This window comes from Moschus berezovskii, chromosome 2, assembly GCF_049115385.1.
Source record: "Moschus berezovskii isolate FMDL1 chromosome 2, NW_MosBer_1.0, whole genome shotgun sequence".
NCBI lineage: Eukaryota > Metazoa > Chordata > Mammalia > Artiodactyla > Moschidae > Moschus > Moschus berezovskii.
Window position 1 is genome coordinate 6,820,541 of NC_142461.1, and position 124,831 is coordinate 6,945,371.

The following is a 124,831-nucleotide window of genomic DNA, read 5'->3' on the forward strand; positions in this document are numbered from 1 at the left end:
GCTTGGAGACTTCAGTCTCAAGCTCGAAAAAAAAAAGAGAAAAACAGACCCTCAGAGCTAAGTCTCCATTCCTTAGTGGCTCAGATGGTAAAGTGTTTGCCTACAATGCGGGAGACCAGGGTTCAATCCCTGGGTCAGGAAGATCTCCTGGAGAAGGAAATGGCAACCCACTCCAGTATCCTTGGCTGGAAAATCCCATGGACGGTGGAGCCTGGTGGGCCACAGTCCATGGGGTCACAAAGAGTTGGACATGACTGAGTGAGTTCACTTTCACTTTCTTTCAGAGCTAAGACAGAATTTGGTAATCTGGATGAGACTACTAAGACTGTTCTATAGCATTTCAGGTTTCTCTAACACTTGAAATCCTCTAAACTGATCTTAGGCGCTTGACTGTGGTTTTCAAGGTCTTTTGGCCCTAGCATTCCTGGTGAGACCGTCTGTTGCTTCTCTGTTTCCCTTAAGGTCATCCTTTCCCCCACACCGCCCCGCACCCCCACCCCGCCGAAAGGTAGCATTCTCTGCTCCTAGGAAGCCTTCCAGGGAGGTAGAGTTAATACTAACTCCCTTGCAGCTCACACCCTCTTCATCTTTGATATTAGGGAGGGCATGGGGTTAAACCACATGTTCCCGACAACAGTGAATGCAAAGCCCACGTGATAAGGAGCACAGCTTGACCAGTGTGGCTGGAGCGCAGAGGGTCGGGGAGAGGCCAAGGCCAGCACTGCAGGACCTTGTAGGCTCTGCCACAAGCAGTGGGAAAACATGGAGGGCTGTAAAGGGGGTGATGGAGAGGGGAGCTGCAACGTGATCAGATTTGCAATTTCAAAAAGCCTATCCTGGTCGGTGCAGTGAAGAGCATGAATTGGAGGGGATCCCGAGTGGATACAGGAAGACTGGTTGGGAAGGTCCTGATGCCTGCTGACCGACAGTCTGAGGCCTATTCATGCTTTTCTGTGTCCTCTTGTGAACGGAGATGTGAACTGTATAGATGTGGGAACTGGAGACAATTTGTTCTGCTGTTTACTCTGACTCACCTCCTTTGTAAACAGTAAGGTCACTGAGAGTGGAGATTCAGTTTTGTGTTTTTTCCTTTGCTGTAAATCCCTGTGACGCCAGAAGCACAATGGATATTCAGATGGAGAAGTGAGTACTGAAGATCGCCCAGGCTGCCATCTTTAAATAGTCCCCAAGTAACATTTATTGACATTATTGTATTAATAGTGGTTGATACTCTGTTCTGCATTTTTTGTTGTTGTTTAATCCATTTTGGGGAGGGGTGATCTCAGTTCAGTTCAGTTCAGTCGCTCAGTCATGTCCGACTCTCCGGGACCCCATGAATCACAGCACACCAGGCCTCCCTGTCCATCACCAACTCCCGGAGTACACTCAAACTCATGTCCACAGAGTCGGTGATGCCATCCAGCCATCTCATTCTACGTCATCCCCTTCTCCTCCCGCCCCCAACCTTTCCCAGCATCAGAGTCTTTTCCAGTGAGTCAACTCGTCACATGAGGTGGCCAAAGTATTGCAGTTTCAGCTTTAGCATTAGTCCCTCCAATGAACATCCAGGATTGATCTCCTTTAGAATGGACTGGTTGGATCTCCTTGCAGTATAAGGGACTCTCAAGAGTCTTCTCCAACACCACAGTTCAAAAGCATCGATTCTTCGGCGATCAGCTTTCTTCACAGTCCAACTCTCACATCCATACATGACCACGGGAAAAACCATTGCCTTGACTAGACGGACCTTGGTTGGCAAAGTAATGTCTCTGCTTTTTAATATACTATCAAGGTTGGTCATAACTTTCCTTCCAAGGAGCAAGCGTCTTTTAATTTCATGGCTGCAGTCAGCATCCGCAGTGATTTTGGAGCCCAAAAATATAAAGTCTGACACTGTTTCCACTGTTTTTCCATCTATTTCCCATGAAGTGATGGGACCAGATGCCATGATCTTTGTTTTCTGAATGTTGAGCTTCAAGCCAACCTTTTCACTCCTCTTTCACTTTCATCAAGAGGCTTTTGAGTTCCTCTTCACTTTCTGCCATAAGGGTAGTGTCATCTGCATATCTGAGGTTATTGATACTTCTCCCAGCAATCTTGATTCCAGCTTGTGCTTCTTCCAGCCCAGCGTTCCTCATGATGTACTCTGCATATAAGTTAAATAAGCAAGGTGACAATATACAACCTTGACGTACACCTTTTCCTATTTGGAACCAGTCTGTTGTTCCAGTTCTAACTGTTGCTTCCTGACCTGCATACAGGTTTCTCAAGAGGCAGGTCAGGTGGTCTGGGATTCCCATCTCTTTCAGAATGTTCCACAATTTATTGTGATCCACACAGTCAAAGGCTTTGGCATAGTCAATGAAGCAGAAATAGGGGTGATCTACTGAGGCCTTATTTTCCCAACAGGAGCCTTGACCAGGTGATTTCTGTGTCCTTTTGACGTACTTCCGTCATCCATTGAGTATCCCCTTGCCTGCTGTTCTTTTAAATTCTGTATTAAAACAATTTGTGTATTTTTATTGTTGGCCGCACTGGGTCTTTGTTACTCTGCTCAGTCTTTCTCTAGTTGTGGTGAGTGGAGGCCGCTGTTGCGGCACGTGGGCTTTTCTTTACTTTAGTGAGTGGGGGCCGCTGTTGCGGCGCGTGGGCTTTTATTTTGGTGAGTGGGGGCCGCTGTTGCGGCGCGTGGGCTTTTCTTGCTTTATGTCGGCTGTGCTGGGTCTTCTTGCTGCGCAGGCTTCACTCTCGGAGAGCGGGCGCTCCTCTCTAGACGCAGTGTGCGGGGCTCTCCTTGCGGTGGCTTCTCTTGTTGCGCAGCCCCAGCTCCAGGGCTCCTGGGCTTCAGTAGCTGGGCACAGGAGCTCCATAGTTGTGGCACCCAGGCTTAGCTGCTCCGTGGCATGTGGAGCCTTCCCAACTCAGGGATCAAACCTAAGGGATCGAACCCATGTCTCTTGCACTGGCAGGCAGGTTCTTTACCACTGAGCCACCAGGGAAGCCCTCTGCTTTTGATTTCTAGACATTTGGAGGGAGGCTTAGATATTGCAGAGAAAAGTCTAGATGTCTCAACCATGACTACTCAGAGTGTGGTCTGTGGGTCAGCAGCATTGGAATCACCTGGGAGCTTATTGGAAATGAAAAAATGTCTCAGGCCCCACCCCAGACCTCCTGAATCAGAATATCTGCATTTTAACATGATGCTCAGGGGATTCCCACCCTTACTACAGTTGAAGAAGTACCTGGGTATCTTAAGCCACGCCCCTCTGCCTTCCTGCAGGTAATATTCACACCTCAGGCCTGTATCACATGCCATCATCCCATCTGGTGAGGAGTCTGCACCTGTGGGTTTCTTTCCCTGCCAGGCTGAGGGTTCTGGAAGGCAGAGGCAGAGGACCGTGTTTGGCCCTGCATCTCTCACAGCCTCGAGCACAGTGACAGGAAGCAGAAGACCAGAGTTTCAGTCTTGGATCTGATATTTATGAGCTCTGGGTTTTGTATCTTCTGTGAGTCAATTTTCCATCTTCCCAAAGGACCCATCCCACATCTGACTGCTGAAAAGCTGGAGATGGTGGCAGGTTTCTGTACACAGTTTATTTACAGGCTTCATCTATAGGAAGAGGTGGTTGGATATAAAGAGGAAAGTGATAACAAATTCCAGAGTAGATGATGCCAGGGCACATAAGAAACGTGGGCTGAAGTTACCCCAAAAAAGCTGCCCTAAGAGTAAGCCCCAAGGCAGATGGAAATGCTATGAAGCAGGCACCAGGACCACTCCCATTTTTAATGAGTAAATAAATGACTCAGAGAGGTTAAGGGACTTGCCCAAGCTCCCAGGAGTTCACAAGCTCCTGCGTGCTCAGTCGTTAAGTCCTGTCCTACTTTTTGCGACCCCAGGGACTATGGCCCGCCAGGCTCCTCTGTCCATGGGATTCTCCAGGCAAGAATACTGGAGTGGACTGCCATTTCCTTCTCCAGAGGATCTTCCTGACCCCAGGGATCGAACCCGCGTCTCCTGCATTTGCAGGTGGATTCTTTACCACCCGGGAAGCCTCATTTTGTTTCATAAGCTCTTGCAAGTTAGCTGTTTCAGGAAACAAGTGTCCAGGAGGCTCAGCCTAGGGCTGCTGGAAGGCTAGGGACAGTCAGAGACTGAGACTCAGGACAGATGCACCAGACCTGCTCTCAGGGCTTTTTCAGAAGGTTCCATCTTTGCCTAAAGTTTCCTATTGGCTTAAAAAGCAAGCCAGCTTCATCGTGGGAGAAGCACAATAGGGGCCTTGTGCCCTGCAGACTTCCTCTGTAGCTCAGGCCACAACAGAGCTGTGAGGAACGCATTGCCTGGGCCTGGACAGGTTCCAAGGCTCGGGATCTCCCAGGGGCCACCAAACTCAGGCACCACTCCTTCACTCAGAAGCCCTGAGCTCAAGATGATGTGTGGCCTGCCTAGAGGGACCAGGTCTGGAGTCCTGGAGCCCTGCCCCCAGATCAGCTAGGAACAGGGAAGAAGCGAGAGTCTGAGAAGAGATGAGGGGCAGGGAAGAGATCCTCCTACATGGAGTGGAAGTCATGCCTGCAGTAGCCAAATCTGATGCCGTGTGCCGACTGTTTCGCATGTGGGACTCACAGTTGAGTGGGTAAGATCTGAGTCAGTCTGGTATTTTTCAACTCAGAAAAGGCTGAGAGATTCAGATGTGAGGGAAGGGACTCAAAGCAAAGGTCTGCCAGATACTATCAAAGATACTGCACCTTAGCTCTGGGGCTCTGAAGTCTTGAGTTTCTGCAAGAGGTCTGTCCACATGGACTTAGAATCACACCCAATTAGCACCCCCCGCCATTAGTCAATGCCTTTCAATGTGCTGCTGCTGTACTGTGCTTAGTTGTGTCCGACACTTTGCGACCCCATAGACTGAAGCGCACCAGGCTCCTCTATCCTTGGAATTTTCCAGGCAAGAATGGAGTGGGTTGCCATTTCCTCCTCCAGCGGATCTTCCTGACCCAGGGATCGAACCCGTGTCTCATCGAAAGGAGGATTCTTTATCTACTGAGCCACCTGGGAAGCCCATCCCTGTTGATAAATGATTATTAATTTGCAAAAGAATTCGCCCTGTGATCCCTAATGCCCCATTCAGAGTTCAGCCTTTCTCTTCATTTTGATTTTTATTTTTCTCCAGTTTACGAAGGGCTTGGCGCTTTCTCCTTGTTCTTCCTCACCTTGTTCACTGAAATCCTGGTTGGTGGTTCTGTCAGCAGAACTACAAAACCAAGAAGGCAACAGTGTTTTAGAACTTTCTTTGCACACTCAAAGAGGGTAAGGGCACGTGGAGGGGATGTGAAAGGGAAGGTGGGGTCTGGAGCCACGCAGGATTGTGCTCATTCACCAGTCGTGTCCGACTCTTTGTGACCCTGTAGACTGTGGCCCACCAGGCTCCTCTGTCCATGGGGTTTCTCAGGCAAAAATACTGGAGTGGGTTGCCATTTCTTCCTCAGGGGATTTTCCCAGCCCAGAGATCGAACCTGCGTCTCCTGCGCTGGCAGGCAGATTCTTTACCACTGAGCCACCTGGGAAGCCTGGAGCCACACAAAGCAGTCCAGATCCCCGCTACAAATCACTCATCTGTAAAATGGGATCATAATGCCGATCCATGCAGAAAAAGATAATCAAGCAATGAGTGGAAATTTGATGCTGGACATGTGGCGGGCTCTCCATTTATGGTCAGAAACATCACCATGATTATTACTCAGAGCTTGGTTAGACAGTAGGCCTCCCACATGGCAGCGGATGCTACCTGGAAATTTGTCCGAAGCCACACAGCTGCCACCTCTAGTGGGACCTGCCTCTCCCACTTCCAAATGCCAGTTTCTCTCTGGGAATCAGGGAGGAGGAGCTGGGTTTGGAGCATGTAGAATGTCTTTTGCCCAAAAGTAACACTCATAAAAGCTACCGTTTATTGAGCACTTACTCTGGGCTAAGCAGTATTAACATATATCAACTCATTTCCTCCTCATAGTTACCCTGTGAGATAAGCACCATTATAATACTTGCATTTTCGTGGGGAAAGCAGCAGTTCAGACAAGTTAAATGACTTGTAAGCTCCCATAATACTACCAGGTAACAACTGAGACTAATAAGAATGGTGGTTTCTACGTACCAGGCACATACGTGCTCAGGACTTTTTTGTGTGGTTGTACAGGTTGTTCACTCCACAAGACAGCCTCCCCACAGGGGCAGCTTGGGGCTGAAACCCCATCCCTGCTGTTTCCCAAGTGCGAGGCTACATCTATCTGGAGGAAGAACACCCTTCCCTAACCTGACAAAGATACCTATTTGAGCTGTCAGAGGCTCTGTTTATTTTTTACATGTATTACCTTCTCTAATCCTCAAAATAGCTCTGTGGGCTATATTCCTACCCTTATTTTATAGATGAGGAAATCCAGGCCTAGAGAGTTCAGGGCACTTGGCAAAGTCACTTTGTGAGTGATAAAGCTAGGATTTGAGCCTGATACCCAAGCCCACTTGAAACCAGTAGGCCATTATCCTGGCTTCACCTCTTAAGTGCTCAACAGGCGAATGAAAGAAGAAAATACATAATTATCTGATTTTTACCCTGAAAAACAGGGCAGTTCTTATGAGGCCCCAGGGCCATCAAGGCCCTTCATAAAGTCATAGAAAGGTCAATCGATCAGGAATTTGGAGCACTGTCTTTCCGTGCTCCAAACTCCGAGACTTTACGCTCGTTAACCATTTCAGTAGCTCAATTTCCTCATCTGAAAGTGAGAGGAATATTATGAAGGAACATTTCTCATAGTTGTTGCAAAGCATGTGTGCGTATGTAATAGTCTTCATAATCATCCCGGGAGAAAAGCGTTAGCATCACCCTTTAGCTCAGGGAGGCGGGTGACATGCTCAGGGTCACACAGCAAGTAGGGCAGAGTGGAGACGGGAAACCAGGGCTCCTGACTCCCAGTCTCACGCTCAGTCCTCGCTAAGTACCTTACAACTTTTGAAGCACCCTGCCGGCTGCCTGGTGACCCAGACATCACACAGCACACATGCAAATCAGATGGCACTGGAAGGGGACATTAATCATGTGACCACACTCAGGGGGTTCAGAAGACGAGGCAGGAAGGAGCACTCCAAGAGCAGCCTTTGCTTCGCTCCCACGCCTGAAAACAAAACTGCCGCTTTTGCGGGAGCTGGGGCTGCCTGGGTTACAGCCTGGGATAACAAGGCTTTTCCAGAGCTGCCTTAGGAGGGGAGGACGACCTGGGTGCACTTGAGAGCAGTGCCCGTTTGTCAGGGCTCAGTCGTCCCCACCTCCCTGGCTGTGACAGGCTCAGAGGAAATAGCATCTGGGGAAGCACTTTGCAGAGAGGTGTGGTCCAAGTGCAGAGGGCTATTGTTTTTCCTACCCCTCCCCACCCCCCACCCTGGGGATCTCAGGAGGCTGATTCCATCTGTGTTCAAATGACAGACTTGCCCATCCTGTGATGAAACACCGGCTGCTGTCCCCACCCCAGCTGGGTGCTTTCCAAAACAAAAACATGCACGCACACGTGTCCTCTGGCCGTGCCTTCCCAGCAGTGCACCACCGTCTCCAGCTCTGCAGACCGGCTCTGTGCAGGCTGGCAAACCCGCCCCCGCTGGCCCCCATTTGGGGCTGTGGGCCTACTACTCCTTAAGTGGGGCAGCACCTGAGGATGACAGGGGAGGAAGAACGATACAGCCGTACAGACCTTCCAGCGATTGCCACACTCGTTGCATAAGACAAAGGTCGTCATGGGCTCATCAGCGCTGCGTGTCTGCACCTGAGAGAAGAGAGCGGGACCACTCGTGAAGTCACCCCCGCTGCTCTCGGACCTGCCATGGCTCCCACTGTAGAAGTAGGTCAAATCGCAGAGGCTGGCACCGTTATTCCCACTCCACTCTGGCAGTGCCCTCGTCACTGAGCACTCCATTGTGTGTGCATATGTTTTCCTGTCTCCTCGCAGGCCCATTGGCTCCCTTCCGGTATCTCACTGGCTCAGCCTGACCTCTGCACTCTTCTTGTTGATCCTTCTGAACTGACTGATCTCTCTTCTCTTGCTTCAAGACTCATCTCCTACAGGAAAAATGAACACATCCTATTGGGTGTACCTCTCTGATCAGAACTGAGTGAGCTGGAAGCACTCTTAGGGATCATTCCGTTTCTTCTTCATTTTACAGGTGGAAGAACGGAAGCCCAGAGAGGAAAGAGGATTTGAAGGTCATGGGGGATATTTGGTGTTGTTTTCTGGTTTCTAATCCCCTTAACTAGATCGTTCAGGTGCAGAAACCAGGTCTGCCCCAGCAAATCCCGGGCATTTCTGGATTTAACAACTGCTGTTCTGATTTTCTGCAGCCCACCCTGGATGGCCATGACATGTAGCAAGTTGTGGCTTTGCAGACTCTCAGCTGTGAATGGTGTCAGCTGGTGTCTGTGGGGTGGGAGGGAGTCCCCTGGCTAATGAGTGTGCCCAGCTGCGGGCCAGGAGGACACAGCACAGCACGGCCTTGTCACTGTGAGCAATGACACCCCAGGAGACAGAACTCTGCAGAGAGCAGGAACCTGCACACACACCTTTGGATTCCTGCATGGGAATTCTCCCAGGGACTCCTGGAAGGCAGGGCTGACTACTCTATTTCTGCTGCAGCCACACGTCCCCAGGGGCAAGGTGCTTGCCTGACAAGCAGATACAGGAATGAATAGAGTTCTAGAATAACAGAGCACTAATCCAAATCCAAGAATATTGATGCCTCAAGGGCATAACATGTATAACCCAGAAACAGGAGGCCAGGCCAGGGCAGTGGTCTTCACCCTCAGGACTCAGGGCTCAGTCCCTTAGGCTCTGCCACCAAGTTGGCTGGACTGGAGACAGAAAGGTCTGGATCTGGGCTTATTATTCTCTCTGCCACTAACCGTCTTTGCCGCTTTAGACAAAGCCTGTCCCCTCTGGACCTCAGTATCCCTGTGTGTGAAGTGAGGAAGCAGAGTTTTTATTGCCAAGTTCTCTTCCAACCACCTCTGACTCTGCAGAAGTTCTATGCCCTCTGTAGGTCTGGTCCTTCTTATGCTGGCTGCAGGACAGATCTGGTCACACCTCACACAGATCTGGGTGCTTCTCTGTGCATCATTTCTAGAAGCCGCAGATGTATCATGCTGGTGAACCAAGACGTGCCCCTCTCCGCAGCCTAGAGTTGTAGCCCCTTCTCCCTGCTGGCTTGTCCCTCAGCTCTTCCTGGTCCCCCACCCCCATGCCATACCTGGTTATAGGTGCAGTTCTTCTTCTTGCATTTGCTGCACTGGAAGAGGTCGGTGGTGGTGCCACCTGTCTTGGCCATCTGGTGCTCACGGATGGCCTCTTGGGTCATGGCATTCCTCAGTTCCCTCAGCTCATCACTGGCCATTTCCTGGAGAAAAAGGAGTCTGCCCTTCAGGGCTAGGGAGCCCCCACGAGCCCTACCCCACACCTGGGTTTCAGGGAGCTTGAACAGAGGAAGGGGGACATTCTGGACTGGAGGGAAGCCTGACCCTGTCCCGGCTGGGGCAAGGCTTTACCAGAGGAGTCCCCGTTCTGCCTCTGGGTGGCAGGTCAAACCCCGGGGCTCTGACCAGGCCAAATACAGTAGGGCAAGTACAGGAGAGCACACGACCGACAGCATCCGCGCAGAGTCAACAATCTCGTGTGCATTTCCTCTGCTCTGGCGCTCACGGCGCCTGCCAAGGACCTCGGGAACCTGCCTGAACCTTCCTGCTGAAGCTTATTTGACACTGACCCCGTGATCTGTGATGTTCCCCTTTTCCTTCTGGGCTGGACTTGACCCACTGCCTGTCTGAGCTGTGATCACTGTTCAGCCTGGCCATCCTGCCTGGTGGGAACCTTGGCCTCAACTCTCTACAACTTACTGCGGCTACCCCACCCAAGAGGGACCTGAGGCTCCTGAGGTTCACACCACTGACTGCTCACCTGTGACTGCATCATGGAACATCTTTTTCTATAAGTTCCTATAGAATAGAGCCTCCCATCTCCTGTCAGCTCCCTGTAGGCACCCAGTCTCTGCATTATCCAGGCCCTCCCCTTTTGTTTTGCCTATCTCCCTAGATATCTGACTTGCCTTGACCTTCTTCCAGAAGAGAGGGGGATACTCAATCTGGAGAGAGCTCTAGTTAGCCTCGGTTTATGGGGAGGAAGATGGCTGAAGCTAATTTTTTTTTTTTTTTTTGCTTCGGCACATAGCATGCAGAATCTTAGTTCCCTGCCCAGGGATGGAACCCATGCTCCCTGAAATGGAAGAATGGAGTCCTAACCACTGGACTGCCAGGGAATTCCCTGAACCTAATGTTAAAAGAGAATCTGGGGAGTACCTTGGTGGTCCAGTGGTTAGGACTTGGTGCTTTCACTGCTGTGGACAAGGTTCAGTCCTTGGTCGGAGAGCTGAGATCCTACACACCTTGTGGCATTTACCAAATTAAAAAAAAGAGGATCTGGTACTGGCTAAACATTTTAATTACTACCATTTAGCCTGACCCCTTAAACCGTGGAGACCATAGTTGGCCCAAAGATCAAACAATTTTTGTGTGCTGATTTCTGCATTATAACCAATTGTGTTTCCTGATAAAATGCAGATTCCTATGAATCCAAAACTCTAAGGGCAGGCCCAGGAATATGCATTTTTACTGGTGCCCCCAAGTTATCCTGTGTACACAAATGCTTAACTCCTACTGCGTAACCAATGGCAGGGGTATATACAAAACAAGTCATCATGCTCAGCTGTATCCGACTCTTTTGAGACCCCACAGACCATAGTCTGCCAGGCTCCTCTGTCCATAGGATTTCCAAGGTGAGAAAACTGGAATGGGTTGCATTCCCTTCTCCAGAGGATCTTTCCAACCCAGGGATGGAACCCACGGTTCCTGCAGCTCCTGCACTGCAGGTGGATTCTTTACTGCTGAGCCACTGGGAAAGCCCACAAGTCAACCCCAGGCTATATAAGCAAAAAGCAGCTGACTTTAATGTTGGGAGACTTTCCAGAGCATAATATATTTGTTCTTTCAAAGTGTATTGGATATCAATCTCTTGAATGCCTTTCATAGCACTAACTGTGCTGGTAAACTGGCTTTGGCCACAGCGGGTGGCTGATTTGTAGCATCTACCAATTTCCATGGTGTAAATAATCCCACCACAGCCTTTCAAGCTACTAATATGATGTAACTGAACGCAGAGTTGGGAATAGCTACACACAATGATCTCTCTGGAGCTGGTAGGCAAGGACAGTCTACCACTGCCTCTGAGCCTTATGGACTAAGATATGATTTGGTTCCCATCTCCAGGTAATGATATCTAGTCGAAGAGCCAAGCATTCACCTGAGATTGCAAGACAGTGTTGTTGTTCCGTCGCTCAGTGGTGTCTGACTCTGCGACCCCATGGACTGAAGAACACCAGGCTTCCCTGTCCTTCACTATTTCTGGAGTTGGCTCAGACTTATCCATTGAGTCGGTGATGCCATCCAACCATGTCATCCTCTGTCACCCGCTTCTCCTCCTGCCCTCAAGCTTTCCCAGCATCAGGGTCTTTGGAACTAAAGCAAAGGTCTGCAAAGTGCAGGGAAAGCCTGACTAGTGGCTAACTGCCTGGGGGCAGGGAGGCTCATTAAAGAAACTGACACCTTCACCAGACTTGAAAGATAAGCACAACTTCCTAAGGGGCAGGGCACATTCCAGAGGAAGAGAATAATAGATGTGAGAGATCAGAGGACAAGACTAACATGTTTGGGGAAGGGTATCTGGGGTGGGTTCAAGGTGAGGAATGTGGGAGACCAGGCTAGGGTCAGACTGTTCAAGCTAAGAAACACAACAGGAAATCAACTATACTTCAATTAAAAAAGAGAGCGAGAGAGAGGACGGAAAAAAAAAATCTGCCCACTCACCAATCCATTTACCTATCTTTGCCTGCCTTATTTAGGAAGCACATCAAAGACACACGGAGTCAGTGTAGTAAAATAAAAAATAAGGTTGAAAATGAGGAAAGTAAGCGATGACACTGGATCTTCACATCATGTACAAGGTGAATCTGAAACATATTTGTTGAGCACTTAAGACAAAGCAGACACTGGCCTTGATGCTGGGAACAGACAAAACCCTTCTCCTTGCAGGCTTTCAACGTATTCACTCAACAGTTCTAATGGATATCTCAGAATCCACCCCATTCTCTGAATCACCTGCGTGTGAGAGGAAAAGCCAGAAGGAGGAAGCATGAGGCCTCAAGTGGACCAGGAAAGAGACACAGAAAGGGAGTCAGGGAGACCCAGGAGGCCGAGAGGGATGGCCAGTCACACCTACTGCATCCGCTCCGCCAGGCTCTGTCTGATGGGAGCCCCTGTCTCCTGAGCCCCAGCATAGCAGGCAGCCCAACCCCAAGCTCTTATTTTTCTTATTGGAGCAAAAATGGTCCTGTTGAGTTCAGTTGCTCAGTCGTGTCCGACTCTTTGCAACACCAGGGACTGCAGCACGCCAGACCTCCCTGTCCATCACCAACTCCCGGAGTTCACTCAAACTCATGTCCATCAAGTTGGTGATGCCATCCAACCATGTCCTCCTCTGTCGTCCTCTCCTCCTGCCCTCAATCTTTCCCAGCATCAGGGTCTTTTCAAATGAGTCAGTTCTTCGCATCAGGTGGCCAAATTGTTGGAGTTTCAGCTTCAGCATCAGTCCTTCCAATGAACACCCAGGACTGATCTCCTTTAGGATGGACTGGTTGGATCTCCTTGCAGTCCAAGGGACTCTCAAGAGTCTTCTCCAACACCACAGTTCAGAAGCATCAGTTCCTCGGTGCTCAGCTTTCTTTGTAGTCCAAGCTGTTATTTTTCTTATTGGAGCAAAAGTGGTTCTGTATTTCATTCTTATTAGTTTGGCTGTGCTAGGTCTTCATTGTTACGAGGCTTTTCTCTGGTTGTGGTGAGTGAGGGCTACTCTCCCGTTGCGGTGCCTGGGCTTCTCATTGCAGTGGCTTCTCTTGTCGCAGACCGTGGGCCCTAGGGCACAGGCCCAATAGTTGTGGCCCACGGGCTTGGCTGCTCCTCAGCATGGGGGAGCTTCCCGGATTAGGGATCAAACCCATGACTTCTGCATTGCTGGCGGAATCTTTACTGCTGAGCCACCAGCGAAGCCCCAATCCTATATTTCTTATAGAAATTTCCTGCCTAAGACTTCCCTGGTGGCTCAGACGGTAAAGCGTTTGCCTACAATGCAGGAGACCCGGATTCGATCCCTGGGTCGGGAAGATCCCCTGGAGAAGGAAATGGCAATCCACTCCAGTACTCTTGCCTGGAGAATCCCCTGGACAGTGAAGCCTGGTTGGCCACAGTCCATCGGGTCACAAAGAGTCGGACACGACTGAGCAACTTCATTCATTTTTCCTGCCTAGAGTAGAAGCTGACCCCAAGAAGGCGGCCCCCTGGACCTCTGATGCCTGAGTGCTGGCGGGGGCCCTTCAGCGGCTGCCACTGGCAATCCCTGGGGAGGCCTGGTGTGGTCCTGGCTTGCTGTCCTTGGCCTGGTCAGCCTCTTCTTGGCCCTGTTGATCACCTGATTCTCTTGCCCTGTTCTAGTGAATAGTCCTTGGATGGGGCCAGAGTTGGCTGGTTACTTTGCTGAGACTTCTGGGGCCTTTGTCCTAATTCAGGCCCCCAGCTCTGTTCCAGCCTCCGGCTTCTGGGAACTTGCCAGGTTGGCTCACACTCATGTCTACATCTTGCTATTGGTTCTCCAGCGCCTGGTTTCCCAATGTCTCTTCAACCGCCCATAAGACACTCTGATGATGGCATTCCTATGACACACAGGCACACAGAGGCAAAGGGACCCAGAGCTGCAGAGTGAGAGAGACAGAAACGCAGGCTGAGTTCCATCTAAGCTGCAGCGCCACCTCACGAGGAAAGCGGGTACTCTTGAGCCAAGTTGCATGTGTAACCCTGGGTGTATGTTGTTAGTCGCCTAAAAGATCAGATATTTTAAATTAAGCAAAAAGTCAATTCTTGTTCACCTGTGCCAGATTTCCCATTTTTATCCTAAAGCTGGGGTTGGGGGGGCTTCCCTGGTGGCTCAGCTGGTAAAGAATCTCCTGCAATGCGGGAGACCTGGGTTCAGTTCCTGGGTTGGGAAGATCCCCTGGAGAAGGGAAACACTACCCACTCCGGTATTCTGGCATGGAGAATTCCATAGACTGTATAGTCCATGGGGTCACAAAGAGTCAGACACGACTGAGCAACTTTCACTTTCAGGGCTTTTTGTTGTTGTGGGTATTTGAGGAAAGCAGTGAACCCAATTCTCAGAAAAATGTATGCATACACATTACACGGGGCTTCCTAGGTGGCGCTAGTGGTAAAGAATCTGCTTGCAATGCAGGAGACTCAGGTTGGATCCCTGGGTCGGGAAGATCTCCTGCAGGAGGGTATGGAAACCCACTTCAATATTGTTGTCTGGAGAATTCCATGGACAGAGGAGCCTGGTGGGCTACGGTCCATGGGGTTGCAAAGAGTCAGACACGACTGAAGCAACTGAGCAAGCACATGTTATATAACACAGACATCACACACCGACGCACACTACACACTAACTACACACACCACACACACATATACTGCCTCACACACACCACACACCCACTGCATCTCACACACCACACACACATATACTGCCTCACACACACCACACACACGCACTGCATCTCACACACCACACACAGAGGCGCATCCAGGCTCCAAGACATGTCTCTGCCCCTTCTCTGGGCCTCTCGGATTTAGTGGCACTTCAGCTATGCTGTCACTGTGTGCTTTCAGGGAATCCCCTGAGTGCTGGCAGCAAAGAGCCACTCATACCTGAGGGTGTGCAAAGGTCTTTCCGAGACAGACTCTGAAATAAACAGATCTGGGATCAAATCCTCATTATCGCTTATGAGTGGAGTGTGGCCTCAGTTTTCTCAGCCATAAAGTGGGGATAATATTTCACTGTGATGAGGGTTACATGAACTGGCTGGTGAATGGGCCTCAGTTCAGTTCACTTCAGCCGCTCAGTCGTGTCTGACTCTTTGCGACCCCATGGAATGCAGCAAGCCAGGCTTCCCTGGCTATCACCAACTCCTGGAGCATGCTCAAACTCATGTCCATCAAATGGGCCTAGCATATACTAATTCTGGGGAGGGCTTTACTTGTCTTAACCTTTTAAACACTTTATATGTGTTAACTCATTCTGTCCCTCATGAGATAGCTGCTATTCCCAATTTACAGATAAGAAAACTGAGGCATAGAGAGGTTAAGTGGCTGATCTAAGATCACATAGCTAAGTGGCAGAAGCAGAAGTCAAACCACGGCAGTTTGGTGCAGCCCCCGAGCTTCTAACCACTGCACATACTCCCTCAAACAGGCTTGTTCCCTTTCCTTTCCCTTACTGACCCCTTCACACTGGGTCAATCCTTCCCTCCTGTTAAGTTCCCACAGTGGCTCTAACATAGCAGCCACCACCTCTATATGAAACATATTTGTATACATGTCTGTTGTGCTCCATAGAGTCAGGGACTCCGATTCAGGCTTGGGCCCAGAGCTGGGGAATGGGATGTAGGACTGAACGAGGCAGAAGAGGGAGGCAGATCACAAAGCAGGGAGGAGGAACTTCCCTGGTGGTCAAGTCGTTAAGAAGCTGCCTTCCTATGTGGGGGACGCTTGCTCCTTGGAAGAAAAGCTATGACCAACCTAGACAGCATATTAAAAAGCAGAGCCATTACCAACAAAGGTCCATATAGTCAAGGCTATGGTTTTTCCAGTAGTCATGTATGGATGTAAGAGCTGGACCATCAAGAAGGCTGAGTGCCGAAGAATTGATGCTTTTGAACTCTGGTTTTGGAGAAGACTCTTGAGATCACCTTGGACTGCAAGGAGATCCAACCAAGGAAATCAAGCCTGAATGTTCACTGGAAGGACTGATGCTGAAGCTGAAGCTCCAATACTTTGGCCACCTGATGCGATGAGCCCACTCATTGGAAAAGACCCCAATGCTGGGAAATATTGAAGGCAGGAGGAGAAGGGGGAAAGAGAGGATGAGATGGTTGGATAGTGTCACCGACTCAATGGACAGTGGTTTGAGCAAGCTCTGGGAGACAGTGAAGGACAGGGAAGCCTGGCGTGCTGCAGTCCATGAGGTCCCAAAGAGTCAGACAGGACTGAGCGACTGAACAAGAACAACACACAGGGGATGCAGGTGAAGACCCCACACGCCATGGAGCAACAGCCCGAGCGCCACCTTTGCACTGCGAGGAAGACCCGGCGCAGCCAAAACAGAAACAAACAAAGTGGGGAGGAGCAGGTGCCCTGAGGCTCAACAGTTTGGCTCCTGGCATCACCCTTTTCTGGCTGTGTGCGCAGGTGAATCAGTTAAATCCTCTGAACTTCAGTGTCCTCACCTGTAAGACTGGACATGATCAACATCTCTACCTCGGTTGCTGTGAAGCTAAACCGGCCCATGTGCCTGAAGCGACGAGCGCAATGCTGGATACCTGGTAGCTGTGTTCACTGTTCTGGCCGTCCAGAGGCCCTGAGGGATGTGGTGTCCGAGACAGTCCCTAGCTACGGTAGCCCCTTGCTCATCGCCGCGTCACAAGCCTCTGCCTCTCAGACTCGGGCAAGACTGGAGGGGCCGCAGCCCCGCCCTCACCTCCGCCGTCATCTTGGCAATGAGCCCCGCGGAGATGGCCCCGCCGAGCACGTTCCGCCGCAGCCCGGGGTTCCGGGGGTCCTTGAGGTTGCTGATGCGGCTGCGCACGCGGTTCCGGTACTTCATGTCCGTGCTCTTGAGCTCCTGGTAGATATGTGACACAGTCAAGGGCCAGCCGGCCACTCACAGAGGGGCCCGGGAGGACGGGGAGCCGGTCCCTGAAGCCCAGGAGCCCCAGGGCCACCTCACCTTTCCTTGGACTTGGCTCACCCCACGTGCTCGAGTGAGTACCCCCAACGTGGACAGGGGTCAGGCCCCTTCATGGCCTCTGACTCCCCAAGTCAGGGTCCTCGTGCGGGCATTTGGGATCAGCCACATATCGGAGGCAGGAAACAGCCTTCCAGGTGAGAGCTGGTCATCACAAGCACTGTGGGGCCAGGGACCCCAGGAATGGGCGGTCTGGGTTTGTCTGAGCCTCCTGTGTGACCTCAGGTGAGCCCATGACCTCTCTGTGCCTCGGCTTCCCTCTTCAAAAAATACAGGTTTGTCATGAGGATTCCCCGAGCTAAGCTGCGCACCGCAGTGTGGTGGTTGGGGCACGTCAAATGCTCAACCTTTAGGGGCTAAGATGATAGTGATGACGATGACCCCCTAGTTTGGAAGGGCTCCTGGACACTTTTAAGTCCAGCTGTCAGAGGAACATCAGATTGGGGGCCACGTGTCTAAGGCTCTAGGAAGTATTACAATAAAGAACGCACTGGCTTTTGCATCATCTGGCGTTTCCAGCATATTACAACACAGACCAACCTCCCCTTCCTCTCTTTTTCTCTAGGAATACCTATTGCAGAACGCACTTTGGGAATTGCTGGTCAGTTACTTCACTCATTAATAGATGAGGAAGCTGAGGCTCAGAATGGGTACAGGCCCTTGCTCAAGGTCACAGAACACATTCCCGGCAGAGGCAGGGCTGGGAGCCAGACTCCCTCCTGACGGTAACACACTTCTCCACTCACCCGGCAGGAAGTCACCCCTGGCCACCGACCACAGGGAGTTCTCTGTCCAGAAGCTGCATCCCAGATGGGCCTCCTCCCTCCTCCCTCGTCCTCCTCCTTCCTCTGGAGGAGCTCAGGGAACACAGCCACATTTTCTTGGCCTACGTGAAGCCAAGAAGAATCAGGAAGATGAAGTCTTTTCTGGGAAAAACCCTATATATACGAGAAAGAAGCTGTGGGGAATGTGGAGAAACGGACACAGCTGGCCAGCTCCAAGTGGCGGGAGGGAAGGTGGTGGTATTTATTTTTTCGGTTCTTCTTGTTTGTATAGTACAATAAAATGTGAGAAGGAAGAATATGCTCTCATGCACTTGAAAGCCCCAGTATTTGTTTAAAAATCTTCTGTGTTTGGCATCCTTGGAAATGGAGATGTGCTTGATAAGTGGGGACAGCAGGGCTGAGAATCCTTTCGTCCGCCTCTTTCATCAAGGTCGCAGAGGAGGATGCGGCAGAGCAGACCTGGGCATCACTGACCTCCCTCCCCCACTGACTTCCCCACCCCGACATGAGTGCACGTGAGCCCCACGGCTGCCATGTTCGTCCAGGGTCACTTCAAAGAGGTCCTACCTTTTTTAAGACATGGAAATTCAAGCCCCCAAACTCCTCCTCCCTGTGACCTCCCACCACCTATGAACAAAGAGCTGAAGGGTTGTTGGTGCAGCTCTGATGGCCTTTCCTTCAGAAGAGGGTCATTCAGAGGACGGAAGGCCAGCAGTGGAGACCGTGCACTGGATCATCCACCTTTTGTCTCTAACTGAACTTGAAGGTGGAGGGGCCTTCTTGGAGGGACAACTGTTTGGGAGAAAATGAAGATGAAGCTCGTGATAGTTCTGATGCCTCGTGTTCTGTGTTCCTGAATTAATTAGAAAATTTGAAAGTGAACTTGGACAGGTATTAGATTAGTTCAAGAAGTTCTGGTTAATAACTAAATGACGGTGGAGGGAAACTCCCAAGAGATGTGTTGGAGGCTATTAGGGTGGTTCTTAGGCAAGAGATCAAGGGAGGCAAATCTGTTTTCTGAGATTGGCCCCTGTACCTTCCCTAACCTGCTGAACCCCTGGGTAGAGCCCAGGAGGCCAGGAAAGGGTCTTAATGGGACACTCACACCCCTGTTCCCTGGAGAGTCAGTCCCCACCCTCCACACTTCTTTGATACGCAAAGATTTGTCTCCAGTAAAAGGAATTCTATGCTCAGTGGGGCACAGTGTGGAGGCCTTTTTTCTCTCAAGACAGAAATCTTGGGACTTCCCTGGTTGCTCAGTGGTTAGAACACCATGTTTCTAGTGCAGGGGACCTGGGTTCTATCCCTGATTGGGGAACTAAGATTCAGCAAGCTCAAGGCATTGCTAAAACAAAACAACAAGTAAGTGTTAGTAAGTAACTCCTGGTCATTCAGTCTTGTCCAACTCTGCGACCCCATGGACTGTAGCCTTCCGGGCTCCTCTGCCCGTGGGACCTTCCAGGCAAGACAACAAAAAAAGCAACAAAAAAACTTTCAGTTCAATTGGCTGGACCATACAGCGGTCATCTCCTCTGTCTACACAAGGCTGCTTTCAGAGGGTGGGAACATGGGGTACAGCGGAAGAACTCAGGACATGGAATCCAAAGACTAAGGTTTTCAGTTCAGCTTTGACACTCAGTGGTTCCTGAGCCTCAGCTGCCTCATCTGTAAACTGGGAACAACAGCCCCTGCCTCACAGAGATTGTTGCAAGTGTTAACAGAGGTTGTTGTTGTTCAGCCACTAAGTCTTGTCTGACTCTTGGTGACTCCATGAAGCTCGCCAGGCTTCACTATCCTTCACTATCCCCTGGAGTTTGCTCAGACTCAGGTCCACTGAGTCAATGATGCCAACCAATCATCTCATCCTCCATCATCCCCTTCTCCTCCTGCCCTCAATCTTTCCCAGCATCAGGGTCTTTTTCAGCGAGTCAGCTCTTTGCATCAGGTGGCCAAAGTATTGGAGCTTCAGCTTCAGCATCAGTCTTTTCAATGAATACTCAGGACTGATTTCCTTTAGGATGGACTGATTTGATCTCCTTGCAGTCCAAGGAACTCTCAAGAGTCTTTTCCAGCACCACAATTCAAAAATGTCAATTATTTGATGCTCAGTCTTCTTTATGGTCCAACTCTCACATCCATACATGACTACTGGAAAAACCATAGCTTTGACTATAAGGACCTTTGTTGGCAAAGTGATGTCTCTGCTTTTTAATATGATGTCTAGGTTTGTCATTGCTTCCAAGGAGCAAGCGTCTTTTAATTTCATGGCTGCAATCACCATCCTCAGTGATTCTGGAGCCCAAGAAAATAAAGTCTGTCACTCTTTCCACTTTTTTACCTGATGCCATGATCTTCATTGTTTGAATGTTGAGATTTAAGTCAGCTTTTTCACTCTCCTCTTTCACCTTCATCAAGAAACTCTTTAGTTCCTCTTTGCTTTCTGCCATAAGGGTGGTATCATCTGCATATCTGAGGTTATTGATATTTCTCCCGCAATCTACAGAGGTAGGAAGTATCGATTGACCAAGACACAGAGCCTGGTACATACTTGGGGGGTCAAAGACGGGAGTTGTCATCTTCAGAGAAGGAAGCGAGGGAAGGCTGAACGTGAGGAATGCTATCCTCTCTTTCTGTCTCACCTCCTCGATGATGTCACAACCCAGACCTGTCAAGACACAGCCTGTCTGAGCCCTCGGTTCGTTTTATTTTTGGCTGTGTTTTTGGCTGTGTTTTTGGCTGTTATAGCTTGCAGGATCTTAGTTCCCTGATAAGGGATTGAACCCAGGCCCTTGGCAGTGAAAGCGTGGAGTCCTAACCACTGGATGTTCAGGGAAGTCCCAACCCTCAGGTTCTAGAGTCACACTTCCAGGGATCAAATCTCAATTCTGCCAGTACTATTAGCTGATGAGCCTTGGCAAGGACTTAGCTGCTCTGAGCCTCAGTTAACCTCACCTGTAAAATGAGGGAACCTTCCCTGTGAGATTGCACTCAACATGAAATTAGGTACTGCTTCTAAACAGCCTAGCCCACTCACTGTCCCGGATCCCTTGCACTGGGACACAGTTTAGGCACCCACAGCCCTGGCACCGCTCAAGGATATGATCTTCAATTTCTGATGCCATCTTGTCACAGTTGACTCCATAGTCCTTGTAATCATCTAAAAGAGATTGGGGAAACACAGGCACCAGCTGAAGATGGCACTGGCAGTGCAGCCTGTTTGTACAGGGCACTCCAGCATCTTGTGCCGCTTTCGTGGTGTGCAGACAAACCACCTCTCCCAGATCTTGGGAAGCCCTTCCCTCCCTGGTCACTGGTCCAGGCTCTCTCACCATCCGCCTTCAGAGCTGCAGAGAGCATCTCCACGCACTTGTCCCGGACGGAGTCCCCCGTGAGATAGCAGGGCGCCAGGAGGCAGACGGAGGGGGCGAACGTAGGGCTCGAGGGGCTGCTGGGTGTTCTGGGGGTCTCCACTTTTGATTTGCTGCTGTTTGATCTGAGGATGACAACCAGTAACAGACATGTTGACAACAAGGGAATGAAGCATTTTGTTGAGTGTTTTCATGGATGATCTCCTTTAATCCTCATAAAAACTCTATGAGGAAGGTGTTGTTTTAGGCACTTGACATGGATCATCTCATTTAATCCTCCGAGGTTGGGACTATACTTACCCCCACTCTAGAGTTGTATTTTCAAGTGTGTTTTAGAGAGAGAGAGAGAGAGAGATGTGCACGTCTGGAAACCAGCAGAACCAGAATTGAAACCCAGGTGGGTGAACACTGGTGCCCAGGTGCTTAGCCAACCACTGTGCTCCGCTGAGAGGTTGCAGAACACTGCACGATGCCAATAACTCTATCATCCACCATGCGAGCTGCTCTCTCTTACCTGCTCTCATAGAACCATCTGTTTACTCATTCGATAAATATTAGGCCTCTATTCTCCAGGTACTGTGCTGAGAACAAGGGATAAAGCAGACAAGCCAGAAAAGTTCCCTCGCTCAAGGAGCTCTAGTCCAGTGAAAAATGAATTTACCACCACTTAATTGGCTTTCACTGTGTGCCAGGAACTGTGCAAGGCCCTTTAGGAGCATTTTCTAATTTGGTCCTCAGAGCAGTCCTTGGTGGTAGATACTGTAATCACCACCATTTGCAAATGAAGAAACAAGAGAGAGGTCTGCCTAAAGTTACATCGCTAAGATTTGAACCCAGATCAATCTGATTCCAATGCCTGTGCTCTTAACTTCTATGACACACTGCCTAAGAATCATCCCGTTTTGGTTTTGGCTTAAAAGGCCACAAATATATATGCCCTGGAGAGATAACCATGTTTCCTAGTCAGCTCAGGCTGCCATAACAAAATACTACAGGCTACATGACTTAGCAGCAATTCATTTCTCACAATTCTAGAGACTGGGAAGTCCAAGATCAAGGTGTCCGTTAATTTGGTTTCTGGCCAGAGCTCTCTTCCGGGCTTTATACAGCCACCTTCTTGCTAAGCCCTCACATGGTGGAGAAAGAGCAAGTGAGTTCTGAGGTGTCTTTTCAGTTCAGTTCAGTTCAGTCGCTCAATCGTGTCCGACTCTTTGCGTCCCCATGAACTACAGCACGCCAGGCCTCCCTGTCCATCACCAACTCCTGGAGTTCACTCAAACTCATGTCCATCGACGAGTCAGTGATGCCATCCAGCCATCTCATCCTCTGTCGTCCCCTTCTCCTCCTGCCCTCAATCTTTCCCAGCATCAGGGTCTTTTCAAATGAGTCAGCTCTTCGCATCAGATGGCCAAAGTATTGGAGTTTCAGCTTCAACATCAGTCCCTCCAATGAACACCCAGGACTGATCTGCTTTAAGGACACTAATCCTCTGGATCAGGGCTCCATCCTTATGACCTTATTTAACCTTAATTACCTCCCTAAAGGCCCTAGGTCCAAATACAGTCACGTTGGGGGGGTTGAGATTTTAACATATAAATTCTGGGGAATCACAGACATTCAAACAGTAACACCATTTCAAAAACATTTTTTTTTTTTTTGGCTGCATTGCATGGCATGCAGGATCTTAGTTCCCCAACCAGGGACTGAATCCACACCCCCTGCAGTGGAAGCTCAGAGTCTTAACCACAGGACTGCCAGGGAAGTCCTAACACCAGGTTAATAGCAATTATCTCTCTTAGATGGGATTATAGGAGATTTTCATTTTTTTCTTTCACATACATATTTTCTAAGTCTGCTATAAAGGACATATCTACTTTTGTCATGAGAGACACCTTTTTTTTGGTTTGTAATACCTGACAATCATGAGTGGTCCCTCTGTGCTGACGGCTCAGGCAGGAAGCTTCCCGTCTTCCTGTTCTCCAGTAAGAGTGGAGGCAACCTGAGTGTCCAGGGCTTCCCAGGTGGCGTGATGGGAAATCCACCTGCCAGTGCAGGTTCAACCCCTGGGTCAGAAAGATCCCTTCGAGAAGGAAATGGCAACCCACTCCAGTATTCTTGCCTGGAGAATCCCACGGACAGAGGAGCCTGGCGGGCTACAGTTCACGGGGTCACAAAGAGTTGGACACGACTGAGTGACTGAGCACGTACATACAGGCTGAGTGTCTGTCCATCAGTAGATGAGTGTATAAACAAACTGTGGTATATAATACAACAGAATATTATTCAGCTATAAAAGGAACAGAATTCTGAAACACGCTACAACTCTGAAGACATTATGATAAGTGAAATAAGCCAAATACAAAAGGACAAATACTGTAAGCTTCCACTTATATGAAGTCATAAGAAGTCCCTAGGGTAGTCAAATTCATAGAGACAGAATGCAGAAAGGTGTTGGGGGGAAGGGAGAATGGAGACTTATTATTTAATTGGAAGGAAAGTTATGACCAACCTAGACAGCGTATTAAAAAGCAGGGACATCACTTTGCCAACAAAGGTCCGTCTAGTCAAGGCTATGGTTTTTCCAGTGGCCATGTACGGATGTCAGAGTTGGACTGGGAAGAAAGCTGATCGCCGAAGAATTGATGCTTTTGAACTGCGGTGTTGGAGAAGACTCTTGAGAGTCCCTTGGACTTCAAAGAGATCCAACCAGTCCATCCTAAAGGAAATCAGTCCTGGGTGTTCAGTGGAAGGACTGATGTTGAAGCTGAAATTCCAATACTTTAGCCACCTCATGTGAAGAGCTGACTCACTGGAAAAGACGCTGATGCTGGGAAAGACTGAGGAGAAGGGGATGACAGAGGATGAGATGCTTGGATGGCATCACCGACTCAATGGACGTGGGTTTGGGTGAACTCCAGGAGTTGGTGATGGACAGGGAGGCCTGGTGTGCTGTGGTTCACGGGGTCACAAAGAGTCGGACACGACTGAGCGACTGAACTGTACTGAACTGATAGAGTTTTAGTTTCAAATGATGAAAAAGTTCTGGAGGTGGAAGGTGGTGATAGATATATAACAATGTCAGCATATTTAATACTAGTGATTTGTACACTTAAAAATGATTAAAATGGGTAAATTCTATGTTATGTATATTTTACCACAATAAAAAAAATCTGTATAGTAAGTTCAGTGAATAAGAGCAGCCAGAAACCCTGAAATAAGTGATGGCAACTAATTTGTTTTAAATACTGGGTTGGCCAATAAGTTCATTAGGTTTTTCTATGAGACATAACTGAGAAATCCGAATGAACTTTTTGGCGAACCCCATATTTAGCAAATCTTTTCTTTTTTTGATGTGGACCATTTTAAAAAAGTCTTTATTGAATTTGTTACAACATTGCTTCTGTTTTATGTTTTGGCTTTTGGGCCACAAGACATGTAGGATCTTAGCTCCCCAACCAGGGATAGAACCTGTGTGCCCTGCATTTGGAAGGCAAAGTCTTAACTTTGCCTTAACTTAAAGAAGTCTTAACTTCTCTGGACCGCCAGAGAAGTCCCATTTGTTAAATCTTAATTCATTTGAAATGATGAAATATCGTTTGTTTTTTTTTTCGTCTCACGCTGCAGAAAAAAAAAAGGTTAAAGTGGGGAATTCTCTGATAGTCAAGACTTTAAGGACTTTGTACTTTCACTGCTGAGGGTGCAGATTCAATCCCTGGTCTGGGAACTGAAATCCCACAGGCTTCGTGATGGCCCAAAAAAGGGCGGTGGGTTTGAAATGGTAAATTTTGTTATATATACTACTTTGTAGTGAAAGTCGCTCAGTCATGTCCAACTCTTTGCGAGCCCACGGACTCTACAGTCCATGGAATTCTCCAGGCCAGGATACTGGAGTGGGTAGCCTCTCTCTTCTCCAGATATACTACTTTATCACTATAGAAAAAAAGAGTGAAGTGCTGATACATGTAACCAAAAAGACCAGGCCGAGGCTCAGACTGCAACCGCTGTTGGTCCCTTTCGGTTCCTGTGAACAGGTGCTGGGCGATGCAATGAGAGCATCACCTGGCTTCCTGGTGGTGGCCCCAGGCCAATCGGCATTAGCATGTCAGGCCTTCCTGAGTGGTATAAGAAGGTCAAACCGGTCAAACTACACTGTAATTTGGCCCAAGAAATTCAGCAGGGGGTGGCGGTTGGGAGTTGGCCACCAGAGGAGTGGATGGGAAAACGAATTCTCGGGAGAGATTTGTGGACGCAAGGAAGTCCATGGTTTGTATGGGCAGGACTGAGGGACTCGGGGCAGATGAAAGGTGAGGACAAGGGAGTTGGGAAAAAAGGATTTCTGGCCAGACTCTGGGGTGTGTTAAAGATGCTAATAACAAAAGCCATCATTAACTGCCTGTTTGCTATTTATTCCACTCCATAACCCTGAGAGTCATGAGTAACTGGCCTCATTTTACATACCCGAGGATGGAGAGAGAACTGCACCGCACTCTCCCTTTCAGAGCTGTTTCCACACTGCTCTTGGGGTGGGGGCCAGTCAAGACCTCTCTGCCTTCTTCCTTGGCTCTTCCCACTCTCCTCTTTCAGTAATCCATCAGGATCTGCCAGTCAGCCCTCATGCTTCCAGGGAAAAACTGACTCATCGGAGTTGAAGAAGTGAGTCACTTCTTCCACTCCACCACACTGACCCCTTGTGGAAGGGCCCAAAGGACTGCTGTGTTTCCCCAAACTCCAAGGGGCACCATCTTCATTGTCACCTGGGTACCTCTTGAAGTTGTACAGTGCACAATGTGGGCAGCTGTCCTAGACAGCTCTGGAGATATGGATGCACTTCTTTCTTTCAGGAAAATGGTGCTGGACTTCTCAAAGGTCAAGCCCAAGAAATTCTGTCTGGGAGTGAGGCTGGCTGAGTAGCCCAAGCTTCCCAGTGTTAAAAAATCTGGGGTGGGACTTCGCTGGTGGTTCAGTGGTTGAGAATCAGCCTGCTAAGACAGGAGACATAGATTCGATCCCTGCTCCAGAAGATTCCACCTGCCCAGGGACAACTAAGCCTGTGCGCTACGACTACTGAAGCCCCAGCGCCTGTGCTGGGCAACAAGAGAAGCCACTGCAGTAAGAAGCCCATGTGCCATGACTAGCTCTCCGTAACCAGAGAAAGCCCACATGCGGCAACGAAGACCCAGCACACCCAAAAATAAATAAATAAACATTTAAAACCTGGGGTTACAAGATAATCCCATTGTTCGGTGTGAATACTGCCATTCACCTCCTTGTCCCCCAACTCCTGCTGTTTTGGACTGACCTTGACACAGGGGACTCCTGTCACCATAGACACCCTTGAGCCACTGAGAGTTTTGTGTTCTCTGGAGCCTTGAGGTTCCTAAAGGTGTCCCAGTGCTGCCACAGAGTGGGGTGGTCTGAGGAGGGGGGTGGTCTGCCCTCTTAAGGTTTATTTCTTTTTTGCCTTGCTGCAGAGTTTGCAGGATCTTAGTTCCCCAACTGGGGACTGAATCCAGACTCACGGCATTGGAAGTCCTGAGTCCTAACCACCAGATAGCCGGGTAACTCCCAAGGTGTACATTTTGAATTCCCTCAAATTTTGTCCAAACGGATTTCCTAGTTTTATTATTTTTTTAAATTCAGTTTGAACTTCACCATTCTAGATTAATTCGCCCTGGATTTTGTCCAGCTCTGCTTCACAACTGGTGGCCTGGCAGCAGAGCACAGGGACAGAGAAGCTGAGATCCAACCGGATCTGTCCTGGAGTCAGATTCCAGCAGGAGTAAGGGTGTGGGTGAGGGAAGGCTGGGAAGGGGGTAAACTCGAGAGTCTCAGGGGCTGCCTGCAAACCAAAACGAATCTTCCCGCTCCCAGTCCTGGCCACTGGGCTCTCACCTGCATGACCACAGGAGACCCCAAGCTGGTCTCCCTGCCCCGCCGACAAGCTACAAAAACCCAAAGCTGCTGCCATCACTCCCCTGCTTCTGATTCTCTAACAGCTTCCAATCATTTCCAGCATAAAGTCAAACTCCTCACCATGGCCTCTTATCGTCCCCACATCTGGCCGTGGCCTCCCCTCCTGACTTCATCTCACACCTCACTCCCCTCACAGGTCACTGAAGCCCCCTGCACTGCTGCTTTCTGTTTCTTAAGCACACCCATCACTCCCTCCACAGGGCTGGTCCCCTCACTCCCAGAAGGCCCTTCCTCCTACAGATTTTCTCATGATGGGTCCTTTCCTGCCAGGCAGCTTTCAGCTCCAACGTCACATCCTCAGGGAGGCCTTCCTGGACCAGCCAAGCCAAGCCAACTCTTCTGCCCTGGAACTCTCCAGCACATGACCCAATTTCTTTCATCCACAGCACTTATCCAATCTGTAATTAACTTGTTTGTGTGTTTATAAACACTGTCTGCCTCCATCTCCAAATTACAGGTTCCAGAGTACCAGGACCCCATCTGCGGGTTCACCACCGTCTTCCAGCACCTGTGACGCGGCCCTAGGTAGACACCTGATGAACTTTGTCAAATGAATGAACAGATGATGAATTGAGGGAGTGGGCCACAGAAATGAAAGGCACATCCAGGGGTCTAGACAGCGCTGACTTGGGCAGGGGATAGGTCCTCTTTGGAAAATTAGCTGCCCAACTGCTCTGGGATTAACAGAGGACCCTTTCAGCCAGCATCAGTCAACTCCCCCAGCCTGAACCAACCCATCTCCTACGGCTGGGACGGAGCCCAGATTCTTCCTGGTGTTGCCACTCACTGACCGGTGTGCCCATCACCACATCCTCAGTGGGGAACCACGGAGGGAGGAGTCAGCAGCATACTGCTTGGAAGGAGGCATAATAATAACATTAATAGAAGCTGTCACTTTGGGGTAGTATATTTACGAAGAGCCCAGGCTCCAGAGGAGAAGGGGGCAACAGAGGATGAAACAGTCAAACAGCACCACCTCTCCTGGATGATACGGTTAGACAGACTCAATGGACATGAATGTGAGCAAACCCCAGGAGACAGCAAAGGACAGGGGAGCCTGGCATGCTGCTGTCCATGTTCTTGTAAAGAGTCAGACACGACTTAGTGACTGAACAACAACAGGCTCCGGGCCCAGACTTGCAGGTTCAACCTCTGACACCACCACTTTGTAGCTATTTGACCTAGGATGAGTTCCTTAACTTCTAGGTGCCTCAGTTTTCTCATATGTAAACAGAACAGCAGTGCTCACCTTATAGAGTTGCTTATAATATTAAAGCATCTAAGAGAATTCCAGCAAAAGACTATTCGATAATAATTCACACAGATGGCCACATTAAGTGTGAGTACTCTTACTAAGCACTGTGCGTCCACTGAGCACCCATTTGGTTTAGGGATGGTGCTAAGCATTCCATTACCTCATTTGAGTCTCACGGTGACCTTTTGGGGTCATAGTTATTCCCATCTTACAGCTCAAGAGACTGAGGCTCAGAGAACTGAATTTACGTACTCAAGGTTATCCAACTTGCAAAGGGCAGAGACAGACCACACATCTAGGTCTGTCTGCCCTCCAAATTCTTTTCAGCACATCTCACTGTTCCTCTAAAAGGTGGAGAGCTTTCCAGAGTCCCCTTTACTGGGCCAGGCTAGGCTGCCTGTTGCATTTTCCCCCTCACCTCCCTGGCAGGGCACTCCTAGCCTTGGTCCCTCCTCTTGGAAAGGAGCTGGCTGGCTGTCTGGATTCATGTCTGGGTGGCAAATCAGGCAGCCAGGCTCATTTTGTTTTCAGTGCACGTGAGTGGGAACTCTGCCAAACTGCAGAGGGGCCATCATAGGCGGGGGTGGGGGTGTTGGATTTGTCAACCCATTTGTCCTTCTGCTCCCCGGATGTACCAGGGCCAGCACCAGCCTGTGGTCTGACATCACCAAGCTCTGAAAAAGTCCTCACCAACTAGATCTGAGCAGAGGCACCTGGAGGCTGGTCTTGCTGCTCCTGTGCGCCACCTCGAGAGCATTTCGGTTACTTGCACCACCAAGCCTGCCGAAACTGCTCGGGTGAAAACTGAAGGGCAGCTGGCAAAGTGCAACCTTCTCTGTCGCAGGGGTGCCCTTCGCGGTCTGTCTCCTGGTACTCCTGCTACAGTTCCCAGAGCACCAAGCTCACTCATACCACCACACCTCTGCACATGCCATTCCCTCCGCCTGGGATGCCCTCAACTGGCTGGTCTACCAGGCAATCCATCTTTCAGTTCTCAGCACAAATACTCTTTCTTCCCTGAAGTCTCCTTTGACTTCTCCAGTCATGTTGAGACACTGTGTTCCCATTATGAGTTAAGAGCTTCAAAAAAACAAGCATTTTGGTGTCTCCTTGCTTAGCTTTGGAGGTCATAAACTGATGGGCTCAGTTCAGTTCAGTTCAGTCGCTCAGTTGTGTCCGACTCTCCGCGACCCCATGAATCACAGCACGCCAGGCCTCCCTGTCCATCACCAACTCCTGGAGTACACTCAAACTCATGTCCACAGAGTCAGTGATGCCATCCAGCCATCTCACTCTCGGTCGTCCCCTTCTCCTCCCGCCCCCAACCTTTCCCAGCATCAGAGTCTTTTACAGTGAGTCAGCTCGTCGCATGAGGTGGCCAAAGTATTGCAGCTTCAGCTTTAGCATCAGTCCTTCCAATGAACACCCAGGATCAATCTCCCTTAGAATGGACTGGTTGGATCTCCTTGCGGTACAAGGGACTCTCAAGAGTCTTCTCCAACACCACAGTTCAAAAGCATCAATTCTTCGGCGATCAGCTTTCTTCACAGTCCGACTCTCACATCCATACATGACCACGGGAAAAACCATAGCCTTGACTAGACGGACCTTGGTTGGCAAAGTAATGTCTCTGCTTTTTAATATATTATCAAGGTTGGTCATAAATTTCCTTCCAAGGAGTAAGCGTCTTTTAATTTCATGGCTGCAATCAGCATCTGCAGTGATTTTGGAGCCCAAAAAAATAAAAGTCTGACACTGTTTCCAGTTTTTCCATCTATTTCCCATGAAGTGATGGGACCAGATGCCATGATCTTTGTTTTCTGAATGTTGAGCTTCAAGCAAACCTTTTCACTCTCTTTCACTTTCAACAAGAGGCTTTTGAGTTCCTCTTCACTTTCTGCCATAAGGGTAGTGTCATCTGCATATCTGAGATTATTGATATTTCTCCCAGCAATCTTGATTCCAGCTTGTGCTTCTTCCAGCCCAGCGTTCCTCATGATGTACTCTGCATATAAGTTAAATAAGCAAGGTGACAATATATAGCCTTGACACACTCCCTTTCCTATTTGGAACCAGTCTGTTGTTCCACGTACAGTTCTGACTGTTGCTTCCTGACCTGCATACAGGTTTCTCAAGAGGCAGGTCAGGTGTTCTGGGATTCCCATCTCTTTCAGAATGTTTCACAGTTTATTGTGATCCACACAGTCAAAGGCTTTGGCATATTCAATAAAGCAGAAATAGATGTTTTTCTGGAACTCTCTTGCTTTCTCCATGATCCAGCGGATGTTGGCAACTTGATCTCTGGTGCCTCTGCCTTTTCTAAAACCTGCTTGAACATCTGGGAGTTCATGGTTCACATACTGCTGAAGCCTGGCTTGGAGAATTTTGAGCATGACTATACTAGCGTGTGAGATGAGTGCAATTGTGCGGTAGTCTGAGCATTCTTTGGCATTCCCTTTCTTTGGGATTGGAATGAAGACTGACCTTTTCCAGGCCTGTGGCCACTGCTGAGCTTTCCAAATTTGCTGGCATATTGAGTGCAGCACTTTCACAGCATCATCTTTCAAGACTTGAAATAGCTCAATTGGAATTCCATCACCTCCACTAGCTTTGTTCGTAGTGATGCTTTCTAAGGCCCACTTGACTTCACATTCCAAGATGTCTGGCTCTAGGTCAGTGATCATGTTATCGTGACTATCTTGGTCGTGAAGATCTTTTTTGTACAGTTCTTCTGTGTATTCTCGCCACCTCTTCTTAATATCTTCTGCATCTGTTAGGTCCATACCATTTCTGTCCTTTATCGAGCCCATCTTTGCATGAAATGTTCCCTTGGAATCTCTAATTTTCTTGAAGAGATCTCTTGTTTTTCCTATTCTGTTATTTTCCTCTATTTCTTTGCATTGATCACTGAGGAAGGCTTTCTTATCTCTCCTTGCTATTCTTTGGAACTCTGCATTCAGATGCTTATATCTTACCTTTTCTCCTTTGCTTTTCGCTATTGCGAGGGGGCATCAGAGGGCAGACACACTGAAATCATAATCACAGGAAACTAGTCGATCTGATCACATGGACCACAGCCGAATGTGGTCCACTGGAGAAGGGAATGGCAAACCACTTCAGTATATTTGCCTTGAGAACCCCATGAACAGTATCAAAGGGCAAAATGACAGGATACTGAATGAGGAATTCCCCAGGTCGGTAGGTGCCCAGTATGCTACTGGAGATCAGTGGAGAAGTAACTCTAGAAGGAATGAAGGGATGGAGCAAAAGCAAAACCAATACCCAGTTGTGGATGTGACTGATGATAGAAACAAAGTCCGATGCTATAAAGAGCAATATTGCATAGGAACCTGGAATGTTAGGTCCATGAATCAAGGCAAATTGGAAGTGGTCAAACAGGAGATGGCAAGAGCGAACATAGACATTCTAGGAATCGGTGAACTAAAATGGACTGGAATGGGTGAATTTAACTCAAATGACCATTTTATCTACTACTGTGGGCAGGAATCCCTTAGAAGAAATGGAGTAGCCATCATGGTCAACAAAAGAGTCCGAAATGCAGTACTTGGATGCAATCTTAAAAATGACAGAATGATTTCTGTTTGTTTCCAAGGCAAACCATTCAATATTACAGTAATCCAGGCCTATGCCCCTACCAGTAATGCTGAAGAAGCCGAAGTTGAACGGTTCTATGAAGACGTACAAGACTTTTTAGAACAAACACCCAAAAAAGATGTCCTTTTCATTATAGGGGACTGGAATGCAAAAGTAGGAAGTCAAGAAACACCTGGAGTAACAGGCAAATTTGGCCTTGGAGCACGGAATGAAGCAGGGCAAAGGCTAATAGAGTTTTGTCAAGAGAATGCACTGGTCATAGCAAACACCCTCTTCCAACAACACAAGAGAAGACTCTACACATGGACATCACCAGATGGTCAACACCGAAATCAGACTGATTATATTCTTTGCAGCCAAAGATGGAGAAGCTGTATACAGTTAGCAAAAACAAGACCAGGAGTTGACTGTGGCTCAGATCATGAACTTCTTATTGCCAAATTTAGACTTAAATTGAAGAAAGTAGGGAAAACCACTAGACCATTCAGATATGACCTAAATCAAATCCCTTATGATTATACAGTGGAAGTGAGGACTAGATTTAAGGGACTAGATCTGATAGACAGAGTGCCTGATGAACTCTGGACGGAGGTTCGTGACACTGTACAGGAGACAGGGACCAAGACCATCCCCATGGAAAAGAAATACAATAAAGCAAAATGGCTGTCTGAGGAGGCCTTACAAATAGCCGTGAAAAGAAGAGAAGCGAAAAGCAAAGGAGAAAAGGTAAGATATAAGCATCTGAATGCAGAGTTCCAAAGAATAGCAAGGAGAGATAAGAAAGCCTTCCTCAGTGATCAATGCAAAGAAATAGAGAAAAACTGATGGGCTGCACATGAGTTTTATCTGAGCTACTGTGTCTTAGGAAAATAGGAATATGTTGCTAATACATAAAACTGGGCATTTCTTAGGAAAATCTAGTTGGCCAGCTTTCCTTAAAAAATTGGAAGGGATGGCATGCTGGGTGTCATATCCATAAAGCAACCACCAGCTGGGGCTGGGTAGTGGGCGCCCCCTTCAGACAGGCAGGTATTCTCCACTAGTCACCCAGTGTGTCCACATGCCCTGGACCCCTGGACGACGTTGGGTTTGTAAGGAGGTGCTCAACAAACGTGCTTGCTGGGAAACTTCCCTGGTGTTCCAGCGGCTGAGACGCCTCGCTCCCCACGCAGAGGGGCCCAGGTTCGATCCCAGGTCAGGGAACTAGATCCCACAAGCCAAAACTAAAGATCCTGCATGCCGCAACAAAGATCAAAGACCCTGCATGCCACAGCTAAGACCCAGTGCAGCTAAAAATAAAACATCTAACAAACAAAACCAAACGTGCTTGCTTAATGAATGACTGCATGGGTGAACGAATGAGGGCATGAACGGAAGCCAAAGATGAAATGGAGGTAGAGAGCGCAGGGAGCAGTCCAAGTGGTGGATAAATGGAGGTAGAGAGCGCAGGGGACAGTCCGAGTGGTGGGTAAGGTGAGCTCACTAGACTTGCTTCTCTCCCTCTGGGGTGCCCACCCCCAGTACTGAACCAGCAGGAAACGGCACAGCTGTTGGAAGGACAAACATACTCTGCCTGACCAACCGTCAGAGAAAGAAGGCATTATGGGAGGGAGCCAAGAGACTTCCAGGCCACAGGGCAAAGGAGAGGAGCCTGAAGGTATAAACCCTGACACAAATGTCGAATGTGCTTATTATAGCATCAAACCCAGAAATGGGTTACTGGCCAGCGTTTCATGTTTGGATACGAGAATCCTTCTTCACGCAGGGCTGTCCTTCACATTCTGGGACATCGAGAATCTCTGGCTGCTGCCTACAAAATGCCAGCAGTGTCCTTCCCTGCCCTCCCATTGTTACACTGCAGTAGAGACTGTGTCCCTTGGGCAAAAATCCACATGCCAAAGCCCTAACTCCCAGTGTGACAGTATTTGGAGGTGGGGCCTTTGAGAGATTATTAGGTTTAGATGAGGTCAAGAGGGTGAAGTTCCATGATGGGATTAACGTCCTTAGAAGAATAAGAGAGACCACAGGGAATGCCCTGGTGATTAGGGCTCCACACTTCCACTGCAGGAGGCACAGGTTTATCCCTGGTAGGTAGAACTGAGATCCCACACGCCGCATGGCACGAAGAGAGACCAGAGCGTGAAATCTCCCTCTTTCTCTGTCTCTCTCAGTCACGTGTAGACACAGTGAGAAGGTGGCTGTCTGCAGACCAGGAAGTTCAGTTCAGTTCCGTCGCTCAGTCGTGTCCAACTCTCTGCAACCCCAGGGACTGCAGCACGCCAGGCCTCCCTGTCCATCACCAACTCCCGGAGTTTGCTCAAATTCATGTCCATCGCGTTGGTGATGCCATCCAGCCACCTCATCCTCTGTCGTCCCCTTCCCCTCCTGCCTTCAATCTTTCCCAGCATCAGAGTCTTTTCCAATGAGTCAGTGCTTCGCATCAGGTGGCCAAAGTATTGGAGCTTCAACTTCAGCATCAGTCCTTCCAATGAATATTCAGGACTGATTAGTTTAGAACCAAGAACTATGCTGGAGCCTCAATTCCGAGGCATCGCCTGTGGCAGACAATGCCAATCGACTACAGAACTCTCTTCTTTCCTGGCAGGATGCAGCCTCAGATTCATGCTCCAAGCAGAGAGCTTCCACTCATTGGCTGGGGCTGGCACTCAGCTGCCACGGTGGGGATGCTAAGCACAGCTGTCCCATCAACATCTCAGGCCTGTTTAATCTTCATAAACCTTAAATGACGTAATCTTTGTGCCCTTTTTCTCTCCAGTGTCAGTCTTACTGGTGCATGCGTGCTTGGTTGCTTCCGTCGTGTCCGACTCTGCGACCCCATGGACTGTGGCCTGCCAGGCTTCTCTGTTCATGGGATTCTCTAGGCAAGAACACTGGAGTGGGCTGCCATTTCCTTCTCCAAATCTGACCTAGTCTTACTGGTTCAGTTCAGTTCAGTTCAGTCGCTCAGTCCTGTCCGACTCTCCGCGACCCCATGAATCACAGCACACCAGGCCTCCCTGTCCATCACCAACTTCCGGAGTTCACTCAAACTCATGTCCACAGAGTCGGTGATGCCACCCAGCCATCTCATTCTCCATCGTCCCCTTCTCCTCCCGTACATTAGGTCTAAAAATTTGAGAGCAGGAGGAAAAGGGGATGACAGAGGATGAGATGGTTGGATGGCATCACCGACTCAATGGACATGAGTTTGAGTGAACTCTGGGAGTTGGTGATGGACAGGGAGGCCTGGCGTGCTGCAGTCCACGGGGTCACAAAGAGCTGGACACGACTGAGTGACTAAACAACAAAAAAGCCCAAAAGAACTGGGCAGCTTCCAAACATACTCCCCTAGAAGACAACACTCTTACCATTCCTTCCAGTCACCTGAGCGTCCAATATGGCCCATGGGTCCTAATCATTTGCCTTGATCCACGTCTAAGCCACTTCCTGGCCTGGCCTGCTCTCCCTTTGCTCTGATCCTTCTGCTCTGACCTCTGACCTCCCTCCCGGGCCACAACTCACACTCCTCTATCCACAGTCTCTCCTTGGTGATCTCATCCAGGTTAGTGGCTTCAAATGCGAGCTACACATTAACGACTGAAATTTGTATTTCCAGCCCAGGCTTTCTTCCTGAATTCCAGCCTGGTATAACCTACTGCATATTAAATTTCTTCACCTGAGTGGTTTGTACACCCCTAAATCCAACATCCCTGGTGGCTCAGAGGTTAAAGCGTCTGCCTCCAATGCAGGAGACCCGGGTTCAATCCCTGGGTCGGGAAGATCCCCTGGAGAAGGAAATGGTAACCCACTCCAGTATCCTTGCCTGGAGAATCTCATGGATGGAGAAGCCTGGCAGGCTACAGTCCACGGGGTCGCAAAGAGTCGGACACGACTGAGCGACTGAACGGAACGGAAATCCCACATATCCAAACCTGACCCCTTGATCTCCCACCTCAAGCCTGAGCGACACAGTCTTCCCCATACCAGTTCACGGTATCTCCATCCTCACAGACACTCTCGTGAAAAGTCCTGGAGGCATCCTGACACTTATTCTTCTCTTGTACTCCACTGCTGCTGCTGCTAAGTCGCTTCAGTTGTGTCCAACTCTGTGCAACCCCATAGATGGCAGCCCACTAGGCTCTGCCGTCCCTGGGATTCTCCAGGCAAGAACACTACAGTGGGTTGCCATTTCCTTCTCCAATGTGTGAAAGTGAAAAGTGAAAGTGAAGTTGCTCAGTCGTGTCCTACTAGTAGCGACCCCATAGACTGCAGCCCACCAGGCTCCTCTGTCCATGCGATTTTCTAGGCAAGAGTACTGGAGTGGCTTGCCATTGCCTTCTCCGCTTGTACTCCATATCCAATCTGTTAGGAAATCCTGATAGCTCTCCTTTCAAAATATATCCAGAGTCAGGACTTACCTGGTGGTCCAGTGGTTAAGACTCCAGCTTCCACTGCAGGGGGCGTGGGTTTGATCCCTGGTTGGGGAACTCAGATCCCACATGATGCAGGGTGCGGCCCTCCTAAAACATATACCCGGGGTCTCCCACTTCTCCCCACCTCCATGCTGTCACTCTGATACAAGCCACCCTCACATCTTCCCTGAATTATCGAAACAGCCTCCTGGCTGGTCTCTCTGCTTCTGTCTGTGGCCCTGACAACCTAGCACAGCAGCAAGAGGGACTCTGATAAATTCACTCATAGAATTCCCACGCTCAGTACCCTCCAGGGTTTCCTGTTTCACACCATCTTCCAACTCCCACCTTCACTCCAGACCCACTGGCCACCTCACTGCTCCCTGACCCTGCCAAGCACACTCCCACTTTCAGGCCTTCTGTCTGGAATGACCCCAGTGTCTGTCCGGCTAACTCCTCGTTTCTTTCACATTTTTGCTCACAGGTCATCTCTTCAATGAGGGCTCTCCTGACCACTGCAGTGACCACCCTTTCCAACCTGCCAAGGCAGGCAGAAGAAAGAGATGTGGGTTCGATCCCCGGGTTGGGAAGATCCCCTGAAGAAGGGCATGGCAACCCACCCCAGTATTCTTGCCTGGAGAATTCCATGGACAGAGGAGCCTGGCAGGCTACAGTCCATGGGGTTGCAAAGAGTCAGATATGACTAAGCGATTAAACAACAACAACATTTACTTATCATATATATTACCAGTTTCTCCCATTAGAATATGGGGCTTCCCTGATAGCTCAGTTGGTGAAGAATCTGCCTGCAATGCAGGAGACCCTGGTTCGATTACTGGGTCGGGAAGATCTGCTGGAGAAGGGATAGGCTACCCACCCCAGTATTCTGGCATGGAGAATTCCACAGACTGTATAGTCCATGGGGTCACAAAGAGTTGGACACGACTGAGTGACTTTCACTTTCACCCATTAGAATAAAGGCCTCATGCCCACGAGGATTTTGTCTCTTTTGTTCACTGCTATGTCTTTGGCACCCAGAATACTTCTTGGCACACAGTAGGTCCTCAATAAATATTTGATGAATGAGTGACATGATAATTCAGGGTCGATACCAGTTCTGCCCGAAACCCAGAGATCCCAATCTAGATACAGATTCTCAACACCTGTTTCACTGGGTTCAACTTGACTTTGAGAATGTTCCCCAGACAGCAATGGGATAACAGCGATTGGTCAGGCACCCCAGTGAAGGAACCACACCTCTGATTCAGAGGCCTCCCCCACCACCCCCGCCAGTCTTACTGCGTGGGTCCTAGAAACTGGAGTCAATGCAACATATGAAGCTTCCTCCTTTCCCCTGCCTCAGGATTCCTCCAGTAAGAGACACACACGCACATGCTGAACAGGACTTCTGGGGTGGAGAGGCCCATGGCTTCCTTTACCTTTCCATTGATGGTCTTTTTGGAGAGGAGGTGGCTGAAGACTTGGAGTCCACAGAGTCTCTCCTGAAAGGAAGAGAAACTGGAGATGAGATGCTTTGGTCGATGAGCATCAGTGCTGGCCTAGAGAGATCAGAGTCCCGGGAGGAAGCATCCCGGAGCCAGGCCGCTGGGCTGAGAATGATGAAGTCCACCTGGACCCCAGCTGTCTGGCAGGGGGAGCCCCAGGAGGTGCTGGCTGGTCCCCTTCACTTACCCACCATCAAATGAGGTAACAGGAGGGAAGGAGACCAAGATCTGCCAAGCACTAAATACATGTCAGATGTGGTCCATGTGTTATGTCATGTGTTACTAATTACTAGTAACTAATTCTCAGCAGGCCCTTCCTCCTTGCTGTCAGGCAGGCCTCGGCTAGCTGGAACCTATGGATTGAACTCCTCGGATGATCACTTCTCATGAGGAGTCGGAGTACATCAGCCTCAGCCTCCCCTGTGGGCACCTTAAAAGGAGGGGAGAAGGAGGTGGGCCTTAGAGCTGCAAGAACTGGGCTTAAAGTGGCAAGTGAGAAAGGAGGGCACAAACTTAGATGCATACTGCGTCTGCAGCCAGGCAAGAGAACTAATGCCAGCAGAGGAAAAGATGAGAAGAAACTACAACCAAATGCTGAGTGACTGAAGTCACAAAGTCGACTCTTTGCAACCCCGTGGACTGTAGCCTACCAGGCTGCTCTGTCCATGGGATTCTCCAGGCAAGAATACTCGAGTGGGTTGCCATTTCCTTCTCCATTTTTGAAAGTCGCTCAGTCGTGTCCGACTCTTTGAGACCCCATGGACTATACAGTCCACGGAATTCTCCAGGTCCGAATACTGGAGTGGGTAGCCTTTCTCTTCTCCAGGGGATCTTCCCAACCCAGGGATTGAACCCTGGTCTCCTGCATTGCAGGTGGATTCTTTACCAGATGAGCCACAGGGAAGCCCAAGAATACTGGATTAGGTAGCCTATCCCTTTTCCAGTGGATCTTCCCAACCCAGGAATTGAACCAGGGTCTCCGGCATTGCAGGCGGATTCTTTACCAACTGAGCTATGAGGGAAGCCCATAACCAAATGCAAGCCATAGTTATATCAGGGTGATGGGATTAGAAATGAAAAATCACCCCCCCCATTCTACGAAATACATGTAGCTACATTCTTTTTGGGGCTTCCAGTGGTGGCACAGTGGTAAAGAACCCACCTGCCAATGCAGGAGATGCAAGGGACTCGGGTAAGAACCCTGGGTCGGGAAGATCCCTTGAGTAAGACATAGCAACCCACTGCAGTATTCTTGCCTGGAAAATTCCATGGGCAGAGGAGCCTGGGTGGGCTACAGTCCATGGCCTCAAGAAGAGTCAGACATGACTGAGCACACTTACACACATCCTTTTTATTGTATAGAATGTATTTCCCCCCTTCATAGAATTTGTCATATTAATCTGCTTGTAAATTATAACTCCTGTTCCCCATGTCACTTACCCAGCTGTCTCTCTTTTCCCCCTTTAAATCACTTATTTATTTATTTTCGGCTGCCCTGGGTCTTTGCTGCGGCTCTTGGGCTTTCTCTAGATGCAGTGAGCAGGGGCTACTCTCTAGTTGTAATGTGCGGGCTTCTCACCGCAGTGGCTTCTCTCATCAGCGAGCACAGGCTCTAGGACTGCGGGCTCTGTAGTGGTGCATGGATGGGCATGTGGGATCTTCCTGGGCCAGGGATCATACCCATGCCTCCTGCACTGGCAGGCAGACTGTCAACCAGTGGGCCACCAGGCAAGTCCCCGGTTCTCCTTTTTAATTCCAGCGTAGGTGTCACTGTCTAACAGACCACATAATTTGCTTACTTATTTTATGGGGGGGTTGTCCAAGCAACCTACCATGTAAATTTCACAAGAGCAGAATTTGCTGGGCTTTGTTCCCTGTGGTGGACGCTGTCTATGCCAAGTCCTCATCATCCCTTGGGGACTCTTCCCAAATGCACTGGGACCCAAGGACTTCCTTCTCCAAGATCCCCTGGGGCTCTGCTTGTGTCAGCCAGCGCCAGCAGGCTGACTGGCAGAAATCACAGGGGAGTTAACAACTGCAGAAGCAGCCCTCAACTAGACACATGGGAATAGATGGGCAAGTCCTCCAGGCTCCTCGGCCTTCTAGTGGATCGACTGAGGTGTGTCCTCCACCATCTCCAGCAGGATTTACACCCTGGCTTCCCTTGCAGCTCAGTTGGTAAAGAATCTGCCTACAATGCAGGAGACCTGGGTTCGATTCTTGGATTGGGAAGATCCCCTGGAGAAGGAAATGGCCACCCACTCCAGTATGCTTGCCTGGAGAATCCCATAGACAGAGGAGCCTGGCAGACTGCAGTCCACCAGGTCACAAGAGCCACGACTTAGTGATTAAACCACCACCACTCAGAGCAGTAACCTGCTCAGGAACACACGCTGTTGCCGGTTCCCCTCCCTTCCCTGTCTCACTTCCTCTCTCCTCTGTCTGCATTTCCTGAAATCACTTCCCAAATAAAGCCCTTGCACTTAAATCCACGTCTCAGGGTTTGCTTCTGGGAAGTCCAATCTAATATACTCAACTCAACTGACTTCTCTAGACGGTAAAGCGTCTGCATACAATGAGGGAGACTCAGGTTCGATCCCTGGATCGGAAAGACCCCCTGGAGAAGGAAATGGCGACCCACTCCAGTATTCTTGCCTGGAAAATCCCATGGACCGAGGAGCCTGGTGGGCTACAGTCCATGGGGTCGCAAAGAGTTGGACACGACTAAGTGACTCCACAAGTGAACAGAACAGTGCCTGCCACAGAGTAGGTGCTCTATAAATATTTGTTGCTGAAGGCTGTGAAGTCAAACAGTAAAGAAATGATTTTTTTTAAATGTGGAAATAGAAACCTCCCCAGAGGTAAGATCGTTTACATTTGAGATTCTTCCCTCTGCATCTTTTTCTCCATGCATACAAACATACATGACATTTACCACTCTAAAAAGGGAGGCAGTGACATGCTTCCCAGGTGGCGTAGTGGTAAGGAATCTGCCTGCCAATGCAGGAGCAGCCCTGGGTCAGGCAGACCCGGTGGGGATGGAAATGACAACCCACTCCAGTATTCTTGCCTGGACAGAAGAGTCTGGCGGGCTACAGTCCATGGGACTGCAAAGAATCGGACATGGCTGAGTGGTGGATCACGGCACAGAGCACAGGGCAGTGACGTGAGCGGTAATCCCAGCCCTGCCCCTGGGCAGGTCATCTTCTTTGAGCAGCAGCTCCCTCAGCTGTCAAATGCCGGGAAAAGGACCTGTGTTGGTGGGCTGGCTAGAAGGAAGACTCTAGATCATTAACATCCCTACTGCAGTTCCCGCCACGAAGAACTCCTCAGTGCTCCCTAATCCTAGGGATCTGATTTCTTCTTTTCCAGATAATAATAAGGCTCCTGCATGGATTTCCAGCTCCCTTCTCATCCTCCACGTGGCCTGGGGGACAGCAGGTGAGAAAGTTTCAGGTGCCAGCTCTTAACAATCCTGTGGACCTCTGCCCCAGCTTAAACACAGGGGGAGGCAGCAGAGAGGGAGAGGGGCAGAGACCTTCCTTTGCATGTCCCCTCCAGTCCTACACTGGGCCCTGGGAGCTCCTCTGTGGGCTTCCCCCCTGACTGCCCCACGGGGATGGACAGGTGCAGGCAGAGCTGGGAGCTGAAATTCTTGCAGTGGGAGAAAGGAGGGGAGACACGAGTCTCTCCTCTCCCTGGGACTCCCCACTTTCTGGCCTTTCCTCGTTGCTTTTTAGAACAAACCAGAAAAATTCTGCCATTTTTGCGAAGGATCATTATGAAAACTATTCAAGAACATGAAAAAAAATGCCTAGAATGCATCAAAAAGTTAAATAAACAGGGATGTAATTGTCCCTTGTGTCTACAGGAACGGTAAAGTTATGTAACTAGATCAGAACTGGAAGGGAAGAGGAAAAGAATACCAGCTGCTTCCTTTTTCAGAAGTGGCACATTGTGGAGAAATATTTTTAATTCTTCTTTTAAATTTTAGTAATGTGGTCACAGTGTTTATATATGATAATAGTCAATTAAGAAAATTAAAAAGAAAGGAACTTCACCAACGGAACTGAAATAGGACCCCTGTCCACTGGATTCTCCCAGCAAGGTACGGGGACAACCACCCCACTCTCTGCTCAGCCACGGAGACAACTTCATCTCATAGCCCCAGCTGTGAAAAGTGAGCTGGCATCAACAATTTAACACCCCAGGATGCTATTAAACGTAAAATGCTGGTTATAAAACAGTATTATAGTGTGATTCTAATTTTCTAAGAAAATATAACTCTCTCTCTATATATATATATACATATGTTCTTAAAAAGATGAGAAAGATACACATCAAGATGTTAACAGTGATCATTTCTGTTATTTTCTTGTGTTTGACCTTCTAAACTTTTTACTCTAAATGTGACTCACTGCTGGAATAAATATATGATGTGAAAAGGCTACAAAATAGTATATGAAGTTTAATTCCATTTTATTAATACAATAAGTATTTCATGGGTAGATGCACAGGAAAAAGCCTAGGAGGATATATACATATATACACATATAGGGAATGGCAACCCACTCCAGTACCCTTGCCTGGAAAATCCCATGAACAGAGGAGCCTGGGAGGCTACAGTTCATGGGGTCGCAGAGAGTCGGACATGACTGAGCGACTTCACTTATCACTTACTTACAGTTATATAAATTTTAGGGCTTCCCAGGTGGCTCAGTGATAAAGAATCTGCCTGCCAACGCAGGAGATGTGGGTTTGACCCCTGGGTTGGGAAGATCCCCTGAAGGAAATGGCAACCCATCCAGTATTCCAGACTGGAGAATTCCATGGACTGAGAAGCCTGGTGGGCTTCTTCCATGGGGGTCATGAAGAGTCTGACACGACTGAGGAAATGAGTACTGCACGTAAACTTTATATATAATGAGATAATGACGTTCATTTTTCAGCTCACAATAGTGAATCTCAGAGTCTAAGGATGTAAGTGATTAAGTTCAGCCCAGAAATTTGCTTTCTGCTTTCCAACTGTCTCCTCACCCAAACCTATTGTCTCAGTAGGCCTTTAAAGGAAATCCCTTTGCTGATCATTTGGTGGGATTTGGGGATGGAGCAAAAGGAAACACCCGTGCTCAAGCTGCCATCTGTACCCAGATGTCTATACTCCCTGTTCCACAGACTAGTCCCATATCCCATTTGCTCTCCTTGCCCAACACTTCAGCCTCTAGTCTTTCAACTGGATGTCATAAGATCCTGGTCCGTCATTTATTTGCCAAGGTACTCAGAACCAAACTTCCCTGGTAGCTTAGATGGTGAAGAATCTGCCTGCAATGAAGGAGACCCAAATTCGATCCCTGGGTCGGGAAGATTCCCCTGGAGAAGGGAATGATAACCCACTCCAGTATTCTTGCCTGGAGAATTCCATGGACAGAGGAGCCTGGCGGGCTACAGTCTATAGGGTCACAAAGAGTCAGACACAACGGAGCAACTAACACTTTCACTTTCAGAACCAAACAGGTGCTCCAGACATGGCTTGACCAGCATGAATTTCCCACAGGGGATAGCACTGGCACAGCTGGGCCTGGCAGTGCTCAGGAAATGCTCACTCCATGCTATGCACGTGGGATCACAGGACCCCTGGAGGCCAAACTTTTAATCCCTTTGGGAAAAGCAAACACACCATGGGAAACATTAAATGCCAACGAGGATTTCTCCAAGTGGGATACAACTGAAAAATTAGCAGAATGAAAGGAATAAAACATTCAGAAGATTCCAGAACCAGGTGACAAGTACTGCATCTTAAAAACCAGACTACAGAATTGATGACAACTATAGAAAACAGAGAAAAACATATACCAAAATATTAGTAGTGATAATTTTTGCGTGGTGGGAATGTGATTTTTTTCATACTTTTAAAATATTTTCCATTATTTTTACAACAGATTTCTTTATTTATTTTTGGTTATATGGGGTCTTTGTTGCTGGGCGTGGGCTTTCTCCAGTCGAGGCGGGCAGGGGCTACTCTCTAGTTGCAGTGTGCAGGCTTCTCATTGTGGTGGCTTCTCTTGCTGCGGAGCATAAGCTCTATGGCACAAGGGCTTCAGGAGTTGCAACACACGTGCTCAGTAGTTGCGGGTTGTGGATTCCAGAGCTTGAACTCAGTACTTGTGGTGCACAGGCTTAGCTGCCCTGAGGCATGCGGAATCTTAGTACCCGGACCAGGGATCGAACCCAAGTGCTCCGCATTACAAGGCAGATTCTCAACCACTGGACCACCAGGGAAGTCCCAGAATAATAGGACTTTCAAAAGATAAACAAGGGTGATAAAAATATGTCATAGGGTTTCCCTGGTAGTCCACTGGTTAAGAATCCACCTGCCAATGCGGGGGCCATGGGTTCAATCCCTGGTTTCAGAAGACTGGGACCAGAGCAACTAAGCCCATGTGCCACAGCTGCTAAGCCTGCACCTGAGAGCTGCAGCTTCTGAAGCCCGTGTGCCTAGAGCCTGTGTCCTGCAAGGAGAGGCCACCACAGTGAGAAGCCCCAGCACCATAACCAGAGGGTTGCCCCCACGTGCTGCAAGTAGAGAAAGCCCACGCACCGCGATAGACCCAGTGTAGCCGAAAATTAATTAATTAAATAAATACAATTTTCAGAAGTTTAAAATGTTGGTATATCACAAGTCGTATTGTCTGTAACTACTTAGTACCGTCGGTTACTGTTCAGTGTCATCTAGTCTCATCCCCTTATCTATTAGATGACCTTCTCCTGAAGGAATTAAGTGATCTGACTAGTCATGTAGGGAATAGGTGGGACCGACTAATGCGTCCATGAAGGCTTTTATCTACTGTCATGGATAAGGCCATTTGGGTCTATCAGCAAGTCATCCATTGGGACTTGTCTGGTGGTCCAGTGGCTAAGACGCGTTGGTCCCAAAGCAGAGGCCTTGGGTTCAAATCCTGGCCAGGGAACTAGATCCCACACACTGCAATGAAGACCCAGCATAGTTAAACAAATAAGTATTTTTAAAAAGTCATGCATTTTTGGAGACCCTGGCAGGGGTGGGCAAGGGGGAACAGACACAGAGCTGAGACCTCAGCAGAGGTCTGGGGCTCTGACAAAGATGGGGCTCCCACTCTGTCACATAATGGCTGTGTGACCCTGGGAAAGGCCCTGCTCCCCAGTCTTCAACTTCCTTATCGCTGAGGGCGATTCTGACTAAAAAGCCAGCAAAACACTCCTTCTCTGTGGACAAGTAAGTTCCCAGTCCCATTCACCTGGAACCCTGATGAAGGTGGACTGTCAGCTGTATTCCTCTGGAGCAAATGAGCCCTGATTGGTAAACTGTTGTCAGGAAGCATCTAACAGGAGGCTTCCTGTGTGCTGTTTTGGATCTGTCGGGAATCCTCTGTTCCTTATTAATTCCTGAATATTCAGGAATTAAGAGGAGAGGCAAGCCTCTCCCGGGGCTGAGGAATCCAGGCATTTCCTTTGTTAGTTTTTCTATACGGTGATAAGTACCCTCTTCCTTTTTATGACCATATGGTAAAAGTGATTATTTACAACTCTCTTTAATATGGATCGCCTATGTTTTGTAAGTCTGGAATTTTAATCTTTATCTTTGCTGAGAATAACTACAGTATATATGCGCACACCATGTTGATTAAAACGCCTTTGCTCCATCAGAGCTTTGGTCCCCTGTCTCGCTTTCTCTCTCTCTCTCTTTTTCAGGCTAATTCCTGGAGTGCAGAGGCTCTCTGGCTTCCCTTTCCTGCCCGGGCTGCTACGAGAAGGCGCTCTGTGCCCTCACCCCATCGAGAGGGCGCCTGAGGCCTTCGTGAACAGAGCAGGCCCCGAGCAGGGCCTCTATTGGCTTTCTGCGTAAACCAAGGAACATCAGCCCCTTTCTCTCTCCTTTGCTTTCTCATCGGTCGACTCCGGACCACCAGGTTCCAGTCCATTAAAGGACCTCAACAAACTGTGTCTAGATGGGAAAGGATTATGAAAGAACTATCAGTGATATATGGAAAAACCGCAGTTTGGGGCTACCCGAAGTGCTGCGAATCTTGTAACTGGTCATTGCCCTTGCTGGAATCCTGGAGACCTGGTTTATGGGATTATCAATTGGAGGACGTGGTACGAGTTCCCGCCCTTGGTGGTCTCATTCTTTGCACCTGGGAATGTCATCCGGGTGGGCAGGAGGTTAGCTCTGGACACAGCCTGGTCCCTATGACAAGGGTCCCCAACCTGTAGGATCGAAGGACTGATGACCTGAGGTAGAGCTGATGTAACAATAATGGAAATAAAAGTGCACAATAAATGCAATGTGCTTGCATCATCCGGAAACCATCCTCCTCTCCCCTCCTGCTACCCCACCACCCATGGAAAAACTGTCTTCCACGACACCGGCCCCTGGTGCCAACAAAGGTTGGGGACCACTGCCCTATGAGAAGTCTTGGTGATGAGAAGCTGCCCTGCTGGCACACTGCATCTCCTGTCCCTGCATCCTTGGAGGTGAAGCCCCGCCAGGGATGGCCTATTTGCATCTCATGAGTCAGTCTGGCGGGGCCAACAAGGCCCCCAGAGGGGGCACTGTAGAGGGAAATAACAATTCCCACCTCCTGGTGTGTGAAGACGAAAAGACGGTATATAAACAGAAGTGCTGTCAGAGGACGTGTTGAGGGTCAACCCCCTTCTCGCCATCCCAGAACAAGTAACGTACCTGTCTTTGGGCTCTTCCACCCGTTTTTTCCTTGGTGGAGAAAGACTTGTCTCTGGCTTCCAATCCGAACAGTCCAGCCTTTTTTCCTTCTTCTTGGCTTTTACTCTTTCCTCTCCTTTTTCTCCTTTGGGGGTTGCTGGGGAGTCTAAAAACAGAATCATGACATTGTTCTTCAACTCGCTGTCTCAGCCAAATTGAAGACTTCGGGGGAGAAAGGAGCGAAGGGCAGGGACTGGGGCAGCCTCACCCCCTCCCAACAAATGCACATTTATACACAAACTGTGCATATGTGAGTGCAAGCTCAAGCTCACGCATGGGGACAGAAAGACATCTCCACACACCAAAGTGTGTATACAGGTGCGTACACACACACGAAGCACACAGAAATACACTCATAGGGACACGGACACGAAAACTCACCCATCTACAAACCCCACGTTTGTGGAGCAGACAAACCCTGGCACTCCCACTGGGGGTCGTAACTGAGTCTTTCAACAGCCATACTCTGGGTACCTGCTGTAGCCAGCACCCAGGTGCGGGGAGAAACACTCGGCCCCGGGGACCCTCCCCCTCACCCAGCAGCCGCTTCCAGTTCCGGATGAGGACTTTGGCCACGGCCACCACCTCCTTGTTGGAGCAGTGCTTGCGGACCCCGTTCACGGCGACTCCGATTCTGGTGGTCTGCAAAGGGAGAAGGTCAGGAGCCAGCCCAGGAATCAGGACATGCCGGACTGGCTATTCTGGTTGGCAAGACCTGCTCCAGGGCACCCACCCCCTTGCCCTGGCCCAGGCTCCCCAGGGCTTCAGCCCGGAACTGTGGCTGAGGTTATCACCCTGATTTTATAACGGACCTGCCGTCCTGAGTGAGGTCAGTGCCCAAGGCCTGGCCCTCTGCCTGCAGGGGTAACTGCAGCTTTGAAGTAAAGCTGGGATGGTGGTGGTGGCGGCCACAGGCCTGACTGGTGCTCAGGACTCCTCCCTGTTCTCTGCCTCTGGTGTCCTGGAGTTCAAATTTCAGCCTAAGACACAACTCTGGCTACTTTACAGCTTGGGTATGTGCTAACTTTTCAGGGCCAAGAGCTTCTGGTAGAGTTTTGGAGGCCACATGGGTAACACAGAGAAGATACAAAACAGGGGGGCTTTCACCTCTCCCCGAGACGCTGGCCTCCTGGATCCCACAGACCTCAGGTCTTGGGAACTTGGAGGTTCAAAGAAAGCGGGTCAGCCTTGTCCCCAGACCCAGAGGGCCCCAAGAGCTTAGAAAGCTTCCGTTGCCATCTGCAGGCTTCTGTTCCCACGCCTGGAGTACCTCAAGATCCCCCCTGCTGCCTTCCCTTCAGAAATCCCTCCCAGACACCCTCCTGGGAGGGTGCCCCCATGAGGGTCTTTCCTTCCTACACAAGGTTGCCCTTCTGCGGCCAGCACTGCCCTGGGGGCTGCCCATCGCCACCCACCTGGAGCAGCTGGATGGACATCTGCCAGTTGTCGAGCTTCTTCAGGAGGTCCAGGGCCCCTTCCTGTGGGAGGCCACAAGGTGAGGGCTGAGGCCTGTGGCGTCTGCCCAGGCCCTCTCTGACCACTGTGCAGTCTTGGTGGGACGGAGGGCGGCAGGAGGTAAGGAAGGAGGTTGTTCAGTGACAGATCCAGACAGACAAGCAGCCAAAGGAGAGGTGAGGAAGAGGAGGAGGAGAGAGGGACCAGCTTCTGCCCCAAACCAGCTCTCTGACTCTACCTCCTGCCACCCATCTGGGTTCCGGCCCGTCTGAGCAGGGTCCAGCCCTACCCACTCACCCTGACCCCCGGCCCCCTGATTCTGCTGTTCTTCCACTGGGCATGTCTCTCCTTCCCCATCTCTTCCTCTAAAGTGAATGACCTCACGGCTGACTGCCTCTTCTTTCATGTCTGTATCTGCCTCCCTTCACTTCCCAACTGTGACATTCTGTAGGTTGAAGACTGCAGCTTTTATTTTTTCTAAAACAGCTTTATTGGGGTATAATTGACATACAATAAACCGCACATATTGTAAGCTACAATTTGGTGAGTTTTGATATAATGTGTACATCCACGAAGCTATCGCCACAATCAAGATAAGAACACAGTCAGGGAGTTCCCTGGTGGTTCAGGGGTTAGGACTCTGCGCTTCTACTGCAGGGGACATGGGTTCAATTCCTGGCTGGGGAAATAAGATCCTGCAAGCTGTACAGCGCAGCCCAAAACAAACATAGCATCCCCGACATTTTCCTTGCGCCCCTTGGTAATCTATCCCTCTCTGCACCCCCAACCCCAGGCACCACTATTCTACTTTCTTGCATTTTTAAGGAATTCACCGAATGTGACTGTAATGGACTTTTTGTCTGGCTTCTTCACTCAGTGTTATCATGCTGAGGCTCCATGCACAATGCTGCACAGAGCCACAGTTCCTTTTTATTACTGGGTTGTTTGCCATTGTAGGCAGAGACCACAGTTTGTTGATCCATGTACCTGTGAATGGGACCATTAGGTAGTTTCCAATTTGGGGCTGCTACAAATAAAGCTGCTGGGAACATTTGAGTTTTTGTGAAGATTTGTACTTTTTTTTCTCTTGGGTAGAGAGGACTGTGTAATCTCTGACACCTCTGGCTTTAGCACACAACCCAGTGCTCCCTGAGTGAATGTATAAAGCAGAAAGCAGAGGTGGGAAGGGGAAGAGGGAGGAGAAGAAAAGAGATGCAGGTGAAAACCTGTTGGTTGCCAGGCCCTGAAATACCCCTGTCCTCTTTCGGTCTTCTCTATCTTTCCACCCACTTCCTAGAAACCAGCCCAGCCTCCTGTCCTGAGATCAGGTCCCTGGGAAGCAGCAGCTGACTGTGTCCTGTATGCACTGTGCCCTGGCCCCACTGTGCAGCGCCAGCTGCCAACCCCTACCCTACCACGCTTCCTGGGTCACATCCCCCAACTGCCCTCTGTCAGTCCTCAGTCTCCCTTAGAACTTGGGTTCATAGTATGTTTCAGAGGAATGACTTGTGGATGTGTGTGCATGTGAACTTGCAGGCATATAACTCTGCAGGTACCACTAATTAAAGGCTTATTATCTGCTGGGCACGGTTCTAAGTATTTTACATGCATGATCTCCTCTGACTCTCAAAATGATTCTGTAAGATAGGTCTTATTACTATTCTCATTTTTAAAGAATCAAGATCCATTTTCACAGAAGAGAAATCCAAGAAACAGAAGTGAATTTGCTCAATGTTATAAGGAACTGAGCTAGGATTCAAACCTTTTGGGTTTGACCCACTATACAACCGTGCAAGTAGGTATGGACATAGGTCTGGTGAGACGTGTGCAGTCCTGAAATATCAACATGGGTAAGCGCAGTGGTATGTTGGTCAATGTTTAACAGCAGGTTCTCAAAAGAAAAAATTGATTTGTAGTGTCTGTCAATTTCCGTGGAGTCAATATTCTCCCTACAGTAATGTCAAGCTAGAGCATGCTGTCACTGAATTGAAGGAGACATTGGGAAGAAATGAGTGATAGAGACCACACTGATGTGCTGTGCTGTACTTAGTCTCTCAGTCATGTCTGACTCTTTGTGCCCCCATGGACTGTAGCACACCAGGCTCCTCTGTCCATGGGGATTCTCCAGGCAAAAATACTGGAGTGGGTTGCCACGCCCTCCTTTAAGGGATCTTCCCAACCCAGGGATCGAACCCAGGTCTTCTGCATTGCAGGTGGATTCTTTACCGTCTGAGCCATCAGGGAAGCCCAAGAATACTGGAGTGGGCACCCTATCCCTTCTCCAGGGGAATCTTCCCGACCCAGGAATTGAACCGGGGTCTCCTGCATTGCAGGCGGATTCTTTACCAACTGAGCTATCAGGGAAGCCCCATATTGATACAATACAGTATAATAAATAGCCTCCAGACCATAGATGACAGAAAAAAGTAATAAAATAATAAGAAAGTGATGACTCTGGAGTATTTTAGACATTAGTTTTTAACATAATTTAATTGTAAGCATATAGTTTAATGTTAAAAACAATCGCTGTATTTAACAACTGGCTTGCCAAATCCCTGAAAGTTCAACAATTAGCATGAAGCCAGTTTCAGCTCACCACTGGGTGTGTGCCTGTGTATGTCACACTGTATACATAACTGGGTCAAGCTGGAGAACAGCCCTGCGCGCCAGTTGTAGCTGGACTCACAATGCCGTGGGCAAATGTTGCCAGGCATGTCTTTCTGCATGCATGGATGGGACATGCAGCCAGCAGTATCTCCAGTTCAGATGGGGAGCTGCTGTGTGTATGCCAGTCAGACGACTGGGCTGATGGAAAAGGTCATTCAGGTTTTTCCAAAGAAGCTATCATGGGAGCCCGAACGAACTTCTGGGCCAACCCAATATAATTTGTCTATTTGTCTTTGTGGGATGACGTCTATGTCACAACCCGTCTGGACACGTAAGTGCAGCTGTTTGCTACGTTTATAGCTTTGCACGTCGGGGTACAGCTCATGCTGCACACACACACGTTTAAACATGTATACAGTTGTCTTTGTGTCTTTTTCTGAAAATATAATGGTTAGTGTGTCAGTCACGTCAGTGTCAGTAACCACATCTGTCATGCAGTTATTTATGTTCACAGTTGCTCATTTAACCACACGGTGTGTGGCTGCATATAGCTATGTCTCTGTGTGTGATCGTGTGGCATTTTGCTGTATGTTTGAGGCTGGTACAGAAGGTATGAGCTTACAGCATCTGACAAAAGCCCAAAGTTGCCGGGACTTCAGTAATTGGCAGTAAACCCCGGGCCTGAGCTGCAACGTGGAAGATCCGTCTTCTTACAGGAAGTGTGTCCTCTCCCTAACCACCACTGGGCGGGCCCACTTTGGCTCCCAGAGCAGGCCCCACCTTTCTAGGTTACATGCCCAGAGCTCTGTGCCCACCCAGATGCTGCCAAGAACCCAGGCACAGACGTGGCTGCAGAACGGCTCTGTGCTCCAGGGACCCTGTGGCCAGACTTGCATCTTTCCTGGAGAGAGCTCTGGGTACTTCCACAGGACTCCTCGCCAAAGGACACTGTTTCTTCTTCCCATTTCACAGAAGAAGAAATCCAGGGCTACAGAGAGAAAGCAGAGTGTTGGGTCTAGAGCTATAAAAAGGAGTGAGGGGAGGCCAGGGCAGGTCCATTCCTCCTCAGCCACTCTGCCTTGTCTCAGGGCTCCTAAGCTTCCCACTCCTGCCCTCTCACTAAGAGGGCTAGAATCCCCTGGTCCAAGTCGGGGGTCAGCAACCAGCAGGGCTGGGACAACTTGTCCGATAGAGGTGGAATCTGGTTCAGGAGACCCAGGCTGGGGTTTGCCACCCCCAGCTGAGTGTGATGACCTGAGGCTCAGTTTCACTGACTTAGGAGCATCCTGGAATGGAGACTCCTTAAAATCTGCAGGTTTCTGCATTTCCTCTGGCTGAGCAAAAGCAGGCGTCACTCTCTGAGCCTTCCCAAGTGCAAGTCCAGATCATCCCAAGGATTTTACATCTCTTCCACCCTCACCATCACCAGCAGAGACAAAAAAATTCCATTGACAATCCTGAGGCTCTGGTCTTCATATGGACACCAACTCAATACTGCCCACGTCTTACTTGAGGGCTCCCTGTCACCCCTGCATCCAGCAACCCCTCCCTTGTCCCTACTCTAAAGGCACCCTTAGGGTCCAGCCCTTTCCTGAGCTTCTAGGATTACAGAGTGTGTTGGAAATGCAAGTCCTCTTCCCCACGTGCCCCTGGATGGCAGAAGGAGGCGGGTTCTGGGACAGGGTCGAAGAGGAGAGCGGACCGCCTGCCAGGCTACCCTCCCAGGCTACCCTCCCCTCTCACCCCACTCTGGGTGAGTCCCACCCAGCCCTCCCTGTCCCAAGGCCAAGTTTGCTCGGCTAGGAATCGAGCGGCAGCCAACTTGAGGCAAAGATCACGGGAAGGATCAAATATTAACTTCAAGCCGGCCCGCGCAAAGGGCTCCGGTGAGCCCTCAGGGATCCGCAGGTAGGGCTCCCAGCCCTGATTCTTCTCAACCTCCCGGCTCCGCTGTCCCCGCCGCCGCCGCCCCCGCCCCCAGCCCTGGCCGCCAGCCGGTCCCCGCTTCCCCCGCCCGGCGGGCCCCGAGGGCGCAGCGGCTGCCCGACACCTGTTAGGCCCCCGCCGGGGCCCGGGCCCCACCCCGCAGCCAAGGAAAGCGAGAGTGGCCGACAGCTCCCGGAGCCTCTAGCCGTGCGGTTGCGGGAACCCAGGCCCTTGGCTCTTTCTGCGTCAGCTCCACTCCCGGGGTGCGGGGTACACACGGCTCAGCACCCCTCATCAGCTCAAGTTTCTTCCCACTTCTCGGGTCACCCAGGAGTTCTTTCCACCCCTATCTCCGGGTCCCCCGTCCCGCGGTCGCCAAAGCTCCCCCCGGGCTTTTGCACATGCAGAGTCCAGGGGCTCCGAAAGTCCTTTTCCAGCTCCTGTCTCCCATTCTTTCCCGGGCCCCGCACGACCTACCCGGGGGCCCCCAACCCTGCAGGTCCAGATGGACGTGCACAAGAAGCCTTCGGGTTTTCGGGGGCTGGTTCGGTGCTCCCCCAACCCCCACCCGACGCCCCCCACCTCTCCCCCGGCGCCCCGGGGCCACGCACACGCCCACCCTGAGATGCCAGCCTTCCCCCCGGGGCGCAGAGCCCGGCCCCAGCCGCGCCTCCCTCGGGTCCCCGAGTCCCGCGCGCGCCTCCCGGGCGCCCGGCCAGCACGCGCCCCCGGGACTCCTCGGGGCTCGCAGGCGCCGCGCCTCCCCCGGGGTGGGGGGCGGGGGTTGCAGCCCGAACCCTGCAGCCTCACCGTCTTCTTCCTGGCCACCATCTTCTCCAGCTTCTTGGCGATCCTTAGCAGCTCCTCTTCCTGGCCCATGTTGGCCCGCGACGCCCGGCGGGGCTAGGGGCGCAGGGGCCGCAGCCGGGCTGCGGGGGGGCCGGAGGCGTAAAAAGGCAGAGGGCGCGCCAGCCGCGCGGGCCCCAAACACACCCGACACACGCCCGGCGGGGGCGGGGCTCGGGCGGGGCTCCCCCACCCCCACCCCCCACCCCTCGGCCCGGGCCTCCCGACGTGGGGGAGGGGCGGCGTGCACTAAATATAGACTTCAAGGACTCGCCCGGGCAAAGATTGCCCGCGCTCGCCCGCCCGCCCGCCCGGCCTCCCCGGGAGAGGGACAAGGCTGCGAGAGCCCGGCCGGTCCTGGAGGGGCGGGGTGGGGGGCCTGGAGCGGAAGGAAGATTTGGGAAGGAGGGCGCTCCGGCGAGTGGGGACAGCCGTCTGCCCCTGGTCCCCCGAGAGAGGCCGTCGAGGCGAGGAGGGCTCCTCTCTGCAACCTTTGCAGCTCAAACCCGGCGCACCTAGTTCGCGCCGATGCCCAGGTGGAGGCAACTTGGTATACTAGAACCCCCTTATTTTTGCATGACCGTGAAATCCAGCTCCGTCCCATCCGCGTGCTCACTCATTGGTGCACACGGCCTGTGCACATGTGTGTGTATCCCGCCCCACCGTGGCCTTCAGTTTTGCTTCTTGAAGCGCGGTTTTGCATTTTTTTGGTTCCACGACTGCACTCTAGTGAGGGTGAGGGCTTGGGAGATCCCTAAGTGCGCCCGACTTTGAGAACTTTGGATCCAGATGCATGAGTGCCCTTTACTTATTCAGGGTCTGCACGCTGCCTCCCCAAAGAGATTGGGTCTGGAAACGAAATTGTGCCCTGATAGCTGTGCACACGTCTGTGTTCCTGTGGAAGGACACTTCCAGTGCCCCCAGCAGACCCACATCCCTCCCTAAACGAGTGTTTAATTGATAGAAAATGATCTATGCGTGTGTGCAGTGTGTGTGTGAGGGTGTTTATGGGCCTGGAGGGGAGTCAGGGAAAACGGTTCACAGTGTGTGGGGTGTGGGGAGTTGTAGCTGGGGGTGTTCAAGGGAAATCTCCAGGCTTTTCCTGAGAGAACGTTAGAGAATGGATGGCAGAGTGGATTCATCTGGCTGCTGATGACAAATTGAAATTAAAATAGCGTGATCACAGTTCAGGCATACAAATATGGAGTCGGGTGGCCATTGAGGATCTGGTATCAGACACATCTCTGCACCATTCAACACTTGAACTTTCAGGACTTCCCTGGCAGTCCAGTAGTTCAGACTCTGCTTCCACTGTAGGGGGCATGGGTTCGATCCTTGGTTGGGGAACTGAAATCTCATATGCCATGTACTATGTGGCCAAAGAGGAAAAAAAAAAAGATTAAACAAAACCCTTAAGCTCTCTTTGAGCTGTACCAGCTCCAAGAACATCACCAGAGTGCTCAGAACAATACCTGCCAGCTACAAAACTTTTTGTCTCAAGGTCTCACCTTGTAATTATGTAACCATTTTGGACCGCAACCAATCTTTACTTCATAAACACCTTTACTTCTGGCCAGCTCCAGTTGTAATTCCTGATAAACAGCTCATGTAACTGACTATAACTTTGCCATTTTCTCCTTTATATGCCTGCCCCATTTTGAAGTCCTGCAGAACACAATTCATGCACTTCTCCAGGACTACAGAGCTAATAAAACCCAAATAAACAAACTTTTTTCCCAATCAGTTCTCCATTTCTAAAATTGGGCTAAAACTTCTAACTGCTGCTGTGTGACCTGGGACCAAGGTAGGAAGGGGTGGGTTTTTCATTCATTCAACAGATACACACTGAATGTCTAAGCAACTAACAAAACAGATCCAGTCCCAGCAAGCTTGAGGCAGTCTCTGGGTAAGAAAAACCTTAAACAAATATGGACACCATCACTTCTGTGTTGTCACAACTGGGTGAGGGTCAGGAAGAAGTAGAGGATACATTACAGACATATCTAAGGAGTTTTATACCATTTGGCACGTCATGGTCTCTGAGGAGATGACGTTTAAACTTTGGTCGGATGTGCTCAGTGGGAGTTGGGGGGTCGGAGGGGGACAGTGTTGAAATAAGAGAAGAGGAACTTCCCTGGTGGTCCAGTGGCTAAGACTCTGTGCTTTCAAAGCAGGGGGTCCAGGTTCGACCTCTGGTCAGGGAGCTAGATCCCACATGCCACAAGTGAAAAAATCCCCCATGGTGAAATCGTGATCAAAGATCCTGAGTGCCACCACTAGACCATGCCACATTTGTGACTCCGTGGACTTAGCCCACCAGGCTCCTCTGTCAGTGGAATTCTCCAGGCAACAATGCTGGACCCAGTGCAGCCAAATAGATAAATAGTAAAGAAAAAAGAGAGAGAGAGAGAACGAGAAACATTCATTCATACATGTATTTATTGAGTGCCTACTAGGTGCCATACACTTTTAGCCTTGAACATCCTGAGAGGTACGAATCAATTCTGCTGGAATTCCAAATGTGCAGAACTTATGGAAGGGAGAGTGCTCGGCCTGTCAGGGTTAAAGAAACTGAGAAACTGGTGTGGCCAAGCACAGAGGTGAGAGGAGTGTGCAGAGGGGGAGCAGCCTGATCATAAAAAGCACTATGAGCCACTTTCAGGAGGTTAGACTGAACAGTCTTGACCAACTCCCAAGCAAGCCCCTCTGGGTTGAAGAGACAGCTGTCTGCAATTACTTACGACTGGTCTTTTTAAAAAAGCAGGTTTGAGTTTTCTCAAATATCCACCCAACTCCCACTGTGAATTAAGTGACATCAAAAGAAGCCAAGACTTTCATCAGGGCTTGAATGGACTCTAAGAAAACATCAAGTCCTACTCTTTCTTTGTACAGATGGGAAGATTGAGACCCAGTGAGGCCTAGGATTGCACTGCTTAACCGTTCCATTTTCAGTCGGTACGTACTACCTCCCCTCTGCCTACCCATCCACCCTGGAGGTCAGGTCAGTTCAGTTCAGTCAGTCATGTCTGACTCTCCGTGACTCCATGGACTGACCCCAAGGCCTCCCTGTCCATCACCAACTCCCAGAGTTTACTCAAACTCATGTCCATTGAGTCGGTGATGCCATCCAACCAGCTCATCATCTGTCATCCCCTTCTCCTCCCGCCTTCAATCTTTCCCAGCGTCAGAGTCTTTTCAAATGAGTCAGTTCTTTGCATCAAGTTCCTAAACACATCTCTGACAGCTTCTTGCATCTGACTGAAGGCTTCAGAGCAGCCTGGAAGTTGAGAATTAAGAACTGGCACTCCTAGAAAGTACCCCTGAACCAGTGAGAGACTAGAGTTGGGGGTAAATACACCAGTTCTTCAGTCTCCATGGGACAACTTGAAGGCGTGTTCTAATTAATAGTCTGTCAGAGGTTCCCTTCATTTCTCATGGTGGTAACTGCTCATTAACACACCCTTCACTGCTTTTTTTTCCTTCTTTTTAAAAATATGTGTTTATTTGGGGGACTTCCCTGGTGGTCCAGTGGCTAAAACTCTGTGTTCCCAATGTAGGCGGCCAGGGTTGGATCCCTGGTCAGGGAACTAGATCCCATGTGCCACAACTGAGACACGTGAAGCTTAATGAACACATATTTTAAAAATATATTTATCTATTGATTTGGCTGCCTTGGGTCTTAGTTGCGGCACATGGGATCTTCGTTGGGGCACGCGGGCTTCTCTGTAGTCACTTCGCTCTAGTTGCACATGGGCTCTGGAGCGCACAGGCTCAGTAGTTGTAGCACGTAGAATTGGTTGCCCTGCAGCACGTGGGATCTTAGTTCCCCGACCGGGGTGGAATCTGCATCTCCTGCCTTGGATGGCAGATTCTTGACCACTAGCCCATCAGGGAAGTCCCTCCTTGGCTATTTTTTGACTTTCTGTTTCACATCCCTGCTCCCTCCTTGTGCTTCCTGGGACCATCTCACAAATAAACTACCCTCTCCAATCCTTGTTTCAGGGGAAATGAAGTCGAAGCAGGGACTGAGGCAGAGCTACACTGCTGGTCTCCACACTCCCAGTCCAGTGCTCTCCCTCACACCATGGTTTCCCAGCCTCGGCACTATTAACATTTTGGAAATTCATTGGTTTGATGGGCTGGCCTATGAACTGAAGGACGCGGAGCAGCAGCCCTGAACGCTAGCCACTAGATGCCAGTATCACCTTCCAGTCAGAAACAGTAAAAGATTTCTCTGCCTTGCCATATGGCCTTGGGGGGAGAATCACTCTGGTTGCCATTTACTGCTCTGCACCAGGCTGTCCCTTTTCCAAGTCTAGAGCAAGAATTCCAAGCCCTAAGAATCTCTCCCCTTCCCTATGGCTCTTTAGAGCACATAAATGAAACCACTGAAATTTACTCCAAAAAATCCTTTATTAGAGATGAGTGAAATAATAACAGATCTGAGATGAATAAAACCAGTCACTGGGGGCTCTGAAGACAACCATGCTCCTGTGGGATCACAGACCGGCCGGGTCTCCAGGGTAAGCAGCACAGCCTCCCTGGCCAGGCTGCTGCGTTGGCCATTGGCATCTTCTAGCCTCCCTCGCTCATCCTGGTCCATCCCTGCCAGGACCCAGTGCCCAGCACCCATAGAACTGATGTGCTTGAGACTGATGATGGCGTAGGTGTGTCTGTTTTCCAGTATGGGACTGAAAGCGATGGTGGGATTTCTGATGCTAGGAAGCAGCACCCTCCATTTAAGTCTCCACCCTCCATTTCTATCACTCTCCTTTCTCCTTTCTTGGCCTTTTGCTTCTCCCGAGACTGGAGGGCTCCTGAGTTGACTGAGAGAAACAGGAGGGAAGTGACGATAATCATCCTAGACCATGCCTTTCCTTCTGGCTAAATCAAGGAGAGTAGGCAAATTGGGGGTGAGCCCTACCCTACCTCCTGGCTGGGGATCTAGCAGAGGTCCACAGCAAGGCTGTGCTGTCCCTCAGAAGGAGTGATATTTAGAATATTTATTTAACAGCCAGTACAGCATAGGCATTGACCAACCAGGATGGATACAGGCTGCAGACAACTGGAATACCATTCAGGTATAAGCCAGCTGATTGTCAGTCTGCCCCTGAGCCCAGAACCATCTTCTGGAATAGCCCTGCCCATTCCCAAGCCTAACTCTTGGGACCAGCTGCTGGGAAAGGGACCTCAGCTGCAGGACCTGTACCTTATTTCTGTGGCCTCTGCGTGCCTGGCCCAGGAATGGACAAAGAGCCAGAACTCAAAGAATACTAGGCTAATGAATGGCTGAGAAGATAGTCCCTAGTCTGGCAGAATCCCTGGCCTACAGAATGATGAGGGTGGGCTAAAGTCCCCCAGACTGATGGAAGAAACACAGTCCTGCTCTGATGAAAGATTTAGGTTCTGCAGCTGGAGCTAAGTCAGGGGCACTAGGGTCCGGACATAGGGTTCCTGTGTCCCTGGCAGGTATGAGATAGAGGAAAACAAACCACTGTCAGCCCTCACAGAGGGCCCGGTGTTCTTGGAAGGGGCATGGGCTCATGGCAGGGAGGAAGGCCAGCCACAGAGGCACAAGGGACAGAAAGAACAAGACCCCAGGGCATGAACACCTCAGCTTCTCAGTCTTGTGGGCTGAAGTCTTAGCTCTGAATGCTGGGGTTCAGCACAAGGGTGGTTCAGGCATGCAAGGGCCAGCAAGGAGCCAGCCCTGCAAACGCTGCACAGAACTTGGCGGGAGAACCCCAGGCCTCGAGCCGTCTCCTTCAGGGAAGCCGACCTGGGGAGGAAAGGAGGAAAACTGGTATCTTCTAAGCACTGGGCAGGGCGACCCACTCCAGTATTCTTGCCTGGAGAATCCCACAGACAGAGGAGCCTGGCAGGCTACAGTCCATAGGGTTGGAGAGTCAGACCCGACTGAAGTGACTTGGCACGCACACAAGCACTTATTATATCCCAGCTGTTTATCTCACTCCGTTTCAAACAGTTCTGTTGTAGGTAAACGAAATTATCGTGAATGAAATACCTGATTTTAGAGAATGAAACTGAGGTTTGAAGAAGTGAAACACCACTTCCCTAAGACCTCCACACACCAAAGCCCAGGTCCTCATTCTCACATCTCAGCAACGGGCAGCAAGCGGGTAATGGATGATGGCGGCCGTAGACACACATCCGTGACAGGTGCCTGCCTTTGGTGGACTGAGGATGACGACTCCCCAGAGGCACCCAGTTCCTGCCATCCCTTACTCTCAACACAGATGACTGACGCCACCACTGGTGAGTCCCCAGGGGAACCAGGAACAGAGGTGGCTTCCTTCTCGGCATGCTGCCTCTGTCTTCAGCCCACCCCCAGGCTCCTCATCTAAAGACGTGTGATTGTTCGAGACGCTGTGACTCAGCAGGGAGAAGCTGGATTAGGGATGACAGCTCTCGTGGTGCTATCATGGCAAGAGGATGATAGCACATCCCTGAATGCCTAGAAGTTTCAGCAGATTCCAGGAGACTCTTGTACAAGGGGAGAGTTCGGCAAACCAAGGGCTGGTACCATAATCCTACCCTAATCCTAATCCACCACCTAATTAGCCACCCTAATCCCAAAGAAAGGGAATGCCAAAGAATGCTCAAACTATCGCACAATTGCACTCATCTCACACGCTAGTAAAGTCATGCTCAAAATTCTTCAAGCCAGGCTTCAGCAATATGTGAACCATGAACTCCCAGATATTCAAGCAGGTTTTAGAAAAGGCAGAGGCACCAGAGATCAAATTGCCAACATCCGCTGGATCATGGAGAAAGCAAGAGAGTTCCAGAAAAACATCTATTTCTGCTTCATTGACTATGCCAAAGCCTTTGACTGTGTCAGTCACAATAAACTGTGGAAAATTCTGAAAGAGATGGGAATACCAGACCACCTGACCTGCCTCTTGAGAAACCTGTATGCAGGTCAGGAAGCAACAGTCAGAACTTTACATGGAACAACAGACTGGTTCCAAATAGGAAAGGGAGTGCGTCAAGGCTGTATATTGTCACCTTGCTTATTAAATTTATATGCAAAGTACATCATGAGGAACGCTGGGCTGGAAGAAGCAGAAGCTGGAATCAAGATTGCTGGGAGAAATATCAATAATCTCAGATATGCAGATGACACTACCCTTATGGCAGAAAGTGAAGAGGAACTCAAAAGCCTCTTGATGAAAGTAAAAGAGGAGAGTGAAAAGGTTGGCTTGAAGCTCAACATTCAGAAAACAAAGATCATGGCATCTGGTCCCATCACTTCATGGGAAATAGATGGAAAAACAGTGGAAACAGTGTCAGATTTTATATTTTTGGGCTCCAAAATCACTGCAGATGCTGATTGCAGCCATGAAATTAAAAGACACTTACTCCTTGGAAGGAAAGTTATGATCAACCTTGATAATATATTAAAAAGCAGAGACATTACTTTGCCAACAAAGGTCCATCTAGTCAAGGCTATGGTTTTTCCAGTGGTCATGTATGGATGTGAGAGTTGGATTGTGAAGAAAGCTGATCACCGAAGAATTGATGCTTTTGAACTGTGGTGTTGGAGAAGACTCTTGAGAGTCCCTTGTACCGCAAGGAGATCCAACCAGTCCATTCTAAGGGAGATCGATCCTGGGTGTTCATTGGAAGGACTGATGCTAAAGCTGAAACTGCAATACTTTGGCCACCTCATGCGACGAGTTGACTCACTGGAAAAGACTCTGATGCTGGGAAGGGTTGGGGGTGGGAGGAGAAGGGGACAACCGAGAATTAGATGGCTGGATGGCATCACCGACTCTGTGGACATGAGTTTGGGTGTACTCCGGGAGTTGGTGATGGACAGGGAGGCCTGGCGTGCTGTGATTCATGGGGTTGCGGAGAGTCGGACACGACTGAGCGACTGAACTGAACTGAACTGAACTGAATCCCTCTGCAGGGAAGCAGTACCTCTTCTCAGCGATCAGGCTGGCTGACACTGCTTTGCTTATCCTCCCCTGGGGAGAGGCCAGAACTTGGCCTCGTCACCTCTGCCATCTCTCAAGGCCTCTGCCCTCCCCAGCTGCACCCATCAAGGACTGCAGCAGAGAAGGAGGAGCACGAGGAAAGGGACTGGTCAAACGAAGGCTGCCCCCAGTGCTGGAGAGAGATCTCCCGCCCCAATACACTCACTCTTGACCAACTCTGCCTCCCAGGCACCCTGTTGTGCATGCAGGCCTGCTCAGTCACTCAGCTGTGTCCAGCTCTCTGCAACACCATGGACTGTAAGCCCACCAGGCTCCTCTGTCCATGGGATTCTCTAGGCAAGAATACTGCAGTGGGTTGCCATTTTCTACTCCAGGGAATCTTCCCAACCCAGGGATCGAACCCACGTCTCCTGCATTGGCAGGTGAATTCTTTGGCACTTCATCGCTTGGGAAGCCCAGGTACCCTGTCACCATCCTGCAAACCACATGTCCTACCATCACGTTCCTTCCGGGTACAGGCTGCCGGGCTGAGGGACACTCTTCCAGGCTCCGCCCCCTCGTCGATAAGAGCGCGTGCTCTCAGAGCTGGAAGACAGGGAAAGGCTAACATGACTCCCGTGCCCAGAGAGCACCTTGGAGTTGGGGGAAAAGGCTCAGGGAGAGAGTGAGGCTGGGGGCTTGGGTTGCCTGGGTAGACAGTCCATGAGGCCCCTAGGCCAAGTCCATCACATGCCTCAGAGGCCTGGAACTGACCTCCACACTGGAAATTTCCCCATGTCTATTCCCCAAACTCCAAACTGAAAGGGTCTGCAAGGAAGGGAAGACTGGATCCTGGGTTGGAGGTGGGGACAGAGTGAAGACCCCACTGTGAGCCCCCAGAACAAGTACACAGGTGGGATGAGGCCTTCGCTCTTCCAGCCTGAGCCCCAGACTCGGGAGCAGATGTGTGAAGGGGGAAGAGGTCCAGTCACCCTCCACGTAAGGTCTAGCATTTCCACATCGTTCATGGGCCTCAGAGCTGGGAGGCATCTCAGGCTTCAGGAAGGCACCCTTTAGAGGCGGGGAAGTAAATGAAGGCTCAGAGAGGTCTGGAGACTTGGCTACGCTGCACAGCCGGGCATTCACCAACCTGAACCTGACTGGGGGACACATCTCTGCAGGGGAGGTTCCAGATGTCAGGCTGGGGCGGGAGGAGCCTGGGGGCTCGCAGGGGCCCTCTTCAGAGCTGGGTAGGGTTTCATTGGGACCCCCAGGTTCCACGGGGCTTGTGAGGCTGGAGGAGGAGGAGGCTGGGCTGCTCAGGTTCTCAGAGGGCCCAAGGGACTCTGAGCTCAGGCTGGGAATTTCAGAACGATCTGAAATCAGAAGTGATAAAGCCTGTCTTCATCACTTATGCAAAGGAACTTTTGACCTCAGGGATCTATCATGGTTCTCTCCCAGTTCCCCACCCCGCCCCCACCTACCTCTCCAGCACTTAACTTCCCCATCATGCTTCAGTTTCATGGCTCATGCTGTTCACTGTTTTGCTTCTGCTCACACCCTCTCCTCAATCTGGACTCTCCTGCTCATCCTTCAGGCTCAGCTCTGATGTTGCCCCCTCCAGGAAGCCTTCCTAACTCCTGCACCAATCCCAATAGGATCGGCTCCTTTCCTCTCTCCTGAGTTCCCAGAACAAGTTTATTCATTCATTCAACCAACAGTTCTCAACAACAGCCAGGCACTGTGCTAGGTGCTGGAGAAATAGCAAAACTTGCTTCTTTTCTTTTGGGATTTATGTTCTATGTCACACTATGCCTTAGATTATAATGAACTAGCTTCCAGTTTTTATCTCCCTCTCTAGACTGTCTCAGTAGACCCCAAGGGACTTGAAATAGACTGGATGCTCAAAACATTCTTCCCTCTCTTTTATTTAAGTGAAGCACTGAGGAATCTGGAATCAGACAGACCTGAGTTTGAAGCCCACATCAGGGTTTAGCTGTGGGATCTTGGGCATGTTACTTAACATCTCTCTGCCTTTACCTGTAAGGGAGAGATGATAACCCCTACCTGCCAGGTGATAGTGAGGATAATATGGACTAACACAGCACTCTGAGCTCATTCCCCCAGCACATAGCAGGCCCTCAATGAATGGCATGAGAGCATTTTTCTGGGCAACCAACCATACCTCCACTGGCATGTCCCACACGCCCTTGGGCCGTGGTCCGAGAAGGGTTTTTGACCGGCAAAGGTGGGGGGCAGTCCTCACTCTGGCTCTTAGGGGCAGCTGCTCCCAGGCTGGTAATGGTTTCATAGGTCTTGTTGCTGATGTCCAGCCTCCCACTGGTCCAGCGGGCCTGGGCTGGGGGCTTCAATGCACAGTGCTGCTGGGGCCAAATTGTGATAGGGAAGATGGCCTTGGTTCCCCATGCTCAGCCCTGCCCCTCCTCACATCAGGGCCCATCTGACTCTTCCCTTGGGCGGTCTGGAGACCCAAGAGGCTGGGACGCACCTTCTCTTCCTCATCCTCCTCACTGTCAGAGCCAGGCTCTGTGGAAATTCCCCAGGGGTAGTCCAAGTGCAAGGGGAAGGTGAGGGTCCCGGCCTGGGCCTGCTCCAGCTGCCAAACACAAAGCCTTTGTAGTTCAGAAGGCCTGGGGCTCGGTGGAGAGAGAGAAGGGGTCAGGGGCTCCCCTTCCTTCCCAGACCTCACCAGGTTCTCACACTCCTTGTGCTGCTTCTTCCTGGCGATGTCCAGAGCCGTCTCTCCTGCCTCGTTCACTGGGAGGGATAAAGGCAGGAGTCATGGTTAGGGTCAAAGAGGCATTATAGTTTAGAGGTTAAGATGAGTCTTGGAATCAAAACTGTCTAGGTTTTAATCCTGGCTCTGCTACCTCATGGCTGTATGACCTTGGACAAGTGACTTAACCTCTCTGGGCCTTAACTGTCTCATCTATAAAATGAGTATGATACTAACTATTGATGAGGTTGTTGTAAGGATTAAATTAGTTGATGTACACAGAAAACCTGGCACATTATCAGGTACACATTAAACAGTAAATTACAGCTATTATAAGCACTATTATTCAGATTTAGTTAATGTTTATTTGACTAGGCACTTTCAGAAACATTTTATCCTTTGAGTAGGTCTACTAGGTCAGTGATTTCACTCCCATTTTACAGATGAAGAAGCTGAGGTTCAAGAGATGAACAGACAAATCCCAGCATCACAAAGGTGGTCAGAAGCAAGCCAGGACTGGAACCCAAGTCTGTCTGCAAAATCCATTTGCAGTGCTTGGACTCTGCAAGTGCTCTGTGTCTGGGAATAAGGCAGGAAGTCCCCCACGAGGGGCAGTCAGAAATGGGGCGGCTGATGGAGGAGTTGTCAGAGCCCCACCTGTGGCCACTGAGGCTCTCCCTTTCAGCAGCAGCTTGAGGCAGTCGAGCTGGTTGTAGAGGGCAGCGCAGTGGAGGGCGCTGTTCCCATCAGCAGCCTTGGCATCCAGGTGACCACTGCGGGTGTCGGGGGGTCAGGGAGGTAGGAAGGGAACAGACAGGTGAGGGGGTCAAAGTCAGGGGCAAAGGAGGGAGAGGAAAGGAGGGAAGAGATAGGGAAAAGAGGAAGGAAAGGGGAGCGTGAGGAGGTGGGCAGGCGGGCAGGAAGGTTCTCACCCATTTTGGATGATGAAATCCACCAGGGGCAGGGAGGACTGGTTGGCGACTCTGACAGCCAGGTGCAGGGCATGCTCTCCAGGTGCCTGAATACATGTCCACACCTCTGAGTTTCCCCTAGTTCACCTGCCCCCGCAACATTACCCTCTTGAACGCTTGCTGCCCCTGACACCTCCAGATATGAAAGTGCCAGAACGCCGGTGAGAGGAGACTGAATGGGGAAACCTCAGGTTTCAGAGTGGGGTGCAAGGCCATTCCTTCACACCTTCCTTCAGCGGTTCTACCTCCTCCTCCCCAGGAGAAGGTGTTTTCCAAACTTGGTTCTTGGCCCTGCACTCCTCTCTCTGCTCCTCCCTCTCATGACCCTCAAGACCGCAAATAACCTTGAGCTTTCAGCTACCATTTGCATGTAAGTTGCTCTAAATTCTCACCCTGTCTAAGTGCTGCGCCCACCCTGGCCCCTGGACAGCCCCATCAAGATATCAGGCAGAGAGACAAGGCACCCAATTTTTGATGCCCAATCAGTTTCCATTTAATCTTTCAAGAGTCTGTGTTATCCTTTCCTTCCCAGCTCACGTGATATTTGTTACTGGAGTCACCAACGCGATGGCCTTCCCCTGCTCTGATCTCACCACCCTTACACATTTCTAAGGCTTTTCAAGAAAAAAAGAAAAGAAAAGATTCTAACATTTGTTGCACATATATTATGCACCAGACCCTTTCATACATGACTTAATTCTCACCTCAACCCTGTGGGTGCTATTATTAACCTGTTTTACAGATGAGGGAAAAAAAGACTCAGAGAAGTTAAGTAACCTGCTCAGGAGCACACAGCTAGGAAAAGACAGAGCCAGGATATGGCCTCAAGATTGCCTGACTGAAGCTGTGCTCTCCCCCATTTACCCCTCTGATGGGCAGGGTTTGAGCAGATGTCAGAGGTGGGGCACGGGCTACTCTGGTGGCTCAGATGGTAAAGAATCCATCTGCCAAGGCAGGAGAGCTGGGTTCAATCCCTGGGTTGGGAAGATCCCCTGGAGAAGGGAATGGCAGCCCACTCCAGTATTCTGGCCTAGAGAATTCCATGGACAGAGAATCCTGGTGGGCTTGAGTCCACGGGGTTGCAAACAGTCGGACACAACTGAGTGACTAACACATACACACACACATACACACACAGAGGTGGGGGTAGGGAGGAGTAATAGCAGCCAATCCTGGAGGAGGACAGGGTGGGCTAATTGTGTCTGGGTTGTAAGTGGTCCTTGGAGAAGGTTCTCACCTGCCCCTCGGGCCCTGGCAGTGGCTGTCCAAAGTCCTGTCCATTAGCGAAGGCCTCCAGCACAGACAGGAGATCCTGGTTGCAAATGGCTGTCCAGAGTCTCTGAGGCTCGGGGGTGGACCTCCGGGCAAACCTGTGTTCCACATACTTGGCCACAATATAGTCCCTGCGGGTGCTCCTGCCAAAAATAACCGCAGGATGTCACAGCAAGGACTGTTTCCACCCAGCTGACCCTTGAGACCATCCCACACGTCCTGGACTCTTCCAGACCAGAGGCTCCTCTCTTTCCCCAGATTTCTCCCTGGGCTCTGGGGAAGCAGAATTTCCCTGGCCGGCATTCACCCCCATCTAAGAATCTCCTTACATGTCACTCTCAGCTGAGGGTTTAGGGCCGCCGTGCGAGGGCAGCTGGGCCTCCATGACCTCATTGAAGCGAGTGTTTCCGATGTTCAGGGCCAGCTGGGTTCGCGGGAAAGTGATGGGGTTGAGACCCGGAGCTTAGGACAGCACCCACCCCTGGATGACTGGATGACCTCCAGAGGTCCCACCCCTCAGCCTCCCTCCTGGTCTAGGCCCCGCTCCTGACCATCCTCTTTCGGGCTTGTCTGGGTTCTGGCCCCAAATCGGCCCAGCCTCATCCAACCCCACAAGCTCCAGCGGAGCTGAGCCAATAGGCCCAAGCACCGCCCTGTAACTAGGCCACGCCCCGAATCCCCATCTGGCCCCGCCCCACCCCACCCTCACCAACAACTCCGAGGGGCCCAGTAGGTCCAAGGTAAGGGACTGCATGCGTGAGAAGCGCACGCCCAGCTCGCGGTGGACGCCGGAGCACTGGATGCAGGTGAGCACGCCCAAGTTGGTGCTGAGCCAGGTGGGGTCTGCAAAATAGAGCCACTCGTGCCTGAGAGGTAGGGGCCCCGCCCCTCAGCTTCCACCCGCTTCACCTCGCCCCGCCGCACCTGCAGCCCCGCAGTCGCAGCACTGGCCATTCCCGGGCCTGCTCTTGACCTCGGCGATGAGCAGTTTGGTCAGGTCCTGGGGCTCCCCGTCCAGCCCGGCGGCCCCCCAGGGCCCTGGGCCGCTGCCAGGCTCCTCGAGGAAGGCACTGCTCAAGGCTTCGTCCTTGCTGTTCTGCAGCACTGACACCCACCTGCAGAGCCGGGCGGGCCACAGCATGGACATGACGCCAACGGTGATTGGGGGTGGCTTCTGTACCAGGCTCGGAGGCTGCCCCCTCATCCCCAACTCCAGGCTGGCCGTGGGGGGGCACTCACGCCTCACACTCATGTTCGTCCTCTGCCTGGAAGTGGTACGTCCTGTTGTCTGTTGGGAGAGAAGAGGTTGTCTGGGCCACAAGGATCCCGCTGGCCTTACCTCCCTGGGCCCGGGAAGGTCTCATCCCAAGTGCTTGGTCCAGAGGGAGCTTTTGTCCATGTGGGGCCAGGCTCAGTTAGGCTACCAGGGGAGGGTGATGACAGTGGCCAGCAGAGGGGGCAGTTTCTCAGCAGTCTCCTTCAAAGTCCAGTTCCAAGAAGGCCGCTCTGTGTGAACCAGCTTCCAGGGTCAGGCGCGGTTTCCCAGGGCACAAGACCCCCTCAGCCCACAAGCAGAGTATCCTCTGAACCTACAACCACCTTCCCACTCAGCCCCAGGTCCACAGCCTCCCTTCTGGTCTTCCTGGCCTGTCCCCCCCCACCCCCAGCCTGCACCAGCTGCCAGATGGTTGGGCCTGAGGTTCTGCCCTAATCACGCCATTTCACTGCTCCAAGGTCCCCTATGGCTCCCTCCTTCCAGGAAAGAAGGTCCAAATCTTTAAGAGGTATTCCCAGGGACTTCCCTGGTGATCCAGTGGCTAAGAATCCACACTCTCAATGCAGGAAGCCCAGATTAGATCCCTGGTCAGAGAACTAGATCCCACATGCCACAACTAAGACCTGGCCCAGCCAAATAAATACAATAAATAAATAAAAAAAGAGAAATTCCCAGGATTTGTCTCCCACTGCTCCTGTGTGAACCCTGCACCCTGGCTAAACTGGTGGGTCCACCCCCCTACTTCCATGCCTTTCACCACACCAGGTCCTGTCTCCCGAAATGTCCTTTCCTAGTCTTGACGTTCTGGGTTCTTCAAGGTCAGACTCTAGAGCTCTCTTCTCCCAGCAGCCTTTCCTGATTCCCCCAGGCAGGGCAGGACTTCTGTTCTCTAATCTCTGAGGGGCTCTATCTGCACCTCTCTTCTGGACACTCCCCATCTCCTTGCAGTCCTGGGTCTCCACATTACACCCCTGCCAGGCAGAGCTCCCCAGAGACCAGGTCTAGGGCTTTCTCAGCCTGTGCTGGCCCCCGTGAGATGCCTGTCACCAAAGACCCCAAACGATGAAAATGGAACATTTTTAAGTAATAATAATTTTGAAAGCCAAGTTACCCAAGTCCATTTAAATATGTTTTACAGAAATAATCATATTCAGAGTGGTGTGTGGGTATATTTTGGCTTCCCCGGTGGCTCAGTGGTAAAGAACAGACTGCCAATGCAGGAGATGAGGGTTCGATCCCTGGGTGGGGAAGATCCCCTGGAGAAGGAAATGACAACCCACTCCAGTATTCTTGTCTGGGAAATCCCACGGACAGAGGAGCCTTGTGGGCTACAGTCCATGCGGTCAGAAAACAATTTAGTGACTAAGCACACACGCATTCGTGTGGGTGCATTTTAATCATTAATGTGATATAGGGTGAAGCCTTTAAATAGCCGGTCCAGGGCTTAAAGAGTTGTATGCCTGTAGAAGGCTATTTGATAAACACTTGGGGCTTCCCTGGTAGCTCAGCGGTAAAGAATCCGCCTGCAGTGCAGGAGACCCCGGTTTGATTCCTGGGTCCGGAAGATCCCCTGGAAAAGGGATAGGCTACCCACTCCAGTATTCTTGGACTTCCCCGGTGGCTCAGCTGGTAAAGAATCCGCCCTCAATGCGGGAGACCTGGGTTCTATCCCTGGGTTGGGAAGATCCCCTGGAGAAGGGAAAGGCTATCACTCCAGTATTCTGGTCTGGAGAATTCTAGGGTTGCAAAGAGTCGGACACGACTGAGCGAGTTTCACTTTCACTTGTGGAATTGGACGCAGACCCCTAACTGGAGCCTCCCAGGACTGACTGGTCTCTTAGAGAAGCCTTGGCCAGTTGCGGTGATGGGGCAGGGACTACTCACGGGTCACCAAGTCGAAGCACTTTTTCTCCTCGGGGTTTGGTCTTACTTGGCATGTCAGCAGGGTCAGCTTCACTGGTGGCCGGTTGATCTGTGGGAAGTTGCAGATGGAGGATGTACAGTTACCCTTTGAGCCTCCCAAACTCTTAGGCCTCAGTTTCCCAATCTGTTAAACGGGCATAATAATCATGTTCCAGTTAATGTCTCCCCTCTCCCAGCACCTCAAGGATGTGGAGGGTGGACCAAGACCAGCTTGGGGGCTTTGGAGCCCATCCTTCCTCCTGCAGGGGGTCTCCAGCTCCCTGGATCCAGGTTTGCATCTTAGAGGGAGGGCTTGCCACCTGTCTGTTCTGAACACCAGGAGGAGAGGACCCATCATGCCCTGAGACCCCCATCCTCCAGGCCTCACCGTGCTGTGTGAGATGGTCAGGCAGCCATACTTGACTCCACACTTCCTTTTCTGCCAGACTCTTCGAATTCTAGGGCCCAGAGGGATAGAAAGACCATCATCCAGGGCTCACATTAGGTGTGAACATGTCAGTGAACAAGGCCCTGGACCAGGTCTCCAACCCCACCTATCTGGCCTCCAGTCCCACTTCTTTACCTTTTCTGTCCCGAGTCCGACCCTATACTCCTCACCCCCTGGCTCCCTTCTGATGAAGGAGGCACAGCCCTGCCCTTAGAGAGCTCCCAGTCAGATAGGGGAAACAGTCCCACTCTCTGAGAGTCTTTATTCTAAAGGGGACCATGTGACCTTGGTCCTCTGAGAGCTTCCAGTCTGATGGAAGAGACACAGCTCACAACCTTAGCGAGCTCCTAGTCTGAGAGAAGGAATAGGCTCTTGACCATGAGAGATGAATTATGATTAAAGACAAAGCAAGATAAACCCTGAGACTCCCAAAATAAGATGGACTTTCCAGGTGGCACTAGTATTAAAGAACCCGCCTGCCAATACAGGAGATATAAGAGACGCGGGTTCAATCCCTGGGTCGGGAAGATCCTCTGCAGAGGAGCATGGCCACCCACTCCTGTATTCTGGCCTGGAGAAGTCCATGGACAGAGGAACCAGGAGGGCTACAGTCCACAGGACTGCAAAGAGTTGGACACGCCTGAAGCAACTTAGCATGCGAAATAAAATGAGCAAATTCATAGTCAAAGCTACTTAACACTTTTCTTATAAGAGGTAAATATTAACTGGCTTAACCAAGTTATTTTTCTCTGATAAAAACTGATTAGTTAGTAAAAAAAATTAATGAACGGATCACATAAAAGGCTTTTGCATTTACAGCCTGATTTTTGTTTTTCACACGAGAGAACAAGGCACAGCCAACATTTTCATGTCCAGGCATATTCAGTATATTCCAATGGTTAAGAGTGAGGCCATGTGCCCAAAAAGTTTTTGGCGCTGCTATTCTCCTTCTTTACATTAAGAACTGCAACATTCAGCAGAAGTTCATAAGCCTAGGATTCTGATGATTTTGCACTGCAGCATGGAGGGCCCTGGAACCCTCAACAAATAATAGGAACAAGCCCTTCAGGCACCTCCCTCAGCCTATCATCTACTCTTTATGTGGCTTCGGGCAAGTTACTTGAGCTCTCTGAGTCACTTACCCATCGCTTTTCTTGTACAGAAAGCCAACCTTCTCGGTCCCAAACTGCTTGTTGCCCTGGTGCTGGTGGATGCTGTAGCCACCTCCCGAGTTCTTCCGGCTCAGACTCTCCTGTTGCTTGGACACGTGAAGGAGACCTCAGGGCATGTGGGGCCAAGAGCCCCGTTCTGCAGGGGTCTCGCTTAGGGAGATCTTTTCAAGGGGACCCTGTGGGGTCTTCCTTTCTCTCCCTCCCTCCAGGGTGCACCTGGGAGGGGGTGGGCACTTGTTCGGGGATGATCTGGAGGCTGACCTCTCTGCTCTCAAGCTGCAGCATCCCTCGGAGGGAGTCCCGGAGCTGGGTCAGCTTCTGTAGCTCCTCCTCCTGGGCTTGACGCAGCTATGAGATGAAGGGCAGGACCTGGTTATCAGCTGGCAGTTGTGCCAGGCACGGAGCTCATGCCCAGAGCAGCAGGGCAGCAGCCTCGCTCTCTCGGCAGGAGCCAGTTCTTCCACAGCCACAGATTTTCCCTGGAGGACAGGGGTTTGACCACACGCTTGGTGGGTGAAGCCCGACTTACTGTGTGTACCGAGACTGCCAGCTTCTCGATGAAGGGAGACAGGCTCTGAGCCGCCTTCAAGCCATCTTGGAAAAAGCTGAGTGTGAGGCCAAGCACAGGACCAGAGAGAGATGAAAATGAGAGATGAAGTATGAGAGAAGGTGCTTTAAAGATCCCAGGGCACCTGGGGGGTGGTACAATGTGATGGTCCAGATCCCTTTTTCTAGCTATATGATCTTAGTAAATCTGAGCCTCGGTTTTCACATCTGTAAAACGGGAATAATATCAGTAGCTGCTCACAGGGGGTTGTGTAAGTACTTAGTGCCTGATACCTGGTGAACATTCAATAAGGAACAACTGCAAAAAGCATCACCAATGACGTACATTCACACATAGAAACTTTGAGGGTCTGCCAGACACAGGATGACCCTGTTCTGGGTTGCCTGAAGGGTTAAGGGGCAAGAGACTGTGGGGATACGGGTGGGACATGGGGGGAACCTACTTGTGCTGAGCGTGGAAGAATTTGATGAGGCTCTGCAGAAAATCAGGACCTTGCTTCATCTGGCTCTCCCCGGCTTTCAGCAGATACTGGGGAGAGGGTAAGGCAAAGTGTGTGACATGAGCAAGACGGAATTCTGGGGACAAGAGGCGGCTGTCTTCATCCTGGGCTAATCTTTCTGGCCAGGACTGAACCTGGGTGATCTCAAGGGCCATCTGGCAAGGACCTGGGCTAAGACTGACTGGGCCCCCAAGGGTTCAGGGATGCAGACTGGAAGACACATCCTACCCCGCCCTCACCCTGGGGCCCCTCTTACCTCACACATGTGCAGCTGGAAGACTCGTCGCTCTCTCTTCGTGTCCTGGGCCAGCTCCCCGGTGCTCCCTCCTATCACCCTGGCCCGGTCCCTCTCCTTCTCCAGCCTGGCCCTAGACCCCAGGGAAAGAGAGGCCTGAACAACTCTCCCTAAGCCCCTGCATGTCCCACCATCCCCACATGCTGCTCTCTGTGCGGGCACACGAGAGTGAGGCGGACCCTCCTTTGTGCCAGCTGTTGGGGTACAATGGTCAACAAGGTGGATTCAGAGAATCTAAAGGCTGGTAGCGAGGAAAGACGTGAATCAAATCACAGCCTTGCAGAGAGCGAGGGGAGAGTAAAATGGGCATCGACCTCATCGGGCTACTCAGGAAGTGATGCTGGAGCTGAGATCTGAAGTCTGAGGAAGCTAGGGCTGGGTGGGAGGGTCAGACCACGTGACAGCCTGGAGGCAGGAGAGATGGGGCTCACAGAAGGGATGGAGGGAGGTGCTTCCAGGTGCCAGACCACGCAGGGCCTGATTCAGACCATGCTGAGGTTCTTGGTCTTCGTCCCAAGAGCAATAGGAAGGAGTTAAGGGTTTTTATACAGGGAGGGGATGGGTTCCCATAGGGCCAGGTGGGGCTGGGATTAGAGTTTGCTGGAAGGGATTTAGGACCACGGGGGTTAGAAGGCACCACAAGGTGCCTTCATGCTCTGAGCCAAGAGCTTCCATTTACAGCTTAGAAAGCCTTGATTCTTTTCTTCTGTAGGTGAAGAAAGCACTTCCCACCCTGCAGCTGAGAGGAAGCTGGGCCTTCCCCTGCTGTTCTCAGGGCTGTGGTTTCCCCTGGTTGGGGTTGGGTGGAAATCCCACACCCATTAGACCACCCGCTCCCAGCCAGGAGAGTATTTCCACTCCTGGGGCTGGACCCATGAACCTGTGTGAAGGAGACTTGCATAACAGTTTTGCTTTCAAGGGGGCGTCAAAGAAGACAGACGTGGGATAACCTTACATCTGCATTACTTCCCCTCTCTAAGCCTCAGTCTCCACATCTGGAAAACGGGGCTGTTTATCTGTACCCAGATGCGATAAAGGATGCAAAAGATTTAACACAGAAGACACCGCAGCTGTGTTATAGGCCTCTTTAGGTTCTTCCATCTATAAAGGGAGAAGCAGTGGCCGAGACTGAGTTCTCAGTCTTCAGTTCTAGGCTTTACTGACCTCAGACCTCTGGGACGGTGCTTATTTGCACAGTCTGTCTCTGGAGACCTGAAGAGCGGTTTCTCAACCTTGGAACTACAGACATTTTGACCAGATGCTTCTTTGATGTGGGGCCATTCTGTGAATGCAGGCTGTTTAGCAGTATCCTTGACCCCTGCCCACTAGATGCCACTAGCATTTCCCTTGTTGTGACAGAGGTGTCTCCTGGGGGATAGGGTGGGGGTGCAAAATCACCCCTGGGTGAAAGCCACTGCTCCAAGAGCAGACTTTTGCATGGTTTTTAGTGGGTTTGTTTTTAATTTTCTTTGAAGTGCTGATTCTTCATTTCTCTAAAGCTTTATAATACCCTGAGAGGGAGTCTGTGGCAGAAGAGTGGAGTTAGGTGGGGAGTGACCCTGTGAACAGGCTTGGGGGTCAGGGCAGATGCTTTTTTTTTGGATCTGAAGATGAGCATCAGAGAGGCGATGGCCAGGCCTGAGCAACAATAAGCCTGGCAGCTCATTAAGCAGGACGGGGGACTGTGGGGGCAGAACAACTGGGAGAGGGCAAGGGGAGCTCCTGCCTTCACTGTCACCATGTCTGTAAACAGGGAAAAATGAAAAAATAAGCTAAATATCTGTCAACGCGAAGTGGTTAAATAAATTATGCTATGGCCACATACAGAGATATTATGCAGCTGTTAAAAAAGGATAGGGAATACACTGACATGGAAAGCCTGCTCCAGAGTAAATGGACAAAGAGGAAGCCACAGTACAGTAAAGTGTCATGTTCAACTCTTTGCAACCCCATGGACTATACAGTCCGTGGAATTCTCCAGGCCAGAATACTGGAGTGGGTAGTCTTTCCCTTCTCCAGGGGAAGAAACCACCTGCCTCTTCTGCCACCACTGTGCTGATACCATAACTAGAGCACTTTTACTTTGTATTTTCATTTTTGGGGGACTTTCTTCTCGCTAACAAACCAGTGGGATCCACTAAGGTGGGGATTGTGGTCGTATTTTTTTCCCCTCACTACTCAACCTAGAAATTGGGAATGACAGCCCCTTTCCCTTCCAAGAACAATCAAAACTGATAACTGATGTAAACCGCTTATCACAGCAGTTGGCACAAAGGAAGCTCTTAAGGAAGGATAAGTATTAGCTGCTGTTATTAGTATTTATTTTGAAAAAGATTTATTTATTTGGCTGCACTGGGTCTCAGTTGAGGCAGGTGGAATCTTTAGTTGTGGAATGTGAGATCTAGTTCCCTGACCAGGGATGGAACCCAAGTCCCGTGCATTGGAAGCATGGAGTCTTAGCCACCAGGCCACCAGGGAAGTCCCTTAATAATTATTTTTAAGCGAAAATTTTGTGCTGTGTGCTCTGCTAGACCCATCACACCCTAAAGCAACAACCCTGTGAGGCAGGAATCATGACTTTATTTTATAGACAAGGAGCCTGAGGCTGAAATGATAAGTGACTTGTCCAAGCCACACAGCCGCTAAGAACTAGAGCCAAGATTTGAACCCAAGTCTGCCTGACGCTAGAGCCTTAGGGAGGGTGCTGGGAGCCAACACTGTGGCTCAGATTCATTCCATCCGTCCTTCCCTGTCTAGTTTCCCCCAGCTGGTGACAGTCACAGTGTCTCTTCTGATAGATCACGGTCAGAAACTGTTTTACAGAAGGTAAAGCTGAGACCCAGAGAAGGGAGGTAATGGCCCAAGATCGCAGGCTGGTGGGGGAAATGCTAGGAGCAGAGGTCTGGGCTTCTGCCTTTCTACCCCATGGTGTTATTCTGGCCCCAGTTCTGGCTGAGCAAGAGGGCAAATAAGTACGTGTTGAACTGCAGTGCCAGGCGCTGTCTGTGTTCTGCATCTATTTAATCTCCACACCAACCCTGGAAAGTAATGTTGGCTCCATTTTTCAGATGAGGAAACAGCCCTGAAAATGGAATAGCCTAGATGACTATGTCTGCTGCTCAGGGCCTGAGATGCCTTTCTTAGCAGCCCCAGGTGGGGAGGGGACCCTCCTACAGGAACAACCAGTGCGTGAGAACCTGGTAGCTAATCAGCAGATGTTATCAGGGCCCTGGGTCCTTGCAGCTGCTACCCAGACTGGTTTGGTAAGAATGAAGTGGAATTACACAGCAACTTTTGGCTTGCTAATATCGAGTTACACCTGGAGCCCTCACAAAAAGAATGTACACAGTCACCGGTGCCAGGACATATGGCTCAACCTGTGCAAGATGAGAAGGAGACAGGAGGCTATGTGGGATGGCAGGAAGAGCACCAGACTCAGAAACCCCGGGTTCCAGCCTAGGCCCTATTGACAACTCACTGCACAACCTCAGCCAAACGTCTTTCCCCGTCGTTCCACAGACTTTTCTTTAAATGAAACTTCACAGGCAAGATCAATGTATCAATCTGGTAAAGGCCCAGCTGCTTGGGGAGGTCAGCATTGCGTAGGGCTTATTCTTTCTATTTAGTAGATCGGTGGTCCCCAGTGTTTTTGGCACCAGGGACAGGTTTTGTGGAAGACAGTTTTTCCACAGACCAGGGGTGGCATTACCTTTATTGTGCACTTTATTTCTGTTCTGTGGCAATCGCAGGATGTCCTGCCTTGACTTTAGGGTTAGGGTCTGCACTCCTATGAGAATCGAGGATTCTCTGACCCGCCGCTGACCTGAGAGGAGGCAGAGCTCAGGCGGGCATATGAACGATGGGGAACAGCTGTAAGCACAGATGAAGTTTCTCTCTCTTGCCGACCACTCATCTCCAGCTGCGCAGCCCTGTTCCTAACAGGACTGGTACTGATCCGTGGCCCAGGGGGCTGGGAACCCTTGTAGTAGATGATTTCCTGAAAGGCTGGGGGCTCAGTCAGGGTAACTCAGAAGGAGGAAGGCTATGTGATCCCACAGCAAATCAGAAAGAGAAAGGTCTTCCGCCTGCATGTCCACCCCTCCCCGGGCCTCTGATGAGAACGGGTGGCCACGCCCGGCACAGTCCCACACCCTCCACCAGCAGCTCTATACCCACAGCTGGGTTGCACATGGAGACCCTGGCGGAGGAGGCGTTTCAGCCTTCCATCAGACTCAGGGAGGTCCCCGTGGTGTTGGGAGCCTGAGGAACACTAAAGCTCCAGGAACTACTTCTTGGAAAGATTCTGCGGAAATAATTATGGGTGGGAGCAAGGATGTAGTTCCAAGGATGCCTCCCGAACAACAAGGGCAGATTAAATACACGGTGGGTGGTGCATATGTTGACCCCTGGTGGTCTAGCGCTGAAGAATTCACCTGCCAATGCAGAGGACACAGGTTTGATCCCTGGTCCAGGAAGATTCCATGTGCCACAGGGCAACTAAGTCTGTGCCATAGCTACTGAAGCCAGCACAGCCTGAAGTCTGTGCTCTGCAACAAGAGAAGCTTCCACAACGAGAGAGGAGCTCCCGCTTGCCACAACTAAAGGAAGCCCAAGCACAGTGATGAAGATGCAGTGCAGCCAAAAATAATAAATAATAACACTGTATAAAACTATGTAATGATGTATTTTTCAGCAACCCCCCAGTATAATTATTATATTGGTCCTGCAAAAAAAGAAACAAATAGTTTTTTATACATAGAAACATGACTCAGTTCAGTTCAGTTCAGTCGCTCAGTCGTGTCCGACTCTCCGCGACCCCATGAATCACAGCACGCCAGGCCTCCCTGTCCATCACCAACTCCCGAAGTACACTCAAACTCATGTCCACAGAGTCGGTGATGCCATCCAGCCATCTCATTCTCCGTCGTCCCCTTCTCCTCCCGCCCCCAACCTTTCCCAGCATCAGAGTCTTTTCCAGTGAGTCAACTCGTCGCATGAGGTGGCCAAAGTATTGCAGTTTCAGCTTTAGCATCAGTCCCTCCAATGAACATCCAGGATTGACATACCTTAGGCTTAGAAATGAAGGGTCAAAACTTCCCTGGTGGTCCAATGGCTAAGACTCCACACTGCCAGTCCAAGGGACTGCATTTGATCCTTACTCAGGGAACTAGACCCCATATGCCACAACTAAGAGTTTGCATGCTACAAACTCTTTAACCTGGCACAGTTAAATAAACAAAAATGAATGTCCAAAAAATAAAGAAATGAAGGCTCTTCTTCCAGGTTTTCCGTAGTGTCCTCTCCCCTCACTTTTTTTTTTTTGTTTGTTTTGGCCAGGCCGCACAGCTTGTGGGATCTTATTTCCTTGTGGGATCTTAGTTCCCCAACCAGGGACTGAACCTGGGTCACGGCAGCAAAAGCATGAGCCCTTACCACTGGACTAACCCAGGAACTCCCCCTCCTCCACTTTTTAAAAATGATGAAATTACAGTGCTACCCACACTATGGAAAAAAATTCTAACAATAGAGAAGATACCCCCTGCAGGACCCTAATCTCCTAAGGATAACTTAAATGTTTTCTTCTTCTGCTTCCCCATATTTTCCAAAGTTACTCATAATGAACACATATTGCTTTCGAAAAATGCAAGAGAAGCCAACATTTTACAAAGAAAAGTCAACAGTGCCCCTAGGTTCAGTGGGCCCAGCCAAGGGCTGGGGCCGGAACTTGGACAGCGTTTAGAAGGCAGAGCCCGAGGAGTCCCCACTCAGGGAGAGTTGGTCACTGGGCACCTGGGACTCCTTCTGTCGCCATAATGTCCGAGTAGCTAGTGAGAAACCCGGTTGTTGCACACAAGAGGCCTGGGTATGGCCTTTCCTCCTTTGTGTCCAACTAAATGTTTACAGATACTCCCTGGTGTTGCAGAAACAGGATCACTGAACATGAGTCCAGCTCTGCCTCTGCCTAGCTGGCCTTGGGCAAGTAGCTTAACCCTCTCTCAACCTCTAATTCCTCCTTTGATCTCCCTCAGAGGGTTGGGTGAGTGTGAGGATGGATGTCTGGCACTTGGAGGTCCTTTCTGTCTCTCTACCCACGATGGCAACACCAAGCAGGAGGGTCTCTGAGAAGAGCATCTTGGGGTCCTTTCACAATAGCTCCTCCTTGGTTGTCTTGTGGTCAAGCCCCCAGACTCCTATCAAGGTCTGGGCATAAACCAGCCCCCTCCCGTAAACATTTCAGGAGAGCGAGATGCCATGCACTTCCAGGTGACACGACCTGGCAGCATTTAGGTTCTTCCCCAAATCCAGCCTCCTGCTGCAACAGAAGCATCACTCTCCCAGACAAACCACCCTGGCCACAGTCACTTACATTTTGGCTTCGTAGTCCTTCCATGCCTTCTCCAGCTGCTTTTTGGAATCCTGTAGTTCAGAAAGAAAAACAATTTGCCCAAAGAGGGTCTTGGGGTCTGGAATTGACAGGACACTTTGCTACAATTAGGGGGACCCTGTGTTTGCAGGTTGAAAGCTACCCTCCAGCCAACCCAAGTTCACATTAGCCCTGACTGCAAACCTCATCTGCAAAATAAACCCCACTTCTCAGAGCGGAGGCCCTTCTGCCAACTGACCTCTTCCCACAGTGGCCAGTAATCAGTCTGAACTGGTGGGCTCAGGCCTAGGATATTGGGGCTATTTGGGGGCATCTGCCCTGAGTCCCCTCCCTTAGAAGATGGAGATCACCATGAGGAAGAAGAGGGAGGATAAAGATCAGAATCCTTCCCCTAACTTTGTCCCACTGTTTTCTCCTGTCTGGTTCTAGCTCATCCTTTCAACAGGAAGGTACAGGTTGAGGGACATATGCACAGAGAGGCTAAGAAGTCTACCCAAGGCCACACAGCAAGCCAGAGAGACCTGGCTGATCCCTGGCCTAGTATGCCTGGGCCCCATCCAGCGGGCTGCTCACACCCTTCAGAACATTCAGCCCCAACATTAAAGTCTGCCAGGTGAAAAAGCTGCTGGTCTGGTTTGGGTGGCTCCCAGGCTGGTGCTTAGCCAGGGGCAAGGAGGGAAGCCTGGGGAGGCTGGGGTAGGGAGAGGGGGATGGCTCCTCCCCTGGGCCTTCTGGGGCAGACTTCCCAGGGAAATTATCCTGTCACTTTCTTTGAGCTCCGGTTTGCCTCCAGTCAGGGGCTGCCTGGTGCAGAGAGCGCAGCAAGCATGCGGGGGGGAGGAGGGGGCAGCGGCAGTCAGGAGCCCTGACCTCACACTGGCTCCTCCACTGACCAGCTGGGTAGACTGTAAGCAGGTTATCAAACCCCCGAGCCTCAATTTTCTCAACTGTGAAATGGGGACGACAGCACCTCCAGAACACACCTTATGGGGCTGTTATAAGATTCCATGAGCTATTTCCCAAAGGGCCCTGGCTCACCTAGGCTCACCCCAGACCCAGGCCCTCCTGTCTTCCCGGGGGGTCAATAATATGGGGACAGCACACCCACTGTGATGGAGAAGGAACTGGAAACCCACTCCAGTACTCTTGCATAGAGAATTCCCAGGACAGAGGAGCCTGGTGGGCGGCTGTCCATAGGGTCGCACAGAGATGCACACTACTGAGGCGACTTAGCAGCGGCAGCACCCCTACTGTGACAGCTTCACCTGGCCTCCGTCCTCAGCCCTGCCCTGCCCCCGGCTACAGTCTCCTGCCTGCCCTTCTTCTCGCTCCATCTCACCACCTCTGGGCACCCCTCCCCACATGAAAACTCACCTGCCGTCCGTCTCTCAGGTGCCCCTTCAACAGAGTGTCCAGGGGGAAAGAGACAATGTTGTTCAGGTTCTGAACCTGGAAGAAGCAGAGACCCACATACCCCACCTTGAGCGAACGTCTGTCCAGCCCCACAGGGCTCAGGGTGCAGTGAAGCATCACCAGGACAGCACTGGGGAAGGAGGCAGGGCGAGAAAGACAAGAAAGTGGAAGGGTACACGGGGGTGGCAGGTTGGGCTCCCGGGAAAGCTCTTGCCCTCCCCTGACTGATGGGCCTCGTCCCTTCACTGACCGCTCCACTGCATCCACGGTCAGCCCTTCTCTGCTCCTTGGCCAGAGGGACACCCTCACTTCTCCCTTCTGACTCTCCGAGGTCCACCTGTGTGGCCCACCTGTTGTTTCTCCACTCCCCTGTAATGTGAGAACCCTTTCCCTGTGGTCACATGGGGTGAACATGGCATCAGAGCTGACCGGAGTGCTCCATCAGGGGGCCACTGTGATTGGCTCAGGAACAGGCACGTGACCCAAGCCAGCCAATCAGGATACTTTCTGGGACTTTTCTGCCGAAGTCACCAGAGAAAGACTATGTCTTTCTTTGGCAAGGTGTGAAGCTGGGCCTGCTGGGTCATCCTGCCCCGCTGAGCAGAGACAGAGAGAAACCCTAAGAGGAAGAGAAGGAGCCTGAAACCAGCTGCATGTCTGATCTTCCCATTACAGGGGTCAGTGAATTCTCTTTTTGGAAATCAACCTCGAGGGGCTTTCCTTGTGGCTCAGTGGTAAAGAATCCGCCTGCCGATGCAGGAAACACGAGTTAGACCCCTGATCCAGGAAGATCAGGCATTCCCCGGAACAACTAACCTGTGCACCACAACGACTGAACCTGTGCTCTGGAGCCTGGGAGCCGCAACTCCTGAGCCCAGGTGCCGCAAGTACTGAAGCTCAAGTGCTCTGCCACAAGAGTAGCCACTGCAATAAGACACCCAGGCACAGCAACTTCAGTAGCCTCTGCTCTCTGCAACTAGAGAAAAGCCAGTGCGGTAACAAGACCCAGCACAGCCAAAAATAAAATAATCATAAAATAAAACAGAAAATTAACCTGAGGAATTCCCTGGTGGTCCAATGGTTAGGACTCAGTGCTTTCACTGCCAGGGCCAGGTGGGCCCAGGTTCAATCTCTGGTTGGGGAACTAAGATCCCACAAGTCGTGTGGCATGACCAAAAGAAGTAAAAAAGATTGGAAGAGAGAAAAAGACTTATTTAAAAAAAAAAACCTAGTTTGAGTTGAATTTCTGTCATTTGGCAACTTAAAACAGCCTATCTGATATTTCAGCCCACCTTTCAAGATACAGCTCAAGTCTCTCCTCCTCCAAGAAGCCTTCCTGACTACTTCTTCCCATGGCCTATGCTGATCTCCTCTTTTCTGAGCCATGGCAGTTCTAGGCCTCTGACCCAAGCTGCTGGGTCCTTAAGTTTGCTCCCAACTGCTGGTCTTGCTGGAGTCATCTCACACCTCAGTTTCCATCTCTTGGACTAGGCTATGGCTCTTTGAGGCAGAGCCTGACTCTTCCCTGTGTCACAGCCTCTGGTACAGGGCCCACCACCGAGCAGACCCTCAACAAACATTAGTCTGACCAAAACAAGGGGAAGAGGAGTAAAGACAAAGGAGCCCCTGTTAACTGTTCACTGATTCAGGCCTCTGTTAAAGGCCTCTACTTGCAGGACAGGGTGCAAGGCAGTGCTGCTGTTGCTGCTGCTGCTAAGTCCCTTCAGTCGTGTCCGACTCTGTGCGACCCCATAGACGGCAGCCCACCAGGCTCCCCCGTCCCTGGGATTCTCCAGTAATGTTTACTGAGCACTTTCCCTGGAGCAGGCACTTAAGAAGTCCTCATCCCTGCTCTGTGAGGTGGGTACCATTGTTATCCCCATTTTATTTTAATTTTTAAAAATATTTATTTATTATTTGGCTTGCCAGGTCTTGGTTGCAGCATGTGGGATCTAGCTTCCTGACCAGGGATAAAAACTTGGCCCTCTGCATTAGGAGCACGGAGTCTTATCCACTGGACCACCACAGAGGTCCCTTTCATCCCCCTGTTACAGATGAGGCTCAGGCAGACTGAGTGACTTGCTCAGAGTCGTACACCTCGTGAGCAGCAAAGCAGGGACTCAAGGCCTGAGTCTAAGCCTGAGGTCTGGGTGCTTGATCACTAAGCAACTTGCCTTACAGAGATGATGTGGTCCTCGCCTGCCAGGGAGGGCCCTGGTGGGACTTCAGCCATGAAAGCCAGCCCTAAAGCTATAGATCCTGGGGTGGGGAGAGGGGCTTTCCTGGGAGACAGTACCAGCAGGCTAATTACGATGGGATGCTGGGGACCTCAGGTGAGGTACTTAACATCACGTCCTAGTCTCCTAGCAGGTGCGGGGGGACAGTGGTAAAACCAGCCCCACAGAGTTGTGCACCAGGATGGATGTGGACACACGTGAAGTGCTGAGAGCCGTGCTTGTGCCCGCGAAGAGCTGGGGTCTTGGGGTGGCCTCGAGGTGTGGACTGAGGGGACAAAGCCATCTCAGGAAGGAACCGGAGGCCACTGGGCTGCGCGCAACAGTGAGAGGCTTACTGAGAGGAGGCACGTTCTAGGCACTGAGGGCAAAGTAGGCGTGCTCGTGAGAGCAGGGTACAAAGCAGGTGAAGGAGAGGCGGTGGTGCAAAGACAGGAGCCAGAGCTGGCCTTCCGCTCTCTCAAGCCTCCTCCAGGGAGCCCTCCCTCACGTGGGCTCTTCCCCCTGTGAGACCTCTCTGCTCCTGGGTGCTCACCACAGAGGAGGAGGACGAAGGCAGGGAGGGAGAAAGGGGAGGGGAGACACCGACAACATGTTGGAGAGGACGAAGAAAGCCAACGGGAGGTCAGAAGTGGAAAGGGACCTCAGGTCATGGGTCAGAGGTCAAGGGTGACTAGAGATCAAGGGCAAGCTGAAAGAAGGATGGAAACCAGCCCTTTCCCAGAGTTTTAAGCCACAGATTAGATCTGCCCTGAGCCTGGGCTGAGGCCGACGGGGAGGCGCGGGGCCTCACCAGGTTCTTGAAGAGCGCAGCCACCTCACGGGTGAACACGGCCAAGTTCAGGAAGCCGGTGGACAGCTCGTGACTGTTCTGGGACAGGTGGCTGTTGCCCAAGGACTCCACGGCCTCTCGGTACTGCTCTTCGTTCTCCACGTGGCCTGTGGAGGCGCAGAGTTAGCTCCGGGCTGGGGCCGGGGCCGGGGCTGGGGTGCCTTGGCCAGGCTGCCACCGGCAGGCTCACTCACCAAGGCCGGAGCTGTGGATCGCACGCACGGCCTTCTTGATTCTCTGCAAGATGGCCTGGTCTCCTTCCAGCAGCTGGAAGCAAACGTGGACAGAGGTTCAGGGACGCTCAGCTGGGAGGGCTGCCTGATTCCATGATCCCGCCCTCCAAACACACACAGAGTTCCCTCCCCAGGGGCCCCCTGCACCCTCACCAAATGTAAACAGACCACCCTCCCTCACCCAGACCACACAGGAAGCCACTGGCCAGTCACACCCCTCCAGGAAGACTTGCAGGACAAGTAAAGGCAGTGATCCCAAGGCACGTGGAGTCGTGGGGTATGCCAGGCTGGTTTGAATGTCGGCTCTGACACTAACTAGTGTGTCAACTTAGACACATCTATTCACTTCTCTGAGGCTCAGATGCCTGGTCTGCAAAATGAGGATGACTCTACGGAGTTGCTGAGAGAATGAATGATCTGATGAATACATACATGACACTGAGCAAAACACCAGAGGAAAGAATGTGGACATCTCTATATTCTTATTTATTATTTTATTTGGCTGGGTTAGGTCTTAGTGGTGGCACGTGGGTAATTTTGTTGCATCACAATTCGTGGGATCTCTCATCATGCGGGATCTCTCATCACGTGGGATCCCTCATTGCAGTGCACCGGCTTCTCTGTAGTTGTGGTGACCTGGCTTCTCTAGTTGGCAGCACGTGGGTTTAGTTGGGGACTGAACCCACATCCCCTGCATTGGAAGGCAGATTCTGAACCACTCGATTACCAAGGGAAGTCCCGACATCTCTATATTCTTGAAAGATTCAGCTGGGGAACACTTGTTCCCCACACCCTAGGCTCGATAAGCAGTCATGTGCGGATGAGGAGGAGAGGCCGGGATACCAGTGGAGCGGGGGGAGATGAGGAGGGTAGAGGGGACACTGAGCCCCCTCTGGACAGAACTGGTGGGACAATATCTGGCAACCCAACCCCAAAGCCTAAGGGTTGCAGAACAGTCAGACTGTAGGGAAGCCAGAAGATGTGATGGGGAGAAGCAGGAGTCACATTTTCCTGGGGGCTCAACCCAGGTGGAAACCTCCCAGACACACTCCTGTTTTAGTGGGGTAGAGAAATTGCCAGTCTCATGAAACCCTCATGAAATGCAGAGTCAAGTGGGAAATGACAGAATTAGGGCTCCAAAGGGCCCACAGATCCACAGGTGAGGAAACCAAGGCCCAGAGTCAAAGAGTGGGGCAACGGCTGAGCTGGGCTTCCAGGGGTGCCCAGGGACAGTGCTCCGTCCACACATGATGGCCCCATTTGATCCCAGCCCCACTATGTTTTCTCCAGTGACTGTAATGGGATCAAAATGTGATCTCCAAAGAGTTACTTCAATGTGACAAGGGTTAGCAAACATATTTGGAATGGTATCTGCAAAGATTTTAAACGAAATTCATAGGACATGCACGGGACAGATCTTGGAGGCAATGGAGTGTTCTGGAAGCCTTGGGGATGTGGGAAGCCTCTGGAGGGAGAGGGGTCTGGTCTTGAAGTGAAGATCCACTGCACAGATGCTGTGTGACTTTGGGCAAGCTCCTATTCTTTCCGAGCTCCTTGATCAGCTGTCTGTAAAATGCAGGAAATAATGCCTACCTCTCAGGACCATTACGAGGATTGTATGTATGAGATGATGCACATAAAGGGTTTAGTTTGGGTTTCCCTGATAGTTTAGTTGGTAAAGAATCTGCCTGCAATGCAGGAGACCCTGGTTTGACCCCTGGATTGCGAAGATCCCCTGGAGAAAGGATAGGCTATTCACTCCCATATTCTTAGGCTTTCCTTGTGGCTCAGCTAGTAAAGAATCCGCCCACAATGCGGGAGACCTGAGTTCAATCCCTAGGTTGGGAAGAACCCCTGGAGAAGGGAAAGCCTACCCACTCCAGTATTCTGGCCTAGAGAATTCCATGGACTATATAGTCCATGAGTCACAAAGAGTTGGACACGACTTAGCGACTTGCACTTTGGTGCAGAGCACAGTGTGTCCTCAATGAACAGTCAGCAGTTTCTCTGATGCTAGAAAGTACCCATCAAATTCTAGGTACTTTTCCAGGTAATATAAACCTAATGGTCTCTTTCCCAAGTATGGCCTTGAGATAACTTTCATGTCTGGGACCAGCAGAGGCCCACCCCAGGGCTTAAGAAAGAAAGAAAGCTGAGGACTAAGGGAGACTGGGAGAGGAGGCCATAACTGACTCAGCTAAAGAACTAAGACACTTCTACTTGAGAGACAAAGGCAAGAGGAGAGAACGCAGACAGGTCTGTAGTTCCTGAAGCCTTACGCTGGGAAACATGTGTTCGCCAAAGTCCTTGATTCCCACCTTGAAATGTGAAAAGGGAAAGATAAGAGTTGATTAATGTAAGGAACTGGGACTTCACTCCAAAAGACAGTGCAGGTTAAAGATATGGCAAATAGAAGGGGAAAAAGTGAAAACAGTGACATATTTTCTTTTCCTGGGCTCCAAAATCACTGAGGATGGTGACTGCAGCCATGAAATTAAAACACGCTTGTTCCTTGGAAGGAAAGCTATGACAAACCTAGACAGCATGTTAAAAAGCAGAGACATCACTTTGCCAACAGAGTCAAAGCTATGGTTTTTCCAGTAGTCATGTACGGATGTGACAGCTGGACCATAAAGAAGGCTGAAAATAGTGAAATAGAATCAGTTGCTCAGTCATGTCCAACTCTCTGCAACCAGATGGACTGTAAGCCCACTAGGCTCCTTTGTCCATGGGAATCTCCAGACAGGAATACTGGAATGGGTTGCTATTCCCTTCTCCAGGGGATCTTCCCGATCCAGGTATCGAACCTGGGTCTCCTGCATTGCAGGCAGACTCTTCACCATTTGAGCCACAAGGAAGCCCCTAAAGAAGGCTGAGCACCGATAAATTGATGCTTTCAAACTGTAGTGGAGAAGACTCAAGTCTCTTGAACACCAAGGAGATCAACCAATCAATCCTAAAGGAAATTGACCCTGAATATTCATTGGAAGGTCTGATGCTGAAGCTCCAATACTTTGGCCACCTGATGCAAAGAGCTAACTCATTGGAAAAGACCCTGATGCTGGGAAAGACTGAAGGCAAAAGGAGAAGGGGGAGGCAGAGGATGAGATGGTTAGATAGCATCATCAACTCAATGGACATGGATTTCAGCAAACTCTGTGAGACAGTGAAGGACAGGGAAGCCTGGCATGCTAGCAGTCCACAGGGTGGCAGAGTCAGATGCGACTTACTGACTGAACAACAGCAAACACATGAACAAATTCCAAAGATTTAGAAAACTCCCGAGAAGGCAGATCTGTGCGCCAAGCACACAGGAAGTGCTCAGTAATTGTTTGTCTAAATGAGTGATGGTTTACAAAGCCCCGGGACAGACCTATGCGCGAGCTACTCTTTGGGGAGTCTTCCTGTCCCCTGACACATATTCTCTGACAGCCTCTCTACAGGTGGGCCCTTGCTGTTTGTTTGTCCTTGTCATAGCTGACTGGACCAAGATGGACACCTGGCCCAAGCCAGGCCAATCAGATTCTCTTTCCAAGAAATTTGGAATCAGCTCTAGAAAGCCTGAACTTCCCTGGTGGCTCAGATGGTAAAGAGTCTGCCTGCAATGCAGGAGACCCAGGTTCAATCCCTGGGTCAGGAAGATATCCTGGAGAAGGAAATGGCAACCCACTCCAGTATTCTTGCCTGGAAAATCCCACAGACGGAGGAGCCTGGTAGGCTACAGTCCACGGGGTCACAAAGAATTGGACACAACTGAGCGACTTCACTTTCACTTTTTCACTTTCTGGAAAGCTAGCTAATCGACCGGAAGTGTTTAAGCCGGGACACCTTCCCTACCATGGGCAAAGGGAAAAGAACAAAGTAGATGTGTACAAAGAAGCAAATGAGACCCACCCTGCCATAGAGAGGCACACGAAAAGAGCTGCCCTGGTTTCTGACCGCTTTCCAGGTCCTTCACTCTCAGAGGCCCTTCCATACTTCCTGTCCTTGGGCCTCCATGGAATACCCCCGAATCTACCGAAGGAATTCCTTTGACAGCTCAAACTAGTTTAAGAGGGTCTGTCTTCCCTGCAGTAGAGCAGACGCTACTGGTTGGCTCTCAACCCTTTCTCTTTTCTTCCTTTAGCAATTAGAACCCTGATTTTTCAAATGGCCGCTTGGCCAGTCACAGTAAAGACTACACTTCCCAGTCTACCTTGCCACTAAATGTGGTCACGTGACAGAGTTCTGCCCAATGGTATGTAACGGATATTCCATTTGTTAGCTTTCAGCAAGTATTTTTAAAAAGGAAGGGAGGGACTACGCACGTATTAGAATGAACAGAACCCACCACTACTAACACCACCAAATGCTGGTGAGGAAGTGGAGCCACAGGAACTCTCACACACTGCTGGTAGGAGTGCAAAATGGCACAGCCACTTTGGAAGACAGTTTTACAGTTTCCTACAAAACCAGACAGACATTTACCGTCATGATCCAGCAACTGCTCTTCTCGGTATTTACGTAAATGAGTGGAAACTTATTTCCATTTAAAGACTTGCACATGGATGTTTATAGCAGCTTTATTCATCACTGTAAAAACTTGGAAGACAGTGGACTATTATTTAGTGCTGAAAAAAGATGAGCTATGGTGCTCGCTTTGGCACCACTAAAATTGGAACGATACAGAGATTAGCATGGCCCCTGCGCAAGGATGACATGCAAATTTGTGAGGTGTTCCATATTTTTTCATGTTGGTGCATGGCAAAAACTATCATAATATTGTAAAGTAATTATCCTCCAATTAAAATAAATGAATTTTTAAAAAAGGAAAAAAAAACTTAAAAAAAAATAAAATAAAAAAAATTAAAAAGGAAAAAAAATAGAAATACTAACATTTGCACATGAGTCAAGGAAATTGAAAATAGGACAATAAAAAGTTAAGAAAACATAAAAAAAATGAGCTATCAAGTCACAAAAGACATGAAGGAAACTTAAAAGGAAACCCGCCCATATAAAAAGGCTATATGCTATATGATTCCAAGTGTATGACTTTCTGGAAAACTCAAAACTATGGAAACTGTAAAAAATCAGTGGTTGCCAGGGGTTGGAGGGAGGGAGAGATGAGTGGGTAGAACACAGGAGTTTTACGCAGTGAAACTATCCTGTATGGTGCTATGAGAGTGGACACATCTCACTATGCAGCTGTCAAAACCCATAGAATATTCACCAAGAGAGAACCTCAATGCAAACTGTGGACTTTGGGTGATAATGATGCGTTAGTGCAGGTCCACTGATGATAACAGATGTTCCATGCTAGCGTGGGATGGTGATGACAGCGGGGGAGGCTGTGCATATATAGGGCCAGGGGGTGTATGGGGACTCTCTATACTTCCCACTCAGTTCTTCTGTGAGCCTAAGACTGCTCTAAGAAATAAAGAAAAAAAATTAATAAAAGAAAAGAAAAAGAAAGGAAGGGGTGACCTTTGTCATGCATGGGTATGATCAGTTGTCTCTCTGTGACCCCTGGAGTGTAGCCCGCCAGCCTCCTCTATCCACGGGATTTCCCAGGCAGAATACTGGCGCAGGTTGTCATTTCCTATTCCAGGGCATCTTTCCAACCCAGGGATCGAACCCACGTCTCTTGCATCTGCTACATTGGCAGGTGGATTCTTTACCACCTGGGAAGCCCATTTTTAAGGACGAAATTCTGATCATAACCTGGGAATGGGATGGGATTTGGAGAAAGGCACAGAGGTTTTTGGAACTCCTGTAACGAGGCTACCATGGTATGATGAGTCACAAGCTGAGATTCTAGCCCCAGTCTCCTGGAAACTATCTCCCTGGGTGACACTAGCCCAGCCACATCACCCCTTCTTTAAAATAGGAGAAAGATAATATCATGTGGGGAAAAAATCCACTCTCCACTTAACTCACAGAGTTACTGTGAGGCTTAGATGAGATTGCAGACATAACAGCGTGTGCCAAGGCTTCAGGCACTTGGAAAAGATGAGTATGGTTTTTACTGTGGTTTGTTTTCTGCCTCTGTATGAGATCAGCCCTCCTTCCTCATTCCTGTGACCGGGTAGGTTAGGAAAAAACAAAAATTAGCCTCTGGACTCAAGGCGGTCTATTTAATCCCCAGGTCAGTGATTCTCAAAGTGGGCTCAGCAGCATCACATCAACTAATGAGCTCATTAGAAATGCTAATTCTTTAGCTGAATCAGAAAATCTGGAGGTGGAGTCCAGCAATTTGTGTTTCAACAAGCCCTCTAGGTGATTCAGACACATGCTAAAGTTTGGGGATCACTGGTTTAATTCTACCCTTCAGAGATGCAGTAAATCATCATGGCTAAAATTATGAGGCTGGCCCCAAACTACCCGGTCTTGAATTCTAGCTCCATTTAGATATTTGCTATGTGACCTCTCTGTGCCTCCATTTCCCTATTTGTGAATGAGGATGATAATAGTTTTTACTATATAGGGTTATTGGGGAAATGAACACACATAGGTAAAAGGCTTAGAATACTATTATTTGATTGATAATAATATATCCATTTCAAAATGAAACTGAATTTGATTGAGGATTTCTCAACTTTCCTTGAGCTAACTGAAGATACCTCCCCCAACCCATGAGCCTACTCAGCAAGATGTGGGAACCACGGTGCCGAGGGACCACAGTGCAACCTCTGCCACTGGGCAGCCACACAGTGCAAGGTGTTACACGTCCTGAGTGCCTGAGGAAGCGTTCTGGGCGAGGCTCTTACTTGTCAGTCTTCCAGCCACCCTTTGAGGTAGGCATCACCATCTGCATTTTGTAGATGAAAATGCCACGGGAAGGAGCATGTCCAGGTTTGTCCGGGTCACATAACACTGCAGAGCAGCAGAGTCGTAATTTAAACCCAGGTCTGGCCAAGTCCAGGGCCAATGTTCTTTCATTACGAGCAAGCAGCCCCACAGAAACATGGCTCCTTTGGTCTTGGGGCTGGATCTGCCTTTGAGCCTGAATCTCAGCTCAAGCATCTTTATCATATCCCCTCAACATCCCCTCAACACAGGAGGGAGCGACGGAGGGAGACCTGTCCAAAGAAAAGGAAGTTGACAGTAGTGGCTGGGCCCCCACTGCAAATACTCCAAGGGCTGTCCTACTAGAGAGAAAACAGACTGGTTGAAGTTGGCCCTGAAGAGGATTTCCTGGACTGACAGGTAGAAGTTAGAGAGACAGAAACAGACATCAGCTCAAACAGATGAAGAAGTTCCTAAGGAAGAATAAGCAACCCTGGAAGGCGTGAGCTTGAATTATTCAGGGACTTCGGGTGGTAGAGTGTGGTTCAGATTTTGGATCAGCAGGGATGGCCATTTAGATTTCTCTCAAAGCTAAGAGTTCACACAAGAGTCTGGGCAGGCACTGGGCAAAGGGAGGTGAAACTCAGAGTACCAGGGACATGTCTGAAGTTAGAAAATCAACCAGAGTCCTTCGGGCAGCCTTGCCTGGCTGGGCTTGGACAAAGTCTGAATTCCTGTTGGTGATACAGCTCCATGTTGCCCCCCACCCCATCCCAGACATAAACACACACACACACACACACACACACACACACACACACTGTGCTCTCCCTCACACACACACACACACACACACACACACACTGTGCTCTCCCTCACACACACACACACACACACACACACACTGTGCTCTCCCTCACACACACACACACACACACACACACACACACACACACACACACACTGTGCTCTCCCTCGCTGCAGCAAAAGACCACAGATGGCAGCACTAGGGCCATGCCCAGCTTCCCACACACACACACACACACACACACTGTGCTCTCCCTCGCTGCAGCAAAAGACCACAGATGGCAGCACTAGGGCCATGCCCAGCTTCCCTGCTTGGAAGGGCCTTCTGCATGTCCCCTTCCTGGGTCAGGATTCATCAATAGGAGCCATTCTTCAGTCCTGTGGTTTCTCAGAACCAGCTGTGGTAACCATGGCGACCCAATCCAGGGGGCAGAGCTGCTAAAGCTAAGGCCTTGGCAGCTGCAGATTAAATTTCACCATTGGACATTCATTCCTTTGGACTATTATAATACAGGGCATAGGCACCTCTTTTGTGGGATTTCATGACCACTGGAGCCATGATTAATCCACCACAGTATTTTCCCCACTGACTGGCTTTGTTTCATCATTCTGTTAAGGCAGTTCTTCAGGTAGCCTCTACCTGCTGCTGCTAAGTCGCTTCAGTCGTGTCCGACTCTGTGCAACCCCGTAGATGGCAGCCCACCAGGCTCCCCCGTCCCTGGGATTCTCCAGGAAAGAACACTGGAGTGGGTTGCCATTTCCTTCTCCAGGGCATGGAAATGAAAAGTGAAAGTGAAGTCGCTCAGTCATGTCTGACTTTTCGCGACCCCATGGACTGCAGCCCAGCAGGCTTCTCCGTCCATTTTCAGGCAAGAGTACTGGAGGGGGTTGCCATTGCCTTCTCCAGCTATCAAACTATAATTGGCACAGGAGATGAAAACCATTTTCTACCTTTGCTTTGGACCATGCTGTCGTCCCTTGAGAGGCTACATCACAGAATATGGGCGATAATCTAACATTATCTCCGCATTTTACAGACTGAAAAACAAAAGCTCAGGTGAGTTTCTGGCCCCAGCTCTCACTGGAAATGCAAACAAACTAAGGAAAGAATAAATACAAAACTTGCACAGGGCTTTACAGTTTGCAAAGCAATTTGACATCCACCCTTTAAGACTCCTGATAAGGCAGGTATTGATTTTATTCCCATCTGGCTGATGTCAGTGAGGCTCAGAGAGGTGAAGAAAGTTGCCTGAGCTCACACAGCCAGAAAGTGGCAGAGACCGACCCGGGACTCAAACTGGGGCCTGTGTGCCATAACTAGAGAGTCCAAGCAATGAAAGACCCCACATGACCTGACGCAATCAATTAAATAAATATTTTTTTAAAAAATGGGAATGATAGTCACTCCTGCTTCAGTTACTTTCTATTGGGATTTGGATCATAAAGACTGGCTAAGTTTGTAGCCCTTGCAAATGTGAGCTGTCCTGTTCGTATCATTCTCTAAGTTTGGTTTTGCTCACCCACCTGCCCAACCAGCAGATACAAAGAAAGGCAGGGAGCCCCACAGGGCCCTTCATGGGTGACCAGCAAGGAGGAGCAAGGTTGGGACTGGGAAGTATTCGCTAGCATCCCACCTCCAGGCAATCCCAGCTCAGTTCTACTCCCTGAACAGCATCTACTCTGGGACCTCAAATCTGAAGGCTGCCCCAGCTCTGCCCAGCGGGGCCAAGGCAGGGGCTGGGGTAAGGTCTCCAACAGAGTCGCCGGTACACAGTAGGGGCTCGTCCACACATACTGAGTGTCCAGCTGTGCTCTGCCTGACTGTGCGAGTGCTGGGGAGAGGAGAAGGCCACGCCAAACGTAGACAAGGATGTGCTCAGCCAAGGGCGGAGGCGGCCTGGGTGAGGCTAGAGCAGAAGAGATGCCTGTTGTGGGGAGGGGGGCACAAGAGCGCCCACCCTACCCTGGGATGAAGCAGTGCTTCACCAGAGCCTTGAAAAGGTGGGGAGATACTGGTGGAGAAAAGCAGGACAGGGAAATCAACTCTAAGAGGGGAGAGGGGACTTCCCTGGTGGTCCAGTGGCTAAGACTCTGTGCTCCGAGTGCAGGGGGCCTGGGTATGATCCCTGATCAGGAAACTAGATCCCATAGGCTACAACTAAAGATCTCACATGCTGCAATGAAGATCGAAGGTCCCCTGTGCTTCAAGGAAGAACCGGCACAGCTCAATTAATTCATTAAAAAAAAAAAAAGAAAAGAGGGGAGAGGCACCCTGGCAAAGTCCCTGGGTTAAAGCGTCAGCACATTTGGGGAATGGCCTGGAGCTTATGTGGCAGGCACCTAGCAGGCTGGGTGGGGAAGTGGCGAGTAGTGAGGCCTCAGGCTAAGCGGGACCCTGAGTGACCTGCTGGGAGCCCATGTTCCTAGTGAGAAGCCAGGGGATGGTTTTAATCACCGCCACGTGCCAGGTTTCTTCTAAAAACGTGACAGATTCTGCATTATTTCACACAATCCTGTCAACATCCCCAGAAACTTTTACAGATGAGAAACCTGAGGCCTGGGGAAATTATGGCATTTGTCCAGCTCACATAGCTGGTAAGTGGTGTGACTGGACTCAGGCCCAGGATATCGGGCTTCAGAATCCATGCGTTTAACCCAAACCTCTAGGTTTTAGCTCACGAGTGATGGGGAGGTCCTGCAAAGTTCTGAACAAGAGAAGAGTGACCCGATAAATTCTCGTGGTAGATGGGACTTCCTTGGGGTTCAGTGGTTAGGACTCCGTGCTACCAAAGCAGATCACCAACAGGAAACACTTGGATTCCAAGCTCCCGGGAGGATCTACTTACATAAATCCAGCCACCACCCCCACTTACTGAATGCTGGTTTATTTCTGTTTCCTTGTTTATTCCTGTGAGGTAGTTAATATCCTTCCCATTTTACAGATGAAGAAACTGAGGCTGGGGAAAGCAAGGCAACTGGCTCAGAGTCATGTAAGTAGCGCCCTCTGCTCCAGAGGCTTCTCTCACTTGCACCCCTCTCTGAGCCCCACTCAGCTCTGTAAGGATGGCTGTGATGATTATTAATAAATTAGGTCATGGTTTTTCTAACGGCAGATGTCAGGCATCTTTGGAAGCAATGCAGAAACATTTTGAGGGAAAGGAGGGAGGGCACTGAATTTTAGGCTCAATTCTGCGATCAGCCCCTCCGTATCCCTCAGCAAATTCCTTCCTCTGTCTGTGCCTCAGTTTCCCCACCTGCACAATCTAGAGCTGACAGACATGACCCTTCCCGGCCAAAGCTCCGGGACTCAGAGCTGAGTTAAGCATCTTCGGTAAGGCTTCCCCAAGCTCGGCCACCAGCAGGAGCATGCATGCGACCAAACTCGGTTTTGGTCTTGTCTGACTCTTAGCAACCTTATGGACTGTATATCGTCAGGCTCCTCTGTCCATGGGATTCTCCAGGCAAAAATACTGGAGTGGGTTGCCATGCCCTCCTCCAGGGGATCTTCCCAACCCAGGGATCGAACCTGTGTCTCTTACATCTCCTTCATTGGCAGATGAATTTTTGTTTGCTTTTTTTTACCACTAGCGCCACCTGGGAAGCCCCACCAGCAGGAGGAAATGTCTCCAAATGGTTTTCATCTGGATAAGCCCCCATCCCCAGCACCCGAGCATCCAGGCTGGGACAGTCAGGAGAAGGGGCTCCACTGCCAGTCCCAGGCCTGCCCCGGCCCCCGCTGTGACCTCGAGCAGTCAGTCTCCTTCTCTCCCTGGGCCGACTCCTTGTCTGGAACGAGGGGCTGGGCGGTGACATGGAAGGCTCCTGCCAGCTCCGACATTTATTATTTCAGGGTCCCTCAGTCTCTCGCTGTTTTCCTTCCTGCGCTGCTAGAGCCCGTGGCTGGCCGTGTGACCCCTCAGTTGGGCCCCTGAAGCCGTCTCCCCAGCCTGGGCACCCGGCCAGCCCTGCCAACTCAGCCTCAGGAGCTGCCCCTTGCAGGGTGGTGGGATGGGAAGCGGGGTTGGGGTGGGGGGGAGGAGGGGTTGCAGGAAGGGAGCCGCACCCTCTGTGTGCACTGAGGCCTCCACAAACCCCAAGTTTCCTGGCTGAGATTTTCCCCGGGAGACTGCTCGGCAGAGATGAGCTAAGAGAGCAAGAACTCTGCCCGAGGATCGCTGTAGATTCCCATCTGACCTCTGGCCCCGAGCCCTGAATTTCACTCAACCCTGAGGAGAACGCAGCCTATCCCCTGGACAGGGCAGCAGGGGGCCCCCTGCCTCCGGTCCTCTGGTGGACCTGGGTGAATCCTTCCCTGCCCCCACCTGACAGTCACCACGAACCCCTTGAACCCGGGTCCTCCCCAACTCTGCAGTTTGCTCAGTGCCTCTGGCTGTTTCCAGCTGCTAGACCTTTCGCCGTGCTGCCCAGTGAACACATCCTTCCCCACTCAGCTTACAGGTCATTGCCCCCACCACAACAGAACTGACTTTAAGCCACCCTGGGCCCACCACAGGCTTCTACCAGAGCAATCGTGGCCCTTATTTACCATTTCTGACTCTCTACGGGCGCTGAAAACACTAAAAGGGCAAGGATACGAATTTGCCAGCGGGCGGGTTGGGGTAGGGGCGCGCACCGGGGTTTGATTCTGGTTGGGGAAGTAAGATCCCACATGCCTGGAGCTACTAAGAATGCCACAGCTAGAGTGCCTATGTGCTGCAACTACTGAATGGGCGCTCTAGAGACTGTGCTCTGCGATGAGAAGCCTGCGCGCTGCAATGAAGACCCAGGGCTGCCAGAATTTTTTAAAAATTAATTAATTACAAGGAGGGGGGCAGGGATGGGCTCGTTTGCTTTCATATCCACAGCACCCAGCACAGGGTCTGGCACATGAGCAGCAGTAAACCTTCGTGGAATGAATTAATGAGTACAAGAATACTAGCAGGGCCCTATGGGAACACAGAAAAGGCAACAGGGGTTAAGAACTCAGGACATCACACTGTTCTGAGGCCCAAATTCTAGTTCTAATACTCTTAGCTGTGTGACCTGGGGCAAGTGACTGTTTCTCTGAGCCTCCATGTCCCTATCTGTCAGAATAAAAATAGCACTTATCTCATGAGGCTGAATGCCATCAGACACTTAAGCACCTAGCCCAGTGTCAGGTACACAGGGAGCGCTGCATGACAGCCATCCTGGCCATCATGGAAGATAGCCAGGAAGAAGCAGCATGGAAGAAGATTGCAGACATCTCCACATTCCCAGAGCCTGAGACACAACCCCAGGCTATCAGGTGAAAGACCTGGGGTGCTTAAAAAAATAAGGGAGCCAGAGCCTCACTTCAGACTTAACATCCTGTATGTCAGCATCCCTAGGGGAGTGAGAGGTGAGGCACTCCCACGTGCTTTGAACTGCTCAGGTCCAAATAACTGGCTTGGCCACTTACTGCTAGCAGAGTTGCCCAATGTATCAAAAATAAATACCGGACACGCAGTTACATTAGAATTTCATATAATCAATGAATAATTCTTAGTGTAAGTATGCTGCAAATATTGCAGGCACATCCTGTATGTGCTTTGGCAATTCTGCTTCCTGGGCTATTTCATCTCTGTGTGCCTTTGATGGGGATTACAAGAGTTAATATGTACATGGGAAATGCTTATAACATTTTGCCTGGTGGGTATGGAAGAACCTTGAAACATTAAGCTAACTGAAAGAAGCCAGATACAAAAGTCCATATACTGTAGGATTCCACTGATGTGAAATGTTTGGAATAGGCAAATCCATAGAGACTGAAAGTTGCCAGAGGGTGGAGGGAGTCATAGTCGGGAGTGACTTCTAATGCTCACAGTATTTCTTTTTTGGCCTGATGGAAATGTTCTGGAATTAGACTGTGGCAATTATTGCGCAACCCTGTGAATAAAGACTGCTGAACAGTACATTTCAGAATGATTAAAATGGTGTATTTTGTCTCATATGAATTTTATCTCTATTAAAAAAACAACAAACTAGCTAAAAGTAACCCAGGGGATTGTAATGTGCAGCCAGGACTGAGAATGGAGACAGCTCTCAACAAATGTTTGATGTGGAAAGAAATGGATGGGAGGGAGCAAAGGGCAGAGCTGAGGGGACAACCCGTCTCATCCAGAATCAGGCTCAGCTACTCATTCCCGGACACCCGCAAGATACACAAGATTTCTCATTTTGCTCCGGTGCCAGAACTACACAATTTTAGTGCTTACTCACAGTAATTACCTCATCCCTATTGCAATGATCTTCCCCTTTTCTCTGTGGTTACTAATCTACTTCACTATTCTATAAGCAGGGATACTTGTGTTTTCAGTAAAAGAGAATTGTAAAAAATTAAGTATCTGTTATGCGCCAGGTAGATGCTAGAGGATTTATATGTAATCCCCTCAAAGAAACCCCATAAGACAGTTATCATCACCCTGATCTGCAGATGGGGAAACTGAGGTTCAGACAATTCAAGTCATGTGCCTGAGGTCACAGAACCCATAAGAATTCAAACCCAAGTCTGCTTGACTTCAGTTACAGGACTCTCTCCTTTGATCTCAGCCACACCCCTTTATGCTGCGGGCTGTCAGTCATCTTTCTATGGGCATGAGTTCTTCTCCCTCCCAGGTGGGTACCTTGTCATCTCTATGCCTTCAGAGACTACCATTTTACCTTCGTACACAGCAGATGTTCAATAAATAGTGTTTAAAGACTAACAAACCTTAAGTGAGCACACACAGCTCACCATGATAGTCTTCACTGACTGCTCATCAGAGTTGCCTGGGGACCTTCTGACTGTTTCCTTGCCCAAGTCTCACTGCTGCGAGATTCTGATTTGTAGGTCTGGGTGGAGCCAACAGCATCTGAAGTTCTTGAAAGCTCAAAGTCAAAACCAAGCCCAGTTAGAAAACCTTTAGCGGGGACTTCTCTGGCGGTCCAGTGGTTAATACACTGTGCTTCCAAACCAAGGGGTGCTAGTTTGATGCCCGCTTGGTGAACTAAGATCTCACATGCCATGCAGTACAGCCAAAAAAATAAAAGAAAAAAAAAAAGAAAACCTTTAGCAGCTGTTCCCAGCTTAGCCTCCTGTACCTTCCCGGTGAGGCCCACTCCCAAAGTTCCCAGGACAAAGGAGGCCCAAAGCCCTGCCCCAGAGTCTGCGGAACTCACTGTGCCCCTGTGGGCTTCACTGCTGTATATACTCTGAGCCTATCAAAAGAATCTTCTGGCAAAGATATCCGAGGACTATACTACCAAATTGACTTTGCAGAAAGCATTTCCCCTCTACTCTGACCTAAAACTCCGGTTTCTGTCCCCAAACCTGCCTGTGTCACCTTAGTGGCCAGAAACAGCTGAATACCAAGCAAGGAAGTTGGGGCCAAAGACTGAAATTTGAGGAGGCAAGGAGACTTTGCGAGACTGGGATTGAGGCTGACACTCCAGGAGGACCCTGCGTCCTTGTGCAGAGGCAGCCTGGAGTGGGAAGAGGCTGGGCCCAGATGGAGCTGGGTTCTAAGTCTGGCCTGGAAAACCCTCTTGGCCCAGGTCCCTGGTCGGCATCCTATGTCTCTACTTCCCTTCTCAGGAAAATTTCTCATCTGTCTCCCCCTCAAATTAGTCCAGGCCAGGGGAAAATAGCACTAAGGTCACTTAGTGAAGTCGCTCAGTTGTGTCTGACTCTTTGTGACCCCGTGGACTGTAGCCTACCAGGCTCCTCTGTCCATGGGATTCTCCAGGCAAGAATACTGGAGTGGGTTACCATTTCCTTCTCCAGGGGATCTTCCCGACCCAGGGATTGAACCTGGGTCTCCCGCATTGGGGGCAGATGCTTTAACCTCTGAGCCACCAGGGAAGCCCTTAAAATAGCACTTAAGGTTCTTAAGGTCACCAGTGACCTCCAAGTTGCCAACATCAGGAGTCATGGCTCTGTCATTTTCTTGTTTGATCTCCAGGCTTCCCTGGTGGCTCAGAGGTTAAAGCGTCCGCCTTCAATGTAGGAGACCTGGGTTCGATCCCTGGGTCGGAAAGATTCCCTGGAAAAGGAAATGGCAACCCACTCCAGTATTCTTCCCTGGAGAATCCCATGGACAGAGGAGCCTGGTGGACTATAGTCCATGGGGTCACAAAGAGTTGGATACAACTGAGTGACTTAACTTTCACTTTCATCTGACAGAGCTGAGCATTGCTCCTTCATCAAAACATTCCTCCCCTGGCTTCTGAGGCACTGTACTCTCTTGATTTCCTTCCTTCCGCCCTGGCAGCACCTCTATCTCCCTTATCAACTATTCTTCCCATCCTAACCTGTCAGACCTGGAGCTCCCCAGAGCTTGAGCCCAGACTGTCTTCATTCCTCTCCCTGGGTGATCTTATCTACTCCCACTTCTTTAAGCACTAAACGCATTATGTAGTTCATAGACCACCTACATGAGCATCTCTTTGGGGTGCTGATTAAGATGCAGATTCCCAGACATTCTCCTGCAGGCTGGTGAGCCTGCCAAGGACATTTCTCATTTCTGCCAGACTGGTATCTAAACCTTTTTCCTATACCTGGTAAATTACTTGCATGCAAGCCTCAGCAGAGCTTGCCTTCTACAAAAATTACCAAGACCAAATTCACGATTTCCAGACTCCCTTGAAGCTAGGGTACAGGAATGCAGGAGCTAGGCTTGGCCAATCAGAGGCACTCAATGTAGACTTTGAATCAGGAGTAGAGAGAGTGGAAGATCATTCTGATACCGATGGCAAAATTGGACAGCAAGGAGATCAAGCCAGTCAATCCGAAAGGAAGTCAACCCTGAATATTCATTGGAAGGACTGATGCTGAAGCTCCAATAGTTTGACCACATGATGTGAAGAGCCAACTCGTTGGAAAAGACCCTGATGCTGGGAAAGACTGAGGGCAGGAGGAGAAGGGGGTGACAGAAGATGAGATGGTTGGATGGCATCACTGACTCAACGGCCATGAGTTTGAACAAACTCCGGAAGATAGCGAAGGACAGGGAAGCATCGCATACTGCAGTCTATAGGGTCGCAAAGAGCCTGACACGACTGAGCGACTGAATAGCAACAGCAACAGTGAAGGTCCCCAGCCCCCAGGGGACAGCGGTGGTACAAGCTGTGGCATTTAATGCACGTCAGCAGCGTCCTCGCCAAACTGGCTCAGGAGAGTGGCTTGGCTGAGATCCCGTCTGCTGCCTTGCCCCAGTTCTCCAGCTTCCCAGAAATCCTGTGAACTACTGAATATTCCCTTTCAGTGAACTTCTTTTCTGTTTAAATCAGCTCAGGTTGGTTTCTGTTACTTGCAATAAGAAGGCTAAGTAAGAAACAGCTATTCAATAGGACTCTCTGGGAATGATGCCAGGTGATGCTTACACAGATCCAAGTTTGAAACCCATTATCTCAAAGCTGTGTGTGTATGTTAGTCACTCAGTCATGTCCAGTTCTTTGCGACCCCATGGACGATAGCCCACCAGGCTCCTTTGTCCATGGAATTTTTCAGGCAAGGATACTGGAGTGGGTTGCCGTTTCCTTCTCCAGGGGCTCTTTCCGACTCAGGGATCGAACCCAGATCTCCTGCATTGCAGGCATATGCGTTACCATCTGAGCTACTAGGGAAGCCCACCTCAATGCTGCAACTCTCAGATGTGTATCTCCTGCCTAGTCCTTTGACCTTCAAATGAATACATCTAAATGTCTTGACTTCCCCACTTGAATGCTTCAAAAACCTATAAGATGTAAAAACAGAATTCTTGACTACCCTCCAAACCTGTTCCTGTCTCAGATTTCTTTTCCTAGGAAGGGGCAATGGCATTCTTCTGTTAGGAATTTGGGAACCATTGTTGACCACCCCCCACATGCGTTCCATCAACAAATCCTGCTGTCATTACTTATGAAATCCTTCTAGAATCTGCCCACTTCTCCACCAACCACAGCCCCAACCACTTCTCCCCACGACCACCATCACCTCTTCCATGAACAACTGCCAACAGCCTCCCTGGGTCTCCTCCCGACTCCTCCAGTCTAGTCTCCATGCAGCAGCTGATCATGATCTTTCTAAAATGTAAGTGGGGGGAACTTCCTTGGTGTTTCAGTGGCTAAGCCTCCTTGCTCCCAACGCAGGAGGGCCCTGGGTCAATCCCTGCTCAGGGAACTAGACCCCACATGCAGCAACCAATTGTTCGTATGCTGCAACTAAGACCCAGGACAGCCAAACAAATAAATATTAAAAGAAAACAAATATTAAAAAGAAATAAATATAAATTGGTCATGTTGCTTGTCTGCAAAATAAAACCCAGACTTGCCACCAGGGCCTACAAACCTGAAGATCATCTGACCCTTGCTTCCCAAATTCGTCCGGCTCTTCCTTTTCTAGGCTATGCTTCTGTTCCTCTGGCCTTCCTTCAGTGTCACCAACACTTGAGGTTCTTTACTAACTCAGACGTTCCCTCAGGGGTTCCCTCCAACTAGAGCACCCTCACCCCATTATTCTCTATCAAAGCTCCTTTTCACTTTCTTCTTTTCATTATTTGTTATTCCACTCTTATTTTCTGAGCTCCGACTATGGTGCTATGGTCAGCACTAAGGATCCAGTGGTGAGAGAGGTTCTTTTCTTATGTAAGTAGAAATCTAGTGAGAAATCAGATTTTAATAAAGTAATTATGCAAATAAATGTAAAATGTATCTAGGATGTATGCTGCCAGAGATAGCGACACAGTGCTGTTAGGTTGAACAGAGCCAGAGTAAAGGTGGTAAGACACGTTAGGAGGCCAGTGCAGCATTCCGGGGGAGCAGTGACAGTGGCGTGGCCCAGGGTCGTGATGTAGAGAAGCAGACAGAGATGCTTAGAAGTTAACACCGATGACCTTTAGTGATGGAGGACACGGAGCTTCTGGCTTGTGTAACAGAAGAGAGGGAAGGACCTTTCTCCAAAAAAGGGAAAACCGGAAGGGCTAGCTTGGGGCAGAAGTTGTGATGTGGCTTTGAGCACACTGACCAAGTGAAAGTGAAACAGCCATGTGAGCAGCTGGACATGAGGGTCCGGGCTAAAGGTACATATATGTGAGTAACCTGAAGACAGAAGACTGAACCCATGGCTATGGATGAGATTGCCTGCAGAGATGAGGGCCCAGAACCAAGCCTCAGGGCAGGCCTAGACAGGGAGGATGAGCTGCCATGACATTTATTACATGTGCAACTAGTGACCTATTTACTGCCTGTCTTCCCCAGAAGACTTTAAGCTCAGTAGCGCAGAGACTATATCTCTTTTAATGAGCAATGTGCCTACCCAGGGCCTAACGTAGGGCCTGGCATGGAGCAGTGTCCCTGCAGGATGTTGGCCACTCGGCAGGGACAGCCTCATCCAAGCCTTAGACAACATGATTGGTCCCCTTGTCTCTGCTGTCCAGCCAAAAGCCCAAATGCCTAAGTGACACTCAAGACCCTCCAAGTCATGCTGCACGCCTCAGCTCTCCATCTTTTTAATTGCACTACCGCTGAGTTTCCCAAACTAGGGTTCCTCTTCACCTGGATAACCAGAGGCACAAGACAGGGTGAACACAGCGCCTCTCCCTGGGGCCTAGATTGTGCCAAATGGATTGTCATTGACAAGTGGGGGTGTGGGTGGGGACTTTCCAGGTCCTGCTCCTCTTCTCTGAGAAGTGTCTCCTCCCACAGTGTAGGCCTCTGTAGCTGTTTCCCTGCCTGGGTCTATCCCTTCATGACCTCTGCTGATGAAACCAGGGGCAGAGACCCAGCTTCTGGAACCAGTCTGGAAGGTTGGTGGGCTGGGCCACCAACCTACCAGGAACTTGGAAGTGGGACATAAGATTGGCTTGGTTGCCTTTAGAAGCTGGACCAGTGAGGTCACGTGAAGGTGGGGGCTAATGATACCTGGCCTCCCAGAAGACTGTGTGATGCCCTTGGGGCCTGGGTGATGACGAGTGAGCAAAAGCACTGCTCAGAGGTGCAGAAAGAAACAGAGGCCAGAGGCAGTGGGAATGATGAAGCAGCTGCTTTTGTTCCTGATGACTTTTCAGCCTCAAGTGGGGCCTTGGTGAGGCCTAGGTAAAGTCTACTGCTCCTCAGTACCACAAGGCACATCTAATTCCTTAAAACAAGTTTCTCTTCAACATAAACTTGAGAGGGTTTCTGTTGCTTGCAAACAAAAAAAATCTCTAAGATTACATAATTTTTACCATTTTTTTAAAAACAAAAATGTTATTATTTGGGTAAAACAAGTATCGACACACGACAAAGCAGAATTCACAAGAATACTGAGAATTAAGAATGAAATCCTTTCTAAAATAAGATTCAAAAACGCTAAAGTTACAAAGGAAAAGATTAATCTGACTCCAAGGAAACTTAAAACTATGCATTATAAGACACGGTACTGGTTTAGGTAAACATCCCTCTTCACCACCACCCCTTTACGGAGAACACATTTTCTCTGAGGACAGATACTGGGAAGCATGCACATTTACACAGCAGTTACCTCTGGGGAGAGGACAGGAATCATGAGACAAGGTCAGAGGTGACTGTAGCCTTTTCTGTTTTTAAATTTTTTAAATAAAAATCAGTATGTCTTTTGTTCAATGAAAACTTCATTAAATTTCCAAAAACATATACAAAACACAAGCGGATTTGTGGTGGACTGATTCATCCAAGACCCAATGTAAGTTCACTAGTAGTTTAAGACACATGACATAGCACACAGTCTCAGCATTGTCACACTGAGACTTAGTGGCTCACTACAAGTCATAGTGGCTTACTTGGTTCCTGAATATGCTTTCTTCCCATCTGTTCCATATGCATTCATTTGTCCTCTCCACTTAGTGGAGTTCTCCCATCCTTCAAAACTCATCTGGAAATGTCACCTCCTCCAGGAAGCTGTCCCTGACTACATCAGTCTCTCTCCCTGCCTTGCTCCACTGGTCTCTTATGGCACTAACCATATCTTTTTCTGTGTACTCTGGATAGACTCCTGGGGTTCCACTTACCAGTCAGCAAACCTGAGCAGCATCTTTATGTTCTTGGTGCCTAGCAGAGAAATAGCATGGAGAACTGACACAGAACAAGCCTCAAAGCCAGACAGATCCACTACGTGATACAAGTCAACTGCCTTAATCTCCCTGGGTCCATTTTGACCTGTATTACTGTGAATATCAATGTAACAACGGCCCAGGACAGGAAGAAGGTGGTTGATGGAATGATTATCTGTTTGAATACTCCCTTATATTTGAACAGTTTTAAATTAAAAACAAAAACCTTTACCAACCCAGAGAGGTAAGCAAGGAAGGATTATTAGACCCATTTTAAGGGTAAATAACTGAGGTTCAGAGAAATTACATAGGGACTTAGAAGGAAAGCGAATAGGACCAAGGGTTAGAACATTTGGGTGAAAATGCTGATTCTTTCACTCCCCAGCTGTGGGTGCTTAGACAAGTCTATAGTACTCTCTGGATATTAGTTTCCCCATCCTTTTTTTTTCAGATTTATTATTTTTTTAATCTTAATTAATTTATTTTTTAATTGAAGGATAATTGTTTTACAGAATTTTGTTCTTTTCTGTCAAACACTGACAAGAATCAGCCATAGGTATACATGTGTCCCCTCCCCATTTTAAATGGGAGTTCCTAGGTGATCTCGACTTTCAAACGCTTCTCAGCATTGATATTCTAGTTTCCTGTAAACTACCCAGGACTGTTCTTAGCAGGATAGCAAAAAAAGACTGCAAGTCCCAGGGCAGAGCCCTTAGTTACTCCCAGGAAACCAGCTGGAGGACTTGCTTTGAGAATCGGTCAAATTGTGATTCAGCCAAATGAAGCTTCAAGCCTGGGGGTCAGTCATGCCCAGAACTCAGACTGGGGGAATGCCAGCATCAAACTGCATGTAAATATAAACACAAATGCAAAGCCAAACAGGAAGCCTCAGTTAAGTCCAAAGGGCAGAGTCTGACTTTCTGAGGCACTGACATGCTGAAGAGAAGAGCTGAATTTGGGGTCAGACACCTTTCTGTTGCAACAACAAACCCTTGCGTGCACCAAACTAAAATCTCAAAGGCAAAGATTCGGGTTTTGTCAGGCCTACATTGGAGCCAGGGCGGAGTCCTGATAGGAGCCTGAGGTGGCCTCCAGATCCATTCTGAGGACTCCCTCCCCCAGGCACACACAAGTGCTTACCCACACGGAGCCAGGCAAGGCCAGATGCATGGGCATAAATGGGCATTTCTGTCCCTGGAGGAAGGTTCATAGTACAGCCCTTTCTCCAGATCCTGCTCTGATTTAACATTTTAATGAACAACCCCAAGAGGAGTATGAACTGTGAAAGCCCTAAGGATGCTGATCGCACTGACTTCTTCCAGGTCACAGAATGAAGACAATTCTCTGGAGGCTCTCTCTCCTCAGGAAGAGGTTCTGGGCAGTTTCCCTGTAAGCCTCCAGTAAAATACATCTTACATTCACAGGTGGTAGGTTCCAAGCTACTGATTCTGCTCAAGGAAAGAAGCCAAAGGTCATTGCCCCTCCCCCACTGTATGCAAAGCATTAGGCTAGGCTGGGGACAACAGAGGATGAGATGGTTGGATAGCATCACCAACTCAATGGACATGAGTTTGAGTAAGCTCTGGGAGTTGGTGATGGACAAGGAGGCCTGGCGTGCTGCAGTCCATGGGGTCGCAAAGAGTCAGACACGACTGAGCGACTGAACTGAGCTGTGAAAGACACGAGGACAAAAAGAGACCCAGCCCCGTCTAAAGAGGTCTGTCAGTTAACCCTATAATCATTCCATTAATCAAAATGCATGTGTTCCCTACGTGGCCTCATATAATACCATAGTCCTGTGAGGCAAACATTATTAGCCCCATTTTACAGATGCCAAAAGTGGGGACACAAACAGATCAGGTCACATGCCCAAGCTCACACAGCTGGCAAACTGCAGAGCCAGAATCTGAACACAGGTCCACCGCCTTTCCCAAAGAGGATGATCTTTCCACAGTCCTCTATCATCACTACTCTAGGATGGGGGTTCAGACTGCAGGGGAGAGGAAGAGGAGGAGAGAGTATGAGGAACTACTAATCTTTTTATCTGCTACACAGTAGGTGCTCAATATTCTCAGGGTGAAGGATGGAAGGTGAGAGCCACTTCTGAGGTCCAAAACGCCACCTAAATTCAGGGCATCTTCTGAAAGGGAGCTGCAAAAACACATTATTCTCCTTTGGCCCAAAGCCTCAGGGTGTCTGCCCTAGAATATTCCGGCAGAGGAGGCCCAGGAAAGTGCGGTGGGTCTGAAGAAAAGGAACGAACTCCTCTGAGCAGGGGAATGGGGTGGGGCAGCCTGCAAACGCCAAAGGAAAGGCCTGGGACGGCAGTGCTGGAAAAGACAAAAGAGGACAGGGGAGGGGAGAGGAGGCTGTAAACTCCTGAAGAGCCTGGCCAAGGTGAACCCCGGCTCCTGGCGCCTTCTCCTCCGCATTCCACAACACCAGCCAAATCTCAGAACCAGCAGTCTGGGGGAGAGGGGGCCTCCCTGTTCCCAGGGAGAAGTTTCGTTCAGGACTGTGGCGGGAAGGTCGGTTTCCCAGAAACGGAGTGACTTAGGGGACGAACTTGTGGGGCTCCAAAGATGAAAACCCAAACAGATGCAGTGAGGCGCTGAGCAAACCCGCAAGCGACCGGGCGGCTGGTCATCAAGAACAATGGCGGTATGTCCCTCAATCTGGGAAGTCTGTCGTCGAGGTGACTGCGAGTCCCCCCAAATGGTTCCTCGTCCCCCGCCCCCCGCTCCAGGCACTCGACGGGGAGGACGCAGATGTTAGAGATGCAGTCGGTTCTCAAAGATTTAGAGAAGGGGCACGTTTCTGGGGCGCGGGAAGAACCATCACTGCTCGGGTCACGCCTGTGAAGGTCAAGAAAGGCCCTGCCGGGACCCCAGACCCCTCCCACCGCGGCCCTTCTCTCACCTCCTCCCGCGCCAGGGCTGCCCCCCGGCACCGGGGCATCTTGGTGGCAAAGGCGGCAGCCCCGGCCGGGGAGCTGAGGTCCTCTGCCGTGACGGCCAGGAACTCGGCGACGCTGAGCTGCTCGGGCATGGCGGGCGCGAGGTGTGGGCGCAGGAGCTGCCGGAATGGGGCCCGGGGGGCGCTTGCTGCACTGCGCGGGGCCAGCCTCTCCGCCAGCAGCGAGCGCCGTCCGGGACTCGGCGCGCCCCGCCCCCTCCGTGCCGCCCCGCCCCCTTCGCCCGCAGAGCCGCGTTCCCCTCGCGTCCGGGGAGCCCCGACCTTTCCCACCCCGCCCGCTTCTCAGCCCCGCCCACGGCCTTCCAGCCTCTCTCCGCACCTTCGCCGGGACCGCCAGGCCCCGGCCCTCGCCGGGCTCCTCGGCCCCGCCCCTGGCCTCCCGGCCCCTGAGAACCCCGCCCCTGGCTCGCTGCCGCGCCCCCGGCCCATCGGCCCCGCCCCCGGCCTCCCGGCTCCTGCGAGCCCCGCCCCCGGCCCATCGGCCCCGCCCCCGGCCTCCCGGCTCCTAAGAGCCCCGCCCCTGGCTCACTGCCCCGCCCCCGGTCCATCGGCCCCGCCCCTGGCTCACTGCCCCGCCCCCGGTCCATCGGCCCCGCCCCTGGCCTCCCGGCTCCTAAGAGCCCCGCCCCTGGCTCACTGCCCCGCCCCCGGTCCATAGACCCCGCCCCCCGGCCTCCCGGCTCCTAAGAGCCCCGCCCTCTGGCCTCCCTGCTCCTGAGAACCTCACCCCTGGCTCGCGTCCCCGCCCTTGGACCCTCAGAGGGCTCCGCGTCCCCTCTCCCTGCCTCTCTGCCGGGTCCCTCGGCCTCCCTTAAAGCTCCTCCGCCCGGCCTCGCTCTCGGCGCGTCTAGGGCTCCGCCCCTTTGTCGGGCTCCCGGACCTCTGAACTTACGCTCCCTCCCAAAGCCCGGAGCCCCGTCTCTGCACCCCTCCTGAATGCAGCCTGTGACTTCCTCTCCTGTCTGTTGGTTCCCAGCCCTCACGATCTCACCCTTCAGCCTTATCCCCACCCCGTCCGTCATCTCCCTCTCGAGCCCGAGATCGGGGGGCTCTCGGTGCCCTGCCTGCGCTCCTGATCGCCCCGCCCCTCCCTTGCCCCGGGCACTAGTCTCTGTGCCTTTGCTCGGCCAGGACCGCCCACACCCGCCCCTTGGCTCCGTCCCTAACAGTGGACCGTGCCTCCGGGGTCTGTGTGTCTTGGTGACCTAGCTAGCTGTGATTTAAGGAAAAGTACGTCCCTTCTTGGAACCTCAGTTTCGTTCTCTGTAGAATGGGAAGTCTAATGCCACTTGGTTGTGATTTGGGGAGGAGGGAGCTTCACACTTGCGTGTACCCAATAGGCGCTCAGGACCTGGTTCCCCACCACCCCTTACCCAGCCCTCTCACCCACGCCTTCATTCTTTATGGGCTCAGTCTCCTGCCTTTCACCCACTCACCATCCCGACCAGGCTCAAGACTACCATTCCTTGGCACCCACTAAACTCTGCCTCTTGGGAAAGGACGTATATATTTGGGTGGATGAGGGATGGTGTTCAAGATAAAAACCCGCTTAGGTTTAGTTCTGGAGCATGAGGTCCTCTAGAAAATAATCAGGAAGCACTGCGCTGAAGAACATTGGCTTTGGAGTCAGATAGAGCTCAGCTCCCAATCTGGCACTGCTGTGGACCAAGCTGTATACAGCTGAGTAAATTGCTTGCTTCTCTGAGCTTGAATTTCCCCCCTTATGAAATGACCTAATGGTATTTCAGCCCACTACCTTATTCAGGAGATCATATAGCTAGCCAGAAGTTAGCACATGGGCTCAGTCGCTGTGATGCACGAGCTTTGTTGCTCCACGCTTCATGGAATCCTTCCAGATCAGGGATCAAACCTATGTCCCCTGCACTGGCAGGCAGATCCCCATCCACTGGGCCACCAGGGAAATCCCTCTGGGTGTATCTTAAAGGCTGAACCGCTTGCTCTTCTCACTCTACCCAGGCTTCCTGGACACCTTCATGCAACCCCGACAGCTCTCCTTACACCGTTAATGTTGATGTCTTCTGTATTCATTTCCTCTGTAACAAATTACCACAAATTTGGTGGCTTAAAACAACACGTATTTATTCTCTTATAGTCCTGAAGGTCAGAAGTCTGAAGTTTAGTGGACTGAAATCAAGGTATCAGCGGGGCCACATTCCCTCCAAAGGCTCTAGGGGAGAATCTGTTTCCTTACCTTCTCCTGCTTCTAGAACTACATTTCTTGCATTCTTTGGCCTGTGGCAAAGTTCACATCTTAAAGGCCATCTTGCTTCTGTGTCATATTACCTTCTTTTCTGTGGTCAAATTTCCCTTGATCTCCATCTTATAAGCATGTTTATGATTACATTTTTGGCCCACCCAAATGATCTAGGATAACCTCCCCTTCTCAAGATCCTTAAATTAATCACATCTGCAAAATTCCTTTTGCCATAGACAATAACAGGTTCCAAGGATTAGGACCTGGGTATCTTTGGGGGTCATTACTGAGCCTATCACATCTTGCAAGAGTCTTTCTCCTGCCTGAAACCTTCTCTGGCTTAAGATCTATGTGTATAACCATTTATGGGATGGTTTCTTGTGACCATCTCACAGGCAGTCTACACATCCAAAACTGAACTGGCCGTCTGTACCTCACGCCTTCTCTCCTTGTCTTGGTGGGAGGCACCACTGTGCCCCCGGAAATCATACTCCCCATCTCCTCCCACCAGCCTTCACGCAATCATTATCACCTCTTCCTAAATGTCTCACAAACATGGTCACCTTCTCCATCTCCTGGCCAACCCTAGTTCAGATCATACCACCTCTCATCTCCTCACCAGTCTTTCTGCCCCCAGTCTTGCATATCTGGTCAGCTGCTTCCCTCCTTAGAATTCTCCAATGACCCCCATTGCTATCTGCATGAAAGACAAACTTCTTCATGACTATCTGGTCCTATATGATCTCTTGCTCCTGCCATTTACAGCCTTACCTCTCATCTCTCCTCGCCTGCCATGAACTGAAAAGAAAAGACAGTAGAAAGTGAAGTCTCTCAGTTGTGTCCGACTCTTTGTGACCCCATGGCCGGTAGCCTGCCAGGCTCCTCCATCCATGGGATTTTCCAGGCAAGAATACTGGGTTGCCATTTGCTCCTCCAGGGGATCTTCCTGACCCAGGGACCGAACTAGGGTCTCCCACACTGCAGGCAGACACTTTACCATCTGAGCCACCAGGGAAACCCAGCTCTCTCATAATTCTTTCCATAACATATCCCAACCTCCTTTCAGCTGATCAGATAAGATGTCAATTCCTCCAGGAAGCCTTCCCTAATGTTTTTCCTGGGACTCCCACTGGACTCAGTACCCTTTGCCCCAGCACTTCTCACTGAAGGCTGTAGTCACCTATTTGCTGGTCTGGGTCTCTAGCCCATTTATTTACTGAACACTTACTATGGACTGGGGCTTCCCTCATTGCTCAGTCAGTAAAGAATCTGCCTGCAATGTAGGAGACCCGGGTTCGATCCCTGGGTCAGGAAGATCCTCTGGAGAAGCAAATGGCAACCCAGTATTCTTGCCTGGAAAATCCCATGGATGGAGGAGCCTGGCAAGCTACAGTCCATGGGGTCGCAAAGAGTCAGACATGACTGAGCTACTTCACTTTCTACTTTCTTTCTACTATGTACTAGTGACAGATCCAAGGGCTATCCAAGCAATACCTCACTCAATACCTACAACAACCCAAGGAGGTGGGGAACATTATTCTTCCTGTCTCTGTGTTAGAGATGGAAAAAACCAAGGCTTAGAGGGGTTGTTAATTTGTGTAAAGTCAGAATGAATGACCCACTTATTTTGGCTTCCCTGGTGGCTCAGAGGGTAAAGTGTCTGCCTGCAATGTGGGAGACCTGGGTTTGATCCCTGGGTTGGGAAGATCCCCTGGAGAAGGAATTGGCAACCCCACTCCAGTACTCTTGCCTGGAAAATTCCATGGACTGAGGAGCCTGGTAGGCTACAGCCCATGGGAATGCAAAAAGGCAATCACGATTGAGCAACTTCACTCTCAGAATGAATGAATAATGTAACCAAGACTGCAACCCAGGTCCGCATGACTCCAGAGCTTTTGCTTTAGTTTTATTATTAATCACCAAACTATGCTACCTAACTAGAAAATATTGCCGCTTATAAATTAAGTAGATATACATGTTCCATATATTCTCTCCTATAATTAAAACATGACATCCCCCAGAGGCAGAATATGCTCATAATACCTTGCAGGCTAACAAATTCCTCACTATTTTGGAAAGCAACCTCTTCAGTGTCAAATCTTCTACCAGATACTCAAACCAAGAGACAGGTACTTTGCGGGTGGGTCACTTTCTGAAGTACAAGTTCTATTTTAAGACTTTTGGGAGAAAATGAATAATAAACAATAAATAAATTACAGTGTTATTTGGAAATAAGATGAACCCAGAGCAATATCAGGGTAGGTTAAAAATGTTTTGGCCACGCTGCACTGCATGTGGGATCTTAGCTCCCTGACCAGGGATGGAATGTGGGCCCCAGCAGTGAAAGCACTGAGTCCTAACCACTGGACTGCCAGGGAACATTTCAGGAATTTTTAAAGGAAACATGTGCCTTCAAGGAAATTCCCAGTTGCTTCTAGTTGTTTCTCCACACCGCCCTACATAAACATTCACTTTACTAAGTCTATTTCAGAAGAAGAGTTTGAGATACACTGCTTATAAAATCGCTGTTTCTAGGTCCCTGGACCAACCTGTGTAAACTCAGCTCCCTGGAATTCACTTGTTCACTCAATAAACGCTTATCAAGCAGTTCTAGGTGTACTCTTGAGTGAAAAATGAGGAGTGAGAAGGTTCTGGATACAAAGATGGGCAAGATACGGAGCAATTCTCAGGGAACTTGTACTTTAAAATGCCCTTAATGAGATGTTATGGGAATTAGGAACGGGGAAGGGCAAAGAGTCCTTTGGTGTCTGGCTCAGGGAAGCTGGGGACGCTTCAGAGAAGAAGGACACCTGATCTGAGCCCTGCAGGATTTGAAGGAGTTGGGCAGAATGAGCAAAGACAGGGAAGAAAGTACAGAAAAGTCTGTTCCCATCAGCGTGGACACATGCTGCAATACCTCCCATAAGACAACAATTCCTCTTGGATTCTAACTTCTCCCTGTAGCTGCTGCCCCCTTTCTCTGTTCCTCTTCGCAACCGAAGTCATTGAAAAGTCACCACTATATTTACAGTAAGTATCCAATTCCTTTCTTCTGATATCTTTCTTTTCAATAAAATAATGCCTTGTTTTTATTTAAATATTATGTGAACAATTCAATTACATTGAAATTTTCCCTAAGTTTCAAGGTTTGGGGTAATCTTTAGATGTTTGCTATCATATCATGCTTTCGAACTGCAGTGTTGGAAGAGACTTTTGAGAGTCCCTTGGACAGCAAGGAGATCAAACCGGTCAATCCTAAAGGAAATCAACCCTGAATATTCATTGGAAGGACTGATGCGGAAGCTGAAGCTCCAATACTTCGGCCACCTGTTTCAAAGAGCCAACTCACTGGAAAAGACTCTGATACTGGGAAAGACTGAGGGCAAGAGGAGAAGGGGGTGGCAGAGGATGAAATGGTTGGATGGCATCATCGACTCAATGGACGTGAATTTGTGCAGACTCTGGGAGATAGTGAAGGACAGGGAAGCCTGGTATGCTGCAATCCATGGGGTTGCCAAGAGTCAGAAACAACTGAGCAACTGAACAACAACAATCATATCATGCCCAAGATTATATTTATATTGGATTTATATAGGGGAGAAAAATGTAAGAATTCCAGCATTTGATGTACCTCCTGCAAAACTCTCTTTTAGCTTCATAACTTATTAAACAGAACTTCTTAAGATAGCTTCTCTTTATCTATACCACCAGTAGGATAGAATTAGGAGTAACTGAGCACAGCCTCATTGGATTACTGTGCTTGATTTTGGGTCATGGGCAAATTGCCATCTGTCAAGAGGAGAATCCTGCATGTTGCTGGGACTGAGCAGTGGGGAGGGTGAGAAACGAGTTCGCTGGGCAGAGGAGGAATTCAGGAAGGAGGCCATTCCTGCATGCTGCTATTCTGCTCCCTCTGATCAGGCTTTTGTTCTCACTGACCACTGAAACTGTTCTCCGATGATCCCCAAGCTTACAACTCCAGCCTGGACCTCTCCCCTGAACTCCAGACGCCTGTCTCCAACCACCTCCTTGACACTCCCACCTGAAAATCTATGAGGGCATCTTGAACTTAACGTGTCTGAAGGTGAACTCCTGATTTCCCTTCCCAAACCTTTCCCCCCACATCAGAAGACCCATTGGCTCTTCCTCAAAATAGATATAGAATCCACCACCCCTCACCACTTCACTGCTACCAGCCTGATCCCGGCCACCATCATCTCTTGCCCACATTCCTCGGGGAGCCTTCAGATTGGTCTCTCTGCTTCCACCCTGGCTCCTCTACAGGCTGTTCTCAACAGAGCAGCAAGTGAGCCCTTAAAACATCATGTCAGATTATGAAGTTTCACACCTCAAAACCCTCTAACGGTTTCTCATTTAATCTAGACTAAAAGCCAAGTCCTTGTTTGGCCTGCGATTCCTGTATAATCTCTCTCTCTGAGCTCGTCCACTCTTCCCCATGTTCCCCACCTCTGCTCCAGCCACGGTGACCGCCTTGTTCCTTATTTAAGCTTTTATTGGAAATTTTGGATTTCCTTCCCATTTGGTCACCACAGAGCAATGAGCGGAGTTTCCTGTGCTATACAGTAGGTTCTCATTAGTTACCTATTTTATACCTAGCAGTGTGTATATGTGGAGAAGGAAATGGCAACCCACTCCAGTATTCTTGCCTGGAGAATCCCAAGGACGGGGGAGCCTGATGGGCTGCCGTCTATGGGGTCGCACAGAGTCGGACACGACTGAAGTGACTTAGCAGCAGCAGCAGTGTGTATATGAAAATCCCAGTCTCCCAATTCATCTCACACCCTCTTCCTCCCCCTGGTGTCCATACGTGTCTCTACATTTGTGTCTATTTCTGCTTTGCAAATAGGTTAATCTATACCATTTTCCTAGATTCCACATGTTTGCGTTAATATATGATATTTATTTTTCTTTTTCTGACTTACTTCACTCTGTATGACAGTCTCTAGGTCCACCCGTGTCTCTGCAGATGCCACAGTGTCATTCCTTTTTATGGCTGAGTGACATTCCACTGTATATATGGACTACATCTTTATCCATTCCTCTGCTGATGGCCATTTAGGTTGCTTCCATGTCCTGGTTACTGTAAATAGTGCTGCAGTGAACACTGGGCTGCATGTCTCTTTTTGAATTATGGTTTTCTCCAGGGACTTCCTTGTTCCTTGAATGCACTAGGCACAGTCCTACCTCCGGACCTTTGCACTGGCTGCTCTTCCTGCCTAGAATGCTCTTCCTCTGGATATCCACATGGCCAACTCCCTCAATTTTTTTCATGCCTGCACTCAGCTGTCACCACCTTAATGATGCTTATCCTGACCGTCCCATTTACAACTGAAATCACCTCCTTCCCTCCCACACTCTCAAACACATCCTGCTCCGTTTTGTCCTATTGAGCACATTTTAATATTTGCCTCTTTTCACATGCTGCTTTTCTAGTTTGTTTATTGTTTGCTCCCTCTATTAGAATGTAAATTCTGTGAGAGTAGGAGATTCTTTGTCCCAATTAGGGCTTTGTGGGGAATCAGGTTATGTGCCCAGGCTTTGAAGACAGACTGCCTGGATTTGAATCTTGACCTTGCCATCAACCTTGGATAAATAGCTTAATCTTTATGAGTCCCAGTTTCATTTGCAAAATGAGGGAATAATGGTGTCCCCTTCATGGAGTTATACAAATGATTAAGTGAGATAATGGATGCACAGGATTTAGCAATAGTTCCTGGCATATAGTATACGTCTTAGCTCTATATGTGTTAGTTATTGGCCACTCCCATGTCTGGGCCATGAAAGAAAGTGTTAGTTGCTTAGTCATGTCCGACTCTTTGCAACCCCTGAGTAGTCCACAGGCTCCGCTGTCCATGGGATTCTCCAGGCAAGAATACCGGTGTGGGAACTGGAGTGGAACTTGTCATTTCTTTCTCCAGGGAATCTACTTGACCCAGGGATTGAACCTGGGTCTCTTGAATTGCAGGCAGATTCTCTACTGTCTGAGCCGCCAGGGAATGTCTGGCATGCAATAATGTCTGCAGGGAATGTAGGCATGCAATAAACATTTACTCAATCAAGTAGGTATTATTACCCCCATTTTACTGATGCCCAACAGTGACATGACTAGTGAGTAGCAGGGGCAGGTTGAGAATCCAGGCTTATTTGAAGTTAAAATCCCTGCTTCGTCCATGATCCATAATCTACTTTCTGGCAGTAGGTTCTAGGCTCAGCTTCAGGGCGTGGAGAATTCATGTTTCATGTTATGGGGCAAGATGACCAGAGACCAGAAAAAGTGAAAATGAGGAACGCCAGGGGAAGTGGATGCCAAGAGGGATTCCTCCTCCCCCTCAGGATCAAGCCCACCCTCCTTTGCTCCTTCCCCATCTATCCCCGTCTGCCTCTGCAGTCCTCTCAGGAGAAGAAAGCCAACCTCAGCCCAGTTCCTGAGGCCACCTCTCTGCTCATGCTTAGCCCACTTCTTCTGCCTGCATTTCTCTTCCAGCTGCTTTGCCTGGTGACCTCCTCTTTGTTCTCATAACTTTGATGTCACAGAAGTTACTGCCTCGGGAAGCCTGCCCTGAGGTTCTGAGCCGGCCTGCAGCCCTTCCCTTTGGTGTCCTTGAGCTTCTCCATAATGTCTCACTTTGTTTCCTTGCAACCCCCTCACTCCCTGTATGTGAAGACCCACCCCCACCCTTCGTTAGACCGAGAGCTGTATGATCCTGTGGCCTCGAGTCGTGCAAGATATTCTCTACCCAAAAGTCCTTCAGGAACTGGAGAGTACCCAAGAGTCAAAAGCAGCTACCCTTTGGGGCCAAATGGTCTTTGCATTTCCTTAGTTCAAGCCACCAGCTGAGATTAATCTCAGAATTTCAATTCTTAAATACTTTTGAGGACTTCCCTGGTGATGAAGTAGATAGGAATTCACCTGCCAGTGCTGGGTACAGAGGCTTGATCCCTGGTCTGGGAAGAATCCACATGCTGCAGAGCCACTAAATCTGCGATCCGCAACTACTGAAGCCCTTGTGCCTAGAGATGGTACTCTGCAACAAGAGAAGCCCACCCACCACAAAGAAGAGTACCCCTGCTCGCCACAACTAGAGAAAGCCCGCGTGCAACAGGAAGACCCAGAACAGCAAAAAAATTAAAAATTCCCTTGAGAGTTGGATGGCCCCAGCCTACCGCAGGGGAAACTCACAAGCTTCCAGGTGGCACAGCCCTTGACTGTGAATTACATTCTACATCATGGCGCCCCCCTAGAGGGGAATGGTGCCCAGCCTTCCAGGAGGAGTGTCCACTAGGGTGGACCAGGCTGCCTGTGAGCTATGGGGACCGCCCACACCCAGAATGCAAACAAAGCCCACAGGGCCCCTACAAGGGCACTTTTCAGAGAAAGGTGTGGACTGATCAGATATACAAAGATCTGTCGTTGTCATCAGATTCCCAAAGGGTCCACAAGCCTGTAAGAGGTTTAAAACTCCTAAAGAGATATTTGGTGAACATATAAACAATACTCATACTGAAAGGGTATCCCCGTGAATGCATTGGCACAACCCGCCACCACCATTTTTTTGGAGAAGGGACTTGAGGTGGGGTTGGTTTTCCAGGATATATTTAAGGATGTGTGTGTGTGTGTGTGTTAGTTGCTTAGTCATGTCCAACTCTTTGTGACCCCGTGGACTGCAGCCCACCAGGCTCCTCCATGCAGGGGATTCTCCAGGCAGGAATACTGGAGTGTGTTGCCATTTCCTTCTCCAATATTTAAGGATATGAAATAAAAATGAAAACAGTATCAGCTATCCAATTAACTCAGTGTAGGTACTTTTCTAAGCCTATTACATACAATAAGTCATAGAATGCTCTCAAAGGTGTGTGTCTGTGCTCAGTTGTGTCCAACTCTGTGTAACACCATGGACTGTAGCCTGCCAGGCTCCTCTGTCTATGGAATTTTCCAGGCAAGAATCCTGAAGCTGGTTGCCATTTCCTATTCCAAGGGATCTTCCCGACCCAGGGATCAAACCTGCATCTCTTGTGTCTTCTGCATTGACGGGTAGATTCTTGACCACTGCGCCACCTGGGAAGCCCACTGTCAGAGGTAGGTACTCTTTTACCCCCATTTTCTAGAATGGGAAAGTAAGACGGGAAGCAGTAAAAAACTTACCCAAAGTTACAAGTCCAGAAGTGACAGGACCCGGGGACAAATGCAGGGACTGTGGCAGTGAACCAGTGTCCAGTGCCTGGGTTTCTATCTCCCAGCCTAGATGAAAGCAGACTCAAGCTGGGGTAGATGACAAAGTCCAAGTTATCTTCACCAACTTCCATATTAGAGGAGGAGGATAGCCAGGGTCCTCCAACTCTCTGCCCCTGCTCCAGCCAGGAAGGGCCCCTAGCATCTTTCACTGAAGCCCATGCAACCAACTTGGAGTAGAGACTGTCATACAAAGTCTTTTCTCAAGCCTGGTGAAGACAACCTTTGGAAACAGGCCTGGGTTTCCATCCTGGCTGTGATCCTTATTAGGATGGGGAAGCCTCTGTTTTCCAAATAGAAAATGGAAATAATAGTTCCTGTCCGTGGGGTTGTTGTGAGGATTAATAGAGAGCATGCTCATAAAGTACATGTGTGCTAAGTGCTAAGTCGCTTCAGTCGTGTCCGACTCGTTGCAACCCTATGGATTGTAGCCCGCCAGGCTCCTCTGTCCACGGGATTCTCCAGGCAAGAATACTGGAGTGGGTTTCCATTCCCTTCTCCAGGGGATCTTCCAAGGATCGAACCGGGGTCTCTTACATCTCCTGCATTGGCAGGTGGGTTCTTTATCAGTAGTGCCACCTGAGAAGCCCTCAAAAAGTACGCAACACTGTAAACACTCAGGAAACGGTGATCAATCTTGTTATTCATCTTTGGTTGAAGAACAGAAAACTTGCAGTTTTTTGGAGGTCTGTCACTTAGCTCTAGATGTCGGAAGTCTGAAATGTGTCTTACTGGGCTAAAATCAAGATATTGACTGGACTGTGTTCCTTCTGGAGGCTCTAGGAAAGAATCCCACTTCCTTCCCAGTTTCTAGAGGCTGCCTGCATTGTTGGTCTTGGCCCCTTCCTCCGTCTTCAGAGCCAGCACCTTAGCACCTTGAAATCTCTCATTGATTCTCACACTGACTATTCTTCCTCTTTCACTTGTAAGGACGCTTGTGATTATACTGGGGCCACCTAGATAATCCAGGATGCGCTCTCCATCCCAAGGTTAGCTGATTAGCAACCTTAATTCCATCTGCAAGTTTAATTTCTGCTTGCTATATAATGTAACATATTCATTGGCTCTGAGGAATAAGACAGGGACATCTTTGGAAGGCCATTACTGTGTCTACCAGAGTTAAGAAAGAAAATGTTGTTGGGCAATGACATACTGGGACTTTGAGCCATGAGTACACCTGTATTCAAAAACCTCCATGGCTCCCTCTGCCTCCAGGAAAGGGGCCAGCCCTCTCAGCCTGGCAGGGCCTTTCATCAGCTGGCCTCCATCCCATTTATGAAGAGGCACCCTCTGGTCTCCTTGCCTGTGCTCCACCTGAAAGGCCTTTTCTTCCATTTATGATCATTAAAGTCCTTCCATTTATCATCGCCAAGTTTAAATGTCATCTTTTCCATGAAACTTCTTCAGAACCCCCAGAATGACTCTTCCTCCTCTAGCACTATTACAGAATGTCTGGACTGGAATTATTTGTGTATGTCCAGCTTTGGGTTGGCCCCCATCTGACTGTGGGCAGCTGAAGCACACAGACTGCTGTAGCCAAAGTCTGGGGTTTTCACATTTGCGTGTACATCAGAATCACCTGGGGAGGGGCTTGTTAAAATATCAATACAGGCTGCAGGGTCCAATATCCAGAATTTTGGATTCAGTAGATCTGCAGTGGGACCTGGTAGTCTGCAATTCTAACAAGTGTCCAGGTGACCCTGATGCTGCTGGTGTGGGGAATACACTTCAAGGATCCTAGGCTCAGAAGTTGAGGTGATAACATGAACCTAGACTTGGGCTCGGCTCTCAACTCTTCCTCTCACCGCATGACTTTGGATATATCCGTTGCAATCTCCGAGCTCCTTTCTCATCTTTTGGAGTCTCTTCCCCCTCCATTGGGTTGATGTAAGGAGTCACAGGCTTAGGACAGTGCGTTGCACCTTAATGGTACTAAACAGATGGCTTAGAACTCTACCTCTGTAATTTCCCTTTTCCATGTGTTTTGACTTCCTAGTGGGAGTGCAATAATAATTTGTGAATTGGTTTTAGGGAAAACTACTGACTTGAACCCTAAGGAAAAATGCTGGCAAAATGAGAAGAGCTAAAATAGCCAAGTTGCATATGTCTGGGTCAAAGGAATGCTAAGTACCTTCACACTGGTGAGGGTTTTCTTTCCATGCCTGATGACCACACAGTACAATAACAATCACGTGTAATGTCACAGTGGACTGCAGATCAACTGTGTTCTAAGTTCATGGTTTTTTATCCAACAAACGCTTCCTGAGCACCTCCAAGGGACCTGCCGGGTGCCCTCTGACTTGGTTCAGGGCATGTACTCCATGAAGAAGTCTCCTTGTGACTGGGACACTGCCTTCAGGCTTCCCTGAGGACCTAGTCCCTTAGGATCACACACACACACACACACAAACACTTCAGGCTTCCCTGAGGACCTAGTCCCTTAGGATCACACACACACACACACACACACACCCCATGCCCCTCATGCTGCTCCTAGAGCAAGGCATCTTCTCCCGAGGACCTAGTCCCTTAGGATCACACACACACACACACACACACACCATGCCCCTCATGCTGCTCCTAGAGCAAGCCATCTTCTCCCAATTTACATTTGTCAGATACACACACACACACACACACACACACACACACACCATGCCCCTCATGCTGCTCCTAGAGCAAGGCATCTTCTCCCAATTTACATTTGTCAGATACACACACACACACACACACACACACACACCATGCCCCTCATGCTGCTCCTAGAGCAAGGCATCTTCTCCTGAGGACCTAGTCCCTTAGGATCACACACACACACACACACACACACCATGCCCCTCATGCTGCTCCTAGAGCAAGGCATCTTCTCCCAATTTACATTTGTCAGATACAAGCCTTGCTGTTCATGGGAAAAGGGTTGTGTCTTTGCCCAGTATCTAGCACTGTATGCACAAAGGAAATGTCCAATTTCCAATCTTCAATCTGAGATTGGAATCCAATCTGAGATTTCCAAATCTCCAACGTGGCAATGGAACCCCCACATGCCGGTCAGGAGGCTGGGCACATGGTGGCTAAGACCGTAAGCCTTGGAGTTTGGTTGACCGGATTCCAGTTCCATCCTTTGTCTCTCTTACCTCACTCGAGTCACCACCCTGTCCACCAAGTCTAGCTGTGTGACCTCAAACGAGTCACTTCACCTCTCTGAGCCTCATTGGGCATAATAATACTTATTCTATAAGGTTTTGGGGAGATTAAACCCGTCCCGAATGGTCTCATTAGGGAGAGTTCTTTTCCCAATTTCGGCTTTTGGCAGACTGGCCACCAGAGGGCGGTGGTCCCCAAGATGGGAAAATGGTCTGCCAGGTGATCTGGGATTCCTTTGAAGAAACACACACACACATCTGCACAGACCTGCACCAGAAGGATATGTGGCCTTGATTGGGTCAACACAGCCACTGGCTGACAAATGGGCACCCTGCTGGTCACTGTCCTCTGTGGTCACTCAAGGACTGGGATGAGCCTGAGACCAGTGAATAGGCATCTGCTGGGACCTTCTATTCTTTCTACCCTAGCCATGGAACCACCGGCCTTTTCTGAAGTGGTTCCTTCTGCTTGCTGTGCTTTGGTAACGTCCTCTTCAGGTTCTTCCCCACCTCTCTGAGTTCTTTCCTCCACAGATGGGATTCATCTGGGCTCCCCAAACACTGTAGTCTCCTTAACAGTAGCATTTAAACGCATCATTAAGTTACTTATGCGCAGTTTAACTAGATGATAACAGTAAGGCTCGGAGAAGGCAATGGCAAGCCACTCCAGTACTCTTGCCTAGAAAATCCCATGGATGGAGGAGCCTGGTAGGCTGCAGTCCGTGGGGTCGCTAAGGGTCGGACACGACTGAGCTACTTCACTTTCACTTTTCACTTTCCACTTTCACACACTGGAGAAGGAAATGGCAACCCACTCCAGTGTTCTTGCCTGGAGAATCCCAGGGAAGGGGGAGCCTGGTGGGCTTCTGTCTATGGGGTCACACAGAGTTGGACACGACTGAAGTGACTTAGCATCAACAGTAAGGCTGCTTGGAGATCTGCAGCCTGGGCTCTGTCACTTACTGTGTGCACATTATCCAACCTTTCTGAGCTACAATTTCCTCATATGTAAAAGCTGGACTAATAACAGTACTCAGCACGTAGGGTTTTCCTGAAAACTACACAACATTAAGAATGCAAAGCCCTGGTTTGGTGAATAAATGAATGACCAAGTGAGTGAGTGCCTATTAAAATCTTTGGAGTTGTGAAAACTATAAAACATGATAAAGCAAAATGATTCAGGGAAATGGAAAGATACCCCATGCTCTTGGGTTGGAAGAATTAATATTGATAAAATGGTCATATTATCCAGAGCAATCTACAGATTTAATGCAATCTCTATCAATATATTCATGACATTTTTCATAGAAAAATTTTCTTAAAATTTATATGGAACCACAAAAGACCCAGAATTGTCAAAACAATCCTGAGGAAAGAGAACAAAGCTGGAGGCATAATCCTTCCAGACTTCAGACTATACTACAAAGCTACATCAAAACAGTGTGTAATCAAAACAGTGTGTTATTATGGCCAACTCTAAGGATGGACCATACCCCACCAGACTCCACTTCCATGGAATTTTCCAGGTAAGAATACTGGAATGGATGGGTTGACATTTCCTCCTCCAGAGGATCTTCCTGACCTAGCAATTGAACCTGCATCTCTTGCACTGCAGGCAGATTCTTACCAGCTGAGCTACTTGGGAAGCCCCAAATGGGACCTAAGTAAACTTAAAAACTTTTGCACAGGAAAGGAAACTATAAAAAAGACAGCCTATGAAATGGGAGAAAATATTTGCAAAGGAGAGCTTCTCTGGTGATCCAGTGGTTAAGCATCCACCTTGCCATGCAGGGGACACCGGTTCGATCCCTGGTTGTGGAAGATGGGGCAACTAAGCCCATGCACCACAACTAAGCCTGTGCTCTGGAGCCTGTGAGCTGCAACTACTGAGCCCACACGCTAACTACTGAAGCCCATGCGCGGTAGAACCTGTGCTCCGCAACAGAAGGCACTGAAACAGAATTCTCTTTCTAGAGAACGCCCAGGCACGGCAACAAAGATCCAAGATGGCCCAAAACAAATGCATAAATATTTTAAAAATATTTGCAAAAGATATGATCAACAAGGGATTAATATCAAAAAATACATCCACAGTTCATACAACTCAATATCAAGAAAGCAAACAACCCAATTTTAAAAAATGAACAGAAGACCGAAAGAGACATTTCTCCAAAGCAGACAGAGAGATGGCCGACAGGCACATAAAAAGATGCTCAATATCACTAATTATCGGAGAAATGCAAATCAAAACCACAATGAAGTATCACCTCATCCTGGTCAGAATGGCCATCATCAAAAAGTCTACAAATAGTAAATGCTGGAGAGAGTGTGGAGGAAAAAGAACCCTCCTACACTGTTGGTGAGGATGTAACAGTGCAAATGATATGGAGAAAAATGGGGAGGTTCTTTAAAAAACTAAAATTAGAGCTACTATACGATCCAGTAACCCTACTCCTGGGTATTTATCTGGAAAAGATGAAAACCCTGATTCAAAGAGATACATTCACCCCAGTGTTTGTTAGCAGCACTCTATACAATAGTTAAGACATGGAAACAGTCCAAGTGCCCAGCAACAGATGATTGATTTAAGAAGATGTAATTTATACACACAGTGGAATATTATTCAGCCATAGTGCCAGTTGCAGCAACGTGGATGAACCTATAGAATATACTAGTGAAGTCAGACAGCGAAAGACAAATATTATATGATATAACATATATTAAATCTAAAAAATAGTGCAAATTAATCTATACACAAAACAGAAATAAATTCACAGATATAGAAAACAAACAAAGGGGAAAGGGAGGGGGAAGGATAAATCAGGATTAAACAAACAAGCCCACGGAGCTATAAGTTCCTCAGGAGTAGGAACAATTTTCTTTCTTTTTTGCATTGTGTAACACTTGAATGGCAACCCACTCCAGTGTTCTTGCCTGGAGAATCCCAGGGATGGGGGAGCCTGGTGGGCTGCCGTCTATGGGGTCGCACAGAGTCGGACACGACTGAAGCGACTTAGCAGCAGCAGCAACGCTTGAATCCAAGTGTGGGCATGTGGCCAGTACAGTGGTTTTCAAAGTAGGTTCCCCCCAGCCAGCAGCCTTGGCATAACCTTAGAGCTTGTCAGAAACGCCCATTTCTAGGCCTTGCCTCTGACCTGCTGAATCAGAAACTCTGGAGATGGGGCCCAGTAATGTGTGCTTTAGTTAATCCTCCCCGTGATTCTCTTGTGTGCCACAGTTTGTGATCTGCTGGCCTAGAGCACAGAGGCTCAGGAGTATTCATTTAAGTGGATGTGGTGGTGGTTTAGTCTCTAAGTCATGTCCGACTCTTGAGACTCCAGAGGCTGTAGCCAGCCAGGCTCCTCTGATATGGGATTCTCCAGGAAAGAATATTAGAGTGGGTTGCCATGCTCTCATCCAGAGGATCTGCCCGACCAATGATTCGACCCAGTCACTTATATCTCTTGCATTGGCAGGTGGGTTCTTTACCACTAGCGCCACCTGGGAAACCCTTTAAGTGGATGTACCAACTGTAAAATTGGTGATTTGAATTAGAATTGGCTATAAGTCCCGTGGTCATGTATGGATGTGAGAGTTGGACTGTGAAGAAAGCTGATCGCCGAAGAATCGATGCTTTTGAACTGTGGTGTTGGAGAAGACTCTTGAGAGTCCCTTATACTGCAAGGAGATCCAACCAGTCCATTCTAGAGGAGATCAATCCTGGATGTTCATTCGAGGGACTGATGCTAAAGCTGAAGCTGCAATACTTTGGCCACCTCATGTGACGAGTTGACTCACTGGAAAAGACTCTGATGCTGGGAAAGGTTGAGGGCGGGAGGAGAAGGGGACGACGGAGAATGAGATGGCTGGATGGCATCACCGACTCTGTGGACATGAGTTTGAGTGAACTCCGGGAGTTGGTGATGGACAGGGAGGCCTGGCGTGCTGTGATTC

The 124,831-nt window shown here is 49.9% G+C and overlaps 2 protein-coding genes, 1 long non-coding RNA gene and 1 pseudogene across 4 annotated transcripts; 2 read left to right on the forward strand and 2 right to left on the reverse strand.

The window, feature by feature from the left end:
- Positions 1–1,768: 1,768 nt before the first annotated feature.
- On the reverse strand, positions 1,769–53,664 carry TCEA3 (transcription elongation factor A3). Its single transcript, XM_088843467.1, has 11 exons — positions 53,459–53,664; positions 48,076–48,138; positions 47,197–47,302; positions 46,622–46,766; positions 37,837–37,899; positions 21,104–21,267; positions 20,870–20,931; positions 16,723–16,872; positions 9,284–9,430; positions 7,738–7,809; positions 1,769–5,255 (listed from the first exon to the last, which is right to left on the reverse strand). Exons 1-11 carry the CDS (start codon positions 53,525–53,527, stop codon positions 5,247–5,249), a joined length of 1,050 nt encoding a protein of 349 aa, XP_088699593.1. The 5' UTR covers positions 53,528–53,664; the 3' UTR covers positions 1,769–5,246.
- On the forward strand, positions 52,525–59,587 carry LOC148778455 (uncharacterized). The gene is made up of 3 exons (XR_016039041.1): positions 52,525–52,630; positions 56,387–56,449; positions 59,481–59,587. It is a non-coding gene; the product is annotated as an uncharacterized LOC148778455 (long non-coding RNA).
- ASAP3 (ArfGAP with SH3 domain, ankyrin repeat and PH domain 3) lies at positions 57,847–107,472 on the reverse strand. Of its 2 annotated transcripts, none has more exons than XM_088843463.1 (25): positions 107,212–107,472; positions 83,636–83,708; positions 83,403–83,548; positions 80,337–80,411; positions 78,945–78,994; positions 72,539–72,650; positions 72,226–72,311; positions 71,745–71,820; positions 71,477–71,563; positions 71,186–71,301; positions 69,984–70,053; positions 69,578–69,665; positions 67,657–67,705; positions 67,342–67,532; positions 67,127–67,260; positions 66,747–66,841; positions 66,383–66,560; positions 65,107–65,192; positions 64,832–64,947; positions 64,148–64,215; positions 63,947–64,054; positions 63,623–63,818; positions 62,588–62,813; positions 61,954–62,043; positions 57,847–59,273 (listed from the first exon to the last, which is right to left on the reverse strand). In XM_088843463.1, the coding sequence occupies exons 1-24, from the start codon at positions 107,338–107,340 to the stop codon at positions 61,956–61,958; spliced, it is 2,643 nt and encodes an 880-aa protein (XP_088699589.1). In that variant the 5' UTR covers positions 107,341–107,472; the 3' UTR covers positions 57,847–59,273; positions 61,954–61,955. The 2 variants fall into 2 exon arrangements, with proteins under 2 accessions (XP_088699589.1, XP_088699590.1); XM_088843464.1 differs by lacking the exon at positions 57,847–59,273 and adding an exon at positions 60,909–61,221.
- Positions 88,304–88,402, forward strand: LOC129538811 (U6 spliceosomal RNA; annotated as a pseudogene).
- Positions 107,473–124,831: the final 17,359 nt, after the last annotated feature.

Coding starts and splice junctions, on each gene's coding strand:
- TCEA3 (XM_088843467.1), bottom strand. CDS start 53,527: ATGGGCCAGGAAGAGGAGCTGCTAAGGATCGCCAAGAAGCTGGAGAAG. Junction 37,900..46,621: donor GTGGAAGAGCCCAAAGACAG/GTACGTTACTTG, acceptor TCTTCCTTTCAG/GAGAGACTCTGTGGACTCCA. Junction 16,873..20,869: donor CAGAAATTGAAGATCATATC/CTTGAGCGGTGC, acceptor GTGTCACATATC/TACCAGGAGCTCAAGAGCAC.
- ASAP3 (XM_088843463.1), bottom strand. CDS start 107,340: ATGCCCGAGCAGCTCAGCGTCGCCGAGTTCCTGGCCGTCACGGCAGAG. Junction 80,412..83,402: donor CTGCGCTCTTCAAGAACCTG/GTGAGGCCCCGC, acceptor TGCTTCTTCCAG/GTTCAGAACCTGAACAACAT. Junction 72,651..78,944: donor AAGGACTACGAAGCCAAAAT/GTAAGTGACTGT, acceptor CCTGGGGTCTAG/GGCCAGGCTGGAGAAGGAGA.